Source organism: Monodelphis domestica, chromosome 4 (assembly GCF_027887165.1).
Source record: "Monodelphis domestica isolate mMonDom1 chromosome 4, mMonDom1.pri, whole genome shotgun sequence".
Classification (NCBI taxonomy): domain Eukaryota; kingdom Metazoa; phylum Chordata; class Mammalia; order Didelphimorphia; family Didelphidae; genus Monodelphis; species Monodelphis domestica.
The window spans coordinates 2,149,530-2,293,708 of NC_077230.1; the positions used below are offsets into that span (position 1 = coordinate 2,149,530).

General features: G+C 36.7%; 1 protein-coding gene and 1 pseudogene across 1 annotated transcript; one reads left to right on the forward strand and one right to left on the reverse strand.

Moving 5' to 3' along the window:
- Positions 1-4,201: 4,201 nt before the first annotated feature.
- BACE2 (beta-secretase 2) lies at positions 4,202-111,902 on the reverse strand. Its single transcript, XM_001370355.4, has 9 exons — positions 111,008-111,902; positions 73,545-73,633; positions 36,081-36,297; positions 33,952-34,080; positions 27,140-27,274; positions 22,566-22,667; positions 20,814-20,963; positions 10,349-10,517; positions 4,202-7,100 (listed from the first exon to the last, which is right to left on the reverse strand). Exons 1-9 carry the CDS (start codon positions 111,365-111,367, stop codon positions 6,847-6,849), a joined length of 1,605 nt encoding a protein of 534 aa, XP_001370392.2. The 5' UTR covers positions 111,368-111,902; the 3' UTR covers positions 4,202-6,846.
- On the forward strand, positions 61,542-64,986 carry LOC103094941 (guanine nucleotide exchange factor C9orf72-like; annotated as a pseudogene).
- Positions 111,903-144,179: the final 32,277 nt, after the last annotated feature.

Sequence of the window (144,179 nt, forward strand, 5' to 3'; positions counted from 1 at the left end):
TATAAACCCACTTTATTGGTTACTGTTAGCCTAACTAATAAGTTGATCATGCTCAGTCCATTATCTCTCAGCTCACCTTATTTTTCAAACATAAATTATTATCAATACATTTTAGAAGTTATTATATAGCGCTCTTTCTCTATGTGTACACACACACACACACAAATGAAGCCAGCCAGGGTATTTCTTTTGTTTGACTCTACATTATTTGTCACAAGGAACTGGTTTTTTTTCCTGCTCGTTTTTCCTAGTGGGAAGGAGAAAAAATATGTTTCTGCGAAGTAAAACAAAAAATCTTTACAAATAGAGAGGTGGAAAGGTGGGGTGACAAGGATGTGGGATGTTTCATGTACTTTTAGATGAAGTGAATCTATTATTAGTTTTGTTTAATTATTTTACTTTATCACAGATTCGGAGTGACCTAGAAATATTTTACAAAAACAGACATAAATCTAGTCAATAAAGCTTTACAACAGTTTGAAGCCTTTTTAAAAAATTCTGAAGGAAATATTTGACTTTTTGTCATATAAAAATCAATTTATAAATCCTAATGAAGTTTATATTGCTAGTAGTCTTGTTGCTTTGTTTTTATAGATGGTTGACTTGGACAACAGGTCCAAGACAGACAATTTGAGAATCATTGGTCTACCTAAAAACCTGGAAATAAACAGAAACCTTGACATCATACTACAAGAAATCATCCAAGAAAACTGCCCTGATATTCTTGAACAAGAGGGCAAAATAGACATTGAAAGAGTCCATAGATCATCCTCTACACTAAATACTCAAAAGACAACCCCCAGGAATATAATTGCCAAATTCAAGAGCTTCCAAGCTAAGGAGGAAATATTGCAAGAAGCCAGAAAGAAGATTCAGATATCAAGGAGCACGCATCAGGATTACACAGGATCTGGCAGCCTCCACACTAAAGGACCACAAGGTTTGGAATATGATATTCAGAAAGACAAGAGAATTGGCCCTATAAACAAGGATCACCTCACCTACCCATCAAAAACTGACTATATACTTCCAGGGAAAAGTATGGGCATTTAACAAAATAGAAGATTTCAAAGTATTTGGAAAGAAAGGACCAGAACTAAATGGATAATTTGATGTCCAAATACAAAACTCAAAAGAAACATGAAAATGTAAATAAGAAAGAGAGGGGAAATTTTTTTAAAGGCTTCAGTAAGGTCATATTGTTTATACTCCTATATGGAAAAATGATATTTGTAACTCTCAAAAGCTGTGTTAACTATCATAGTAGTTAGAAGAATTATTCATAGGTAGTGGTTGGGTACTAAATGGTTTAAGATGATATGTAAAAAAAAGAAAGGGGGAGGGAAAGAAGATGGCACCAAGAAAAACTTGAAGGAATAAGAAAAATAGGATAAATTATACTATGTAAAGAGGCACATGGGAGGGGGATGGGAAGAATACTATTATAAGAAGGAGAGGAAGAGAGTGCTATTAGGAAATACTTAACCCATACTCTCAGTGGAATCAACACTGAGAGAGAAGAGCATCTAGATCCATTGGTGTATCGAATTCTATCTTACCCTACGGGGACATTGAGAGGGAAAAGCCAAGGGAGGGGGGAGTGGTGTAGGGAGTACTAAAAGGGAGGGAAAGAGAGAGGGGAGATAATTTAATAAAGCTTAAATAAAAGGGGAATAAGAAGGGAGGAGGTGGGAAGGAAAGTAAAATAAGGGTGAGGATTAGGGGGACTGATTAAAAGCAAAAAACTGATGTAGAAGGAAATAGTGAAAGAAGGAAGGGTAGACTAAGAGAGGAAATCAAAATGATAGGGAATATGTAGGTGGTAATCATAACTCTGAATGTGAATGGGATGAACTCACCCATAAAATGGAAGCAAATAGCAGAGTGGATTAGAAACCAAAATCCTACCATATATTGTCTACAAGAAACACACATGAGGCAGGTAGACACACACAGGATAAAGGCAAGAGGCTGGAGCAAAATCTATTGGGCATCAACTGAGTAGGTTTAGATCAACACCTCAACCCTACACCAAGATAAATTCAGAATGGGTGAAAGATTTAAGTATAAAGAAGGAAACTAAGTAAATTAAGTGAACATAGAATAGTTTACCTGTCAGATCGATGGGAAAGGAAATATTTTAAGACCAAGCAAGAGATAGACAATATTACAAAATGTAAAATCAATAATTCTGATTACATTAAATTAAAAAGGTTTTGTACAAATAAAACCAATACAACCAAAACTGAAGCAACAAATTGGGAAAAAATCTTTATAACAAAAATCCCTGACAAAGGCCTAATTACTAAAATGTATTAGGAGCTAAATTGAATGTACAAAAAAATCAAGTCATTCCCTAGTTGATAAATGGGCAAGGGACACGAATAGACAATTTTGAGATAAAGAAATCAAAACTAACAATAAGCACATGAAAAAGTGTTCTAAACCTATCATAATTAGAGAAATGCAAATCAAAACAACTCTGAGGTACCACCTCACACCTAACATATTGGCTAATATGATAGCAAAGGAAAGTAATAAATGCTGGAGGGGATGTGGCAAAATTGGGACATTAATGCACTGCTGGTGGAGTTGTGAATTGATCCAAGCATTCTGGAGGGCAATTTGGAACTATGCCTAAAGGGCATTAAAAGACTGTCTGTTCTTTGATCCAGCCATAGCACTGCTGGGTCTGTACCCCAAAGTGATAATAAGGAAAAAGACTTGTACAAGAATATTCATAGCTGTGCTCTTTGTGGTGGCAAAAATTGGAAAACGAGGGGATGCCCTTCCATTGGGGAATGGCTGAACAAGATGGAATACTATTGTGCTCAAAGGAATAATGAACTGAAGGAATTCCATGTGAACTGGCACAACCTCAAGGAACTGATGCAGAGCGAGAGGAGCAGAACCAGGAAATTACTCAACACAGGGACTGATACATTGTGGCACAATTGTATATAATAGACTTTCCTACTAGCAGCAAGGTAATCAATGATCCAGTACAATACTGAGGGACTTACAAGAAAGAATGTATCCACATCCAGAGAAAGAACTGTGGGAGTAGAAACACAGAAGAAAAACACCTGCTTGATCACATGGTTCAATGGGGATATGATTGGGGATGTAGACTGTAAACCATCACCTGAGAGCAAATATTAATAATATGGAAAATATGTCTTGATTAATGACACATTTAAAAAGCAGTGGAATTGCCCGTTGGCTATGGGAGGGGGTGGCAGGAAGGGAGGGAAAGAACATGATTCATGTAACCATGGAAAATTTATCTAAATTAATTAAACAAATAAACTTAAAAAAAAAGACAGATTGAGATATCTAGGCCCTTAGCCATTGGTAGTAGACTCTATTATATATTGTGTTTCCCTAATTGTGTTCCTGTACCCCATGTTCATTTTACAACTTAATAATTGGGTTTGCTTTTACAAAGAGATATTTACTTCAAATGTTTTATAATAAATATGCAGACATGCTCCCTGACATGTGGGACATAATCCTTTTGCCTCATATTCTTGTAGAACCTGGGAGGGTGGTTTAGGCTTGCAGTTTAGCTCAGTTCTCATCTAGCACAGCCCCAAGGTTGAAGTCCACCATCTTCTTTGACCTCAAATTCCAGGCACGAGGCTACTCCGCATTTGTACTGGCTCTTTTCAATATTCCACCTGAAATTCTGAATCCAAAGTTGCCATAGTTTGCACTTCCAGGTCCCTGAAGAGTACTATCTGCACCTAAAAGCTAAGGACTAACATTCAGTCTTTTCCTCAAGGCCTTGGGGCAAAAAAGGAAACAGCGGGGAAAGGAAGTCCTTCTCCTTGCCCTGATGCCACCAGTTCATCAGTTCACGGCACCACGCTGTAGATGGCTTGCTTTTTCTAGCCTTCTCTAGAGTCTGCAAAAGAACATATTGGACAGATGTTGAGTATCCTAGTCTAATCGTTTTTAAATGGTGGAATCTTTTCTGGCTACGCAGCCAATAGAAAAGACTATTTCCTCCATCGGATATTTTCTTCCAGAAGCAAGCAAGACACTTCCACGTCAGGTGATGTAAGCACGATTCAAAGTGCCCCTACATTTATATAACTTACATGTTCCTAGTAAGATACCATGGCATTCTCATTGAAAGGCAAGCTAAAGAAATTTGCCGTGTAACACAGAATAAGAGAAATTTTGTTGAAATTGTATATTAAGATGCCAAAAGCATTTTATTACTTTGCTTTAATAGAATTAAACAAGATTAACAAAATAAAAGCTATCTTGATAAAGATATACGTAGTAAAGCTAATCAGGGCAAGGCTGAAATTCTTAGTTTTCATTTCAAAGGCATTTATGTGTCAATAGCCAAGAAGAAAACACACTCCCTGTAGGCTTTGGGCCTGACACCCTAGTAAAAGGCTTCTACAAATAACTGAGTAATACACACCAAGGGCAACAAGGAATATCGCCAGTGAACATTTCTGGCCATCAGTGATGAATAAAATGATGGGTCATTGGCTTGTACAACAAGTCCTAGAATTGCTATCCTACAGGCTCCTCCACTAAGTCACCAGGTTTCCAATCTCAGCGCCAAATAACTAAAACTCATTTTGCATTTTTTCTTTTTATCCAAGGCTGGTATTTAATTCATTTAGTGGCTGTTTGGTGAGGAAACTCCCTTTAGCAATGCAGACTGACAACCACCCAGGCTTAGAAACCTGACGGGGACACTGTTGAAGTGACTTGCTTACAGCTTCAGAGCTAATATGTTTTATAAGCAGAAGCTGAACCCTCGCCTTTAGGACTCCAAGGCAGGCATATCCACTCCTCCGCACCTGGCAGGACAGTCTTTAAAAAATAAAGGGGGTACAAAATAAATGGGGGTACCATAAATGGAGTGGATTGGGGAGTTGGCCAACTATCGCCATGAATATAAACTTGCTTTTTCTCAGCCGGAGTTCACCGTGTGAGTGGGAACGATCTCAGCTTTGGACTTCCCTTCCTAGCTGTCTAGGAACAAGCCTCGCATATTCAAATAGTTCCTTAGTAATTGTTTGTGGAAATTGGATGTCATGCTTATAGGCTGTCAGTGTGCCAAGAAGGCTTTGGGGTCAAATCAGCTCTTCTGCGTGGCCAGAAATGGAGAGGTCAGGGCGATCTAGAGGAAAGAGAACTTGCTTCATTCTGAGGTTCACGTCCTCCTTGTGATTCACAATGAGAGGCGAGATCCTGGGCCAGTCAGCTGAGCCTTTGGCAACAGAGCCAAGCAGCTGGAAGTTGCAAAGTAGTGGACAGGAGAAGCTTCTTCTCCAAGAAGGACCATCATCAGGGAAGACTCCCATAAGGTGTAGAAATAGGGGCAGCTGTGTGACCCTGGGCAAGTCATTTAACCTCTGTGGCTTAGCCCTTCCACTCTTCTGCCTTGGAGTCAATACTTAGTATGGATTCTAAGACAGAAAGTAAGGATTAAAAAAGATTTCTAGGAAGAGCACTGGAGTCAATGAGAAATGGCTTTGTGCGGTGAAGGTGTGGCTAGTTGAAGGGATTCATCGTAACTGCCATAGAAATTGTAGGCAGAGGAAGTACTCAGTATGTACACGGAACTTTCAGAGCAATTTCAGAGAAGCTGACAGCGATAACTGGACATCGTGTGACAGGAATGCTGAAGACAGTGATTTCAACCCTCAAATCCCAGGGGCCCCATGTTTTACACCACCACCCGCACCCCCATCTTGGTACTCTCTGGGAACTGGACTGAATAAAGAGTCTTCAAGAATCTTGCCAATTCTTGCCCATTTTTGGAGAGGACGATTACCTATCAACGGCCAGTTCTGTCCATTCTTACTGTCTAAAAGCAGAGTGTCCCCAAAGTGAGTGGATTCTGTGCCTTAAGCCCATCTGCCTCAGCTATCATCATGCACGTGCCTCCGGCGTGGGCTCCGGAGGAACGACGTTGACGTTTTGGAAGTTGGCTAGCGTGGCCGCTATTTCCTTGTCCCACGCCTCTTCTTCACAATCTACTCGTCAGCATCTGCTATCCAGGCTAAGACAGCGCCTTTAATTTCCCCAGTCGGGTGAAGTCGGAGTAAAAAGTTTCCTTTTCAGTTGCTGTCGTCGGACGATGAGGAGGGAAACGCGTCAACTAAAGTAGAAGAAACAAGGTTTTGGGAGTGAGCACAAATGTCCTTTGGGATCACTGGTTCAGAACCATCCTGGTAGGTCCAGCTGAGCGTGCAGAACCTCCATGTTTGTTATCTTACAAAACAGCAAAACCAAAGGGACAAGTCAAGGCTGTCAGGCGATTGTTATGCTGTCGTTAAGCGCGTTAGAACTCTCATCTTCAGTACCCAAAAGGGCCATGAAAGTGCCTGTTCTGAGCTCCAAGAACAGAAGGTTCAGAAAGCTCATTAAATCTCTCTTGCCCTCATATGGTGAGACGTTAAGAATGGAAACAAATGACTAATAAAGATGAGTAATGAAAAAAATCTCATTTATTTTTGTAGCTGAAATGTGAAATTGTGTTCTTTACTTTGGAAGAGATTTTGAGGTATAAGAAGAGAACTTTTGATCCTTTTTCAGGTTCAAGTATAACATGAGCTCTGGCACGCAATCACTCCGCAGAGAGCCTGACGTCCAGTTACAGTATTTTGATTTTGGAGAGTTTTTTGCTCCTTGAAAATTAATTGGAAATTAAAAAAGAACCAGAACTCAGGACATCGAAATCTGGTAGCAACAAAACAATCATTCAATTCTATAATGTATACAGGAAAAAACCTTAGCTTGGGTTCCTGGTTGTGTTTTTCATTTAAACTGCTCCTAGCAGGCCCCCAATTCCTTTGGTCTGAATCAAGATGGTCATTTCCAGCGATGCTGGACCAGACGTGACTCATCATTGACTAAATTAGGATCACGAGAAGAGAACAGACGGCAGAATGGAAACAAGAGTGCAATGAATAATACAAGGAAGATCACTGCACACAAACTCATGAGAGCGTAGGAGACAATCCACAAAACGGAATCAGGCAAAGGGGAGACGTGGAGGCAGCTGCTTGCTATGTCATCTGTGGAGAAAGGTCCTGAAACCTCAGACACTGGAACACCACCAACTTCTAGAGGGAGAAGGAACAAAAACGTTATAGCTTATTGCATAAAAGTTTCTCTTTAAGATAAAAGACAATGGACTCTTCTAATAAGAATATTGATTGAGACAGGATGGGGACCTTGAAGGGAAAGAGCTAACACTGTTTTTCTTGACTAATTATTCACTTCAGGAATTGTTTACTAATTTCTTTCTTTTTTTGGTCAATTGGTTAAATTGTTGCTTACCGCTTATCATGGTCATGTGAAATGGAAATTACTAAGTAATTCTGTGTATTTTGTTTTACATCAATCTGTAAATATGCTAGACTCAAAGTTCAAAGTTAGTCATGGAAGTAATCTTATGGTTTCTTTTCTAAAATCCCTCACCTTCTTTCTTTGAAGCAATACTTTGTATTGGTTCCAAGACAGAAAATGGTTAAGGGCTAGGCAATGAGGGTTAAGTGACTTCTATAGGGTCACACAACTAGGAAGTATCTGAGATCAGATTTGAACCCAGGACTTCCCATCTCTATACCTGGCTCTCAAACCACTGAGTCACCTATCTGTCCCCAACCTCGTGGTTTTTTAGAACAAATATGTAATTAGCTCGGACTGGGTCCAGGTGTATCCAGTGACAGATCCCCCAAGGAGTATGACTTGAATTGGAGAAAAAAGTCAGACCTTAGAATTTAAGAACCAGGGTTTGCACAACAGCCACACCTCACTAGAAATTGACAACTGAACCATCCTGTTGAGGCAGAGCATGCTTGACATTTTTCACAAGTTTATAGTATAGGAGTAAGAAAAGGTGAAAATGGAATCATTTTACTTTATATTTGATAAAGGCTTCTTAGAAATCCAAGAAGTTGAAATTAATGTTTAACATAAAGTTGGTAGGTTCTTTTGAATTCTATTCATCAACACTGGACCTGTGTTGTGTTTACGTAACTGTAGCAACTATAGAATCCCTGAAAATCTCTTTGGAAAAGGCCTTAATTTGGAGAAATAATGATCTTTAAACCAGTTCTCTGATTTAGCTTCAAAAATGAATATTAGTCTCCAAACAATTCAATAATTCTTTAACCAAATGTCAAAATTTTTATCTCTAACAAAACTTATCTTTTTTTGCTTATAAATATAAAGGAAAAGAGAGAACCTGTACTTAAATGCTAATGAATAAATTCTCAAAAAGGGAGAGAGTAGAACAAACATATCTTTTAAAAACATTACAAAGCACAAGAATCAGTGAACCTTTTTTATGGCATATCTACCTAAAACCAAGACTAGAAGTCCAGGAAGTTTAATGTAAAGCAAGTACGGCAGATCGTCTAAAGCTAAAATAATAACTTCCAACTTCATTAGAAAACCACATTTCCCAAGGCTGACCATGGTGTCTCCCTTCAGAATTCTAGGGGACTCAGAAGACTTGGAGATAATTTTCTAATGTAATATCTCATGGACCCGTATCATTGCTCTTTCCTCAAATATTATCTATATATCGACAGCTGTCTATCAATTAGTTAACTAGAATTATTTGGCCTTTGAAAAGAGGCATTTATTTATTATGAACAATTAGCACAAAGTATCCCTCTTGGTTGAAAGATTGTCTGTGACAATTTCTTGCCAGTACATATAGACTTTAGAGAAAAGTAGACAGCATCGGAGAGCACATACGGCAAAGCCAACCACATGGCTTTTGTTCCTGGGACGTCCTTGTTTCTCTTTTAATGCACACTCATGAATGAATGAGGTTCATAAAGACCTGCTTGAACTTGAACAAGAACTCTGTTCTTGAAGACTGAACCATATATGCTCACAAACTCAACATGTTAAGAGTAATAATTCATTTTCTGTTGCCACAAATCCACTTCCCAGTTATTGTTCTGCATCTCCCCATTATTGCTGAAGGTACCACCAATGCTATCAGGTTTATTGCATTGGTGCCATCTTTGCCACCGAACTCTCATTCTGCTGGCTAATCCTCTTTTCATCTTTATGATGTCCTCCACACACGCCCTATTCTCTCCTTGTTCAAAGACTCCACCCAACTTTGAAACAGCACCAAAAAAGGGAATTTCCTAAAATGCAATTCTGCACCAATTACTTTCCTTTTGCCCATTCATTAACTCCAGTGGCTTCCTAGTAATATTAGAATAATATATAAATCTTGTGTTTGATATTTTAACTCCCTTTTCAACCCAATCCTTGACTACCTTTCTCAATTTCTTAAGCCATTATTTACCTACAAGCATTCTCTCATTCAGTCATACCGGCCTAACTTGCTATTCCTCCTATAAAATGCTTCACTTCCTTTGTATTTCCTTTGCCTTTGCAGGTTGTGCCAGTTCCCTAGAATGCTCACGCCCTGGTTTTGTAAAATATCTAGTTCAATCGCCATCTTTGCCATGAGGTCATTTCTGGTTCTCTCATTTGCTAGTCCTTTCCCCTCCCAGGTCACCTTGATAGAATTATGTTTATATTCATGTATTATGTATAATTAAATTAATGTCATTCACATTTAGTATCATACTTCCATAAATTTAGTTATTAAAAGAGGGACCATCCTCAGTGCGAAATGCTACAGGATTGAGAAAAAACCATTAGATATGAGTGTTAAGAGATCACTGTGTGAAAAGGGGAGGAGAGATATGAATCATATCAAACAGGGATGCTAAAATTTACTGAGAGCATTTTTAAGGAGAGGGGAGGCTTGAGCATGTTTGTTGCTTGTATAATCCTTTATGCCCATTTCTTTCCCTTGCTGTAATGTGAGATTCCTCAGGGCAGGGATTGCTTTGCCTTTGTCGTTATGTCTCTTACGTTTACCACGAAGACTAGGCATGTGTAAACACTTCATAATTGAACCAGGAATATTTTAAATGACTTCCTGTTAGAAGTGTTCCATTATTAACCCTGAAGCAAATGAAACTGTATGCGTGCTCTTCTCCAGTCTCTCAACCACCAAGTTATTTTCTTCTCTATATTATCAGAAAATGTAACTTTTGGAAGAACCAGGAGCCAAGAAATCCTGACATTCTAGAACAATCGGTCAAAACCAAATTTTATCAAGGTCCAATTGAAGAGGGAGGTATGCAAAGTCTTACACTTGTTAAAAATCCACTGCAAAATTTCAGGATAGAGATTTCAGATGAAACGATATTGTAAAATAATAACATCAAGATGATTTGATACTAATTTGATAAATTAGTAAATTTACAGAAACGATTTTTAAGTAAAGGCAAAAGTAACGAAGTTGGATAATTCAAGAATTATTTACCTGCACAGAGACTCAATGCAAATCCTATCCTCTTCTGAGCTCTGTCAAATATAACATAGAAACCTTCCATGATGGTAGCACCAATTATGAGAGAATTAGTAGATGATGAGATGCCAAACCGGTAACATTCATAATTTGAGTCAGTTCCCAAGATAGGTAGAATATAAAGCTGTAGTTTAAAAGAGGGGAAAAAACAAGAAACCACATTAGTCCATCACCAACAGAGAGCTCATTGTACAGATAGTACTGTCCTAGTTACTGACGAGAACTTCTTTTTAAAATGAAAAATATCATTTTGCTATTTCCTCCTCTCAAACAAGCAATTATTTTCTCTTCCATTTCCCCTTCCCACCAATAAACAATAAAACAAAGGGAAACAAAGGCAATCTTGTATAATAAATATGTACAGTAAGGTAAAACAAATTGGCCATGTCCAAAAATGAACATCTTGGATCTCATTTTGGTCATCTCTATGGTAAAAAGTTCATGGTATGCTTCATTTTCAAGCCTTTTGAATTATGACTGGTCACATGCATTTTTTTGGTTTTCAAATTTCAAAGGTGTTTTTCTTTGTAACATCCTTTACTAAAGTGCCCTTCTAGTTCTTTTTAAAACATCTTAACAGAACTATTTACTGACATTCAGTTATTTTAGAAAGAGCATAGGTCTAGAAGTTATTTAATTTCCCTTCTGCTTTACTCTTTTTCTCTTTCCCTTCCTACTTTTCTCTGTATTTTTTTGTTGATTTATATAATTAATTTAGAATATTTTTCAGTGGTTACAGGATTCATATTCTTTCCCTCCCCTCCTCCAACCCCATCCCAAAGCCAATTAGCAATTCTACTGAGTTTTACATGTATCATTGATCAAGACCTATTTCCATATTATTAATATTTGCACTAGGTTAATTGTTTACAGTCTAAATCATCAATCATATCCCCATCGAATCATGTAATCGAGCAGTTGTTTTTCTTCTGTGTTTCTACTGCCACAATTTTTTTCTCTGGGTGTGGATAGCATTCTTTCTACTAAGACCCTCCGAATTGTCCTGGAACATTGCATTGCTGCTAGTAGAGAAGTCCCTTATGCTTGATTGTACCATAGTGTATCAGTCTCTGTGTACAATGTTCTCCTGGATCTGCTCCTTTTGCTCTGCATCAATTCCTGGAGGTTGTTCCAGATCACATGGAATTCCTTCAGTTTATTATTCTTTTTAGCACAATAATATCCCATCACCAAAATATACCACAACTTGTTTAACCATTCCCCAATCAAAGAGCATCCCTTCATTTTTTCAATTTTTGCTACCACACAGAGCATGGCTATAAATATTTTTGTACACATATTTTATCTTTTTTGTCTTTGGGGTACAAACCCAGCAGTGGTATACCTGGATCAAAGGACAGACAGTGTTTAAGAGCCCTTTGGGCATAGTTCCAAATTGCCATCTAGAAAGGTTGGATCAATTTACAACTCTTGCCACATGCCCTCCAACATTTATTATTTTCCTTTGCTGTCATATTAGTCAATTTGCTAGGTGTGAGGTGGTACTTCAGAGTTGTTTTGATTTGCATTTCTCTAATTCTGAGAGACTTAGAATACTTTTTTATGTGCTTATTGATAGACTTGATTTCTTCATTTGAAAACTATCTATTCATGTTCCTTGCCCATTTGTCAATTGGGAGATGACTTGATTTTTTTTGGACAATTGATTTGGCTCCTTGTAAATTTAAGTAATTAGACCTTTGTCAGAGGTTTTTGTTATAAAAGATTTCCCCCAATTTGTTGCTTCCCTTCTAATTTTGGTTGCACTGGTTTTGTTTGTACAAAATCTTTTTAATTTAATGTAATCAAAATTATTCATTTTACATTTTGTAATATTCTCTATCTCGTTTGGTCTTAAAATATTTCCTTTCACAAAGATCTAACAGGCAAACTATTCTATGTGCACCTAATTTACTTGTTTCCTTCTTTAAATTTAAGTCATTTACCCATTCTGAATTTATCTTGGTGTAGGGTATGAGATGTTGATCTAACCCTGATCTCTCCCATACTGTTTTCCAATTTTCCCAGCAGTTTTTGTCAAATAGTGGATTTTTGTCTCAAAATATGGGATCTTTGGGTTTATCATACACTATCTTACTGATGTATATGATCTCTAGATTCTTGGTGACATTTTTAGACCCAACATTAACAGTAAAGAGGTTGGGTTTTTTCTAGACTCCTCTGCCACATTTTTGTAATGATGGCAGTAATAGCCTTATAAAAAATATTTCCGCCAAGGTTGAAACATTGCTACACCTGAAAACTTGTGACAAGTATCCATTAGCTTCTAAGGTTTTTTTTTTCTTTAAATGTCATACAGCAGGTTAATGTAAAATATGATAGTGAGTCTGTTTGCTATTGTCATTAAATGGGCTCTTAACTTTGGGGATTTTGATACTTTTTGAATGTGCATTACATGCTGTACTAGTGTTCTTTATAAAAAAACTGTTACTTTGTGAAAATTATTTTATTTGCACTCACAGTGGATGATGGCCAGGTTTAAAGAGGAAATGGATCTCATTTTTTGGTGAGAAACCTTTGTATTTGTCCTTTCCTTAGCTGACACAGTGTGTCAATGATTATAAGCTATATTTTTGATTTTTAAAACTCTTATTATTTTTTCATGCATGTGCAATATACAATTTCAGTTTAAAATTTTTTTTCTCTTTTTGTATTTGAAGCACATGTCAACAGTATTGAGAAGATTTTCTTTAACTTTTTTGATTTTGCAGTAATATAAGTTTAAGATATATTTGCTATAATGTCAATGCATACCCCAAAAGCTTTAGACTATAAGAATGATACCACTTATTGTTTTTAAAAAATTTATGGGACTTTTCATAATGATTCTGGCTGATTCCAGGATAAGAGACTACAAAAAGAGCCATTGCACAGTGCCAAAGAAGCACAAAGCTAAACTGAATAGTGCCAATTGAGCACAAGTCAAAGAGAGCAACCAATCCTGATGGGATTGATGAAAATTTTGAGCCATGAAAAGAGGACTTGAACGTGTTTGGGGTTCAACATTGCAGCTATTTAACATGTATTAAAGGCAAGTCTTCCTTGTCCCACATTCTACTAAGAATCTCAAATTTGGCTCCTACCTGGCTCCTAAAAATCTAGTCTGTATTCTGCCTTTTATAATGTGGCAACTTTCTGTAGTCCTGACTACTGATTGGGTAAATGCTTAATTGCTTATATCATTTTAATTGGGCCCTGATTCAAGGACCTGTTATAGATTTATTTTTCCTTTACCTAGGATTTTTACACAGAAGACTTTGATAGTCTATATTTCATCCAGAACTTATTTTTTATTTGTATTTTAAAAATATTTTTTAATTCTCTTGCCAATTGATTCACATCCCTCATAATTCAGCCAGACATCCTAAGTAATCCCTGTGTTTTTCAGTCATCTTCTTTGGGGGGAATGTATAAATATTATTATTTTAAATTGCAAAGTTTAAATTCCTTTTGAGAGTAATTTTAGGTTAAGAAACACACTACCTCTCCGAATCCGGAAAGTGAACTGTTTGGAGATGACACCGTGAAGATGCCTTCACAGACCACACGCTGCACCAGAAGATCCAGAGTGAACTTTGGGATGTGGAGATTTGAACTGTGTGGGGTTGAATGCATTTGTTTGTATGTATACTCTTATGCTGAAGGGGACTGCCCCCAACTGGCTTTGTGTCAATGCACCTGGCAATCATGGGTTTTGTTTTCTTTTCCTCTTATCTTCAAATTATTGTTGTTTCATAGCTGGTATGTTTACAAGACCCACTAGAAAGACCAGTCTTCTGCAAGTCTCAGGGGGGATGTATAAATAGATTTTGAACGTTAGACTTCATTCCCCAGAAGTCCTTGGTATTTCCCAGAATTCCTTATAATCTCTCCTACATCTCCACATTGGCGAGATCACGTTATTAGTATTTAACTGGCAGTAATGCCTCCCCCCTCTCTCTTCTTGCATGATGTAGCAATGGTGGTAAGGTGGGAGATTTTGAAAATGGTTAAGCAGCCATGGGCATGTGGTTTTTATTTTGTATCCTCTTTATTCCTTGATTTCTAATGATATTTAATAAATCCCATAAAAATAATATTTTTATTATTAGAGATATAAATTTAAATTTTACACTGAGGTCATTTACCCTAAGTGTATTTCATTGATCCTGACATCTGCCTCTTAGCCAGTACCATATTGTTTTGATGATCACTGCTTTATAGTATAGTTAAGATCTGGTACTGGTAGGCCCCCATCCTTCACATTTTTGATATTCTTGATCTTTTGTTCTTTCAAGTGAACTTTCTTATAATTTTTTTCTAATTTGGCAAAAATTTTTGGTAGTTTGATAGCTATGGCACTAAATAAGTAAATTAATTTGAGCAGGACTGTCATTTTTATTATATTAACTTGTCCTACCCATGAGCAATTCCTGTTTTTCCTATTATTTAGATCTAGTTTTAAGTGTGTGGAAAGTGTTTTGTAGTTGTGTTCATATAGTTTGCCCTTCTAGTTCTACTCACTTTGTTGTGTATGAGTTTACTGAAGTTGTTTCAATTTGCTTTTAAACTGTCCATTTGATAATTTATTATGGTACAATAATATTCCATTTCATTTCTATGCCATACTTAGTTTGTATATCCCTCAACTGGAAGACATGCCTCTATTTTCCAGGGTTTTTTTTTCGCTAGAAAAAGAGCTGATATAAACATTTTTGTAGGTATATATTTTTTTCTTTTTCTTTGATCTCTTCAGGACAAAAGTATAATAGTAATACAGTTGAGATGTATGTGGTGTTCAGGGAAAACAAGAATCTTTGGTGTGAGATCTTGTCAAGCCCTTTTCAGGCTGTTCATCCAACTTTGGTTTCCATTAGTCATTTAACTCTCAGTTCTGGTTCCAAGAGGCTGTAGCATAGGCAGAGGCCACACCCCACTAAAATCATCTTGACAGATGGGCTAAACCAGTTTAAGGTGACTGACAAACCTCTTACCCATGATTAAGTTAGAAAGCTGTCTACCCCAAGCACATGAAGACCTCTTGGCAGAATGGGCAGATGAGAACAACTTGTTCCAATGGCCATGAAGCAAGTGCTTTAGAGTGCTTAGTTAGACTTCAAAGACACCATTGCCATCCACTGCATCCAGGGCCATCATCTTGATTTTTGCCTACCACTGGACTTTGATGACTCTGGAAGATAGAGTGAGATGGACTTTTTTGTGCAACTGGGCCTCTCTTAAATCCAATCCACACACAAGCCAAGACTTCATTCTCATGATGTCATCGGACCTCTTTGAAACAAAGGACAAACAACAGTGGCAATGGATCAATGGGCATGAACAGTTTGGTAGCTTTGAGGACATCATTCCAAATCATTTCCAGAATGACTGAACCAAGTCACAACTACTCCAGTACTGTAGTGGCATTCCTGTTTCCCAATAAGACCTCCAAAATTTGTCATTTCCTCTTTTTGTTATCTTTAGTAATCTAATAGGAACTTGAGTTGCTGTATTTTACATGTGTCCAATTACGAGTGATTTGGACTTTTCCCACATAGTTTTCAGTAGCTCAGATTTTTTCCCTTTAAAACCTGACTTGTAACTTGGGAGTAGCTTATAAATTTGAATACATTTTTTATGTAACTTTTCTGAATGATTTCCCTTATTTTAACCATATTGGTCTTTTCGTGTACAAAACAACCAAATTTTATGTAATCAAAATGATTAATTTTCTCTCCAGTGATCTTATCTGTTATTCACAAAAGGCAATATCTTTCTTGTTTAAGGATAATTTCAGAAAATCAAGGCATTAGAGACACTAAGTCTATTCGATTTAATGATGTGCCCATGCCTACGTAACTGAGTCCCAGATTACCTTCTACCCTCTATCCTTCTGTTTTCCAGGTAGCTACGCTTTTCAAGTGAAGAACACGAGAACTAGGTGTTTCTAGAATTGGAAGTTACCTCCTCTTGAATACCAACCAACCAAACAGAGATTTCCATAAGAAAACTCTTCTCCTAGAAAAAGAGGATCACTCAGGACCTCTCTGCAAGTGAAAGCCTAAACAGAACCATGTTCTGGTCTAGCAGAAGTTCTCTACTTCATCAAAACTCTATGGTGATTCTTGGGATTCTAGACTGTAAACCTCAAAATTTCTTAGACTTATAAATGTTGGAAATTTCACCATTTTGGAATGGTGGAAAATGTTGGAAATTTCCAACATTTATAAGTCTAAGAAATTTTGAGGTTTACAAGACCAGTGATGGGAGAGTATCTGAACTATCTGACCCACCATGTCACAGAAGATCTTTGTTTTTAGGGGGCGCATATGTGTGTGTATCATTGAAAGATATCTAGACTGATGCATTGTTCCTGGTGCTGTGGGTCAATCTGGGTTGGGGGAGGAGCTATCGTTGTGGGCATCTTCATATTGCCTGAGATTTGACAAGTCAAGCACGCCACCTGCCCACCTGGGCAAAGTGTCAGGTACCCGGGAAGGGTCTGAGCCACGAGGGCCCGAACTCTTGCTGATGTAAACCTATTGGGATGATCTCATTGCTAAAGTTATTATAAAAAGCTGGCCCAGTCTGAAATTCAGGTTGATCTCCAGTGATCAGCCCATCAACATGTTGCTGTCTTAATATATTTCCTTTTTTTTTTAAACCCTCCCCTTCCATCTTGGAATCAATACTGTGTATTGGCTCCAAGGCAGAAGACTGGTAAGGGCTAGCCAATGGGGGCTAAGCGACTTGCCCAGGGTCACACAGCTAGGAAGTGTTTGAGGCCAGATTTGAACCCAGGACCTCCCATCTCTGGGCCCAACTCTCTATCCACTGAGCCACCCAGCTGCCCTCCACTCTCTTCATTATGTATCTTTTCTGTCTACTCTAGATGGTCATTCTCTGATCCATGCCCCCATCATGATGTAGTTTCTCTCTTTTCTCTCCTGCTTGTGCCATCAATGTTTCTAAGCTCTACATGCTTAGCTCTCCCTGCTAGGCAGTTCTTGGCACCGCCTTGTAGACCTCGTTCCGTGTGTCACCTTTTCCCATAGTGCCTCACTCCTAGAAGCATGCCCATTCCTGAAGACGTCAGAGAGGACCCTGAAGTGAGGCCGGATCCCGCCTTCATTATACAGCCCATCCCTGACAGCGCCTTCCAGTGGCCGCATCTTTTCCTGCATTTGCCTCAAAATCTTCCTGTGTTCATGTACTTCTGCTTCTCCACTCCAGGTGCCCCAGGAGCTCCAGTTCTCTCACCCCCTAAAACAGGACTGGAGCACCCGGGCTGCCCCTCACACATGGGGGCCATTGTGGAGCACAGATGAATGGCTGCTGATGGACTGATCTCCCTCCAGATCGTCTCCGTTCACCGGTGGCGCCTCCTCTTTTAGTGACAAACAGATGCTGTGGTTGGGTCGGCCTCTCCTTTTCCTTTCTTTGGCTCTGCTGTTAGTCCCCGATTTGCCCCAGCTCAGCACATCCCGTCCTCTTTTCACACTCGTTTCTCTTCCTTTCGTGAACCTTCCATGTAAAAACCCCTCATGCACCCCCCTCGCTTCGTCTGCAGGCGAGACCTCGCCAGGCTCGTCCACCCGACTTCCCCTTCGCAGCGCTTCTTTGTGTGCGCTCAGAGAGACGTGGCTGACTGATCCCTCCCACCGTCCCGGGGCTGCCGACCTTCTCCTGCCTTTCTGTTGGGTGAGACGTGAAAAGCAAGTGAGCTTTTTCGGCCCAGTTTTCCTCTGAAGGATTTAAGTGCCCTCGTTATTGAACGCGCGCCATTGTCCCGGGCTGGTGAAACTCAGCCGTGCGGACTGGCTTCACAGCTCTGTAAAACACCTCGGTCCGTCCCCTTCTGCTTTCGGTGGGGTCCCGAAGAGCTTTTTATGGTTTGCATTTGATCTCCTTTGTACTTGACCGCCTTCCTTCCGACCACTGGCACAAAGGGTGTCCATGGAAACGAATCGTTAAATTTCCCCACTGCGGGCTAAGTGTTGTCAGCCTTGAGGTTTCCTCTACATTTGAATTCTTTCCACTGAAAATTCATCTTCCATGTTCCGGAATTCTGGCCAGCTCTCTGCTAGGAGTCATCTCCTCAAGGCGCTGCTGCTGTTCTGTCCAGCCATCCTTCTGGACCTCCTGGGAGCCTTGGTTCATCTGTACATCAATCACTGCATTTTACAGGCCGAACGTCCCATTTTCTTCTTCTGTTATTATCATTTGCTTCTCTTCCTCATCGTTCTTGACTTTCTCATGTTTGCCTCCTCAATGTACCATGCTCCTTTTTGTTTCTTCGGGGAGGCTTGCCATAGCAGATTCCAGCTTTTCTTTTCTCTGCCAATTACTTATGCCACGCAATCCAGCTCTCAAAATTCTCATTTTCCTTTTGAACCACGCAGGACCTGTATGTTGTATTGCCAGGTTCTCTTCACTTTCCACAGGGCCTTCTGTCGGGAGGCTGTACTACTTCCCTTTGTTCCTGGGTTTGCCTTTGCTGTATCTCCCGATGTTCAAGATCTTTGAGCTGTCTTCTTCCTGCAGAGCACCCCAGCACAGGCCCTACGTGCGCACACGCACACACACCCCATTTACAGCCAACCAATCCTCTACGATTTCTGGTCTGTCCAAGTTCATCTTGCTAGCTTTCCTGACACTCTCCATCCATCTCATCCTCTCCCTTTTCTTTTGCTTTACAGCCTGTTCGTTCAGTCATGGCCACTTTGGAGGTTTTTCTTGGCAAAGACAGTGGAATATAGTGCCACGTCCTCTTCCAGCTCATTTTCTGGGTGAGGACTTGAAGGCAAATCCAGTTTTAGTGACACGCCCACGACTGCCCGGTTAGTAAGTTTCTTAGGCTGGATCTGAACTGTCTTCCTTACTCCACCGGTACTCTATCCAATGCCTCACCTCGTGGCCTGAAATAGGCAGTACACATATGACTTCCTTTTTCAGAGATGAAGAAATTCTGGTTTGGAGAGATTAAATGACGAGGATAGTCCGTGCTGTTTAGCCGGTAGTGACCCTATGACCAATAGTTTTCCACCATACCGTTATATTTCTATAAGCACATTTTAAATTTAAGTTTCTACAGAAGAAACAACTTCCACGTGTTCTACTCTTCTAATGACTACAATTGATCTGAGGCAGCTCATGATTTTGAAGGGCTTGAAAGAATATTATTCAAACGTTACTAAATCCAAGGAAATAACAGTATTATCATCATTACTTCTATATTATAGTGAGAGACAGACAGATCCTCATTGGCCACGTAATTTGTCTCAGAATCGAGGACGCTGTAGAGACCAGAATTCAAGTGAATCGCTTTTATGTTCTCTATTAGATCTTGCTGCATAAAAATCCCTAATCAGCAGACGTGAATTAAGTCCTTTCGCTGGCCCTTAAGGAAATCACTTACTATTTGGGGCCCAGCTTATGCCTGGTAAAATGAGGGGCTGCACTGGATATCCTCTAATGCACCTTTCCGCGTGGGCACTCCTGATTGTCTCTTATTATGCTTTTATGCTAGGGCCATGTAGGACGGACTTAATACATGTTTTCTTAATTAAAAATATGTTGGAATCGAATCACAGCCTGTGGAAGGCTAATGCAGAGCGAAGCCTGTGCCCAAAGGAAAGCGTTCTTGTGCGGTTCCAAGAGAGGCAGAAGATTTCTGCCGCTTCCTCTTGCTCCACTCTCCTTCTCTAAGGGAGACCTTAATTCCCGCCGGGGGACGTAGGACCTGCGGATTAGAGGCCGCTTTGCCTTCCTCAGAGAGGAGGAGAGGGAACCCTGAGCTCGAATGGTAGCTCCATTCTCCCTCAATGCTATCAACCTTAGTCACATTAACCTAGAGGAGGCCGTTTTCAGCCCGATACAACTTTGATCACTGCTCAGCGCTGGAGGGAAGAAGCACCCCAATTTTCATATCCAAGCTTTGGCCACTTTCCCACCGACTACACAGTGAAGTAGCAAGGGGCACCCTTTTAACCACATCCCAGCAAAGCGGAAATAAAGACGGCAAATAGGAAATACACAAGGCGGTGAGGAGTGCAGAAGGTCTCCCAGTGGCCACGAAACAGCCCGGCTCACCCAAGAGGAGGCTTCCCAGAGTCTCCCCTGGCGTCAGTCGGGGATGGAGGCACGATGGGGCTTCCCGCTCCTCTCCCATCCTTCTAGAGCATTTCTTTCACCACCTTCAAGTGGAGGCGGCTTTCTCAGCTTCCTTCTTGGAACTAGAAATGGGAAGTATCCAAAGCAAGCACAGATCCTGGAAAGAAAGCTGGCCGCGCTCTCTTGCTCTGGCCAGTTCCTCCCCCTCTTCAGGTGAGGCAGGGTATTTGTCTCCATGCATATGCAGAGTCTCCGCCCACTGGGCTTAGGACATTAAAAATAGAGAAGTGAAAACCCAAGTTCATACCTGAGGCAGGATGGTGATTCGGAATGCTTGGCTGGAGTTCTCATCCCTCATGTATATGGAGATATTGGGAAAGTACAACCAAGGCGTTTCGTAGTTAGCCCAGCACGCAAGCTGAGAACCCGCCCAGAACCCTTCGGAAAACTCTGAGATCTAAGGGCGAAAAGACGGTCCATCAAAAACAAACGTTACAGTCATCAGCTCGGTTACTCTCTACTCTGTCAGCATCACCCCCAATAGTAATAGGATTAAAGTATCAACGGAACTTGAACAGCTAGAGCAGGAAGCAGTGTCTGAAGATTTTAAAATCCACCAATAAAATGGAGTGGGACGGTATTCTAGCCCAACAGTGGCAAATTCATATTGAAACAGGGCTTCTAATGCAAACAGGACTGTAGAATAACTGAGTTTTAAAGTTATCTCTTTTGTTGTATTTTCATTTATTTTGCTAACATTTCCCAATTCTATTTTAACCTGGATTAGGCAGCCCAATTCCGTTCTGTGTTTGACACTTCTGCTCAGACCATTCAAAGATATCTTTTTGATATAATTTATATATATATATATATATATATACATACACACATATATATGTACAATTACTTTTTTGAAGTAATTTTTACAGAGACAGAATGTTTCTTTTCAAAAATCTTAACTTGTGACAGAATTGGAACACCAGTGCATTGTTGGTGGAGTTGTGAAGTGATCCAACCATTCTGGAGGGCAATTGGAGCTATATTCAAAGGGCTATGAAACTATGCACATCCATGGATCCAGTATTACCATTACTGGGTCTGTCTCTCAAAGAGATAATAAAAAAGGGGAAAGTACCCACTTGTACAAAAATGTTTATTGTTGTTCTTTTTGTGATGACAAAGAATGGAAGTTGAGAGGATGTCCGTCAATTGGGAGATGGCTAAACAAACTGGTACATGTTGGTAATGGAATACATAAGAAATGACAAGCCAGATGATTAAAAAAAAAGCTGAAAATATCTTTGGGAACTAATGCAGGGTGAAATAAGCAGAACTGGGAGAATATTGTACACAATAACAGCAATATTGGGCAATGATTATCTGTGAAAACTTGGCTACTCTCAGCAACTCAATGAACTCAGACAATCCTGAAAGACATGATGAGGGATGCAAAATGTTATAAGTACAAAGAAGCATGGCAAGGCTCATGTAATCTGATGCTCAGTGAAATAATAAGAGCCAGGAAAACAATATACAGAATGACTGCGATAAATGTCAATGGAAAGAACAAAATAATTCAATGGAATTCTACAAAATCATGGCATTCAATTAGAATAACTTTTAAATACTTGAAAAAAATGATTGTTCCTATCCCCCACTTCTGAATCTTCTCCAGTGATATGTAGCCCATAACAATGAAATGTTGAATGATGTGACTTAAGATGTGATCTTAAATGTAATAACTGATCTTGCTTATGTTAGACTAATGATGAATGGTTCTTCTCACTTGAAAAGCATTTGGCTACAGGTATAGAACATCGTCTAAGTTGTGAATGATCACTGTGTCAGTTTGCATTTAAATGTTTTTGGGGTTTTTTGGCAAGGAAAGAAGGTTTACTCTGGTTATTGGGAGAGAAGAATGAGGTAAAAATCTAAAAGGATAAATAAAGGTAAAAAAGAAACACCAATAGACATGGTTTCCAGTTTCTACATGATTACTTAGAATTAAATTCCTGTTTTCCCTGAAAAGACAGTGATTATCATTCATGGCCACACTTACCAAAGATGTATGGGAAACTGCTTCAATCACAGCATCAAAGACTTTCTTAGGCAGGTGGAATAGAGTGGTGCCACTATCTACAATTGCTTTATCTACATTATACTAAAAACAAAGGAGGAGGAAATAGCATGAGAAACACACAGCATTATAGGCACATAAAATTGTTAAGTCCCTTGTCGTTTAAGGGAATTATTCAGCTGAAAGTAGATTTTAAACAAACTTATAGCTATAATGCACCTTGCTTCTATAGATTTATGAATATTCTTTTACAATGGAAGCTGAACACAGAGGGAATAATTTTTTAATTGTCATAAGTTGATTTAATTGAAATAAATTAATTCACTGAGCACCTACTCCATGCAATGTGAGGTGCTAGCCATCATATAAAGATAAAGGTAACAGATATCCTTTCAAGAGTATAAAATCTAAATAAATTTAACTGTTACAAGTGTAGTAAAGAATCAGGGCAAGCTGAATACAAAAGAGGCTGCAAACCAACATTCCACTCAGAACTCCCAGGAACTGGGACTGAATACAGAGGCAGTTGCTGGACACAGTTGGTGGACCCTCGAGGAGGGAGAGGCAGCTTTTCTCCAGGAGTCAGATATTTTCTGGGGTGGACCCAGAGAGCCAGTGGATCCCTCTTCTTTGGTTTTCTTGACATTTCTGCCTGTTCCTACTGCTACAGAGAAGTGGATTTCAGCTGTTCTTGGTGACATCTTTCTGGGACTGCTGTTTGAACCAAAGAGGACTCTTGTGTTGTGAGATTCTTTGGGCCCTTTTGTCCTCACCCCTACCAATCCCTCCCTAACTTTAATACTTAAATTAGTTAGCTTAGAATAATTATAGAAAATTTTAGGGTCTTAAATATGTGTTGTGGGTTAGAAGTAAGTGATCCTCTTCTCTTCTCCCTTTAGCTACTTAAACCTTTTAAATTTTATATATACATATAGCTAGTTTGAATACCTTCTTTTAATCCACTTATAACACAAGACACTATATCACTTTATAGGTCTAGGTAAGTGACTTTGAGAAATTTGAAGAGTTAGAAATCGCTTTCAGCTGAGAAGAATTAGGGAAAAATGGGGCACCTGAGCTGTACCTTGAAGGAAGTGAGGGACTTCAGTGGCCACAGAGAGGGGAGAAAGCATGAACAAAAACATGGGAAAAAAGAAAGACAATTACAGAGGATTAAGTTTAGTTCTATTTTTACCTTAATTATCTGAATGTGGTAGTATGAGACAAGGTTGGAAACCATATTTATAGGGATTTGATGTCAAGGTTAAGAGTTCACTATATGTTATCTAAAAAGTCATATGAGAATCATAGAAATTCTTGAGGAATGGAGTGTACAATCAGAGAAATACATTAGAAAGATTGGTTGTTCTTCATTTTCAAAAAGGACCAATAACATCATGGGGTGATGGAGTTGCCTCATTCAAAATTGTTTTTGTATGAAAGATGGATGAAACAGATTCTTTTATAGAGGAAGGACTGGAGGAAGAAAAATCAATTTATAGGCTGCTATAATAGTTCAAGAAAGAAGTATTTAGGATTGAATGGATTCAGGAGATATTATGAAGGATTTACCAAGAGACTGAAAAATGTAGGTGGAGTTAGAAGGAAGAGTCAAAGATGACTTCTAGTTTCAAGTCTATATGACTGAAAGGATGTCCTCATCAACAAAAAATGAAAAGACTTCCATTTAGTATTTGCTTAATGAATATTGATCATTCTAAATTTGTTGAAGTTAGAGGAACATTAAAGGATTAGGAGAGTGGAAAGATGATGAGTTCAGATTTAGATAAATTCATTTTGATCTTTGATTTTGGGCTGCCTGAAGTATATGTCCATTTAGACATTTTGCAGTGAACACTGTAATTGATGAATGTGTCTTTTAGGCAGCTAGAAATATGACTGAATTCTGGGGAGAGATTGAGCCTTAGTTGGGAATCATGCACAAAGAAGTGATGATTAAAATCATGGAGGTGGATGAAGTTACTAACAGAAAATGCAGAGAAAGAAGAGAAAGGGCCCAAAGACAAAACTTTAAAGGGGAAGAGAAGTAAGAAGGAAGCCATGAGAAGTCACAGAACAATGGTAGGATAAGGTATCAAAGAAGGAACAATTAAACACATTTCATTTAAGATAGATTTGGCTTTCTAATAGGTAGGAACTTTTACTTTATTTAATCAAACCTCAGTTTGCCTCTGCAGTTTCTTCCATATGCTTTTATTTTTCAATAATATTCCCCCTAATTACATGTAAAAATAATGTATAATATGTTGCATTTTCCTGTCATTTCATATTTTTCTTGCAGAAATGTTTTATTTTTCCCAATTACATTTACAAACCATTTTTTACACTATTTTTTCCCAACATTTGAGGTTTAAATTCTCTCCTCTTCCTCCCATTCTCCTGTCCTAAGAGGTAAGCAACTGGAGATTGGTTATATGTGTTCTAGCATAGAAAATCTATTTACATATTTGTCACATTGTGGAAGAAAACGTATTAAAAAAACAAGAAGGAAATAAAGTAAAAATTGGTATGCCTGAATCTGTATTGGTTTTGTATTGGTTCATGTACATCTTTCCAGATTTTTCTGAAATCTTCTTGGTCATCATTTATTTTTATTGCACAATAAAAGTTAATTACCATAACTTATTCAGTCATTTCCCAGCTGATGGATATCTGTCAAGTCATTTTCAGGTCACGGGACGGGATAAGAGAAATGTGGTTGGGATCAGGAGGGTCAAAGACAGACTTTGATCAGTGACAAAGTTTAATGATTTCAGGTAGTATTTTATAGAGAAAGTGATGTAGGCTAAGGGTAAGCTTTTCACATATACAATGAATGTAGATAATTTATCATTCTTTTACAATAGACTTAATTTACCTCACTATCGCTTAAACAGAGTTTTCTATAGGATAATAAGTCACAGGTAAATATGTAACCAACTAACCAAGCTTCTCACAGAATTCCTGTATCAGTAATTTCTTGGAGGAACATATGGTTTTTACAAAGTACAGAAGGGAGAGGTTAGAAAGGAGGGGCTTGGGGGCCTCGTGTGATGCCTAGGCTATGTGTCTAGCTGTTTCTAAGCTATGGCTGTGATTATATTGGAATCTACTCTCACTACTGGGGGCTACATCTGCTCCTTTTGTACATAAATTAAACAACTGAAAGCAAGGTGAGTGTATGATTTGTATGAGACTTGATAAGAGACATACTCCCTTCCCCCCCTCCACTAGATATATCACCTTTTATCACATTATAACTAACTGTCAGAGCCTTTTAACTGGAATGAATTGAGGGTTATAGAGAAAAGAAACAGTCTTCAGTTGCTCTGGATAATCAATCATAGACATCAGGGTATAGTATAACTATATGGCATAATTTATAGCTTTATCTTCTTGTACTGGAAACAAAATACAATTAGAGACGATTCTTTGGCATGGAAATTATCACACTGATTCATGATGGCACGTTCTAGGATTCAAGTAACATTATTTCTAGTTGAAAGCTTGTTGCAGCCGGACGCAGGATATACTTGTCCCAATGGCAATAACATGTGTCCCCAAGGAAACATTTTTAATCAGGTGAAAAAAACCCTGGTATTTGTTTTGTTTATTTGTTTAAGGAGAAATGATTACCAAAGAGTGAACCAACATGGGTTCATCCAAGGAGATATTTCTTGAAAACTGAAAAGAATTGACCCATGCTCAGGCTCTAAAAATAATGAGTAAGTCTACTATTTCATCACATCTTCTCTTTCTTCTAGCGTTTCTTTCATAGTAATCTGTCTATTAAAAAAAGGTGAAGGATAGAAAATTAAAGGTAAATGAAAAATTAAAACAATATTTCTGCATTTCTACCAGACTTTGTGAAATTGTTTTAGAAGGTTCTCTTAGTGACACCCCAGACACCTCAGACACCCCAAAAGGCAACTGGATAATTAAAGTTAATGCAAAGTCTTTTTATTGCTATCAAATCAAGTAAATATTAAAATGATGCCCTTGTGTTTGCCATAATGCAAAAGGAAGCAGCAAAATGATGATTATGCAGTTCCCTCTCAACTCCCAAGGAAATACTGGAAAAGACAAGTTATGAACTCTATGTTTTTCATTTGCTTTCTTGTCTTTTAACTTGAGATCCTCGCCTCTTTTCAAAAGTTGTAATTATCTAGAGGTGAGTTCTTTCATCCAATATTTAATTGTATTTATTTATGAGATCAATAAAAACATTCCCAACTCAGTACTAGCTTAGGGGGAAAAAAATAACAAATGAACCGTAACAAGTAGGTACAGACATTGCTGAGGGAATACTACTCCAAGATGAATATGCAGCAAGTTGACTCTAAATTTTTATCCAGCTAATTAACCTTAATTAAATAATTAATACTAGGTCAAAAAGCAGGAAAGTCACATTTTCCATCTTTCACCATTTCTTTCAACATAGAAGACATCTTCTATTCATTCCGGGTAACCATGACTTCAGAATTCAGAATCAAGTCAGAGCAAGAACACTTGAATGAAAGCGAACAGATGTGCTTGTGCACACACACAGCAAATACCTCAATGCAATCCAAGTTGAGGCTCTGTCCTCCAATTTCCAATTTCAGAATTTCAATCTGGTAATACCATTCCTTTTTAATGCTCGTGTACCATATATCACCTTCATACAAACTTGGTTCAATGCCTCCCATAACCTAGGAAGAGAAATATTCACAAATATAAGAGAAAAAAGGAACGAAGGACAAACAATATTCAACAAATGGATTAATAATTCACAATTCAAGAAAGAGTCCTTATTCCACTATTATGTTTGAAGTATTAGGCTAGGCGCTGTGGATACAAAGACAAAAATGAAAATCAATAACTGTCCATAATTAAGTTGTGATGTTTTTTCTCTATTGTATAAGAAGAATTACATTATGTGGCTTGTTCCTTAAAATAACTTTATATTCCTCCCAAAGGAATAACTTCACAATATTTGACAAATTTAACACTGCAGTGATCAAGCAGCAACAAAAACTGCTCAGTTCCCCAGGCATCAGAGTGCCAAAAAGTAAAAAAGCAAAAGGCTCAAAGGGCAACCAATCATACTCCTTCACTCTTGCCTACATCAAAACTACAAAAACACAAGAAAGAACACTGCCATTTGCATTCTTTACTTATGGAAGTGGTTCATCTCTTCCTTTGTGGTGAGGGGAGAGGCACCATTCATTCTGTTGCAAGTGCCATTCCATCTCCTCCATTATTTCCTGTCTGGTCTTTAGTCTTCAGTGCTGGAAGAAGAGGAAAAACATCAGTTCTTCCCCATTTCCTGGGAGAACAAAAGCCATTTTGCTCCAATCCAGTCTCCTGCCCAGGGGGAAGGAGAATAACAACATTCCTTCAGCTCCAGAAATTGTTCCCTTTCCTAAAATGCCTAAAGCTCTGAGAGGACTCTACTCAGAAGACAAACCCCTATGAAGAAAGAAAATGTCAATGATTAACAAATTCCACTTACCAAAGCCTTCTATCCAATTATTTTGAACCCCTTCTCATCATACCAGCCTCTTTATTTCCATTTGCCTTAGCATTATCTCCATATATCCCATTCTCAAGTAACCTAACCTTTCCTCTATTGTTTTTTTTTCCTTTCCTTCTGGAATGCCTGTTCCATAGGCAACACATTTTTATTCCCCTTAAGGCATTCTCTTTTCTGTCTTAGTGCTTTTATTGGAACTTAGTTCTTTCCTGATGATACCGCTTCCCTAGCTTTCCAAGAATGGCTGTACTTTCACTCATCCTCTTCATTCCCCACATACTATTTGAAAAGGTGGAGAGGCAATACTCCTTATACCCCATTACTTTTCACTTTCCCATTTTACTACTATGATGTAGTAACTTTTCCCCATTTGAAATTCTTTCAATCCATATCTTCCAGCCAATCAAAATCCTGGTAGTTCTTGTCTATAGATCTCTAGGTCACTCATTTATTTCCTCATTGAGTTGTGCCTGGTTCACAACTTTTTTTCTCTTCTCCAACTCCTGCCCTCCTACCAGAGCACTTCTAGAAATATTTTTAAAATTCAGTTTTATTTTTGGCTCCAAATTATCTGGGAATCCCAGGTGAGCAGTTTCAGACTGAGTGGGAGACCCTCAGGGGAATGACAATCCTAGTTGGGTGAGACTAAGCATATGCTAAGCATCCTTTTAGTATCCATTGTAAGTAGCCCTTTCTCTTACACCCTAGCCTCTAGCTATGATTCCTTTCCCAAGCTCCCTTGCATGCTATCTGTGTAGTTTGAACACTCCTATTTTCCTTGTAGCTATAGGGATGTCAATCATCTTTCCCTGCCCCTGGATTTCCCAAATGGTACAGAGGTTCCCCACATTCTTTTGTTCCTCGGAGTCCCTTGGAGTCCACATCTAGTTGTGGCACTCCCAGGGATAACATCCCCAGAGCCCAGGGTTTATACCCTGGAAAAGTTGTGGTGCTGACTCTGAGTAAAGGGCCAAATTGGACTTATCCCTCTCCTGATTAAAGACTTGGTTTTTCTGACTATTTAATAGTTCTGTGTTTTTTCCAAGTTAACAATAGATATGTCTTGCTTTACTTCTGATCTTATTGTAAAGGCCTCTAGTTTATCCAATAATCCCTGACCGTGGTCTTAGAGAGATGCTACTTATTATTTTAAACAAAGCGTCATTTATTCCAATGCTTCCTAGTGTTTTTAAAAATAGGAATGAGTATTACATTTTGTGAAAAACCTTCTCTGCATCAACTGATATGGTTTTTTTTTTTGCTATTAATAGGATCAATTATGGTTATAGTTCTTCTCCATTTTTTGAGAAATACCTCTTCTCCTTTCCTTATTTCACATCACTGAATTGCCTTCTACGCCTGTATTTTTCTTCTCCTTTATCACATGAAGAAATGGCCCTTATGGCTTTAAAACTGTGCATGCCCTTTCATCCAGCAATCACACTACTATGTGTGTATCCAAAAGAGATAAGAAAAAAAAAACTATTTGTTCAAAAAGATTTATATTAGTTCTTTTTGTGGTCGTAAAGAATTCACAATTTAGGGATATCCATTAATTGGGAAATGGGTGAAAAAATTGTGGTATATGATTGTAATGGAATAGTATCATGCTATTAAAAACATGACGAGTTCAGAAAAACCTGGAAGATTTAAATGAACTGAAGCAAAGTGAAGTGACCAGAAGCAGAATACTGAACACAGTAACTGCGATATTGTGTGATGGATACCTTTGAATGACGACTTAGCTATTCTCAGCAAACAGTGATCTAAGACAACCTCAAAGGGCATTTGATGAAAAATGCTTCCACTTTCAGAGAAAGAGCTGATGGAGTTTGAATGCAGACTATGACATATTATATTGAACTTTCTTTTTTCCTTGAGTTTTCTTCTACAAAATGGTTAATATAGAAAATTTTTTTACATGATTGTATATGTAAAACCTAAATTAGATTGTTTACTGTCTTAGTAGTAGGGAATGGATGAAGAGAGGGAGAGAACTCAAAATTTAAAAATTGTTTTGCATGTAATTGGGGGAAATAAAATATTATTTTAAAACAACAATATAAACTTCTAAAAAAAGGGAGTCTTTCTCCTTGATAAGGCAAATCTACATGCAGTCATCCAATTTCATCCCCAATTCTCTAGCAGATTGTTTCCTTTATCATATCTACTCTCTCACTTATCTTCACTTTGCCTATTGCCTTCCTCAAACATATCCGATCATTTTATCTATCCATTCCTTCTCAAATCTTTCCTCTCTTTTGTGGCTAAACTTCTTTTTAAAAATTTATTCATTTAATTAATTAATTTAGAATATTTTCCCATGATTATATGATTTATGTTTTTTTCCCTCCCCTTCTGCCTTACCCCTTCCTGGAGCCAATGAGAAACTCCACTGGGTTTTATATGTATCATTGTTCAAAACCTATTTTCATGTTTGCATTAGAGTGATCATTTAAAGTCAACATCCCCAATCATATCCCCATCGAACCATGCAGTGAATTATATGTTTTTCTTCTGTGTTTCCGCTCCCACAGTTCTTTCTCTGGATGTGGATAGCATCTTTCTCATGAGTCCCTCAGAATTGTCCTGGATCATTGCTTTGTTGCTAGTAGATAAGTCCATTACTGTGGCTAAACTTCTTGAGAAAACCATCTATAATAGATGTCTCAAATTCCTTTCCTTTTATTGTCTTTTCACTCTTTGCAATAGGCTTCATTATTCAACTCAAATTACTTTCTCTTAAAGTGATTGATCTCTTAATTGCCTCATCCTTCTTGATCTCTCTGCAACATTTAACACTGTTGAATACATTCATCATCTTGATAGTTTTCTCTTGTTTTTTTGGGGGGGACAATACTTTCCCTTCATTCTCTTCCTACTATTTGAGCATTCCTTTTCAATCTCCTTTGCTTTATCTTTGGCCCACTTGATTTTGTCCCAGGGCTTCTTCTCTTCTTCCTTCATACTATTTAACTTGTGTGATCTCACCAACTCTCAAGGATTCAAATATTATTTCTGGGTTGATGATTCTCTGATCTCCTTATCTGGCTCTCATCTCTCTCCTGACTTTTGACCTCCTATTGCTAATTGCCTATTGGATAACTCAGATTGGATGCCCTACAGGTATTTAAAGTCTAACATGTCCAAAACTGAACTCATTATCTTTCCCTCAAAAACCTTTTACTCTCCCACTTTTCCTTATTAAGGACACTACCATTTTCTTAATCATCCAGATCCCCAAACTAGGTATCCACCTTGACTACCAATTCTCTGTCACGTAGCATATTCAACTTTTGTAATGGGTGCTGATTTTACCTTCGCAACATCTGTTGAATATGTACTCTTCTCTCCTCTGACATTGAAACCAACTGGATGTAATCACTCAGTCAATAAATATTTATTAAACTTCCATTATGTCAGATACTGCACAGTTCCACACACACCTCAAGACTGCAATATTGGGAAAGCCTGCTGGTTAATCTCCCTATCTCAAGTTTCTCCCCACTCAATCCATCCTCTACTCAGTTGTCAAAGTGATCTTCCTAAAGCTGAGGTTCAACTGTGTCACTCCCCTACTCCAGAAGTTCCCCATGACCTCCAAGATTAACTGTTTTTGTCATCTGAAGCATTTCATAACCTATTCCCTCTCACTTTCCAGTCTTATATAGTACTTCTCTACATGTATTCCACAAAGCTGTGGCCCTTGCCTCTTTGTTATTGTCCACACAATATACTTCATTTTTTAATTCTAGGAATTTTCATTAGCTGTCCCTTAGGCTCTTGATGGCCAGGAATTCTCTCTCTTATCTTCCCTGCCTCCTTGATTTCCTGAATTCCTTAAAACCTCAGCTAAAATCTCCTATTCTACTGGAAGGTTTTCCTAATCTTCCTTAAAATTCTAGTGTCTTCTGTCTTTTTGTAATTTCTAGTTATGTACATGTATATACATATATGTACATAGCTTGTTTGTATAAAATTGTTTGAAATCTATCCCCTATATTTGACTGTGAGCTCCTCAGGAGGAGGGGATTATTTTTATTTTTTGAAAATTTTATTTATTTAATTAATTTAGAATATTTTTCCAGGATTATAATATTCTTCTTTTTTCCCCTCCCTTCTCCCCACCTCCCTCCTATAGCTGACACACAATTCCACTGGGATTTACATGTGTCATTGATCAAGAACAATTTCCATATTATTAATATTTGCATCAGGGTGATTGTTTAGTCTCCATCCCCAGCCATATCCCTATCAACCCATGTGATCAAAGAGTTATTTTTCTTCTATCTTTCTATTCCCACAGTTCTTCCATTATGGATGGTGTTCTTTCTCATAAGTCCCTCCAAATTGTTCTGGATCATTGCATTGCTGCTAATAGAGAAGTCTATTATGTTCGATCGTACCACAGTGTACACAGTCTCTGTGTATAATGTTCTCCTGTTCTGCTCCTTTAAGGGGATTATTTAAAAAAAAACAACTTTTTAAAAAATTATTCCCATTATTTAGCACAGTGCCTGGAATTTATTGATTGTCTGCCTGGTTGAGTTACAGTGGTTCTGAGAGTTTACCCTTCAGTGAAAACAGAGGGAGGTATTTGGCACCTGTTCCTTCACTAAGAGGAATCTTTATAATTTTCCCCTTTTCCTATTTACTCAGTTGGAGGAGATCAGTAAAAAAAAAAAGAATAATTCAGTCTTAAGTACCCTCAACTTTTTAGTCCTCTTAATTCTAAATTCATAATGGATGCCACAGGACTTTGTATTTATTTATGAGTGTAATCTTCTAGAACCTTGAATGTGTGGAATAAAGATATCAAGGCTTAGACACAACTTACAAATATTATATATAAAGAAATTATGTATACATATAACTATATAAATACACACATGTATATCAGTAAGATTGTGTTAGGTATGATTCCTACTTTTCTTCCTCTTTCCCATACAGCTCATGAAGGCAAATTTTCTGTTTGCATTAAGAAACATGTAGCATCCCAGGCATATTAGCATCTTGGATGTATTGATAATGTATCTTATGTATTCATTTACCAGACTCATGGTCATGTTACGCATTGCCGAATCTTCAGTCCAAAGGACAAGAGAATTCCTGAGCACCATTACCGGCCACGGTGTCCTAGCTCACGCCTTGTCAGGCCACATTCCTTTCCTAGTCGTATGTTGGATTAATCTCCTCCTCTTTGATTTCGTGACTGTCGATTCAACCAATGTTAAAGCCTATGTCATGTCATGTATTCACTAAGCACCTCCCACTCCACATTCCTAAAATCTCCAATAAAAGTTGGGGAACACGTGCGAGTCTCCCTCTTTCTCTTCTGACTGCTCTGGATCCTCTTGCTGCTCTTGCTCCTCATGCCTTCTTGTTTCTCGCAACGCTGTTGCCTCTCATACTTCTCATTGCGCCTATTGCTCTCTTGCTCATGAGAACTATTACCGGAGCTTGTTGCTCCCCACGTGTTTTAACTTGTTGTCTCTGAGTCTTTATTCCTGTACTTCTCCCTCTATCACTATTATCTATTCATCCATTTTCCTTTAGTCTCCATTCTCCTTCTCAGGTCACTACCCACAAGTGAGTTGTGTAGGACCTGCAGGTAGCTCCTACAAAACCAATTACTATAAGAGGAAGAATAAAGAGGAACATAATGGAAAATGAGATAAGAATGAAAGAATTTAAAGTAATGAGAGAATGAAGAAGGAAAGAGCATTTGACAAAATCAGCATTCGACAGTATATGCATGCACATTTTATAGCCAACTTTATGTACAATTATTCTGAAAGAGATCAAGAACTCCCACCCATGGTTTTCACCCATTTAAGATTAAAAGATACCCACAAGACTACCTCCACTGGTACCAGTTTTGTCTCTTGGTAATCCTGCACCACACATCTGTATGGAGAAAATATTAGGGATCTTCACTTGTTTCACAAGAGAATCAAAGAATGTCTCCAATGAACTTGATGGCTATAGAGAATTAAATCAAAAGTACAATTACTTTGTTATTACTCATATTTTGGTTAAAATTATCATGTGTAGAACTAGCAAAATTCACTAAATTATATTTATCTTATGAAAAAGAATGAAAAAAAGCATAAGAAAAATAATTTAGAAATTGCAGGCAGAATTCCCTATGACTTTCAAATTTCTCTTTATGTTTAGCTTAAATGCTCTATTTGTCTATATTTGTTACTATACACTCTTGAAAAACATTATTACATTTACTATCACAGCTTATGTGGAGGACAAAGGTAAGGTGACACTAATGGTGAAGTATATTAGAAATCTCTGAAAGAAAGGTATACTTGCCTAGGAGTAAGACTGATCTCTTCAGACTCCTTTTTGATTCAGTCTTCTTTCATCTATCTGTCTGTCTGTCTGTCTGTCTGTCTATCTATCTGTCTATCTGTCTATCTATCTATCTTTCTGTCTGTCTGTCTGTCTATCTATCTATCTATCTATCTATCTATCTATCTATCTATCTATCTATCTATCTATCTATCTATCTATCCTGTCTGTCTGTCTGTCTGTCTGTCTGTCTGTCTATCCATCTATCCATCTATCTATCTATCTATCTATCTATCTATCTATCTATCTATCTATCTATCCCCATTTTAATGCTCTGTCCTCATATCTTATGGGATCCCAGTGAAATTTTGTACAATCTCTTCAAAATTTTGATGAAAATATGTCATTAGAATATTTATAACAATGAATAAGTTTTAAGTCCTTAAAATTCAAAAAATTTTCATATTTACCCAGTTCATTGGAATACCATAAAGTCTCTCAAAGAATATTTTGTCTGTCTTGCTTGAAAATGAAGACATAGGAGAGAGAAATGTTTTTCTTATGGTTATGCAGAGAATCCAACCTTTTTAACCACAATTTATGGCAACTGTGAAACAAATAGCCCAGTTCTCCCATTTAATTTTACATTGTTGAATGACATGAAAATACTGGCATGAGAGATTTTTCAATTTGCCATTAACAAGGGAATTTCAACTTCTGTCTCACTTGGGTGGACTTCCATATCATAAATAGAATAAAATGTCCTAATTAGAAGAAAACCTCTAGTTTTCTATTAAAATGGTAAAAATATCTCTAGTTTAAATTGTCATGAGAACAAAACTGTCTTTTAAAAATTTTAATGAACTCTATAAAAAGACAGGATGCCACCTAAGTAAGCAATTGATTTCAACAATTTACAGCCTCAACTACCACTACCTTTTCAGTTTGATTAGAGTTATATCTGCAGTAATGTAGGAGTTTTCCTTAATGATTCTTTGTTCTTTTGGAAAATTAATACAGGAGTCTTTCAAGACTGCTTCATAGTTCATTCTCATTGCCTGAGGACCACCTTCCCTCTAATCAGATCTTTTCTTTCACTTTCCCCTCATAAAAATACAAATTAAGAATTTTTGCAGAACAGCTAGGAGTGTCCTGGGTTCAAATGTGGTTTCAGACAGTTCCTGCCTGTGTGACCTTGGGCAAATGACTTAATCCTATTGCCTATCCCATTTTATTACATAGTACTAATTCTAAGATGAAAAGTAAGGGTTTAAAAAATAATTTGTGTAGTCTTTACCTACACTAATTGAAACTCTCAAATATAGATGAGTATTTAAAATAAAATTATGGCACTTTCTCTGTTAACACTATTAACTATATATAACAGGAGAATAACAAATCAATTCTTACAATAATACATGATACTTATGGTATTTCTTCTAGGAAGCTTTATAGATACTCTTAATTCATACTTCAAAAGATGACTGAGCTTATAAAATATATCCTCAGATATGAGGGAATTTTCAATGTTAAGGTTTGTTTTTTTACTTCAATTCTTAACACTGAGAATTCATTCCTATCACTCTTATTTCCAAATGTAGAGGCATTATCCATCCATTCTGATTATTTCAGAGAAGCCAAAATTAGAAAATTAATCTATGACAGTGGGAAAGTCTTACCTTGGCTAACATGGCGTATGCAAGTCCAAGTATTCCATCCCATTTAGTTTTTGGTAAAAAAAAATCTTTTGATTCAAAAATGATAGCAATGTTGACAAGAAAAGTACTATTGAATCCCTTAGGTATAGTAACCATATCTTCACCAACTGATCCCGTCCAGCTTCCTTGAGTATATTTAACATTGATATTCAAATTTTTGGAGCGGTATGTGCTAGACCTACAAATAAAATAAAATCAGTTTGATCTGTCATCAAAATTTTTTTGAGGGTTGTTGAGGAGATATAGTTATTCACAGTGACATATATTGGCTAGATAGTATACAATAGTTAAAATACATATTTTTACATTATGAATTAATGATATATAAGCATACTTTGGCAAAAACTCATTTAACTTCATTGATTTCCAATTTCCTCCTTTATAAAGAAGAAAACTGGAAATCCTATGCTGTCTACTTCCTGGTGGGGATGTGGCCCAGAAATATGAGTTAATTTAATATCTGAGTTATCTTAAGGGCACTATTACTCAAGTTAAAATCTGATTTTTTTCAATGGAAAATTTTTTATTTAATTTAGAATATTTTTCCATGATTACATGATTCATGTTTTTTTCCTCCCTCACCCCTACCCTCCCCTTGTAGTTGACGCACAATTCCACTGGGCTTTACATGTATTATTGATCAAGACCTATTTCCATATTATTGATAATTGCACTAGGGTGATCGTTTAGAGTCTATGTCCCCAATCATATTCCTATCAAACCATGTGATCAAGCAGTTGTTTTTCTTCTGTGTTTCTACTCCCACAGTTCTTTCTCTGGATGTGGATAGTGTTATTTCTCATAAGTCCCTCAGAATTGTCCTGGGTCATTGCATTGCTGCTAGTAGAGAAGTCCATTATATTTGATTGGACCACAATGTATTAGTCTCTGTGTATAATGTTCTCCTGGGACTGCTCCTTTCATTCTGCATCAATTCCTGGAGGTTGTTCCAGTCCCCATGGAATTCCTCCAGTTCATTATTTCTTTGAGCACAACAGTATTCCATCACCAACAGATATCACAATTTGTTCAGCCATTCCCCAATTGATGGGCATCCCCTCGTTTTCCAATTTTTTTGCCACCACAAAGAACACAGCTATAAACATAAAATCTGATTTCTTATATGAATATTTATAGTATCTCACATAATACCAACACTGTGCTTGGAAGTAATTGAAAGAAGTTTTAAAAATCAAATAAAAGAAAAATGACATTAAAAAGGCTGGGAAAAAATTTAATGAAGAAGACATCTTCCTAAAAATGAAAAGTAGCCAAATGGGTATGGAAGCAAAAACCAACCAACCTCCCCTCCCCCCAAAAAAACTCTGAAGAAAACAACCCCCTAAAGATCATGAGAATCAAAAACACTATGAAAGAAACTCCTTACAGAGAAGAATTGGCCAAATGGAAAAAAAAATGAAAATTTAAGGAAAAAAAATAACACCCTAAAATTGAGAATTGGAACATAGAAACTAATTAGTATATAAGAAATCAAGAAACATTAAAACAAAATCAAAAAAATCAAAATCAAAGAAGAATTTTTAAAAAAGAAGAAAATCTGAGATAGTTCACTGGAAAAACAACTGACATGAAAAATAAAGCCAGGAGAACTAATCTTTGGAATATCTGAAAGTCATGATTGAAAAAAGAGCTTGGACACCATATTACAAGAAATCATCAGGGAAACCTGTCCTCATATCTTTGAATCAGAGGAGTAAAGTAGAAATGGAAAGAATCCATCAATAATGACATGAAAGAGATCCACAAATAAAACTTCCCAAGACTATTATGGCCAAATTTTCATAGTGGGAACAACATGCCTAGTCAGTCTTCTATAGAAAACTATCTTACCTTTCAGAGAAATGGAGAAATAAGAATAGGTGAGGAAGGATAAGAGGGAGTGTGATTTGGGGGAGATGGATAGAAGCAAAACATATTTGAATAGTCAAAGGTTGAAAGAAGAGAGAAGGATAAATGGGGAAAATGAGGAGAGAAACACACAGTAATCATAACTGTTAATGTAACTTGGATGAATTTACCCATAAAATGATAAAAGGACAGACGAGTGGATTAAAACCCAAAACTTCACAGTATGCTGTCAGCAAGAACACATTTAAACAGGGAGATATACAGAGTAAAAGTAAAGGGCTGGAACAAAATGTATTATGTTTCAACTAAAGTAAAAAATAAATTAGGAATAGCGATCATGGCCTCAAACAAAGAAAAAGTAACATTGATCTAGTTAAACAAGATAAGAAAACTATATCCTGATAAAAGGTATCATAATAAGCAATATAAATACTAAACATATATGCATGAAATGACAGGACATCCAAATTCCTAAAGGAGAAATTACATGAATTATGGAAGGAAACAGTAAAACTATACTAGTGGGAACCTCAACTTCCCTTCTCAGAACTAGACAAATCCAACTAAAGAATAAATAAGAAAGAAGTTAAGTCACTAAAGTAACATAAGAAAAGACTGATATGATAGGCTTCTGGAGAAAACTGAATGGGAATATACCTTTTTAGCAGAACATGGCACCTTCACAAAAATTGGCCATATGATAGGGCACAGAAAACCATTACAAATAAATATTGAAAAGCAGAAATATTGAATGTATCTGTCTCAGATCATGGTGTAAAAATTACATTCAACACAGAACAACAAAAAGACCAAAAATTAATTGGAAGTAATTATAAACTTATCCCAAAAGATAAAATAAAGTCAGATCTGAACAATTGGAAAAACATTAACTGTTCATGGTTAAGCTGAGCCAAAATAATATAAGTGACAGTTCTACCTAAACTAATGTATCTATTCAATGCCATAACAAACTACTCCAAAATTATTTTATTGAGGTAGGAAAAAATAAAATTCATCTGGAAGAAAAAAAGGCCAAAAACATCAAGGCAATTAGTGAAAAAATTTTGAAGGAATGCCTTACCAGATCTCAAACTGTACTTTTTGAAACTGGGTAAGAAATAAAGTAGTGGATCAATGGAATAGATTAGGCACTCAAAATACAGTAGAAAATGACCATACCAATCTAGAGTTTGACAAACCTGATAAATCCAAGCTTTTGGAAGAACTTACTATTCTAATAAAACAAACCAAAAACTGCTAAGACAACTGGAAAATACTATGGCCAAAACTAGACACAGACCAACACTTCATGCCAGATACCAAGATAAAGTAAAAATGGATGCATGCTTTAGAAATAAAGGTTGAGGCTATACACAAATTATGGGAACACAAAATAGTTTATTTGTCAAACTTATAGATAACAGAGGAATTTATGATCAAAGAAGATAGAGAGAACATTAAAAAATGTAAAATAGGTAGCTTTGACTATATTAAATTAAAACATTTTTTGCATAAACCAAACCAAATGGAACCAAGATTAGAAGGGAAGCAATAGTCTGGGGAAATTTTTTTTATAGTGTATGTGCCAAAGATCTAATTTTTCAGTTATATAGGGAATGGAGTGAAATTCATAAAAATACAAAGCATTCTCTAATTGACAAATAGTGAAAGGGTATGAAAGGGCAATCCTCAGAAAAAATAAGTTAAAACTATCTTGACTCGTATGAAGAAATGCTCCAAATTACTATTTATTAAAGAAATGCAAATTATCTTACACCTATCAGACTGGCTAATATACCAAAAAAGGGAGATTAATGTTGAAGGGATGTGGTGAAACTGGGACACTAATACACTGTCAGTGGAGCTCTGAACTGATGCAACAATTCTGGAGAGCAATTTAGAACTATGGCCAAAGGGCCAACAAACTGTGCATGCTCTTTGACCCATCAATACCACTACAAGTCTGCATCCCAAAGAGATTAGGGAGGGGAAAAAAGATTTGTACCAAAAATTATAGCAGCTTTTTGTGTTAGCAATTACTTGGACACTGAAGGTGTGTCTGTCAATCGAGGAAAGGCTAAACAATTTGTGGTATATGATTTAATGGAATACTATTGTGCCATCCCAAAGGACAAACAAGATGATCACAAAAAATCCTGGACACACTTATATGAAGGAGCACAATCAGGAGAATGTTGTGGGCGGTAGCAGCAGTGACTTGGTCAGCTGGGAATGATTTAACTGTTGTTGGCAATGCAAGGAGCCAAGACAGCTCAGAGGGTCTTGGGACAACACAAGGCTATTTACCACCATAAGAGGAACTGATAGAGTCAAATGTCGACTGAAGAACACCAGCCTTCACTTTGTTTCCTTTATGAACTTGGTGTGTTTTGTTTCACAACATGATAAACATGGAAATATGTACTGCTTGCCAGAACACACAGAACCTCTATCATGTGACTTTCTGTCTTGGGGACGGGTCGGGGTTGGGAGGGAAGGACGAGAATTTAGACGGAAAAAGTCAGAAAATGGTTATTCAAACTGTGTAGAGGGGATTTCATCCCCTCCCCCTCCTGGATTGCCAACTTGGTTCATTCCATTTTCTATGCCAGTGCTGTGCCCATGAACATGAATATGGGCACGGGTGGAGTATTTTGTGCCTAGCTGTCCAAACTGGCCCAAGATGGACCTCGAGGAAACAAAGAGTGGCAGTTAATGCTTTTGAGGGACATAAGGAAAAGGATAAAGAGAACACTGATTTAGTGGGGACATTAAGGAAGAAAATAAAAGCATTAACTGAAACAGTTGGAAAAGTAAAACAGGGAGAGGTCATAGCTCCCTTACAGGAATTCATGAAGTAACCACTAACATGTTATTTTTATGGAAATGTGGGGTCACATAATTATGAATTACATGAAGTAGAATCAGAAAAATAGAAATAGTAGCTTGAGTAATAATGATGATAATAATAGGAGGAATAGTAATTCGAATGAGGCAAATCAAAACTCAGCCAAACATCTGTACTCAGTGAGGGAGCCTCCCTCAGAATGGGGGACGCCAGAGGTGTGAAGAAAGGAATCTAGATGAATGATGGGAGGGGAGGGACTTCAAAGAGTCTGCAGGTGAATTTTAAGCTTTTCCAGACTCCATTGCCTTACTGATGTTAACTGTTTCAGTTTGTTCCCCTCTCCATAATGAAGTCTCTGTAAAGCAAGTCTAAATACAAGATGTATGTAATTGACTGTCAACCACTTCATAAATAAGTTGTCAGAATTGGAAACAAGGACTCGGATTCATTGCTTCCACGGGCACCTTAAAATTTAAGTTTGTTTTTAAGTTTACATATTAATCTAAACTATAATATTCCATTATACGATGTCACTTTCAATTACTGTGTTTGGGCTATTAGCTATATGTTCTGTTATACTGTCTTTATTTGTACCCCCCTCCTATGACTGGACTGGAGAAAATCCCATTTAAAAGTCCATAGACAAGTTGGACGAACTTTTCCGTGGCAAAGGCACGTACACTAACACAACTTATCACAGAAGGACCTCACATGTGGCCTGACAGGCCGTTTCCTCTTTTTACCTTTGGTAATTGTCATATAAATGATGATGACTAGACTCCATCAAACTGCTTACAGCCTGTATCAGTAATCTTCAGAGAATTTGGTGAGCTACAAATCTCACTAGACTTTAACGGGTCTTCAGAAGTAATTTTCAGAGATCTGGGAACACCATTCCCTCTGACTGACCATTCGCTTGCCTTTGACTTATGTGTAACAAGAGGTAAGGGTCCATGTAGTAGTAGTAAGTACATGGGAGACAGAGTGAAGTGCAAGAGCGCTATTACGTTCTCCACCTCCACACCTATTGGTGCCAGAGTACAGCTTAAAAACGTGGTGGATGAGACTTGAGAAGTGATTTTTCACTATGGTATTCCTCATCTCCACATTGCATTGGATGGAACATATAAATACTCGTGACAGCCTCATCCTGGAGGAGGGAAGGTTTCTCATGGGGCTTGGTAAGCCCTGGACAGTTTTATGGTCTCATCCCATAGGAGGATGGTTGTATATTGGTTTTACTCCATTCTTCTACCAGAATCATCTATGTTCTTGGTGGCATCAACAGTACAGAGGTTTTTCTGCACTTTCCTGCCAAATTTCAGAATGATGGCAATAACAGACTCTGTTAGAAATATATCATTTGAGGCTGAAAGATTAACTAGCTTTGAAGACCTTGTGACAAATATCTATGAGCCTCAAAGGTTTTTAAATGAAACACAGCAAGTGGCTATTGAGACTCAAGTGAATCCTAATGATAGTGGGTTTGTTTGTAGTTGTCATGAAATAGGATCTTATGGTTTGGGGGATTTTGGTACTTCTTAGAATCTGCATTAGTTGTTGTACCACTTTTTTTTTTATTTTATAAAATCCTCACCTTCTGTTTTAGAATCAATACGGGTATTGGTTCCAAGACAGAAGAGTGGTAAGGGCTAGGCAATGGGGGTCAAGTGACTTGCCCAGAGTCATACAGCTAGGGAGTGTCTGAGGCCAGATTTGAACTCAGGACCTCCCGTCTCTGGGCCTGGCTCTCCATCCACTGAGCCACCCAGCTGCCCTCTGTACTACTGTTTTTAAAAAGCTGTTACCTCATGAAAAAATCATATACACTCACACTGTGGATCATGGTCAAGTTAAAAGAGAAATAGATTTTGTTTTTGAGTGAGAAAACTTTGTATTGTTCCTTTGCTTGGCTAACACATTGTCACATGGAATGTGAACTATGAATTTTTAATTTTTAAATTATTATTAATTTGGATATTTGAGTTTTTAATTTTTTTCTTATCTTTTTTAGTACTTGAAGTACATGGAATCAGTATTAATGTTTTTGATCTTAAAGGATAAGTTTACAATATCTATTAGCCCCAATATTAATGCATCCCGAAAAGCTTAAGACTATGGAAACCTACCATTGATTAAGTATTGAGGGACTTTTACTAATAATTGTGTCTGATTTCAAGAAGGGATCACAAAAAAAACCCTGTAGAGTGCCAGGAAGCACAAGGTAAAGGAGAACAATAATCTCTGTGGGATTGATGAGAATCTCCACCAAGACAGAGGACTTGTTTTGAGGTTCAAGGAAGTGGCTGTTTGACAACTTCCAATGCAGGACTCCCTTGTGCCATATTTCCTAAAAGTACCTTAGTTTGGCTTTCATTTTGGCTCCATTATCCCTGAGAGTGAAGATAAACGCAGATGAGAGAATCATACTTCCTTTTTACCTTCGAATCTAGCCCCTTCTCTTTTATAGTTTGGCAATTTTCTGTAGTTCTGGCTGCTGATGGGTAGTGCTATATCGTTGCAATTGTCCTACAGGCTTGTGGGACATAAATCACTTTAATTGGGCCTTGCTGGTGATTCAAGAACCTGTTGAAACCTTTCTTACTCATTTTATATACATAAGATTTTGATATTTTATTTTTTATACAAAATTTAATTTTTGCTCTTTTATTTGGGATATTTTTCTTGGGATATTAGTTTTTTATTTTTGACAATTGATTCATATACCTCATAACTTGGCCATATATCCCAAGGTGATTCTGGTGGTGGTCAACACCCTCCTTGGAGGGTAGGAGGGGTTGTGTAATTATCCTAAAATCTAAGGTTTAAAATCTTTTGTAGTAATCTCAGGAAAAGAAACTCACCAACATCCCAAATCAAGAAAGTGGATCTTTTTGGAGAAGGTGCCATAAGGATGCCTGCAGAAACCCACACTGCATGAAAAGGATCAGAATGAACTTTGGGATATAATGAACTGGTCTGAAGGGGGTTGAATATGCTTATTCTGAATGTAAACTCTTATGCCAAAGGGGACTGCCCCCTAACTGCCTTCATCTATCAATCATTTTTTGTTTTCTTCCTCTTTTCTTTACCTCTCATCCCCAAATTGTTGTAATATTCCCCTTTGTAAAGTGCAATAGGTTATGCACCTTTAGTCAGAAGTTTTAGAGGTATAAGCTGATTATGTGAAATGATTTATTGGGAAGATTAGGTATGTAAATCTGGGAGATTTCAACAAGCTCATCTCCCAATAGAATCACAGGGGGGATTGTGTAGGAGTTTCATCCCTTCCCCCTCCTGGATTGCCAACGTGGTTCATTCCATTTTGTGTGCCAGCACTGAGTCCATGAACATGAATAACCCCACTGGGCTCTACTTTCCTGAATGAGGCAGGAGAAGTGGACTGAGAGCATGTGAGAGAACCAAGACATGTAGTCAAACTTAGATAAGAAAAATAGATTTTAAACCTCTATCTCTCTTTCTTCTTCTTCAACTGATCATTAATAAACTTTATGGAAAATAAGAACTTGGAGATATTAATTTAAATATAACAAAACTTTATCTACATGTAACCTGGGAGAAAAGCAAAATAAAAAACAAAACAAACAAAATAAATGTAAATAAATACTATTCGAATGGAAAGGTATTAACAATTGGGGAATCAGGAAAGTTTTAATTTAGAAATTGATGCTTGAGATGAGTTTTGAAGAATTTGAACAAAGGATTCTAAGAGAGTACATTCAAAGGATTTAAGGAAGACAATTCAAAGCTTGGACATAGAAGATAGGGTTTCATGTGTCACAAACAGCAAGAAAATAGATATAGCTGGACCATATTGTGTAGTGTAACATTTAAAAGAGTTAAACTGTGGCATTTAAAAGAGTGGGAGCCATAAACTGTAATAATTAAAATGGCTGAGGGTCATAAACTGTAGTGAGTTAAAATAGTTGAAGATATAAACTGTGATAGATATAAAAGTGGGTGAGTAAATTGTGACCACAGAAATTATGTTTCCACTACAGTGTCTTGTTTTAAATCAAATATAAGGTGGTTGCCAGGGAAATATTCGCAATTATGAATATACCCAAGTCAACTGGGTTTTATAGAGAATTTAATTAATAATACAATGAGGAATCAAAGAAAGAGAGAGAGAGAAAAGGAAATAAATGAGAAAAGAATAGGCTGGCCCAGGCAGCCCTGGCCAACCCAGGCCTAAGCCCTAAAAGAAAAGATCAGTCAGTCCTAATCACTCACCATAACATCTGTTCAAGCGAGGATTCAGGGGGACAGAGTCTCCCCAGAGGGAGTTCCAGCCAGAGTCAGCCTCCCTTGAGAGACCTCCTTAGAGATTGTCCTTCTATCAACAACCTCTTTAGAGCCTGTCTCTCAAGAGACTGTTTCTCTCCCTTTGAACAGTCTGTCCTTTTCTTATATAGGGGGTTTTCTCCTATGTCACCTCCCCTAAGTTCTTCTATCTACCAATCACAGTAGACGTTTTCCAAAGGACAGCCCATTCTGAAATCACACCTGAGTAGACTAATCCTTTTAGTAATCCACACCTGAGTAGGTTAGAATCTCTGAGTAAGTTTCTCACCTCTTTGTCCTATGTAAGTTTACAAGTTGCCTGACCTTTATAGGTACTTAGCACCCCTTTGTATTAATTCCAAAAATAGGCATGGCTTAAGTGTGGGTGTAAGTATTTTTCATTGTTCAGCAAGGAGTTTTCTCCCTTAAAGCAGTCTTAAGTACGGGTGGAGTAGAGGTCTTCCCATTTCTCATCTAAGTAGAGTTCTCACTTTCCAAATGGGGAGTGGTCCCAGTAGGGAATTGTTCCAATGGAGAATTCCCCAATGGGGAAATTTTTTAACATTCACAAGTCTGAGAAATTTCAAGACTCACAGTAGGAGGAAGAAATATATTAGATTTTGCTTAGATTGGTGTCAGTATGAGATGGACTTTTAAAGTGAAAGAGAAAAAAAGAAAAAAATATTTGAAGAAAATATTTTGATCTAGAGACAAATATATCCCTTATAGCAACTTTTATAAGACATCTTTTCAAAACTTAAATGATTCTATGATCTGCTGCTCTCTTGGCATGAGTATTTAAAAATTTTCTCTTTCTCCTCAAGCTTCCCAAAGCTTCCCCTTCCCAACCTTCTCAATTGAAAAATTTGACTCATTTTATAGAAAAAGCTGAATCCATTCTTTGTGAGCTCCTTCTCTCCTCTTCCTCATACTACTAATATACTTTCTGCTACTATCTTTTCCTTTGCTTGTTTCTGTTATGTCTATCTTTTATAGGACGCTTTTCCTAACCCATCTTAATTCTTAGGTCTTCCGATTAGTTACTTTCCATTTATCCAGCATATATCCTGTTTGTACCTAATTGCTTATTGCCTCCTAGAGGAAAGGGACCATCTTTTGCCTCTTTTTGTATACACAGCACTTAATGCAATACAGCTATAAGAGGTAGTGAACATTATTCTTCATTCTTGTTGCATAACCAGTTCATTTTATTTACCAGATTTATAAAACTCTAGTATCTTTTATACCTCTTCTTCACAATGTTTTTGGCAATATATCACAGGCTATTAACCACCACATTTTATATTTTGTTTCTCTTTTGGTTACATAAAATTTTGATGCTTTGGAGATTGTTGCATCCCATGATACAGAATCTTTGGAAGATCACTAGTGTAAAAAATGTGAGAACTTTCTTCAATGAAGAAGTTTGAGAATTAGAATGGCATAATGAAAGGACTAGTGACTTGGAATCAAGAAGATCTAGGATCCTCTGACAGAGGAGGTAGAAATTCAGGCAAAAACTACTTAACATCTCAGTGTTCCAAGGACAAGTTAATTAACTATAGTGGTTGTATTCTAGAATGGCTTCACAGTTATGTTATTTTCAGCTAATGAATCCCAAAGACCAATTAGAGACATTAAAATTATAGATATTGCTAACAACAATAAGAAACTTTCTAGCCATTTTCATGAGACTTTTGACCTTCTGTTGGACTATCAAGAAGTATTTAAAAGTTTATCCCATTTAACTGAGGCGAGGCAATCTCAGGATTGCTTATATATTTAAGGGAAACATGGGCATAAGAACATTAAGGATGTATGCCTATTCAAGCGTGGTGCTACTGTTCCAAATCACAAAGTAAGGGGGCAGCCGGGTAGCTAAGTGAATTGAGAGTCAGGCCCAGAGATGGGAGGTCCTGGGTTCAAATCTGGCCTCAGACACTTCCTAGCTGTGTGACCCTGGGCAAGTCACTTGACCCCCCACTGCCTAGCCCTTACCACTCTTCTGCCTTGGAACCAATACATAGTATTGATTCCAAGATGGAAGGTAAGGGTTTAAAAAAAAAGATCCAATTTGACCAAATCACAAAGTAATTCATAGATAAAAAGGCTAATTCCAAACCTGGATTGTGCCACCTCCTACTCTCTGAATTTTAGTTTCCTTTAAGTTTCCATTTAAGTGCCACATCCTGCAGGAGGGCTTTCCCAGTTCCTCAAACTACTAATTCTAAGGCTTCTTTCCATCTACTCTGTATTTTTCTTGTGTGTACCGATCACACACACAGACACACAGACACACACACAGTCTACCACTAGAATGTAATCTTAAAGATAAGGATTATTTTTGCTTTTTCTTTTGAGCCTAAGGGACTTAGCACATTGTGTGACACATAATACTTAATAAATGATTGCTGATTGGTCAAATCTCTCCAGAATTCTTTGTTCAAATCTAAGTTATTCCCTTTTTGGAGAGATTCTGAGAATTCCAGGCATTTTGGAAGTGTTTTAGAATGCTTGAGCACCCTCATTCTGCATTGTCTCCCCTGGATTAGAACTGTGATGGACCTCTTAAAACATACAGACTTCAGTAGTCAAGGTAGAGATTTGTCTAAGTACAACTTGTGCTAGAATGGTTCTTACTTGACATCCACACAATCTTGAAAATTTGTCAACCCATTGAAAAATTATATTTTTAGGCATTTCCATGACACCAAGTCTCTAACTGTTTAAGCAAGTATCTGTATAATTCTTCTTTCTCTCTTCCATTAAAGTCTGATTTGTGTGAGGAAGCTATTTGGCTCAGTGGATTGAGAGCCAGCCCAGAAGTGGGAGGTCCTCAGTTTAAATCTGGCCTTAGACACTTCCAAGCAATATGATCTTGGGAAAATACATTACCTAGCCATTACTGCTCTTCGGCTATGGAACCAATAAATAAATATTGATTTTAAGACATAAGGTAAGAGTTTACATTAAAAAAATGATTTGTGTTAAATACAGAAAATAGTTCTCTAAAACTATACTTTATTAATTAATTAGACTGATTAGGATGGTGATCCACTCTAATGGAATTATTTTAGAAATTTTAACTGTGTTGTAGAAGGTCTGGATCACAGGAATTTTAGATCTCTATACTAGTTAGTTTAGCTATGTGTCATTCCTATTTTATTGACTGAAAAATCATGATTTACTAGGATATTAAAAAAATAAAGCCTGTTTTTGACAAAGACAAATTGTGCAGATGACTAAAAGAGAAGGAACATTTATTTCACAAATAAAAGAGATCTGATGTCAAAGGATCACAATCTAAGCTATCCACATCCAGAGAAAAAAACTGTGGGAGTCAAAACACAGAAGAAAAACATATGATTGATCACATGGTTTGATGGGGATATGATCAGGATGTTGATCATATATGATCAATGATCACTCTATTGGAAATATTAGTGATATGGAAAAAGGTTTTGAACAATGACACATGTAAAACCCAGTGGAATTGCTCATTGGATCTGGGAGAGGAGAGGCAAAGACCATGAATAATGTAACCATGGAAAAATATTCTAAATTAAGTAATAAACAAAAAATTTTAAAATTTTAAAAAAAGAAGAAAGGAAGACAAAATAATAAGCAAGTTTTACATTATCCAAGCCTTATAAAGCATGTGTAGAATTGCTGCTATAGAACTAGACAAATCATGGAGCTATGAGTCCTTGGGTAAACTCTGAGTTGTAATTTGGAAAAATAGTTATAAGCAGTGTGGTAGAATGGAAGGTAGACTGGATGTGCATTTTTGACAAATACTAATTATATCATTATGGGCATGTGGGCAAGTCACTCACTCATGTTCATGTTATCTTCCCTTGTTACTTGCTTATAAGTTCCTTGTTCTTTTACATAGTGGCTGGCATATAGTAGGAAGCCAAATGTTTTGTGAATGAATGATTTAACCTCTGCCCTACAGATAACTCTCTAAGATTTACCTACTAAATGACAAACAATTTGTAATCTGTTGGAGGAAGTGTGTTCTCACACTTAGAAAATCATATATTCCTGACTTATTGATATTTGTTTATGATAAATGCATAAGGATATATAACATAAATATATTTATTTAAAAGAAGAAAGTCCATTAAAAAAAAACCCCTTACTTTCTGTCTTAGAATATCTATTCCAGGACTTCCAGATAAACATGGCTGCAGTTTAGATGCAAGAATCCACCTCTCGTCATAGCCTACCAATATAGACTACCTCAAAAGGTCAAGAAATCTAAATTCATATGAATGAAGGGACTCCACAGTAGGGAACAGCATTGAAGACACATGGGATTTGGCATTTCCACAATATAAAGGGGTGAAATAGCTTCCACCAAAAAGCGAGCTGATCTAACCTCCCCCACTCTACCTATGGAGCCAGATCGCTAGTCTCAGAGCCAGAATCAATGAGCAAGAGAGGGGCACCTCTAGGTCCTTGGCAGCTGACTAAGACCACCAAAGACCTACCCCTCAGAGCAGTTAGACTGGAGACCCCAACAGGTGGAAGAGCTCAGATCTTGGGTCTGAAGATAGCACAGAGAAGGGCTGCAAACAGTAGAAGATCCAGAGACTTGAGAGGTGGCCTCAAGTAAAAACATCACTCCTTAGTTCCATATACAGAGAACCTGCCCTCCTCACTCAGACTTCTGGCTGGAAAGGGAAGGAAAAACCACCCTAGTGATGGCAAACTATGCCCAGGAAAAACAACTTCCCAACACCAAGAGGAACAAGAAGAAGGCTTTGATGCTGAATAATTTTTATGGAGGAAAAATAAAGACTATAGAGAAAATAGCAGAAGAGGACATAAAAAAAATGCATCCAAACTTTCAAAAAAAAAAAAAGGAAATTGGACACAAGACCTTGAAGAATTTAAATTGGAGCTTATGAAAAAGATGGCAGAATATTGACAAGAAAAATGGGAAATAGTTAAAAAAGAAAATAACAGACTAAAAGACAGGAACCCTCAATTGGAGAAAGAAGCCAAGAAATCAAATGAAATGAGAAAAAAATTCGAGACCAAAATTAAACATCTGGAAGCCATGAAAAGTAGGATAGACCAAACCAAAAAGGAAAATCAAAAGATTATAGTGGAAAATCAAAAGATTGTAGCGGAAAACCAGTCTTTAAAGACCAGAATTGGGCAACTAGAAGCCAACGATCTCACAAAACAGAAAGAATTAATAAAGCAAAATCAAATGATTGAAAAATGGAAGGAAACATGAAATATTTCACTGAAAAGATGACAGATCAAGAAAACAGGTCTTGAAGAGACAATTTGAGAATCATTGGTCTACCTGGAAACACAGAAATAAACAGAAACCTTGACATCATAATACAAGAAATCATCTAAGAAAAATGCCCTGATGTTGTTGAACAAGAAAGCAAAATAGACATTGAAAGAGTTCATAGACCCCTCACTAAATCCTCAAAAGATAACCCCCAGGAATGTAATTGCCAATTAAGAGCTTCCAAGCTAAGGAAAAATTTTTATAAGAAGCCAAAAAGACAATTCAGATATCAAGGAGCACCAATCAGGATCACCCAAGATCTGACAGCTTTCACACTAAAAGACCTAAAGGCTTGGAATATAATATTCAGAAAGGCAAGAGAATTGAGTGTTCAACCAATGATCACCTACCCATCAAAACTGACTATACTTCCAGGGGGAAATTCCAGATCATTCAACAAAAGAGATTTCCAAGTATTTGTAAAGAAAAGACCAGAACTAAATGGAAAGTTTGATATCCAAACAAAAAGATCAAGAGAATCATGAAAAGGTAAATAAGAGAGAGGAAAGGTGGAAAAATGTTTTTTATTTAAATTTTCTTCTTTAAGGGCTTCAATAAAATCAATTTGTTTATATTAATAAATGGAAACATGATATTTGTAACTTTCAAAAATTATATTCACTATTATAGTAATTAGAGGAATCATTCATAAGTAAAGATTGGGGTAATAAGTGGACTAAGATAATATGCTAAAAAAGGAAAAGGGAGGGGGGAATAGAATATTGCACCAAGAGAAACTTGAAGGAATAAGATAAATAGGATAATTGATATCACACAAAGAGACACATGGGAAGGGGAGGGGAAGAATACTCTTATAAGAAGGAGAGGAAGAGAGTGCTAATAGCTAATACTTAAACCTTACTCTCAGTGAAATCAATTCGAAGAAGGAAGAATATCTAGATCCATTTGGGTATAGAATTCTATCTTACCCTACAGGGAAAGTGAGAACAGAAAAACCAAGGGGGGAGTGGGGTGGGGAATACCAAAAAATAGGAAAGGGGGAGGGCACTTAATAGACACTAAAAAATAAGAAGGTAACAAAAAGGGAGGGGGCAGAAAGGGTAGTATAATAAGGGTGGGAATATTTGGGACTGATTAAATGCAAACCACTGGTTTAAAAAGATATAGTGAAAGGAGAAAGGGCAGAATTAGGAGAGGATATTAAAATGTTGGTGAATTCAGAGATGGTTATCATAACTCTGAATGTGAATGCAATAAACATATCCATAAAACAAAAGCAAATACTGAGTGGATTAGGAACCAAAACCCTACCACATGTTGTCTACAAAAAACACACATGAGGCAGATAGACACTCAAAGAATAAGGATCAAAGGCTGGAGCAAAATCTATTGGGCCTCACTGAGAAAAAGAAGGCAGGACTTGCAATCATAATATCTGACAAAGTCAAAGTAAAAATAGATCTGATTAAAAGAGATAGGGAAGATAATTACATCCTGATAAAAGGCAGTATATACAATGAGGAAATATCAGTTATCAACAGGTATGCACCAAACATTATAGCATCCAAATTTCTAAAGGAGAAACTAGTGGAGTTAAAGGAGGAAATACATAGTAAAACTATACTAGTGGGAGACCTGAACCTTCCTCTATCAGATCTATATAAATCAAACCAAAAACTAAATAAGAAAGAGGTATGAGATGTGAATGAAATCTTAGAAAAATTAGAGTTAATAGATATGTGAAGAAAAATAAATAGAGACAAAAAGGAATACACCTTCTTTTCAGCAGTACATGGTACATTCACAAAGATTGACCATGTACTAGGGCATAAAAACATGGCAAACAAGTGCAAAAGAACAAAAATAATAAATGCAACCTTTTCAGATCATAATACAATGAAATATATAAGAGGGGCATTTTTGTAGTTCAGTTTCAGTTGTGTCTGACTTTTTTTTCTCTGACCTCAGGGTTTTCTTGACAAACATACTGAAATAGTTTTGCCCTTTCCTTCTCAAGCTCATCTTAGAGGTGAGGAAAGTGAGATAAATGGTTTAAATGTCCTATCTAGGGTCACAAAGCTAGATAGAAAGTGTAATTTCCTCCAGCTCATTTTACAAATGAGGAAACTGAGGCAAAGAGTTAAATGACTTTCCCAAGGTCCCAAGGCTAGGAATTATCTGAGTACAGTTTTGAACTCAGGGAGCTGAATCTTCCTGATTGCAAGACCAGCACTCTATCCACTGTACCACTTAGCTGCCCCAATACAATAAAATAATAATTAGTAATGGTACATGGAGAGCCAAAAGAAAAATTATTTGGAAATGAATTCATATATTTATTATCTATAATAATAATATAAGAAAAAATTAAATAATTGTTCCCAAATTAACTAAAGAACAAATCATAGAAACAATAATTTCATTGAAGAAAATGATGATGATGAGACATCTTTTCAAAATCTATGGGATTCATCCAAAGCAGGACTTAGTGGGAAATTTATATCCTTGAGTTCATATATTAACAAATTAGGGAGGGCAGAGGTCAATGAATTGGATATGCAAATAAAAAAATTAGAAAGTGAACAAATTAAAAATCCCCAGATGAAAACTAAATTAGAGGTCCTAAAAATTAAAGGAGAAATTAATAAAATGAAAAGTGAAAGAACTATTGAACAATAAATAAGCCTAGAAGCTGGTATTTTGAAAAAAAAATAGACAAAGTACTGGTCAATTTAATAAAAAAAAAGGAAAGAAGAAAACCAAATCAATAATATTAAAGATGAAAAAGGAGACCTCACCTCTAATGATGAGGAAATTAAGTCAATCATTAAAAACTATTTTGCCCAATTATATGGCAATAAATATGGCAATGTAGGTGATATGGATGAATATTTACAAAAATACAAATTGCCTAGATTAACAGAAGAAGAAATTGAATACTTAAATAATCCCATATCAGAAAAAGAAATTGAACACACCATCAAAGAACTTTCTAAGAAAAAATCCCCAGTGCCTGATGAATTCACAAGTGAATTCTATCAAACATTCAAAGAACAACTAATACCAATACTATACACTATTTGACATAATAAACAAAGAAGGAGTTCTACCAAATTCCTTTTATGACACAAATATGGTAATGATACCAAAGCCAGGCAGGTCAAAAACAGAGAAAGAAAACTACAGACCTTAATGAATATAGATACAAAATTTTAAATACAATACTAGCGAAAAGACTCCAGCAAGTGATCAAGAGACTCATTGATTATGACCAGGTAGGATGTATACCAGATGGGTCAATATTAGGAAAACAATTCACATAATTGACCATATCAACAAGCAAACTAACAAAAATCACATGATTATCTCAATAGATGCAGAAAAATCATCTGACAAAATACAACACCCATTCCTATTGAAAACACTAGAAAGCATAGGAATAGAAAGGCCTTTCTTTAAAATAATAAACAGTTTATATCTAAAACCATTAGCAAACATCATCTGAAATGGGGATAAACTAGAAGCCTTCACAATAAGATCAGGAGTGAAACAAGGATGCCCATTATCACCTCTATTATTTAACATTGTATTAGAAACACTAGCTGTAGCAAGTAGAGAAGGAAAAGAAATTGAATGTATTAAAATAGGTAATGAGGAGACCAAGCTATCACTCTTTGCAGCTGATATGATGGTCTACTTAAAGAATCCTAAAGAATTCACCAAAAAGCTAGTGGAAATAATCAACAACTTTAGCAAAGTTGCAGGATGCAAAATAAACCCACATAAATCATCAGCATTTCTACATATTTCCAACACATCTCAGCAGCAAGAGTTAGAAAGAGAAATTCCATTTAAAATCACCCTAGACAATATAAAATACTTAGGAATTTATCTGCCAAGACAAACACAGGAACTATTTGAACACAGCTACAAAACACTCTCCACACAATTAAAAATAGATATAAATAATTGAAAAAAATTAATTGCTCATGGGTAGGATGAGCTAACATAATAAAAATTACAATCCTACCCAAACTAATTTACTTATTTAGTGCCATACCCTACAAAGAAACTTTTTTACTAAATTAGAAAAAACCATAACAAAGTTCATTTGGAAGAACAAAAGATCAAGAACATCAAGGGAAATAATGAAAAAAAATGTGAAGGAAGGTGGCCCTGCAGTACCAGCTCTTAAACTGTACTTTATAGCAGTGGTCATGAAAACAATATGGTATTGTCTAAAAGACAGAAGGGAGGATCAGTGGAATAGACATGGGGTAAGACCTCAGGAAGACAGTCTATGATAGACCCAAAGATCCCAGCTTTTGGGATCAAAATCACTATTTGACACAAACTTTTGTGAAAATCAGAAAACAGTAATGGAGAGATTAAGTTTAGATCAAGATCTCATACCCTACACCAAGATAAACTCAGAATGGATGAATGACTTGAATGTAAAGAAGGAAACTATAAGTAAATTAGGTGAACACAGAATAGTGTACATGTCAGATCTTTGAGAAAGGAAAGCTTTTAAGACCTAGGAAGAGTTGGAAAACTACAAAATGTAAAATAAATAATTTTGATTACATTAAGTTAAAAAAGTTTTTGTATAATCAAACCCAACACAACTAATATTGGAAGGGAAGCAACAAATTGGGAAAAAAATCTTCATAACAAAAACTCTGACAATGGTCTAATTACTCAAATTTATAAAGAGCTAAATCAATTGTACAAAAAATCTAGCATTCCCCAATTGATAAATGGGTAAGGGACACGAATAAGCAATTTTCAGGTAATTCAGAAATCAATACTATCAATAAACACATGAAAAAATGTTCAAATGTCTTATTAGGGAAATGTAAATGAAAACAACTCCGAGGTATCACCTCATACCTAGCAAATTGGCTAACATGACAGCAAAGGAAAGTAATGAATGTTGGAGGGGATGTGGCAAAGTTGGGACATTAATGCATTGTTGGTGGAGTTGTGAATCGATCCAAGAATTCTGGAGGGCAATTTGGAACTATGCCCAAAGGGAGCTAAAAGACTGTCTGCCCTTTGATCCAGCCATAGCACTGCTGGGTCTGTACCCCAAAGAGATAATAAGGAAAAAGACCTGTACAAGAATATTCATAGCTGCACTCTTTGTGGTGGCCAAAAATTGGAAAATGAGGGGATGCCCTTCAATTGGGGAATGGCTGAACAAATTGTGGTATCTGTTGGGTATGGAATACTATTGTGTTGAAAGGAATAATAAAGTGGAGGAAGTCCTTGGGGACTGGAAGGACCTCCAGGAAGTGATGCAGAGTGAGAGGAGCAGAACCAGGAGAATACTCAACACAGAGACAGATACACTGTGGCACAATTGAACATAACAGACTTTTCTACGAGTAGCAATGCAATGATCCAGGACAATTCTGAAGGACTTATGAGAAAGAACATTATCCACATTCAGAGGAAACACTGTCGGAGTAGAAACACAGAAGAAAAACAACTGCTTGATCACATGTGCCAATGGGGATATGACTGGGGTTATAGACCCTACATGATCACCCTAGTGCAAATATTAATAATACGGAAATAGGTCTTGACTAATGGCATATATAAAATCCAGTGGAATTGTGCTTCGGCTATGGGAGGCGGTTGGCGGGAGGGCAGAGAAAGAACCTGATTTTTGTAATCCTGGAAAAATATGTTCAATTAATCAATAAAATTAAATTAAAAAAAAGAATAAATAAAATATTTTTAAAAAGAATATCTGTTTCAAGGCAAAAGAGTGGTAATGGTTAGGCAATGGGATCCCACAGCTAAGAGTATCTGAGCCCAGATTTGAATCCAGGATCTCCTTTCTCCAGGCCTGACTCTCTAACCACTGAGCCACCTAGTTGCCTTAGTTTCAAATGTTTTGAGTTTGCTTGGCTTGCAAGTATCACGTGCAAAGCAAGATGATCAAATTTACCATTTCATAGGGCAAAATAATTAAAAGAGCAGTGGTCAGATTAAAAAACAAACGTAGAACAACTAACTCTTCTGAGCCATGATGGTCATAGAAAAGTCCCATGAGAAGTGTAGGGTTCTATTTTAGGTTTCCTGTATATAGCTAGGTTGTTCCACTGATAGAGCAATGGGCCTAGAGTCAGGAGACCTGAGTTCAAATCCATCCTCTGAAACTTAATGGAAGAATGGAAGGAGGAAGGAAGTAAATGTTTATTAAGCACCTACTATGTGCCAGGCACTATATTTTATAAATATTATCTCATTTGATTCTTACAACAACCTTCTGACACTGGTGCTATTAATATCCTCATTTTACTAAGGCAAGTTTAATATCACACTGGAGATTCTGCCTTTTCTTTTGTTCCCCACATACTGCCTTGTTGTTCACAAACTGCTAAGCCTTGTCGATTCTTTCTTTACTGTATCTTACATTAGACTCCTTTAGTCCATTTAGTATCCTTTACTGATCTAATTTTTCCTTTGCTGAACAATATTTTATCATTCAGTTTTTCCACCATGCCGATGGCAAATTGATATTCCTCGAGCATCGACCTAGCCATGCCACTTCTCTGCTCAGAAACTATTAATTCATTCTTGTCTGTAGCCTAGAACAAATCTGAGTGAGTAACATTAACGTTCTGATTAAAATCAAGCTTGAATACATCTTCCAAGTCTACCTCTTTAGACACTTCCAGCTCTAGCCACACTAGTCTGCTTGCTTTTCTTCACACAGGATTTATCACCCACTTGCCTGTCCTTCAAACCTGGAGTGCACTGACTCTATGCCTCTTTTTCTCCTCTAATTTCCTTCGAAGTCGAGCTCCAGCACCACTTTCTACAGGAGCCCTATCATGATTTATACACAGTAAAAATCAAACAGCAATTAAAAACACGTTTCTTATTATTAGGTGGTGTAGATTAGAAAAAACAAGCAATGGTGTCCATCCTCCAGGAACTTACTCTCTCCTGGGGTGATACAGTATGTATCCAGACAAGTCAATAAAATATAATTTGAAAAAATAGAGAGCACTACCTATGGAGGGGAGGGGGAGAGAGACTCTCTCCTTCATCTATCTCAGAAATGGTTTGGCTATTAGGTGACATCTCATGATGGTACAGTGGAAAGAACAGTAGATATAGCAGAAACATACTCTCTACATGATCTTGGGCAAGTCCCTTAATTTCTTTGTATCTTGGTTTCCTAATATATGAAAGGAAAGAGTTGGGCTGGGTAATCTCTAAGGTTCCTCTAAATTTATGATCCTATGATCTCAAGAATAGTGCTGCGTATTGTACTGACTCTGTGTATTGGTTCCAAGGCAGAAGAGTGGTACGGGTTAGGCAATGGGGGTTAAGTGACTTGCTCAGAGTCACACAGCTGGGAAGTGTCTGAGGCCAGATTTGAACCCAGGACCTCCCGTCTCTAGGTCTCTCGATCCCCTGAGCTACCCGCCTGCCCCCTAAGATATTGACTGATACCTGGTTTCTGCCAAACTAGTTTCCAGTTAGTCTAGTAATTTTTATCAAACTGATTTCTTACCCCTAAAACCTGGATCTATGATTTTGTCAAGTACAAGATTACTATAATATCTTACGGCTCTTGGTTGTATGTCTATTCTATTCCACTGCTCTTCCTTTCTATTTCTTGGGCAGGACAAGAAAGTTTTAATAATTACTGCTTTATAATACAATTTAAAATCTGGCACTGCTAGACCTTTATTTACATTTTTTCATTATTTCACTTGATATTCTTGATCTTTTATTCTTCCAAATGAATTTTGCTACTTTTAAAAAAGTTGATAATTTATAATGATAATTTATTTGATATGGCATTGAAAAAAAGTGGGTTGGTTTAGGTAGGATTATCATATTAATAATATTAATGATGGCCATGCATGAAAAATGTATATTTCTCCAGTTATTTAGATCTGACTTTATTTGTGGAAGAATTCTTTTATAGTTATACTAATATAGTTCCTTGGTTTGTTTGGACAGGTATACTCCCAGGTATTGTATTTTATCTTTGGTTATTGTAAACAGAGTATCTCTTTCTATCTTTTCTTGAAGGTCTTTGTCAGTCTTCTGGCTTCTCCCTATTATAGGTAATGAGTACATGCCTTATATCATTTTAAGAAAAACTCTATTTATACCCATGCTTCCCAATGATTTTAATAGGAATGAGTGTTATATTTTGTCAAAGCCCTTTTCTACATCTATTGATATAATCATAGAGCTTTTATTGCTTTTGTTATTAGTATTTACAATTATGTTGACAGTCTCCCTTGTATTCAACCTTCCCTGAATTCCTGGTGTAAATCCTGTTTGGTCATAATGTACTAGCTTTGTGCCATATTGTTGTAGCCTCCTAGCTGGTACTTTGTTTAGGATTTTTGCTTCCATATTCATAAAGAGATTTGTCTATAATTTTATTTCTCTGTTTTTGCTCTTCCTGGTTTAGGTATTAGTACCATATTTATTTCATTAAAGAGATTTGGTAAAACTCCTTTACCTACTATTTCACATAATTTGTTTAATATTGGAGTTAGCCGATCCTTAAATGTTTAGTAGAATTCCTTTGTAATCCATCTGGTGCTGATACATTTTTTCTTAGGAAGTTCATTTATGGCTTATTCAATTTCTTTTTCTGAAATCATTTTATTTAGGTATTCTATATCTTGCTCTGATGGTTCAGGCATTTTAATTTTGTAAATATTCTTCTATTTCTCTTTGTTAATTTTTTTTCACATATTGAATAAAAATATTTTCAATAATTATTTTAATTTTATCTTCATTAGTAGGATATGCATTCTTTTAATCTTTAGTGCTAGTGATTTCATATTCTTTTTTTTAAAAATTACATTAACCAATGGTTTATCAGCTTTACTGATTTTTTTAATAACACTAATTCCTAGATATATTTATCTATTCAATGGTTTTCTTACATTCAATTTTACTGACTTTATCTTTAATTTTTAGGATTCATAAGTTGTTTTTTAGTTAGGGACTTATAATTTGTTCTTTTTCTAGTTTTTTAAATTTGCATTCCTAATTCATTGACGTTTCTTTCTCCATTTTATTAATATAAACATTTGGAGATATGCATTTTCCTCTAATTACTGCTTTTGCTGTATCTCATAGGTTGTGGTATGATATTTCATTATAGTCATTCTCTTTAATAAAATTATTGTTTCAATAATTTGTTCTTTAACCCATTAATTTTTTAATATTAAGTTATTTCATTTTCAATTAGTTTTACTTTTTTGTTTTCACGGTCCATTATTATATACAATTTTCATTACATTATGGTCTGAGATTTCATTTAAAATTTCTGTTTTTCAACATTTAGCTATAATATTTTTGTGCTCTAAGATATGGTCAAGTTTTGTGGAAGTGCCATATACTTGTGAGAAAGTGTACTTTTCTCTTCCTGTTAAATTCTCTCCAGATATCTATCATATTTAACTTATCTAAGATTCTATTCATTTCCTTGACTTCTTTCATATTAATTTTTTGGTTAGATTTATCTAGTTCTGAGAGGGGGAGATTAAGGTCTCCCACTATTACTGTTTGTTATCTATTTCTGTCTGTAGCTCATTTAATTTTTCCTTTAATAATTTGGATGCTAATGCAATGATTCAGGACAATCCTGAGGGTCTAATGAGAAACAACGCTATCTACATCCAGAGGAAGAACTGTGGGAGTAGAAATGCAGACAAAAAACATGATTGATCATGTGGGTTGATGGATATATGACTGAGAATTCTGTCTTTAAATGATCACTCTATTGCAAATATTAATAATATGGAAATAGGTTATGAACAATGATACATGTATAGCCCAGTGGAATTGCTTGTCAGCTTAGGGAGAAGGGAGAGGTAACCATGAGAAAATATTCTAAATAAACAAATTAATTAATAAAAATAATTTGAATGCTATGACATTTGGTGGATACAGACTTTAAACTGATAATGCTTTCTTATCTATGGTACCTTTTAATACAATATAGTTTCCCTGTTTGTCTCTTTTGATTATATCTATTTTAGCTTTAACTTTATCAGAGATCATGATTGCTATCCCTGCTTTCTTCTTATTAGCTGAGGTACAGTATATTCTGCTCCATCCCCCTTTTTTTTGTTTTTGATCCATTATATTCATTTTTATTTTATAGGTGACCATAATTACTAGCTGTGTATTTCTCTCCATTCTGTTTTTACTCCGTTTGTCCTCTTTCTTTTCACTGTATACCCCCTCAGATTTCCAATTTCTTTTCTCCACTATCTCCCCTATTTGTGTCCGTTCTTTGAAATCTTATCTTATCCTTTCCATTTGCCCTCCTGGTTCTAAATTGGCCCACCTTTCCTGCCTTTTAGTGCCTATTTTATCTACCTTTCCAAAATCCCTGACCTCTTTCCTGTTATGGGTTTGATTCTAAAAATCCCTCCCGTATCCCTAAGAATCCCTCTTTTATCCTCTCACTTACCCTCCCCCCTTGATATGTACGCCTTTCTTGGTTTTATATATAATATATAATATTTTATATATTTATAATATAATTATATATATTATATATACATATATATAATTTTATATAATAAATCCCCTTTGCCCTCCTTTCTCTTAATCTACTCTTTCTTCTCTTAGTCCCTGAGTCCTTTGTGGGGGGGGGGGGAGAGTTTCTTTTGCCTGGTTGCTCTCTTGTACTATCTCAGTCCCATCTTTATTCCCTTCCCTTTGGCTCCTATTTCTTTGTACTTTCAAAAGATTTTTACACATCTAAATGTACACGTTGTTCTCTTTTTATCCTCCATATTATGAGAGGAAGATTTTAGTACTAGCAGCTCGCCACTCTTTTCTCACTTCTTTATGGCACTTTCTCCACTCATTCTCCTTCACATGTGATAGCCCGTGCACCCTACCTTCTTCTGATCCATTGCCATTTTGGCTCTTTTCATTGCATTCACCTCATCCTCAAGTTTTCCATCCACACTGGTCCCTTCAAAATGAGCAGGCGATGACGATATGGCCAGGGGCCTGTTAAGATTAAAATTGCCACACTGTTGCAGGTAAAAATTAGTTTCTTGGGAGGCAGTTGTCACCACGATAATGTGACAGTTAGGATGCAATCATGTCAACTCTCTGTCCACCACCATCTCCAGCTGTTGCCAAGACGGAGATCGCTTTAAATGGGGATGGATTCACCTTTATTAGCCAGCAGCTCCTTTTGCATCCTGGGACAACAGTCTTGGCCCTAGAGTAAGGCACATGCGGGCTCCCAAGAAACAACACTGCTTCTTAGTGATGGAGAAGTAACTTTTCTTGCTAATCATCCTCTAAATGGAGAAATCCTTCGGAAGGCAGGGAGTGGAGCCATAGATGGGAAGCTTCTTGTGTTGGCTGAAAACGGAGTAATTGTTGTTTCATCAGTCTTTGATGGAGACTGGCATGGAGACAGGAGTCCACATGGGCTGTCAAGAATGCTGCCACACGCTGAACTCCGTTTCTACCTTCCCCTTCATAGAGTGTGTGTTGACGGATTAACGCACATCATCGGGAAAGGAAGGACACGGATGCCTCGGAGAGGCAAGAGAATGCCCAGAAGACTCTCGAAGGAACAGAGAGTGGAAGCTCAGGGTCCGAGCATGGCTCCAATGCTCCTGGACAGGTTATTCCTGTAGTGGACCTCCTATCAGCTCTGAAATCACGCCGAGTTGCTGAGGAAATCAATACAAGTGATGCAGTACTGGCTGAGGATGACCGCGGGGACAGCTGCCGTGAAGGCTTCCTCCTCAGCGCCGTCAGCTCCCGCCTGCAGACCTGTGGCTGCTCTGTAGTAGGAGGGAGCAGCGCAGCTAAAGCAAGTAAGATAGTGAGGCCGCTGCGTCTTTTTCTAACTCCTTCAGAACGCGAGTGATGCCTTCCTTTCAATAGGAATCCGGGTCATTTGGACGAGGTCGGCTCCACGATCCAACGGGAAGTTTTGTGTGGCCCTTCCGACCAGCCCTGTGTGCTCCACTCCCGACTACACGGAGGGACGGGGGTCCCTCCAGTGAAACGGCTGCCGCCTTGTCACGAACATGTCTGTAACCAGCATCGTTACGTGAGGTCAGAGCTGACGGCGTCCAGAAGACGACGTGGCTCGGGAGACGACTATCCACACAGATGAAAGCTTTCCTCCAAGATGTCCTCCACAGAGACACGCTAGTAAAAGCCTTCCTGGATCCGGTCCTTCATTCGAAACCTGGTCTGTCTCTGAGACGTGCTTGTCTAGCACAGTTTCTGCTTGTCCGTCATAGAAAATACCGAGGATGCTACGCGGAAGGGTGTCTTCGCAACTTGAAGATGGATCTTGATTTAACAGCAGAGGGCGATGTTAACTCAATAATGGCTTTGGCTGAGAAACTCAAACCAGGCCTGCGCTCGTTCATCTTGGGAAGGAAGACCTTTCTACCCCAGTGTCCAAGAGCGGGATGCGCTAAGGACATTCTAAAAGCCACCTTTTAAGGTTATTTCCTCATCTTCATGAGTGCAGCTCAGAGGAAAGTAATGGTATGGAAAACACTCTTTGGGTCACATATGCAAAGCTCTGCTCCACATTTGCAGCTACAGTTATACTGCAGACTCTGAGAGAAAACCCTTTATAGTGACTATCGTGATCAGTTACATCGTGTATAAGCGGATCCCTTCCTGCCGTGCACTTTTTCAGAATTGCCTTTTGTTCACAATTATAAGAGTCCCTCATGTTAGGGCCAGACGTCAACTTTGACAGCTGCTATCTTCAGAGTCTGGAAATATTGCTGTAAATTCATCTCAAGGTTTTCTGTTAGGTTTTCACACGTTATTCCTTTTCTAGATTTTATTTTTCCTGAGGGTGTTAGACTGCTATAATGCTTTGTATTCTGTAGATTGAACAATTGAAAATCAGAGCACTTTACCAAAATAATGTATAGAGTAACAAAAAGGGAAGGTGAACTTATTTAAAATTTAGAAAAAACAGGAATCACGCAGTTATTAAAACTATAATGCTTAGAAGCTACTTTAAAAGTGAGTCTTTAAACTTTATTGAAAAGCCAAATAATATTTAGGGTCCCCGATTATAGTGGGTTCCCCGATATTTCTCATTTTATCCAGGCTAATTGAACTATGAAGAAAATATGGGAACTTGAACTTTTTAAGAAGGTATTTTTCTTTATTAAGAGCCAGACTGAAATATTTATGTTGTCTTCCCCTTGAAAATAAAAATTTGAGGGAGAACCTAAGATGTTCCTAAAGTAATTTAATTTTCCCTTTTCTTATGTTTGTACTGATCTGATTTTGCAATCACTGTAGCTCTGAAATTGTAAAAAGTGTCAAAATGCATTGAAAAAAACCTTTTTGATCACTGAGAGACTTCTTTCTATCTGCTTACACCTTGGAGTCCAAGTTCACAAGGGTCTTGTGTTTTCTGGAGCAAGAAGTATTTTTGCTGTTACATTTTTCTTCTTGTTAGGCTTTTTTTTTAAAATTTGTTTTGTTTTTTAGAAACATTCTGACCCACAACTTTAAATGGATGATATAAGTGCTTTAGAGGACTTGGGATTTTGCCAATTTGTGACTTACACTAGAGTTATTGAATTATTGACTTTGTGGTGCTGACATTTTCTTTACCTTTTATCATTACTCCAGAACCCTTATCATACACAATTGTATTGCTGTTTGGATCTCCAGTGATACTTTAATTATTATTCTTAGAAAACCCTTTCTTGAGATTTTGCTTCGAGTGGATTATAAGAGATTCCCTTGCTCTGTTGAGTAATTTGTTCTTCCTATTGAGACTATTTAGTCACTTGTCACTAAAGGGAAAAATGGAACAATTTAATTGAATGAAATAAAGTGTAAGTTTTTAAATATCCTGAAAGGGACTATCTTAGGCCACAGTGAAGGCCACTATACCTAATTAGGAATACTTTCTACATTCTGCATATTCAGTACATCTTCATCCTGAAGAGAGAGATACTATTTTGTAGAATAGAACTTAGATATTGTTTGATTCCCTTCTTGTTTTGGACCCTACTGGCAACTGTATAATAACTGATTACAATGTTTCCACATTCAGAATATTATTGACATGAACATTGTACTAGTACCCAAGAAAATCTTTCTATTTTAAATTGTACTAGAGACATAGAATAAAAAGAATTAATATTTGGAAGAGAAACAGAAGGATAAGGTTTGTGTCAACTCCTTTCTAAAAAATTTTACCCACAAAGATTTATCTTGTTCTAAAAGATAACACCTTTTTCTCATCACAGCTATCAAAATCTTAGGGAGAACACCGATTTACCTACATAATGCACTAGCTCAGAGCTTTGAATCAATTGATAGACACTACCAACTTCAATGTCTCACATCTCAATCAAAGCCTTGATTCTTAATTTAAATGCTGGATGGTTGTTCAAATGCTGGTTTTGTTGTATAGAATATATAATGCACAGTGAAATAAGTTATTAGAGCATGAGCAGATTCTATGTCCTATATCTTGTATTTCCAGGCAGGAGAATTTTGAATAAAATATCTTTGAAATTAAAAAAAAATAGTTTATCTGGTGGAAGTATTATGTTTTATGAAGTTTATTAAAGGTTAAGGATTAAGGAAAATACAGAATAAGAAAGTTTGTGTCTAGGCCCAGAGAGCCTATTCACAACCACTCACATCTTGCCTGCTAGGTGGAGAGCCGTGTCTCCTCCAAAGCGGAAGTAGGAAGAGAGAGTCAGTAGGCTTTACAGCCAGTTAAATAGAAATTTTGATCTCGCCCAGGTGAAAATCTCAATGAGATTAGAAGGCATCTCAGGAACTAGAGCAAGGACATCTGCATTTTCCCATACAAAATTTTGATCTTTTGGGTTGCTTATGATTAGTCTTTCATCATTACCTTTGTTTTCTTATAGATCAAATTATCTACTGACTTCTGAGTTTTCCCCTAGGAATAGTTAAAACTCCTTTAGTTCATTAAATATTGACTTTTTACTTTTTAAAATTATACTGTTTTGCTGGATTTGTTATTCTCGTTGTTCCAGGTCCTTTGTTCTATGAAATGCTCTTTTCCATGTCTTGCATTCTTTTAATGTTGTGGCTGCTAAGCCTTGTGTTATTTTGACTGTAGCTCCATAGTATATAATTTTCTTTTTTCCTGTTGCTTATAGTATTTTTCCTTGACCTGGGAGCTAAATAACTTAGTAAAGATTTTCCTGTACATTTTCATCTTCAGGTTTCTTTATAAGGAATGATGAACTGTTTGATTTCTATATGAATTGGAAAGACCTCCATGACCTGATGCAGAGTGAAATGAGCAGAACTAGGAGAACATTCTACCCAGAAAGTGAAATGTGGAATAATCAAATATAATAAACTCTGCTACTTATAGCAATACAGTGATCAAGAACAATCCTGAAGAACTTATAAAAAAGAATGCTATCCACATCTAGAGAAAGAACTATGGGAGCAGAAAGGCAAAAGAAAAAAGTGATTTATCACTTGGTTATATGGGTATATGATTTGGGGTTGTGGTTTTTTAAAGACTGCTCTATTACAAATATGAATAATACAGAAATAGGTTTTGAGTAATAAGACACATATAAACCAATGGAATGACTTGTGAGCTCTGGGAGGGGGGTGCAGAAAATAGAAGAGGGAGAGAATATGTATCATGTAACCATAGAAAAATATTTTTAAAAGTTAATAAAAATTAATAATAAAAAAGAAGTCCTGCCAAACTCCTTTTATGAAAACAATATGGTGCTGATACTTAAACCAGGAAGAGGGAAAACAGATGAAGAAAATTAAAGACCAATTTCATTTATGAGTATAAATGTAAAAATCCTAAATAAAATATTAGACTATAATAATACATGACAAAAATTATACATTATGATCCAATAGGATTTATACCAGGTTTGCAGGGATATGTTAATATAAGAAAAAAGTATTGACATAATTGATTACCTCAATAAAAAGGCAACTAGAATAATATTACTATATTACTAGATACATAAAAAGCTTTTGATAAAATAATACACAACTTATTCCTATTAAAAACACTTGAAAGCATAGGTATAAATAGATTTTCCTTAAAATAAGTATACATATATATATATTTAAAACCATAAACAAACATTATTTGAAATAGGGATAAATTAGAAGCTTTCCCTGTAAGATCAGGAATAAGACAAAGACACCCATTATCACCTATATTATTTAATATTGTATTAGAAATGGTAATATTAGCAAAAAAAGAGAAGAAAAAGAAATGGAAGGAATCTGAGTAGGCTAAAAGGTAATAAATTTCTCTCTTTTCACAGATGATATGATTACATATATATGTGTATAATCCTATATAGTCTATTAAAATTAATTAACATAAAAATCTTGGCAAAATAGTAAGATACAAAATTAACCCATGTAAGTCATCAGCATTTCTATATATCATCAACAATGTACTGCAAGAAAAGATAGTAAGAGATAACCAATTTAAACTAGTCATAAGTAGAATAAAATACCTTGGAATATATTTGCCAAAACAAAACTAGAAACTATATGATCCTTATTATAAAACACTTTTTATACTATTTAATAAAGTCAGATTTAAATAATTGGAGATATATTATTTATTCTTTGGTGGAAGGAAACAATATAATTAAAATGGCAATCCTACCTAAACTTACCTCCTTATTCAATACCATCTCAATTACATTGCCAAAAGTTATTTTAATAAACTAGGAAAATAAAAACAGAATTCATTTGGAAAAGCAAAAGGTTTAGATTATCAAAGGAATTAATGAAAAAAATTAAAGGGAGGTAGTTTAGCACTTACCAGATTCTGAACTATTATAAAGTAGTAATTATCTAAACTATCTGGTACCAGCTAAGAAGTAGAAAAATAGATCAGTGGAAAAGGACAGACATAAAACAAATAGTTGTAAAAGATAATAAACTTGTGTTTGGCAAACAATATGTTTGGGGAAAAGAATTTGCCACCTGGTAAAAATTTTTGGGAAAAGTAGAAAATGGTCTAACACAAATTACATTAGACCACTATCTTATACCATTTACCAGAATAAGTTCAAAGTAGATACTTGACCTATGCATAAAAGGAGATATCATAAGCAAATTAGAAGAATAGGGAACATATAACTTATCAGATCTACAAATGTGAAGAATTTATAAAAAATGAGAAGTAGAGAACACTGTGAGATATAAACTAGATAATTTTGAATACATTAAATTGAAAACTTTTTTTGTATAAATAAAATGAATGTAGCCAAGATTAGAAAGAAAGTAGCAATTTGGGAAAAATTTTATAATTTCCCAGGTAGAGTGGTTATACCTAAAATATATAGAGAATTTTGTAGAAGACATCAGAATATGAGCCATTTCCCAATTCATATAAGGTCAAAAGATATGAACATACAGTTTTGGGATAAAGAAAATATGAAAAAATTCTGTAAATCACGATTGATTAGAGAAATGCAAATAAAAACAATTCTGTGATTTCTCACACCTATCAGGGCAGAATGACAAATGTCAGAAGGATGTGTAAAAATGGAGATACTGATACATTGTTGTTGGACCTGTGCACTGATCCAACCATTTGGGAAAACAATCTGGAATTACACTCGAGTTATAAAAAACTGTGTATATTATGTCTGGCAATACCAGTTTTAGGTTTAGATGATCAAAGAAAATGGGAAAGAAACTATGTGTTCTATACTATTTATAGAATTCTCTTCATGTTGGCAAAGAACTGGAAATTGAAGAGACGTCCAACAACTGCAGAATGGTGAAATAAGTTGTAGTATGTATTTGTGACGGAATACTACTTTGTTGTAAGAAATGATGGAATTATCAATGCAGAATCTCGAGAACATTATATTCAGCAAGAGAAATATTATTTGAAGAATGTTATGTTCCCCTCCAGAGAAAGAAATGAAAAATACAACAGAGTAAGACATAATTATGTATACATATATCTTTTTCTCAGACAATGATTTCTCTAATGGGGGAGGGGAGGAAGGAAGCTAAATGGGTATTTAAATGTAATTAATTAATTAAAAAGATATCTAGATGACACAAAGTTTAAGATTTCTAAGAGATAATTGGAGATATGAGAGAGAATTCAAGGCTGGCAAGTTGATCTAGGAACTGTCTTCAAAGAGATAATTGAAATCCTGTGGACTGATGAGATCAGCAATTGAAATAGCATAGAGGAAGATGAGAAGGAGACCAGGGACAAAGCCCTGTGGGACACTCAAGTTTATTAGGTGTGACCTATATGAAGATATGTCAAAAAGAGACTGAGAAGGCATGATCTGAGAGGAAGAAGTAAAACCAAGTGAGAATTAGTTATGAAAATGTAGGGAGAAGAGAGTATCCAGTAGAGGTGATGGACTACCAAATGTGGTAGAGAAGTTAGGGAGAAAGTGTAGGAGAAAGGGACATTATTATTGGTAATTTAGAGATTACTGGCAATTGTGGAAAGAACAATTTGGGTTGAATGATGAATTTGGAAACCAGGGATGTAAAGAGTTAAAAAGAATGTGAGAGGAAAGAAAGTGTAAGAAAATATTTTAGAGTAACTGCTCAAGGAGTAGTAGAAATACAGGATGACTGGTGATAGGAAGGGGCAGATTGAGGGAATACTTTTTCGTATGGGGAAGATGTGAGCATATTCATAGGGAGTTACAGGGAACAACTGAAGATTAGTGAGAAGGTGAGAGGAGACGGAGACGGAGTTAGATGTGGCAAATTGAAATGTGTCACATGTAGACATTTTCCATGTTGTTGTTCAGTCATTTCAATTGTGTCTGACTTCATGACTCCATTGTGAGTTTTCTTGGCAAAGATACCGGAATGATTTGCCATTTCCTTCTCCCATTCATTTTACCAATGAGTAATTGAGGCAAAAGGGTTAAATGACTTGCCTAGGTTCACACAGATAATGTGTCCGTGGCAAGATTTGAGTGATTTCAAGCTTTATCTACTATTCTAACATTCCTCACCCCCCCCCACCCCTGCCACCCCACCAATATCACCTCAGCAAACGTCTAGAGAATATATCAGAATGAATTTTGATAGGGTAAGCCAAGAACTTTACTGCAAGTTCTTTTCATTAGGTTTCTAAGGCACCATAACGTTTAGATTCTTAGCCTTTATTAGGCATATTCCATTTGGGTAATGAGCGAGCCTATGATGCCCACATTTTAAGCCATGGTGCAGAGGTCTGAGTCTCATTCTCAGACACCAACTTCTAGGGCAACTGTGTCCCAAAACAAAACTTCTCTTCTTCATCCACACTATCAAAAGATAACAACGAAAAAATATAGGGGAGATGCAGATGTCTATCAAATGAAGGATGGCGAAATAAATTCTGAAATGAATGTAAACGAAAAAACAACAGTAGTGTTGTGGGAAGTGACGTGTGATGGATAGACAGGAGCAGAGGAAAATCTATATGAAGCAATACTGCATGGAGTAAGGAAACCACACATATAATAACTACACAATATAAATGAAAAACAACTAGATGCCAACAAAAAGTCAAAAGTAAATGTAATAAAGATTCAGTGGGACTCAAATGGAGAAGTAGTAGAGGAAACTCAACTCAGTCTTTCATGGAGGCGCCATATATTGCACATACTTTTGGACTTTTTCATTGTATTGATCACATTTGCTCATTTTTTCCCATTCAAAAATACTATTTGTTATATGACATTCTCTGAGAGGGGGAGAAGGCCTACTTGAGATTAATTACTATGATCATGTAAGAAACACGCACGTACCAATAAAAACTTATTTTACAAAAAGAACCGAGGAAAGAGAAAATTTCCTTAGCCTAACCATGAAGCTAGATATTATAGAGGATAGCTACAATGAAGGAAAAAAGTAACTGAAATATCAAAAATTTCATAGGAGACTTAATTAGAGAAAAGGGCCAACAGTAAATAAATTTCTTCACAAACACACGCGCGCACACACACACACACACACACACACACACACACACACACACAGTTTAGGTAGCAAGCAAGAAGCACTGCGTTCTAATGTAAGAAGGCAAATTTGACCATATAACTAACACCCAGACTTGGTGGGATGAACCAAGTGGCTTATAGTTCTGGATAGTTATATTGTATTCAGAAGAAACATAAAAAGTAAGAAAAGTGGGGCAGGCCAGCATTGTATATTGTGTCCTAAAAGTATTAGTGCACCTTTAAGCTATTAAACCTCTGCATTTCTTAATCTATTAAAGCTTAAAACTGTATCAGGACTTCTGGGACTTCTATATACTAATATATATTACATATGTATATGTAATATATTAGAATACTAATATATATATGATAATATTTAACTTCTATATACTAAGAAAGGATACATGACTATGGAAATCTAGGAACCAGTAAGGGACACACATTAGACAACTCGTGGTAAAGATCAGTGAAAGCTAAATTAAAACACGTCCGTAGAATATCAGAGCCCACTTGGACAGACAGAGAAAATGGCTAATGAGTTTCAGAAAGAAATTACAAGCTGGATGGAGAAATATGTTATTAGAGTGACTAAAAGTGATGAGATTCTTGGGGAAAAGTGACGTTTATATTTTAAACATTATTACCCAAAGAAGAAGACTTGAAAATAGTCTGCAACACACCCTAGATTTTAAGGAAGCAGTTTTCAAAGGGAAAAGAGAGACAGTATTTCATCTTCTCCAAATCAATGTTAGTCTTCTCGGAGTGAATTGTGAAATTTTAAAAAAGATAGTTTGCTTTAATCCTAACTAAACATAACATGTTTCTGAAGTCATTTCCCAATATAATATAGTCCTTAAGTGAAACAGAGAGATGGACAAAAGCATTACTTTCAAGAACTACCATCAGATAGTTTTCCTGAATCCTTGCTAAGAACTATTTAGTCATTATAATAAAAGACTCAGGAAATGTGTTCCTCTGGCACAAAGGGCTACCAAAAAAGTCATCATTTAAGAGGGTGTCAATAGGATTTAGAACCGTGAGCCATTATTTCATGGTGGGATCATAGATTTACAACTAGAAGGGATCTTAGAGACTATCTAATCCAACCCCCTTGCTTTGAAATGAGGAAAAGGCTGCTCTAGGAAATTAAGTGATTTGATCAAGGTCCCAAAAGTTACAATATGTGGCAGAAGCAATATTTGAATTCAGATCCCATGAAAGAGCGAAATTTTGAAGACAGAAATGATTTTCACGGGGGAGAAAAGACCAAATTGTTAAGATATGTAAACAGAAAGTGGTTTATCAACCAACTTAGATTCCTTAAAGTCAAATGCCGATGATAAAAAAAGGGACAAGTATCAGTGGATGAATACAGAACCCGCTAAGGCTAGTGAGGAAAAAACTAAGCATCCAAAAAAGGCATTTTTGTTAGTTTGTCTATTTTAAGGAAAACAGGAGGATCAAAGAAGGGATAAGGAACAGTACTAGTGTCCCTGAGTGGATGGTCTCATAAGTGACAATAGAAGGCGAAGTTTCTCTACTTTTGTTGGTTTTATCTATCAAAAAGAATGTTTCAGTTGGAAAGTATAAACAGAGGAGTCCAATTCATCCTTCTTCATGCGTGCAACTGTTTTCGGTGCCCTAGTCTTGGCTACGTGGTCATTTGGGGGACATTCGGGTTATATAGTAGAGTTGATATGGCGGAATCACACTAGAGCACATTCTAGAAGAGCAGTCACTACACTCAGGTTTCACCAGTTTCTTCAACTTCAGGATGCATTAAAAGACTCTTTTCTTTCCTACTTCAACAAAACTGTAAGTTTTAATATATAAATGCCATTTCTTTTCATTCAGAATAAGTGCATTTAACCTTTACTTGTCAGCTATATGGTAGGGCCTATATCTACAGGGGATACATTCTAAGGTCCACCACCAATGGATGGCTGAAACAAAGGGTCTAAGTAAATGACTAGGCAAAGAAAAGGTGAGAGTGAAAGTGAAAGCAGAAGGGAGGGTGTGGGGTTTGTGTGTGGGTATATGCATGTGTGTGTGCTCCCAGACAGCTGCTGCCTAAGGCGCATCTCCTGCTCTTTCAGGTGGACAGTTGACAACCAAAACCATAAGTCCACCTCCAGAACTTCCTGATGAGGGTAAATGAAGCCTTGGGTAGACTTCTAGTACTTCTCCAGCAGGATAACTGAAACTGCAGGACAACCACCATGCTTGGGGATTGGCTGAAACCACTTAGAGTTTAATCAAGGAAAAGGGGCCCCTTATCTTGTACGTCATTTAGCCATCTTGTCTACCACCATCAAGAGAACTTCGAGGGCATCCTAAAGGCATTATTTTTAAATTCTACTAAAAGATGCAATTTTAAAAGACAAAATTCTTCATATTTTTACATTTATGTATATAATTATTTTCTTTTTTGTTTAATAGATGTATGGAATAAAAATTTAGCAGAAAATACTTCTGTCCATCAGAATGCTACCAAAAGATACTGGCCAACTATTCATCTGTTATTCTTAATTCACCATGAGAGCTGTTTAATGAAACCCTACAGTGACGTTAAGGATACAAATAGCCAACCCTAATTTGTCTACCTGTATTTGAATTTTAGAGAAATATAGTTGGAACGGACGTTAGGGCTCAAGTTAAGCTCTAATCCAGTGCATGACTCCTATGTATATTAAGCTGGAAGATGCTCATTCAGCTTCAGCCTTAACAGATCATGTTGTAAAAGGCATGACACAAATATATAGCTTTTGTGTACAGAAGATATCACTTCGAATGTGATTGCCAAGGTTAAAAGGAACAACAGTTTATTGAATTGATCTTACTCTTCTTCCACAAAAGCAAATGGACAATACGCCCCAGCACTTTTTAAAGTACCATTTCAGGTAGAAGCAAAAACCCCACTGAACTTAATTTAATTTTATTTTTTTAAAATGTTTTTCCATGTTTCCACGATTCATTCTTTCCCTCTCTCCTTCCCTCCCCTCTCCCTGAGCCGACAGGCAATTTCACTGGGTTGTACAAATGTTATCACTTGATACCCATTTCCATATTATTCATTTTTGCAATACAGCACCCATTCAGCTTCAAAGCTCACATTCCATACTTACTTCTCAAAGTCAAAGTATGAAGTCACATATGGATGAGGGACACCTGCCACAGCAAAGTTGCTACTTCCAGTGTCAACTAGAATCTGCAGCTACAAAAAAAGAAAACGAAGTAAGAAACTAAAGGAAAGGGAGAGTGGCGCGTTTGTAAAATTTCACAGAGCAAAGATATAAATGCTGTTTTTAAGCCTTCAAAAATTGTCAGTCAGTAAAAATGAACATCAGCTTGACAAAGAAATGGCTATTTAGTAACATTTCAAACTCTAACCACAGATATGCAATCAGAGGGCCTGAATTATCAAAATCAAGACAAGTTTTGTTAGGCAGCCGAGAATATATATACCCATTGACATACAGTTAGATAATTTGAACTGCCACAACTATGCAGAATCTGCCATATTTTCCTTTTATAAAATTTGAATTGTGGATGCAACTAAAAGTTCTAAAAATTAAATTAAAAAGGAATAGCTAAGGGAAAATAGAATCTAAATATAAAAAAGAACTATAGAGACCACCTAGATAATGATCTGATGTGTAATTATCCACATATTAGCAAGAGAAAATATTGATTTCACCTTTTACATAGATTTATTTCAAAACCAAGAGAAAAGCAATGAATTTGCCTCTCCTCATAGACTAACATCAAAATGGATACATGATTTAGAAATAAAGGAGGATACCATAAAAATGGAGCACAAACTAGTCTGCTTGCCAGACCTGTGGATAAAGAAATGGATGAACAAGTTGTGATATATGATAGCATACTGTTGTGCCATAAGAAGTGACAAACAAGATGATCACAAAAAACCTGGAAGGACTTCTACATGAAGTGAGGCAAAGTGAAGCGAGCAGGTGTACACAGTAACAATCTGTCTGATGATCCACTATGAATAACACCAATTACAAATAATGCAAGGATTCAGGACAACCCCAAGAGTCTCAGATGAAAAAGGGCCACCAGAAAACGAACTGACAGCATCTGAACGCAGATGGAACCTAGCATTCTCCAATTTGCTTCTCCACGGGTTCTTTCTCTAGTGTAAGCAATTTGTTTCTGTTTCACAACATAACAAACAGGGAAATATGTATTATGTGATAGCACATGTACATCCTATATAATATTAACTTGGGAATTGGTAATTTCCATTTAGGAATTATTATTAGGGAAATTTATTAGGGAAGCCCAGTGACTTCCCTAAAATATCACGACTCACAATCTGTAAATTGTTAGCAATACCATTCACATTTATTTTCTTCTCTGACCACCAGTTTTCTAATTACTAGAGTGGGGATACTTTACATAATCACAGATAACTATAATTGGTGACCTAATGGACTCTTTAGGCTTGTATTATATTGTTAGGTGCCAGGAGACCCAAACTCTGCTCTCAAAGAGTTTAAATTTTCATCAGTGAAAATGGGCATTGATCTTAAAAATAACAATAAAAGACTATCTGTACATGAAGGGAGTACAGATGAGTTTGATGGGTGTTCAAATTGGGAAATCATCGAGGAAGCAGTTAGAAAAGACTTCATAGCAGTGATGGTGCTTATACTGAGCTTTAAAGAAAGGGCAGGATCAGACAAGATTGGAGGAATGTTGCAGACTGGGAGAACAGGAGTAAACTCATGGAAATAAAAATATGTTAGAGGGAAAATGAGTTAATATGTCTGGCTAGAGCAAAAGATTCATGGTAGGAGATTAATTATGGAAGAAACATGACCTCTGGATTGATTCTCTTGAAATTTCATATAAAAAATGTGATTGGGTGCATTACCTTCTGATAGAAAACAAGCTACCTAGCTTTGCATGGCTTGCATAAAGTTCATGAATACATGAAAGCATTTTATTGATGTCAAGATTACATTAGAAAGACAAACATCTGAATGCTGTCTCCAGGTACAATTTTGTCATGAATCAATAAGTAGGTGACAACATACCAAACAGGATATTTTCCCTCCCTAAATGTATATAATATATTGACATTATACATATATATAATATAAATTGACATTGATCATATGTCTATTTCATTTCCACATAGTTTTGGATTATAGGATTAAATATTTTTGCTGTTATTGTTGATAAGATGGTCTTTATTTTTACATGAGCCAACATCTTTAAAAATCACCAAATGAGACATTCATGCATTGCTGGTGGAGTTATGAATGGATCCAGCCATTCTGGAGGGCAATTTGGAACTATGCCCAAAGGGCGCTAAAAGACTGTCTGCCCTTTGATCCAGCCATAGCACTGCTGGGTCTGTACCCCAAAGAGATAATAAGGAAAAAGACTTGTACAAGAATATTCATAGCTGCGCTCTTTGTGGTGGCCAAAAATTGGAAAATGAGGGGATGCCCTTCAATTGGGGAATGGCTGAACACATTGTGGTATATGTTAGAGATGGAAAACTATTGGGCTCAAAGGAATAATAAGGTGGAGGGATTCCATGTGAACTGGAATGACTCCAGGAAGTGATGCAGAGTGAAGGGAGCAGAACCAGGAGAACATTGTTCACTGTTATAAGTAAGAGAGGGTTATAACATAAGAGGATGGTCTGCAGGGGACAGATGCAAAGAATGGAGGCAGGAGATCAACAGGGAAAGAATTCTGGAATGTTGAAAAGAGGGCTGAGCTACAAAGCTCAGAAGCAGAGTTAATCTCTCTGGGGTTTGCAGATTGCAAGCATCTAGGAGGCTTTGCTGCCCAGCTACCTGGTGTATTACCTTTACCTATCTGTTGCTGTTAAGACCTGTGATTCCTGAGAAGATCCTTGAACTGAAGCTACCCTGACTCAACATCCAGTCAGGTACAGCTGTTAGCGAGTGAGATCTGAGTCCATCCAGACTTAGGATCTTTTCCTGGCTCTGCTAACCTTACTACAAACCTTTAATACTAACTAAGGGGGTTTAGTGCAGAATGAGCTAGAACAGGGAGGGGAATTTTAGGTAATTAAGGTGAGGGTTAGTTAGAGTAGACTATCAACTCTGTGAAGACTCTCCACAGGGAGACATTTAGATCCTTTGGACTTCAGTATCAGGGTTATCCTATTTCCCTTTCAACCTTTCCCTATTTAATTAAAATGCTTTCCCACTTACTGAGTGGTCTCTGTGTTGATCTTAGACCAGTCTCTGCCCTGGTCAGAGTTAACTACAGGTTTTCATCCCACAGTGTATCATCTTGTTACTGTCCCAATTCAATATATCTTATTCCCCCCCCCGCCCCAATCACCCTAATACAAGAGAGACTGATACACTGTGGTACAATTGAATGTAATGGACTGCTCTGTTAGCAGTGATGCAATGATACAGGACAATTCTAAGGGGCTTATGAGAAAGAATGTATCCACATCCAGAGAAAGAACTGTGGGAGTAGAAAGACAGAAGAAAAACACCTGCTCGATCACATGGGTCGAGGGGATATGATCGGCATGTAGACTCTAAATGATCACTCTATTGGAAATATTAGTGATATGGAAAAAGATTCGAACAATTACACATGTAAAACCCGGTGGAATTGCTCATTGGCTCTGGGAGGGGTGGGGGAGGCAGGAGGGTAGGGAGAGAACATGAATCATGTAACCATGGAAAAATATTCTAAATTAATTAAATAAAATTCTCCAAATTAAAAAAAAAAAAGAGAATTAGTGATAGTTTTTACTAAGGCTCCATAGTCTAACAAAAATATATACAGAAGAAAACTGGTTTTATAGAGTCCAAAAAAAAAATCACCAAATTACTATAAATGTGTGTATATGCATACATATTACAGTAACTGAATCCAGTGCTGTCTGAATTGAAATTTTCCTCTCTCTCTACACTTTCAGAGGTGAAACTATGTCCCGGACACAAACCTTTATCATGTCTAGATGGTAAGTACATATGAAACAAAGTACAACCAAATGTATGAAAGTCACAACCCACTCTACATCCACACAACAAATTGCGATCCAAGATGACATTCTACACCTACATTATGTTTATGCATAATCAGTCAATTATAGTAAACATTCTATTCCAGTCTTTATAATAGCCCAGTAGCCAGTGGAAATGCCCTGGGCAGACATTGCTGGTATTCTTTTCTTGATGTAGACTTCCACCTACCAGTTAGTGAGCATATGAAAAAGAGAACCCTTTCAGAGGCTCCACCACACCAGGCAATCACTGTCGAATAAGTAGCAGAAGCCAAGATGGTGGAGTAAAATCAGGGACTCACTTGACATCTCCCAAATCTCCCTCCAAACAAATTCTTAAAAATGTCCCAAATCTAATTCTAAACGAAGAGGCAAAGCCAACAAAAAAGTCTGGATTAATCAATTTTGTAGCCCAGGATAATTGAGGAAATGGTAGTAAAGGTTTGTCATAGTGGGGGGAGTGGTTGGACCTGGAGCAAAGCAAAGACCCCACCAGAACACTGCGATCAGGCCTTGAAATCAGTTTTTCAGTGGCAACAGGAGCTTCAGGAGCTTCCACTAGACAGAAAATAAAGAAGTTTGAGTGATGCCATGGGACACTTCGTAGGTAGTGGTTGCAAAACTTTTTTGCACTGCCAATATGCAGTTCCAGGTCACAGTCCCAGGGATAAAAGGGTCATTAGCTCACCAGTGCTAGCAGGACATAGGACCTTGGCTATAGTATTGGGGCAGAAAAGAGTTCAGAAAAGATTTCTCAAAGACCAGAGCAAAGGAAAGTGGAGCAATGAGCACACTTCTCCTTAGATTATACCACCTTGGAAGAAATAAAAACCACAGACCTCCAGAAATAGATCTGAAAACGGTAGCAGGAAAGGCTGGAAACTGAGAAAGTGCCTCCTTGATCTCAGGAGCACTGAAAAGAGAAGCTAGATATGATAGACCTCTAGAGAAAATTGAACAGGTATGGAAAGGAATATACCTTTTCCTCAATGGTGTAGGGAACCTATAAAAATTGACCATGTATTAGGGAATAAAAACATCACAAGTAAATAAAGGCAGAAATATTAAATGCATTCTTTTCAGATGATAATATAATAATTATTAAATTCAATAAAAGACCATGGAAAAGCAAATTAAAAATTAATTGGAAACTAAATAATTTAAATCTAAAGAATAAATAAAAGGATAAATCATAGAAACAACCTATTTTATTAAAGAGGAAGAAAACAATGAGATGATATAGCAAAATTTATGGGAACAGATAAAGCAGTACTTAAAGGAAAATTTATATCTCTACATGATTACACCATTAAAAATGAAAGAATATATCAATTAATTGGGCATTCAACTAAAAGAACTAGAAAAAAATTAAAAATGTCAAATTATGTACTAAATTGAAAATCTTGAAGATAAGAGTTTAATAAAATTGAGAAAGTAAGAAAAATTATTGAACTAATAAATCAAAAGAGGAGCTATTTTGATTTAAAAAGCCAATAAAATAGATGAACCATTGGCCATTTGATTGAAAAAAAGAAATAGGAATATCAAATTACCAGTATTAAAAATGAAAAGGGTGAATTCGTCATCAATGAAGAGGAAATTAAGACAATTATTAGAAGTTATTTTGAGCAAAGATATGCCAATAATAATCTAAGTGAAATGGATTAATGTTTACAAAAATATAAACTGCAGATTAATGGAAGAGGAAATGGAGTACTTAAGCAATCCAGTTTTAGAAAAAAAAATTGAGGAATTGGAGCCACAGTGGCAGAGAAGGTACATGGACCCACCTGATATCTACCAAATTAATCTTCAAAAAGCAAACCATAGCACTTCAAAACAAATTCTGGAGCAGCATAACTCACAAAAGATGTCATAATTAAAAAAATTTAATCTTAGACACTTTAAACAACTGACCTAGAAAATAAATCCGGGATAGGAGTAATATGGGAAAATGTTTTACATGATTGCATATGCAAAATCTATATGATATTGATTACTATCTCAGTGGGGGTGAGAGGCTGGGGAGAAGGAGGGAGGGATAAAATTTGAGACAATATTCTTTGAAAAATGATGGAAACTTGTTTTTACATGGAATGGGGGGAAATAAAATAAAATTTAATACATTAAATAAAGAAAAAATTTGAAAAAGCCAAAAGAAAAAATTCCTAGGGCCAGATGGATTCAGAAATTAATTCTACCAAACTTTTAAAGAACAACTACTCCCAATATTATATAAACTATTTGGGGAAATGGGCTAAGAAGGAGCCCTTCCAAATTCCTTTTTTGGCAAAATAAGGTGCTGATATCTAAATCATGAAGAGCAAAAACAAAGAAAAAAACTATAGACCAACTTCCCAAATAAATATTGATGCAAAAAAATTTAAATAAAATAGTAGGAAGGGGATTACAACTATGTATACACACATTTATAGTAATTTGGTGATTCATTCACTAAGACAAGATGGGATTTATACCAGGAATGCAGTATAAGGAAAACTAAAAGCATAATTAGTCATATCAATAACAAAACCAAAAGAATTCATGTGATTATTTCAATAGATGGAGAAAATTTTAAAAATACAATATCCATTCCTATTAAAAAACCTTAAGGAGGATAGGAATAAATGGAAATTTCCTAAAATGATATGTTCCAAATAAAACCACCAGCAAGTATTATTTGTAACGGGAACAAACTAGAAACCTCAATAAGATCAAGGATGAAATAAGGATTCACATTATCACCGCTATTAATCAGTATTGTACTAGAAATTCTCACAATAGCAATAATAGAAGAAAAAGAAATGGAAGGAATTAGAATAGGCAAAGGAGAATGAAAAATCTCAGTCTTTGCAGATGATATAATTGTATAATCAGAGAATTTAAAAAATTGAAATAATCAACATTATAAGAGTAGCAATTTATAAAATAAACCCACACAATTCATCAGTATTTCTATATATTAATGAAATAGAAAAAGAAATTCCATTTGAATTATGTGACTATTATAAAATACCTGGCTGTCTACCTGCCAAGACAAATGCAGGAACTATATGAACTCAATTACAAAGCATTTTTCACATAAATAAAATCAGGAAAATTATTAATTGCTCATGGGTAGGTCAAGCCAATAATAATAAATTGTTAATTTTACTTAACTTATCTACTTATTGAGGGACATACTTATCAAGGTGCCCAAAAATTATTTTGTAGACCTAGAAAAATAATAACAAAATTCATCTGAAGAACAGAGAGTCAAGGATATCAAGGGAATCAATTTTAAAAACGTGGAGGAAAATAGCGTAAGAGTATCAGATCTCAAACTGTATTACAAAGAGGTAATTATCAATAGAATATGGTACAGGCTAAGCAAAACAGTGATGGATCAGTGAAATGGCTTAAGTATACTATACTTAGTAATAAATGACCATAGAAATTTAAGGTTTGATAGATCTAAAGATTCAAGCTTTTGGAGCAAGAACTCTGTATGTGAGAAAAAAATTGTTGGGAACTTTGGAAAATGGTATGGCAGAGATTGAGGATAAACCGACATCTCATATAAACTGAGATGAGATCAACATGTATGCATGATTTAAACATAAAGAGTGATACAATGGCCAAATTAGCAGAGTAGAATAGTTTACCTCTAAAGAGGGAGAATTAAGGTATTTAAAATAGATAATTTGGTCTCTATCAAAATAAAATGTTTTTTGCATTAACAAAATAAATGCAACTAAGATTAGTAGGAAAGCAGAAACCTGGGAAACTTATTTTACTGCAATTATCTTTGATAAAGGCCTTTCCCCCCCAAATATACAGAGAACTCAGTCAAATTTATAAAAATACAAGTCACTATCCAATTGCTAAATGGTCAAAGAATATGAACAGCCAGTTTTCATATAAAAAAATCAAAGCCATCTATAGTCATATGAAAGTTATTATAAAATACTCTTGATTAGAGAAATGCAAATCCAAGCAACTTTGAGGTTCTATCTCTCAGATTAGCAAATATGACAGGAAAGGAAAATGATAAATGTTGGTAGTGGTATGGGGAAATTGGGGCACTAAAGCATTGTTGGTAGAATTGTGATCTGACACAAGCACTGTGGGGAGTAATTTCAGAGGCCAAAAAGTTCAAAAACTGCATATATCTTTTGATGTAGCAATATCACTCACTACATGTTTTGTATCCCATAGGCATAAAAAATAAAGGGAAAGGGGCATATTTGTACCAAAATATTTATTTTAGCTTTTCGTGGTAGCAAAATCCTGGAATTTGAGGAGTTGTCCATTAATTGGGGGATGGCTAAGCAAGTTGAGGTATAATTGTGCTATAAGAAATAATGAGCTAAATGATCTCAGTAAAACCTAGAAAGACTCACATGAATTGATTCAAAGTAAAATGAGTAAAACCCCAAACACTGTACACAGTAATAGTAACATCTTTAATGAACAACTGTAAATGTTAGTCATTCTCAGCAATATAGTGATCCTAGAAAATTCTAGCCTCATTAAGAAAAACTCCATCTGCCTTCAGAGAAAAACTGATAAAGTTTGAATGCAGACCAAAACATACTCTATTTCACTTTCCTTTTTCTTCCCTTTCTGTGAGATATCTCCTGCAAAATTAAAAATATGGAAAAAATATTTTACATGATTGCACATTTAAAATCTCTATCAGATTAATTACCAGCTTAGAGAGGCACAGAGATGGGAGAGAATGAAGAAACAAAGCTGGAAAGTAGGGAAACAATTTTTTTTTTACATCTAATTGGGGGAAACAAAATATTTAAAAAAAAAAAGGAAAGGAGAAAACGAAATGACCAATAACAAAAATGAAAATGATGAATTCACCACTTAGGAAGAGGGAATTAAAACAACTATTAGGAATGATTTTACGCAATTATATGTCAATAAATGGGACAATCTAAGAGAAATGGATAAATATTTACAAAAATATAAATTAGATGAACAGAAGAGAGAGTAGAATACTTAAATAAACCTATCTAAGAAAAAGAGATTGAGCAATCCAAAAATAAACTCCCTAAGAAAATACCCCCAGGGTCAGATTAATTCTAAAGTGAATTTTACAAACATTTTTTTAAAGTATGACATATCTCAATTCTATATAAACTATTTGAAAAAAAATGGTATGAAGGACTCCTTCCAAATCCCTTACTTACACAAATATGGCATTGATATTTAAGCCAAGAAAAATAAAAACAGAAAAAAACTATCGATCAGTTTCTCTAAAGAATATAATGCAAAATTTCAAATAAAAATACTAGTAAGAAGATAATAGCAATACATCACAAAGATCATACACTATGATCAGGTGTGTTAAAGCTAAATTCAAAACTCTGTACCTTAATTGCCATAGAATTTATTAATATTTACTTGAAATAGAAAGCACAGAGATAGAGGAAGACTATCCCTATTCCAATCCTGACTCATGGGCACCCCCCTCATGGCTTTCTATCTCAGCCACCATTCTTTCACTGCCTGTCCAAGGGAATAGAGAGAGACCACTTCCTGGAAAACCCTCTTTTATTTCTTCTCCTTTACCACCGGATACTCCCCTGATCCTGTCCAGGTGATTGTGCCTAGGTCACTTCTCCCATGATCTACATTTTGATTACACTCATGTGATGTGCAGTCATGTGACATAAAACTAGCAGTCCAGGGGCATGGGTGAGACTTGTGGGGATTCCTTTCACATGTGGAATTGATACTAATAAGACGGGGTTAGTTCAATAATAGGAAAACCATTAGCTTACTTGACCATATCAAAAACAAAGCCTAAGGAAATAAGATTATTTCAATAGTTACAGAAAAAGAGTCTTTGACAAAATACAACAACCATGCCTATTAAAAATACTAGAGATCTCGGGAAAAAATGGAGTTTTCCTTAAAATGACATATGGTACCGCTCTAAAACCATCAACAAGTATTATTTGTAATGGGGATAAGCAAGAAGTCTCAATAAGATCCTGAGGAAAGTAAGGATGTCCGTTATCACTATTATTAAATATTGTACTATAAATGCTAACTGAAGAAATAAGAGAAGAAAAAATAAATTGAAGGAATTTGAATGGGCGATGAGGAAATCAAATTATCACTTAAAAAAGAAAACAAAACCTTACCATCTGTCTTAGAATTAATATTGTGTATTGTTTCTAATTTCTTTTTCAAAGTACATCAGTCAACTTTTAATGTTCAAGAGAGGAATGGAGGCAGAGCAAGGAGGATGAAAAAGAGTGGCAGCCACCCCTGCTCCAAAGAGAATAAAAATGAAAAAAAAAAAAAAGAAATGAGCATAAACTAGACCCTTTTACTTGGCATTACAAGCCAAGGGAAGGGGTAAGAGAGGAGACAACAGAAATGCAAACATTTATTATTTTTTTAAATGGTAGAATGGTTTAAAAATGTTAAAAAAGGGGTTAAATGTCACACAGTGTATGAGGCCAAATTTGAATATAGGCTCTCCTGTCTCTTGGCCTGTCTCTCAGTCCATAGAGCCAACCTTGTTGCCCCCAGTCAAAACTATTGCTCTTTGCAGATAAAAGGATATACATAGAGAATTAGCCATTAAACTATTTGAAATGATGAACAACTTTATCAAAATTTCAGTATATAAAATAAAATAATATAAATCACCAGCATTCCTCTATACTACCAATAAGTTCAACAGCAAAAGATAAATTCCATTTAAAATAGCTGTTGATACATAAACTATTTGGGAATCTACCTATCAAGATGAACCCAGGACTTCTTTGAACACAATTTCAAAACACTTTTCAGACAAATAAAGTAGAACTAAACAATTGGAAAATTAATTGTTCCTGGATAGGCTGAACCAATATAATGGAATTACAATTCTTAATTAGTTTACTTGTTCATTGCTATATCAAATTGCCAAAAATTATTTTATAAACCTAGAAAAAAGTGATAACAAAATTCACCTGGAAGAACAAAAGGCCACATATTAATATCAAAGGAATCATTAAACAAATGTGAAGGAAGGAATGGCTTATCAGTAATAGATCTCAAACTAGATTAGAAAATGGTTATCATCAAAATAAATGGTTACTGGCTAAAAAGACAAAGTGGTGGACCAGCGGAATAGATTAAGCACACAATACAAAATAGTAATCAAGTGTTTGATAAATGCAAAAATGCCAGCTTCACGGGAAAGGATTTACTATTGCAAAAACTAAATTAAATGAAAACGCTGTGGTCCTTACTTGCCATAGTTTATTAATATTACTTGAATAGAGAAGGCAACTAGAGATTGAAGTCTATTCTAAGCAGCTAATCAGCCACATGTCTCAGTCAGCCCTGCAATGCTGCTTCCAGGGGAATTCATTGTCTCCAACCTTGTAACCTCCTCCTCCTGAGGGCAGAACTCAGTCATCGCTGGACCCCATACGTAGGCCCCACGAGCTGGGGTGAACTCACAGGAAATACACTCAGACCCCCAGGAGATTCCCTGTTCACACTATTTTAAAAGTTTGGGGAGAACTGGAAAGCAGTTTGGCGGAAACTAGGTATAGACCAATATCTTCTGTTCTACACTAAGATAAGTTCAAAGTGGTTGTATGATTTACACATAAAGGGTGATATCATAAACAATTTAGTGAAGCAAAATTGTTGTCCTGCCTATTGGATTTATGGATCAGGGAAGAATTTATAACAGATGGGGGGAGAAAGCATTATAGGACTCAAAATGCATCATTTTGTTATAAAGTTTTTGCGCAAACAAGGCAGTCAAATTTGAAAGGAAAATAAACTGAGGGAAATTTTTTTAATGTAGTTATCTGTTAAAAAGTCTTTTTCCTCAAATATACAGAGAATCGAGTCAAATCTATAAGAATATGAGTTATTGCCCAACTGAGAAATTGTCAAAGGATATGAACAGGCAGTTTTCCAAAGAAGAAATCAATGGCGTGTTTAATCATACGAAGAAATGTTTTAAACCACCATCGTTCAGAGAAATACAAATTATAACAACTCTGATGTAAAACCATCTACCTATCCGATTGGTATAAGCCATTTTCCATGTTGACCTTCGTTGAGCAGCATTATTTCCCTGCGGTAAGTAGAGCCAAGTAAAAACCGTTATTTCCTCAGGACTATAAAATTCAATGGGATCCATAAAGAAAGAACTTAAAAACCAAACCAAAGAGACGGGACTTCTTTCCACAAGCAGCCCAAACCGGACAATACTACAGTACACTGTCTCTGCTCACTGGGGGAATTTCGAAGTTTCCTGGGCCATTTGGGTTCCACCTCATTCTTCTTTAGCAGCGCTCGGTAAGAGAATGAAACCCGAAACTCGCAAGAGTAATAATAATATAATGATGGAGCAGGCAGGACAAGTTCAATTGACACGCTTTTATTGTCTGCTGGACGGCAGACAGGCATTGTGCAAGAGGCGAGCAAAAGAATTCCCACAGGAGCTTGTGTTTTACAAGAGAAGCGACCATGGGCACGGATATGTGAAATCTAGGCACACAGTTACCATTCAGGTAGCTGGCACGAAGGAGACGCAAGTCGGAGGCACGTGAGGCGAGTTGGAAGTAGAGGTGAGGAGGGGGATTCTGAGCGTTGTTTTTCCTGACGTCCAACTGAAGTTTGATGGAGAAACCAGGAGGTCAGAGGAATAAAAACCGATTCACGATGACTGATCACGGAAATTAGCCGCTTCTCCGCCATTGAGGCTGTGAGCTAGTCAAAATGACTCTACTGTGCCCTGAGCAGCTTTCCCGACCCTGTCTGTGCTCAGGCCTCCTCTTTTAATGAAATAAGGTCTCAGGGCTCAGCTACAATGATCAGAAGATTTGAGACAATTTAACACTCTAATAAGCTACTACATAGATCCTACCACCTGGTTTAAGAGGACGTGCAGCCTATTCATTGGCCCATTACTCTTCGCTTCCCCTACTTTTCCTATTTTATTTGGCAATAAAGCCCATTGAAAGCCATTTGCTAATTGCAGCATTAAGCCAAAATGTTGCGTTAAAGGGGAAAACTGGGTTAGACTTCTAGGTGATTAGCAACTAGAGGTCTTCCCAAGCATCATTCTAGTGAGCAGGTTAATGGATGGGAAAATTAGCAACTAATTGAAATAATGACTCATTTAACAGATTATTGCTAATTACTTCACCAAACCATCTGGTGAACGCAGCCTGGAACCAGAACATACAGTAAAGGCACTGACTGTTTGCAATTGGTTCCTTTCAGGACTTCAGTTCTAAAATGAATCTCTTTTGAACATATTCCGAAAAGCAGAAACTGTTGTCCTGTCATTGTCCCGCAACTTGACATTTTCTCTTTTAATGAGGAAAACCCGGGTCAGAGTAACTTACTTAATATATAAAATGACTGAAACGATGTTATGGAAACTGGCCAAAGAGCTTTCACATGTTAAACATAGCACTACATTTAGAACAAGCCATCTTAGGAAAAAGAAAAGTTGAGACAACATTTCATTTGGCAACCAATGAGTAAATGATAGACATTAAATCACCTTGTCTATACTCTCTTAGAGTTTACAATCCACTTAGGAGGACAAAGTCTCATCCGAAGATGGGGCACTGCTTCAGGTTCAAAGAACCTTTCCTATTTCTTTTTATCTATTTATCTATCTATTTATTCATTCATTCATTCATTCATTCATTCATTTATTTATTTTTAAACCCTTACCTTCCATCTTGGAGTCAATACTGTGTATTGGCTCCAAGGCAGAAGAGGGGTAAGGGCTAGGCAATGGGGGTCAAGTGACTTGCCCAGGGTCACCCAGCTGGGAAGTATCTGAGGTCATATTTGAACCTAGGACCTCCCGTCTCTAGGTCTGGCTCTCAATCCACTGAGCTACCCAGCTGCCCCCTAACCTTTCCTATTTCTAAGGGAATTAAAAAGGAAATTTAGAGTTAGGGAGTCTTAACCTTGGATGGGAAGAAAAATGACTTCCTTATTTTCACAAACCTCTACTGAATTTAGCATTTTCTTAAATTAAAAAAAGTTAAGTGATTACAATGAATTTACCATCTAAAACTGCTTATTGATTATTAATTACAATCTATTAATTCCTCCACTTATTCTGAGGACTATAGCTTCACTAGACTTCCAAAGCCATTCTCCAAAAGGGTAAGAATTCCAGAGGCAGCTCAGTGGCTCAGGAGAAAGAGAGCCAGGTATGGAAACAGGAAGTCCTGGATTCAAATCTAACCTCAGACATTTCCTAGCTGTGTGACCCTGGGCAAAGCACATAAGCCCAATTGGCTGGCCTTACAGCTATTCTTTCTTGGAATGGATACGCAGTATTTGCGGAAAGAAGCTGGTAGTTTCCAATTTAAGAAACAATGTTTTCACATTAGATTTTTCTGCCATGAGCTCACTTATTGGTAGACGAGTCAATAAATAGGATAGAGTGTGGCAGGAAGCAGGAGTGCAGGTAGTGTTTAATTAGCCAGAAAAGTCATCCGACCCTATCAGGAACAAGCTTTGGAGGCCTTCCTCTTAGGGGAATTTACTGTCTATAATAACTTTGCTTTGAGTCACTGAAAGGGTGAGGCAAACTGAATTACCGTCAGGCAGATTCCACTAACACTAAGCTTCTACGTTCCTTTAACCATTGGGCAGCACCCCATTCACCATTCTTCAGCCCGGAAAATGAGGGTTTCCTAGGAATATGCTCATGAATGGTTAAAAAAGAAAGAAAACCTACCCATCACTCACCTTTAAGTTGAATCTACTTGTCTTAAGTGATATTACAGTGTTGGCACTACTCTATTAGTGCCAAGTTTAATGTAGTATTAACATTTTGAAAATTACTTCCTTAAGTCTACACAATTAACAAAACTAAAATTAATGCACAACAATTCATAGACTGAAGTCCTGATTTGCAGTGACTGCTAATTTCCAAAGGAAATGCTCATTCTGAAAATTTCACAGCTTGCTCTCAGGCTCTCTGAGCTGCCTTCACCCCTCCTGGAAGGCTTTCCAGGCTCTTGCAGATCATAGAGAGAGATGGAATCTAGTCCAAAGTTCTTATTTCATAAATGAGCCAACTGCGATATAGAGGGATAAAATGATTTGTTCAAGGTTATAGAGATTCTGAATGTAAGAGGCAGGACTGGAGCCCAGGCCCCTTGACTTCAGTCATTGCTCTCTCCATTGTACCAAGCCGCCTTCCATCTTGTCCTTTCTCTAGCGGTTGTTTTACGAGAGTGGTCCTTACCAAAACTCTTCTAACTTTAGAAGTGCACGCAATATGTAGATACTCTGATTTATGGCACCACAAAATGCTAAATCTTTTGTTTGGTTTTTAATTTTTCTATTTCCATGAATAAATATTTATTTTCTCTCCGTTCTGACTTACCCCTCCGCTTCAATGAAAAAATACTATCAACAACTATGCATAGTCAAGCAACACAAATTCCCACGTTAACTATGGCCCCAAATGCCTCTTATCTCGGGTCTGAATTGCCCCACCTCTCTGTCAGGAAGTAAGCAGTACGCTTCACACCGAGATACTAGAACTGTGGTTAGTCCTTGAGAAGCCAGTGGAAGTCACTTGTAGATGCAGAAAGATTAGCAGTGCCCAGCAGAAGGACCACTTGATCCTGGGAGGCAGGGATGAAAGATAAGGCAGTGGTGGAAGGCATCTAGGTGAAGGGAGAAGAAGGAACTTCATGGCAGTCATTTTCATTTGTCCAGGAAAATATCTCACCTGAGAGGACCTGAGAGGGAGAGCCAGCAATGAGAAATTTGAGGAGGGATACCAATGGGTAGAAAAGCCATCGGAGTGAGTTGATAGTGAGTTTATTGTTCAAGCATTCAGCTGTAGCTGACTTTTTGTGACTTCATGGACCTGTTGATGGAGTTTTCTAGGCAAAGGTCCTGGAATGGTCTTCGATTATCCTCTCCAGTAGAAGAAGGCAAATAGAGTAACATAACTAGTAAGTGTCTGAGGCTAGATTTGAACTAAGGATGTGCTTAGTCAGCATCGATTGTAACACTTAGCTGCCCCAGTCAGGTAATTAGAGAGGTATAAAAGGCCTGGCTTGTCAGGGCAAGGGTCTAATTGGGAATATGTAATATAAATCTGTTGTTAATCCAGGCAGCAGTTTCATGATTTTTGTTCAGCAGCATGTGAATAGCAAGGAAGAGTGCAGAATGGAAATAATCCAAGGCTGAGACTTAGTAATTAAGAGAAGGGGTCAAAGGACTTGAGAGAACAATCCTGTGTTTAGATGAATCCCTTTATCAATCAGAAATCACAGGGATGGAGGTTAGTATAGCTAGTGAAAAGGGCCAGGTGATCAGTTAAGTAGTTTGAAGTCATGGTGAGCTCCCATGATGCACACATTCACTCTGTTCCAGTAATCCACAAGGGTGTGTCATACCCCTCAACCATCATTTACCAAATTTTGTTCTACCTTTATTATCTGGGTTTCTCTTTTTGATTTAAGTTCCTTTTCTTCCTCTCTTTATTCCTCTCTCTCCCTCTCTCTCTCTCTCTGTCTGTCTGTCTGTCTCTCTCTCCCTCCCTCCCTCCCCCTCTCTCCTCTCTGCCTCTCTTTATCTCTCTCTCTCTCTCTCTCTCTCTCTCTCTCTCTCTCTCTCTCTCTCTCTCTCTCTCTCTCTCTCTCTCTCTCTCTCTCTCTCTCCCCCCCTTCCTTCCTCCTGCCCTCCTCCCTCCCTCCTTTCCTTCTTCTAAACATTCTCTTCATCCTCATCTTGACTAGACTCTGTCCTTGCCTGCTTTCCTGCATCACTCATTCTGAGACTTCCTTATGCTCCAAATCAATCACATGGGAAGACATTTCTTATAGCTATTGGCAGCTCTACCATACTGTGTTTCATTCCTATATTTCAACAATACTCTCATACATATTTCTTGGGGGAAGAATGTTTTCTTTGTGTGTGTGTATAGGTCTCTGATTCCCTAGCACATTCCCAAAGCACATAAGCTTTGCTCCTAATAGGTTAATAAGCGTAATAAATAAAGTCATTTAATGACATTTGTCAAATGAATGAATACGTCAAACTGTATCTTCTCTTCCTAACCACTCCAAACTCTGAAGGAAAGCACCTTAGTCATCCCATGGTCTCAAACCAGCAAAGGTCTAAAATTTCTCAATCTCTCTAAAATTCTAAAATCGAATTCTAAAATCTCATTTCATATCCAGTGTCAAGATATGCTTTGATCAGGTCTTCATATTTTTCCAAAGTTTATTTTGAAATACTTTGACCACCTTGACCTTTTGTAAGCCTTTCTTAATTTACAGATGAAAAAACTGACTCCGTGATTTGCCAAATTATCACACAAGTACAAAGTACTACTGTATTCATTTGAACTAAAATACAATATGATTTCCAGTTTAAGACATCTGAACGTAAGTGTATATATATATATATCTTTTTAAAAATAATTAAATAATTAAAAGTCTTTTGTGTCACGATTATTTTTAAATTACTCTCCTCTTTCTTTTAACACACCTTCTCTTACAACAAATAAGTACAGGTAAGCAAAAACAATTATTTGCCCATATCTGATAACATATATCTTATTCATGTAAATGTTCTACAACCTTTCTACCAAGATGATTGGGACCTGTTTTATCATCAGTTCCTTGAAATCGAAATTTGGCATTTCATTGATTGAAATTCTCAAGTCTTTAACTAACATCCCGGAAGGGTGCACTCCACCACAGCTTTCTCTCTCACCCCACCCATATTTTAAAGTTAATTATTTTGTTTAAAAGAAGCTATTGCATTGAGGATCCTTCCTACTCATTAAAAATCCTCTACTACTGAATACTATGGCACTCAAAAAGGTGAAGAAATCTTGACATGTCCATAGAAAATATGGGAATAAATTTAGTGATAGGCATTTAAAGCAGTAAAAAGCTGAATAGCTTGTGCAGAGTCTTCATGTTTCTTTCTCAAGATTATGAGAGTGAAATCTGCAATGTCCTAACTGGTAAGCCAAGACAAATGATGCAAGATTCTGGTTGGCATTTCTCAACATACTTGTACTCAGGCGAAGTAATTCTGCTTCTAATGTGCTAGAGAATAGTTACAGTTAGGAGCTTTTCCCAAGCCCAAGTTAGACAAGAAGGACCATTTGAAGAATGTATTCCGCTTCGCATGGGGGTGGAGTTTTAGAAACAATACAACTACTGTAATTGCAAATGGTTCCTTCTTAGTAAACAGCTGAGTCATCAATACCGTTGCACTGCTCCCCAAAGTAAAGCTGACAGCACAGAAAGTATTTCTAAAAAAAATTTTCTCATTTGATTTCTATTAGAGATTAGATTGCTTCACTTCCCTGAGCTTGTCCCCTTCAGTTATAACACTCTGTAATTTAAGAAGCTAACAAAAGTGTAGTGAAACGCAAGTGACCTTTAAGACTATGGACAGAAATTCCAAGTGGAGGACATTAATGATTCAAATTTCAATTCCAAGTTGACCTAAAGTAATTTTGAAGTTTTAGGAATCATCTACAAATCTTTTTTTCTTGTAAACTTAATTTAACAAGAATTTATATACAGATGTTGTGGCTTACTAGTAATGCTGGATAATGTTAATGGGAACTTAATATGTTTTGAGGGTGAGGAAATGAGGGAAAGAACTGGGAAAATACTAGGGGAATTCCTTATATGGATCTTACACTGTAGGAATCCACATCACATGTACCATCCAGGTGTTACATCATGATGATTTGTTTGTGATTTCTGTGATCTGGGATTTGTTAAGATTAAAATTTAGGACAAACTATGGCAGGTAAAAATTAGTTTCTCTCTAGAATTATAGTTTTATATAGAATTATATATAGAAATATAGATATATAGAAAAATATATAGCAAATAGAATTATATTTTTAGAGGCTTATTTAAGATTGAGAATTTGAGAAAATACAAGTAAGAAAGCACCTGCGTAGGTGGGCTGAAAGGCCCATTCAACCTCACCTACATCATGAGAGACGTGTCTGCCTGGAAGCAGAAACAGGAAAGAGAGCTCAGTAGGCAGAGAGCTCCTTTAAATAATAATTTGTGATCTCGCCCAGGTGAGAATTCAGGTGAGGTTACAAAGCATCCTGGGAACCAGAGCAAGGACTTCTGGGGATTGGAGTCTGGGGTTCAAGTCTCCATTCTTACAGATGTCTTTGTTTTGGCAGGGACTAATGGAGAGATTATTCATCTGGGATTTCTTGAATCCCCAATAAAACAGTTATTTACTAGCCAAAAAAAATTATGCCTAACTACTTTCTGTGAAGCAATTTTGATTATCTGAATATTTAAGTAGTATTGTATATTGGTTTACTGTGCTTATAAATCATAAATATCAAGAATAATAGGAGTAATTCAGAAATAACATGTCTATAATACTAGTACTTAGCAATGTGGACAGAAAAACAGTTAAATACTCTTTGTTTAAAAAAAATAAATTTATTCATTTAATTAATTAATTTAGAATATTTTTCCATGGTGACATGATTCATGTTCCTTCCCTCTCCTCTCCCCTTCTGGAGCCAATGGGCAATCCCACTGGGTTTTATATGTGTCATTGATCAAAACCTATTTCCATATTATTGCTATTTGCAATAGAGAGATCATTTAAAGTCAACATCTTCAATTATATCCCCATCGAGCCATGTGATCAGTGGTATGTTTTTCTTCTGTATTTCTACTCTCTCGGTTCTTTCTCTGGATATGGATAGCATTCTTTCTCATAAGGCCCTCAGAATTGTTCAATTAAATACTCTTACCTAAGAAAATATCAAGGATGTTTTATGAAATGGTTTTTAAAATATAAGCCAATTTTATTGATTAATATGGAACAAAATATTAGACAGGAGACTACAACAGTATATCACGAAGGTTATATATTACAACCAATAGTGATTTATACCATATTTGCAGGGATGGTTCAACAAAAGGAAAACTATTAGCCTAATTGATTACATCAACAAAAAAGTAACAAAATTCATATTAGATGTAGAAAAAGCTTTTGACAAAATATAACACTCATTCCTATGTAAATACTTAAAAGCGTGGGTATAAATGGATTTTCCTTAGATTAATATGTATATATTTAAAACCATTAGCAAATGTTATCTGTAATGGGAATAGGTTAGAAGCCTTCCCTATAAGATCAGGAGTAAAACTAAAATACCCATTGTCACCGATATTTAATATGGTACTAGACATGCTAGAAATAACCATAAGGAAGTAAAAGAAATGGGCCTGTCTCTTTCTGAAAATGACATGATAATATGTACAGGAAATCCTAGAGATTCTACACAAAATCAGGTGAAACTATCACAAAGTAGAAGGATACAAAATAAATCCACATTTCTATATATCACCAACAATGTCCTGCACGAAGAGACAATCAGAGATTAATCTTTTAAACTAACCATAGGGAGAATAAAATACCCAGGAGGATGTTTTCCAAAACAAATCCAGAAACTATATGGACATAATTATAATTCTGAAATACTTCTGCACATAAAGTAAGATTTAAACAAATGGTGGGCAGAACTAATATAATGACAATGGGTACCATTATCCTAAAATCCAAGGTTTAAGATTTTTCAAAGCAATTTTAGGAAAAGAAAATTGCCAACACCCTGAATCAAGAAAGACGGATCCTCGGATGTCATCAAGGTGTCTACAGAAAGCCCACACGACATCAAGAAGATTCCGAGAGAACATCGGGACATAATGAAGTGAACGGAAGGGGGTTGAAGCTGTCATTGATTCTGAATTAAACTCTTATGCTAAAGGGAGTGCCCCCAATTGGCTTTTGTCAATGAGTCTATCAGCCATTTTTGGCTTTCCTACACCTGCTTCTTTCCTTTACCTCTTATTCGCCCAATTGCACCTATGTATACCTCTCATAAGAGTCTTTAGATATATATGCTACGTATGTGAAATCAGTCAGTGGGGAGACCCGACATGTTAATCTAGAAACCCCAAACAAGGAGACTTCACAGGCCAGCCTCCCACAGAGTCAAAGTGGGGATGGTGCAAAGGAAAAATTTGCCTCCCTTCTTTTCACGTCGTGTACCTGGCATGAGTTTCTGGCATGAGCCCAGAAGTAAGGATTATGTGAGGGAAATCATTGGGTAAATTTGGTCACTTGAGCCTAGTGATGAGTCTGCGTCCCCTACACAGGGATGAGACTCTGCGTTTGATCCAGAAAGGACTCTGACTTGGACCTGGAAGGGAGAGGGAGCTTAAAGGTTCAAGATGAGCGTAAGGGTTAAATGGTAGGAGTCTGACCACAGTTCGGGGAGCAGGTTGATAAAACACTCTGTTTAATTTGAGAAGAATTCAGCTAGAAAACAGAAAGGAGGAAAGGGGGATTATTGCTCTTATGACTATAAGTCTATACCTAAATTCTTAATCCTAATTAAAATTTCTAAGCAACCTACTGTCTTGGAGGACAGATTTTTGTGCCTGGGCAGGCCAGACCTCCACTCATGTATCCTTTCTAAATTTGATTCACTACCTACCTACCTACCTATAGGAATAAATAAACAGCTACCACCCATGGCCTCCTTAAATAAGCTTTTATCGTTCAGCTTTCAGTAGTCAGACTCAGACAGACAGACCTCCTGCTCTCTAGGGATCCAGAGGCAAAAGCACAACTGTCAACTGCTTCCTTCCTTATATGGCTTCCTTGTCTCCTAGGTAACAGAATCTTCAGCTCTGGGTAACTCTCACCGAAGCCAGTCAGTTCTGTTCTACTTAGAAAGCCTTCTGCCCTGCCTCTTAAAGAGACAGAGGGAGAGATTCAGAAAATTTCCTTAACAGGAGGAAGTATGCTCTTTTTATCTCTGGTGACCATGCAAGAAAGTGGTGGCAGGAGCCCACAGTGGGAGCACCAACATGGGGACTTCAGTAGGCTTAAATCTCTTATACTTCTCTCTATCTCTCAGTCTTGACCTATCTAAGCAATTCTAACAAACTTTATACATTTCTAAGGACCTGAGTCCTAATTTTAATTCTTACAACTGACAATCCAGCTTAAACTAATTTACTAATTCAGTGTCATTCAAATTGAATGACCAATTTTTTTGAACTGGAAAAATAATAACAAAATTAATTTGGAAAATGAAAAGGTCAAGAATATCAAAGGAAATAATGAAAACATGTAAAAGAAGGGACTCTAGAAGTATCAGATTTCAAGCTATTTATGAAACAGTAATTAGAAGGGTAGATCAGTGGAACAGAGAAGACATAGCAAACGGTCATAAATAATTTTTCTAATCTTGCTTGACAAAGTAAAAAAATTCAAGTTTTTGGAATAAGAATTCACTATTTGGTAAAAATTGTTGGGAAAACAGTTTGGCAGAAATTAGATATAGACCAGCATCTTATACATTTACAAAGATAAGATCAAAATAAATACGTGACCTGCACATAAAGGGATATATTATAAACAAATTAGAACAGGGAACATATTACCAACAGATTTATGGATAGGAAAAGAGATAGAAAGCATCATGAAATGTAAAATGGATACATTTGAATATGTTAAATTGAAAAGTTTTTATACAAATATAACTAATGCAGTCAAGATTAGAAGGAAAGCAATAAGTTGGAAAAAATTTTAAAACAATTTCTTGGATAGGAATCTCATATCTAAAATATACAGAGAACTCTGGCAAAAATATATGAATATGAATCATTTTCCAAATGGTAAATCATCAAAAGATATGAACAAATAGCTTTTGGATGAAGAAATCAGTTTATATACATATACATATATATATGAAAAAATGCTCTAAATTATTATCGATTAAAGCGATGCAAACCAAAACAACTCTGAAATATCTCACACATTTCACATGAGCTAAAATGATAAAAGGGCAGAATGATAAATACTAGCGAGGATGTGGGAAAATAGACATTGATACCTTGTTGGTAGATATGTGAATTGGTCTAACTATTTTGGAGAGCCATCTGGAATTATGCCTAGAGTTACAAAACTGTATATACCTTTTGGCACTTTGGCACACCACTATTAGTTTTCTGTTCCAAGGTGATCAAACAAAAAGCCTCTATGCTCTAAAATATGTTTCTTAAAAAAGCATCTCGTTTTGTAGTGGCAAAGAGTAGAGGATACAAAGGGTTAAGTCCTCCCTGCCTTGTTCCCCTCCCCACTTAACATTCTTGAACAAGGTTCACTTCATGTAACTTTTTCTAAGTGCTTTTGTCATCATCGTTTGCCATTTCTCATAACACAATAGTGTTCCACTCTAATCATACACCGTAACTTAGTCAGCCATTCCCCAATTGATATACATCCCTCCAGGTTCCAATTCTTTGCTGTTTCTGGCTGGGAAAAAAATGGGATACCAGGAGGGACCAGGAAGTGTGGACCCAGAACAGAGACAAGCCTTGAGACACTATGAGACCACCAAGGTCAGTACTCCAGGTGTATTATCTGTCCATTGATTGTGGAAAGCCCTGAGTTCCTAGAATTCTAAGAGAATAACATTTCCTGGATTCCATTTTGGGTGACTGTCTGAGTATGCTAGGGGCTTGACTTTCCCATGGGCAAAAGTATATCTGTACTGCTTTAGCTATTGTTGGTGGAAGAAGGCAGAATGCAGAAGGTGGAATACTTGGTTAGTGTGTGTGGAGATTAAAGATAGACTATTGAACATCAGAAGTCTGAATGCTTTCATTTCCCATTTGCCTTATATCCACCCTCATCCTTCTTCAAGAGAGAAGGATCCCTGTGGCCCTTCCTGGTATCCCATTTTTTCCCAGCCAGAAACAGCAAAGAACTGGAAACTGGAGGGATGTATATCAATTGGGGAATGGCTGACTAAGTTACGGTGTATGATTAGAGTGGAACACTATTGTGTTATGAGAAATGGCAAACGATGATGACAAAAACACTAGAAAAAGTTACGTGAAGTGAACAGAATCAGGAGAATGCAGACAGTAACAATAAGATCAGCTGTGAATGGCTCAACTATTATTTACAAGGGAAGGATCCAGGACAGCTCCAAGGGATGCATGATAAAAAAAGGCTATTTATGACCTTGGAAGGAATGGATGAAGTCTGAATAGAGACTGAAGTATTCCATTCTTTACTTAAATTGGTCATAGGCTCCCTAAAAGAAGAGATTAAAAAGGATTTTAAAAATAATAAAAGGGAGATGGAAGAAAAATTGGGATAAAAATGAAAGTGATACCTTAAAAATCAAGAAAAAAGAGTCAACACTAGCTAAAGGAGGCACAATAAACATAGATGAAAAAATCCTAAAAAAGAGAATGGGGCAACACTGGTAAAAAAAAAAAAGGCACAAAAATCCACTGAAGAGAAGAATCCATTAAAAAGCAAAGTTGGCCCAGTGGAAAAGGACATATAAAATCTCATCGGAGATAATAATTCCTGTAGAATTGTGCAACAGGAAGCTAATAACACTATGAAATTTCAAGAATAAAACAAAATTAAGGTGAAAAAATAAAGAAAATGGGAAATATCTCATTGGAAAAATAAACTTGAAGATAGGTCAAGAAGTGATAATTTAAGAATTATTGGCCCACCTGAAAGCCATATTTAAAATAAAAGAGCTTAGGCATCCTATTTCAAGAAATTTTCAATCATATATCCTTGAACTAGAGGGTAAAATGAAAATTAATAGAATTCACTAATCACTTCTTGAAAGAGATCCCAAAATAAAAATTCCCATGAATCTTATAGCCAAATTCCAAAGTCCCAGGTCAAGGAGAAAATATTGTAAGTAGAAAGAGAAAGGGAAAAGAAGAGGCTGAAAGAAGAGAGATCAGATTGGTGGAAGTAGTGGTCAGAAACAAAATACTTTTAAGGAGAGAATAGATGAAAGGAAAGAGAAAAGGATGAACAAGAGAAAAATAAAATAGAGAATTAAAATAATTACTATGAAAAAAGTTTTAGAGTAAGTTTCTCTGACATATATTTCATTTATCAAAAATATAGACAATGGAGTAAAATTCATAAGAATATAAAGCATTCTCAAAACTATGGTCATATGAAAAATAAATCACTCTTGATTAGAGAAATGCAAGTTAAAGCAACTTCAGTGAGCCATCAGATTAGCTAATATGACAAAAAAGAAAATGATAAATGTTGGACAAATATGGGAAAATTGGGAGACTAAAGTAATGTTGGTGGATTTATGATCTGATCCAACCCTTGTGGAGAGTAATTTGGTAGTATTTACAAAGACTATAATCCTGGTAATACCTACTGCTATTAGACCTGCATAACAAAGAAATAACAAAATGACCAAACATGTATAACCTATATAAAACTGATTGCTTTTTCTGGGAGAGGTCAGAAAAAGCATGAGGTAGAATGAGAGAATTTGGAAATCAAAATCTTTAAAAATGAGTGTTAAATTTTTTTTTACATGTAATTGGATAAAAACAAAATATTTAAAGTGAAAAGGAGATGGAGTCAAGACGGCAGCATAGAGGCAGTGAAAGTTCAGACCTCTGAAAACCCATCCTCACCAATTAAATACAAAATGCTTCTAGGGGGCTGAAAACCAAATCTGACAACAGGACAGAACTAAGGAATCCTCCTGCTGGACTCAACTTAAAAGGTATGCCCCCCAAAAGCCTGAATTCTAGAACACCCAGGTTTAAGGGGAAGGAAGAAGGAAGGTCCTAGGACCCCTCAACTTCCTACAGTACTGAGCCTCTAGAGGTGGCTGGAATCTCTGGGCCAGCAAGGGCTCTAGACCAGAGGGAGTACCTTGCTGGCACAGCTGTGCCAGACTCAGGGTATTAAACACAGGCAGCGGTGAGGCAGTTAGAGGAGAAGCTCAGAGAAGGCAGCCCAATAACAAAAACTCCATATTGCCCTCTTCCCTTTCCCAAGGTTTTGTCCTCAAGGCACATCCAGTTCTGCAAGATCATCTCTGCCCTGGCTTAGTCTTATCCATAGTGAAGATAAGAAGCCTTCAGAAGGCAGGGAAGCTCAAGCTCCAAAATCCATCCTCCACTGACTCCACTGAGAACTTGCTGACCAAACTCAAAGGGTGAAGGCTGAAATTACTACAGAACCTTTATAACAAGATGGGAAGCCCAGCTCCTTTTCAGGTTCTGCTTACAGCTGGGGAAGATATGACATCAGGGCTCAACCTGACCAATCAGCAGAGCAAAGAAGAAGCCCCTTCATGATAGAATAGCCCAAACCCACAGATCCAGCACATAATGAGAGGAGCAAGACTACAGGCAACTACAGGGGTGGAAAGAAGGGGAAAATATGATCAAACAACAGAAAAAGAAAAAAGAAATTACAATCAACAACTTCTTTCCAGGCAAAGAACAAAGAGTAAAAGTAACAGAGGAAGATCAAGGATCCCCAAGCAAAAACACAGAAACTCCAGTGAATTGGCCACAGGCTTTGGAAGAACTCAAAATACAATTCAAAGCACAATTAAGAGAGGCTGAAGACAACTGGGAAAAGAACTTAAAAAGCAAGATAAGCCATTTGGAAACAGAGGCACTTGAACTAAAATGAGAAAATAGTGTCTTGAAAGCCAAAATTAACAAGCTTGAAAATGAGGTAAAGGAGATGAAAGATGACCTCCAAATAAAATCAGACCAGAAGGAGGAGGATGACCAAAGAGTCAGGGATGAAATTCAGTCTTTAAAAAACAGAATACAACAATTAGAAGCAAGCAACTTCACAAGGCAGCAAGAAACTATAAAACAAAATCAAAAGAATGAAAAAATTGAGGAAAATATGAAACATCTCATTCACAAAACAGAAGATTTAGAAAATTGTTCCAGGAGAGACAACTTAAGAATCATTGGTCTACTGGAAGACCATGACAAAAGAAAAAGCCTGGACATCAACCTACATGAAATTATCCAAGAAAACTGCCCCAACATTCTAGAACAAGAGGGAAAAGTAGAGATTGAAAGAATTCACAGATCACCTCCTGTACTTAATCCCCAACTGACAACACCCAGGAATGTTATAGCCAAATTCAAGAACTATCAGACCAAAGAAAAAATATTACAAGCTGCTAAGAAGTCATTTAGATGCCATAGAACCACAGTGAGGATAACACAGGATCTGACTGCATTTACACTGATGGACTGAAAGGCATGGAATATGATGTTCTGGAAAGCAAGGGAACTAGACCTACAACCAAGAATCAACTGCCCAGCAAAATTGACTATATTCTTACAGGGGAAAGTATGATCATTTAATACAATAGAAGACTTCCAAGCATTCTTAAAGAAAAGACCTGACTTGAACAGAAAGTTTTATGTCCAAGCACAGAAAGGGCAAAAAACAAAAAAACAAAACAAAACCAAAAAACAAACAAACTTTTCTTAACATACTCAATAAGTTAAAATGATATGTATCCCTACAAGAAAAGAGGCTATTGGTAACTCTTAAAAATTGTTATTATCATGTGGGTAGCTAGAAGAATTACACTTAGAGGGAACAGTGACAAACTGTATAGGATGAAATGCCAAGACATAAATATGTATATAGATATATGTATTCATTATATATATATATATATGTATATATATGTATATATATATATATATATATATATAACTAGAGGTAAAAAAAAAGAGGTTACTACTTAGAGAAATGGGAAAAGAAACAAAATGGGGTAAATTTATATGTCATAAACAAGCTCTTGGCAGTAGTGGGGAAGAACACCAATACACTGGAAGGGAAAAGAGGTCAGAGATAGGAAATACTCAACTGTCATGTTCATTGAAATTGACTCAAAGTGGGAAGAACAATCCAATCCATTGGGGCAGAGAATTGATTTGCACCCTATAGAGAAGTAGAAGGGTAACAAGCAGACTGGTAGGGAGGGAAGCAATAGAAGGGAGGGAGAGGGTGGGGGGTAGTTTAAAAAGACTATAAAGAAAATAAGAGGGGAATAAGAAGGGAGGGTAGAAAGGGAAGTAAAATAAGGGTAGGAATTAGGGGGACTGATTAAAAACAAAACACTGGTATAGAAGGAAGTAATGAAAGAAAAAAAGGCAGGACTAGGAGTAGAAATCAAAATGTTGGGAAATACATTGCTGGTAATCATAACTCTGAATGTGAATGGAATGAACGCACCCATAAAACACAAGCAAATAGTAGAGTGGATTAAAAACCAAACCCTACTATATGTTGTCTACAAGAAACACACATGAGAAAGGTAGACGCTGCCAGTGTAGTGTGGGTGTGTACATCCCTGGGTTCTAGACTAAGCAAGACGGGGAAAATCTAAAAATCATACCTTCTATGTGAAAAAAAAACAACAATACTACAAGCAGCCTGAAAGAGAATTTAAGTACTTTGGAGTCACAGTCAGGATCATATGAGATTTAGCAGCAGAGAGCTTGTAATACCATATTGCTGAAGGCAAAGTCACAAACTTACAACCAACAATAACTTAACAAGCAAAATTGAATATAATGCTAAAGACAAAAATGGATCTTTTTTTTTTTAAACCCTCACCTTCTGTCTTGAAGTCAATACTGTGTACCCAAGGCAGAAGAGTGGAAAGGGCTAGGCAATGGGGGCTAAGTGACTTGCCCAGGGTCACACAGCCGGGAAGTGTCTGAGGCCAGATTTGAACCTAGGACCTCCTGTCTCTAGGCCTGGTTCTCAATCCACTGAGCCACCAAAAATGGCTCTTTAATAAAATAGAGGCAACTTGGAATTCATATATGGCAATTAAGGAAAAGATAAGAAAATAAACATCAACTCCTTATATTGTAATATTTATCCTCAATTAATTCTATTATAAGGGTTCAGAAGGAGTACAATTAGACAAAAGATCTGATAGTGGTCGTATTATATTTTGATTATTTTCTGGAGACTAGAAACAGAGTTGAAGAACAATACAATGAAGGAAGGAAAGGAAAAGAAGTTTAGGGAAAATGATCTCACAAAACTGGAGTGTGCGAGTTGACATCCATACAAACATGGAGGAGGCTTGTGGGGGGAGTGACTGACACTTGAAATTCACTCTCCTCTGAACCACTCAAAGAAAGATTTCACAAAACACAGAGATATGAGTTAAAAAATGCATCTCACTTAATACAGAAACAGGAAGAAAAAGGGAGAAGAGAGAATTAGTGGGAAGGTGAACAGAGGAATTAGTCCTAAGCAAAACAAATTTTAACTAAAGATGTAAAAATATCTTTTCGAAGTAGAAAAGAATGGGGATCTGAGGCATCCTCATAAATCTGAAAATAATGGAAGTCATGATTCTATAAATGTTATGGAATATTATTATGCTATAAGTAAGAATGACGGAGTTGAGGTCGGAGAAACTAGGGAATATATATGAACTGATGCAGAATAAAATGATCAGAACCAAGAGAACAATTTACACATTGATAATCATATGAATGTTTGATGACATGCCGAAGAAGAAGAAAAGATCAAAAGATGAAGACTGAACCCAAGCCTAAGAACACTCAACCTGCTGTATCCGTTAAAGAAACTATCCAGAGTGAATGAATCAGGAAGTTTGAGGGACTGAACTATCTATGAACTCAGAGTTCTTACATCATCAACATCACACGCACTTAGAAATGTAGAAACTCCTGATAGAAGTATAAAAAATATCAAGCCAACGACTCCACGTGTGTATGATGCACTAGAAAGGTGAGTGATTACTTCGAAAGCCAAACAGTTCTATAATACTGAATTTCAATTACATTTTGTCTTGCATTTTTTATAATTCATGGATGAGGTCATATATATGAGATTATTATTAAAATGTTGAGATATATGATATGGTAAAATACTCTTCACAAATTATTTAGAAATGTACTTCGTTGCTGAATTGGAGGGCACAGAACTTCACGTTTGTTACCCATTTGATGGTGTACAATCGTTCCTCACTATATCTCAGTTCACTTATTGCGGCTTTGCTGTATCATAAGACAGTGTTTTAAAATATCTAATTCTGTATTGCAGAGTTTTTGCTATATTGTGGGATTCTGCAGATGAATACCATCCTGTACACAACGAAAATGCAGTAATCCATTACTGCTTGTGCAAGTTTGCCAACATGAGCTGGTATAAGGCTGAGTGCAAAGCGAGTGTTTCTGTATTGGCTGATCGACTGAAAGGCGACCAACCACAGTGCTGTGTTCGGTATCCTGGGCACTGATTGGCTCAGTATTGATAAGCGTGTGGAAAAGTAAATATGATGCCACGACGTCAGCTATCATGGGGGTCTCTGGCACGTAACTCTCATGACAGGTACATATTGATGAGGTAAAAAAGGTTGTATTGAACTTTGTAAAATATTAGTAACAAGGTCAGGCCTGATGATGCAGTTCTTCCTAGAGAATGGATGGAAATCAATTACGGGACAGCCCCCCTAATATTCGTAGAACATGGAGAGCCAATTTCAAGTATTAATATTTTTTAAAAGTTGTTTGTCTAAAACCGTGAGATTTTAGCATTGTTTATCCCCTTTCACACTATAGCACAGTCACTACCGAAACAGAAACACAAAGGAGTTGCATAGAAATGAGAACCTCCTTGTGTCCTTCTTTTTCGATGGGTCACTATGGCTCAGGAATTAGCTAGCCTCCTCGTAATGGGTCTCTTCGTACTGAGTGAGGTTAGTTTTTTAAAAACAGACAATTTGTTATTAGAAGTGTGTTCAAAGTCTTTCCAGAATGACACCCTCCAGAGTTTGCACTTCATTGTCACAGACTTTAGCAATTTATGGCCCTCTCCATACTTCAATAGATCAAAGTAGAGTTTCAGTCTAGTAGAAGTTAGTTAATATAGGAAATGAATACTATTAATTTTTGGAACTTTTCTACTCTAAATCTATAATCCCAAAGCAACAGTCCAGAGGCTTTTCTAGAGCTATGAAACACACATTTTTTTTTGCATCCCTTATGGCCTTATTTGGAGGAATCTCAGGCCCTCTAAACAGAGATTTATTTTTTTCTGCATCTCACCTGCACATTTTAAATCACATTCATTTTTTTTGAAGATGAAATTTTTTCCCATTCAAGAGCAACAAAGAATATAGTTTTAATCAAATGTTTAAAACACTTCTTATTTGGAGATAATATTTCTTCTCTCTTATTAGTAATCATGTGTAATAGAGCATAGGTTCATACATTTGAATATATATGTGATAGTTACCCATGAAAAAAGAAAGAGGCTTTTGAATACACAACTTAGCAATAACTGACTTGGAAAAAACTCTTATCAAAATTAGTCAGCTAAAGATCTAACTCTACCCATTCATTTTCCTTCTTTTCTGGCATTCTTCCACATTGGAAGATGTCAAGAATTTCACATAGATTCTCATGAGATTGGTTAAAGTATACTGGAACAAAACGTCCCTTTTATTTATGTGACACCCTAAATCAAAGAAGGTTCGAAGTAGGTTATCTCACAGCGAGCTTAGGTTTGTGACCCCGTATGAGGCTAAGTTACTGGCCTACTGCCATGTTAATAAGTGTCAGAGTGGGGAAGTTGTGGAGTTTTTTAAGTTTATAAAACATATAGAAATGCCCTTTTTAAAAATAAGATTTGAATACTGCAGTTAGACAGCTAAGAATGAAAGCTGCAGGTAATAAAGAAGAATAACATACTGGATGCGAGTATGTTGCAACATATTAACCAATAAAAACTCTTCCCAGAGATGTAAGGAAAATGTCATCAGTAATATATAATAAGAAAGGTAGGTAAACCACTTAGGTAGCGAGACCAAGAGATAACCAATGGATATCCTTCATGCACCACTGATGTGGTATGTTGCCAGTGTGCACAAAGGTTTCTAGGATACTTACGAACCCCATTGCAAGACGTATGGGAGAATGATATGGGTGATCTACAAGAGGTGACACAGGTGTAGTAACCATGGGATGAGAAAATATGAATGGTTATGATTGCTGGAGGAAACAATGGCATGGATAAGAACACAAATTAACGGAAATATTAATATTGGGTTTTTTAAAGTAATAAATAGGTGTTGATGGAATTGGAACCTAGCTCTCCCAACACTCCCCTCCAAAAGCTTTAAGCTACACCTTGAATCAAATTCTGGAGGACAGGCAACAAAAAGTTGGAGTAAGACATTCTTCTAGCCCAAGACGACTTAGGAAGTAGGCAAAAGAGATTTGTGATATGGAGGTGGAGGCCAGAACTTTATAATTATTAAGGCCGTTAGAAGGATTCTACATAGACAGAGGGCACAGAAGTGAATATATTATGTTGTGATGATATTAAAAAAAATGGATAGGCAAGAAAAAAGAAGATCTGGCATAATGGAGAAGGGAGAGGTAGAATGCAGAAAGCTGTCTCAAATAAAAGAGTCATAAAAAGGAAGAACTTTTATACTGGAGGGGAAAATGGTGCTGATAGGGAAGTCAATGCTTGAGCCTCCCTCACATATTAATTGGTTAAAAATTAAAATACATAGAGACTCAATTAGAGTATAAATTCATTTTCCCCAACAGGGAAGTAGAAAGGGGAGGATTTGAGAGAAAAGAAGTTGTTGAAAGGGAGGACAGATAAAAGAAGGCAATGATTCAAAGTAAAAGATATTTTAGGCAGGACAGGATAAAAATAAAAATAGATATTTATAAACAGAAGAAAAGAGGAGGGAGAAAAAGTACAATTATTAATCATAACCATGAATGGGATGATAACCCATAAAATAAAAGTAGATAAAATGGATTAGAAAACAGAATCCAATAATACACTCTTTACAAGAAACACTTTAAACAGGGAGACATATAAATAGTTAAAATAAGGTACAGAAGCTATACTTCATCTGAAGCAAAAAAGGCAGAGGTAATAATCAAGATCTCAGACAAAGCAAAAGGAAAAATAGATCTAATCAATAAAGATATGCATGGAAATGAAATCTTGCTAAAAGGAACTATCAACAGTGAAGTAATAGCAGTAGTAAATATAAAAGGGTACATTGCATTCAAAATTTTAAAGTCAAATTAATATAGGAGGAAATAGACAGTAATATTATACTAATGGATGACCTCAACTTTTTTTTTTCTGAGCCAGATAAATCTAAACATAAAATAAACAAGAATTCAACTATATGAGTAAAATCTCAGAAAAGTTAGATATCATAGCTCTCCAGAGAGACTGAATGGGAATAGACAGGAATATTCCTTTTTCTTAGCTGTAGATGGTACCTTTATACAATCTGAACATTTATTAGGGCAGAAATCCTTACAATCAAATGCAGGAAAACAAAACTATAATTATACTCTTTTTTTTTAGACCATAATATAAGAAGAATTACATTGAATAAAAGGGGCATATAAATTAAAAGCTAATTGGGAACTAAGTAACCAAAATCTAAGGAATGAATGGGTCAAAGAACAAATCATAGAACCAATCAACAATTTAATTAAAGAGGATGACAACAATGAGATGACATTTCAAAATTTATGGGATACAGCCAAAGCAGCACTGAGGAGAAAATTTATGTCTTTAAATGTATGTATACATCAGTAAGAGAGAGAAAGAACATACTAATGAAATGAGCATGTAACTGAAATAAAAAAGAAGACATTTAAAATTCCCAATTAAACTCCCAAAAGTAAATCCTGAAAATCACAAGGGAAATTAATAAAAATGAAAGAAAGAAAACCATTGAACTAATAAATAAACTTGCCCAATTAAATTTCAACAAATCTGACAATCTAAATGAAATAGATGAATATTTACAAATGCATGCACAGAAAAACAGAAGAAGAAATATAATATTTGCATGTCCTTATCTTGGAAAAGGAAATTAAATTGCCATCAATAATTTACCTAAGAAAAACATCTCCAGAATCAGATGTATTTGCAAGTGAATTTTGCCCAACACTTCAGAAACATTTAATCCTAATATTATGTGAAATACTGGAAGAAATAGGTAAAGGAGTCATATTAAATTTATTTTGTAACACAAATGTAGTTTTGGTATCTAAACTAAAGAGGGCAAAAGCAGAAACAATTATAAACCAATTTTCTTAATGAATACTGATTCCAAAATTAACAAAATACTAGGAAGGAGATAACAGCAATACATTACAAAGATAATCCATTGTGAACAAGTGGGATTCGTATCAGAGATGCAGAGCTGGCTCAGTATTAGGAAAACTATCAGTATAATTGACCATGTCAATAAGAAACCAAAAAAGATATGATTATATCAGGAGATGCAGAAAAAGCCTTTGACAAAATACACACCACCAATCCCCATTAAAACACTACAAAGCATAGGAATCAATGGAGTCTTTCTTAAAATGATATGGAGTTTCTATCTAAAACCAAGAGTGTGCATTATCTGTAATGGAGACAGACTTGAAGTTTTCTTGTAAAATTAGGAGTGAAACAAGGATGTCCATTGTCATCACTATTCTTCAGTTTGTGCTATAGCGAGAAGAGAATTTAAAAAATGGAAGGAACTGGAATAAGTAATGAGGCAACAAAAGTATCACTCTTTGCAGATGATACGATGGTATGCTTAGAGAAAAAATCTCAAAGAAGCAATGACAAACTTGTTGAAGCAATTAATGACTTCAGCCACATTGCATAATATAAAGTCACACAAATCATCAGCATTTCTATGTACCACTAACAAAGACCATCAAGAAGAGATAGAAAAATTCAATTTAACATAATTGCCAACAATGCTTGCGAGTCTACCAACCAACCAAGACAAACTCAAGGATTATATAAACACAGTCACAGTACACTTTCCCCATAAATACAGATCGAAACAATGGAAGAAATATTAATTGCTCATGGGATTGCCACACTGATATGATAAAAAAGATAACTCTAAGTTAATTTGCTTATTTAGTGCCATGCCGATGAAACTGCTAAAGAATTCTTTTATCCAGCGAGAAAAAATAACAAAATTAAATTGGAAGAACATGAGGTCAAGAAAATAAAGGGAATTAATAAGAAAAAATGTTAAATAAGGCGGCCTATCAAAACCAGTCCTCAAATTGTATTATAAAGAGGTGTAAGAATTTACAGTTCGGTTTTATGCTAAATATGAGAATTCTAAAGCAATATTGTGGTCACTGATTTAAAAATATTACAGCTTAAGTAAAAAATGACTTTTAGCAGCTTTTTTTACAAAGAGGTGGAAAAACGTAGATAAGGAGACAGGAAGTACTGCCTAGCTACAGATAACCTAAATTTAATCCTAATATCTCCAGACTGCAAATGCAAATCTCAAAGTGAATCTCACCAGAATCCAAAATCCTAATGAGGAAGCCAAAATCTGAAGAACCAGGAGATGCTGAAGAATTCACAGAGAACCTTCAGCAGGAAGCTAAGCCCGCTAAGAATCTCACCAGAACTCATGCTGAAGGGAATATCGCACCAAAAGGCCAATGAGCAGACAGGATCTCTTCACTGAAGAACCGAGTAGGAATCACTCTACTCGCTGCCACCACAAGATCCAAGAAAAGAGTCCCTTCCTTCAGTCAGGCTTACCAATGCAGAGAGCATGACTGAGTCCTCCAGCTGGACTTCTTAAAAAGCCCAATTTTCTCCACATCACTTCCTGTCCCTCCCCCACTTAATGGAAACCAATCACAGTCTTTCAATTTGCCTAGGGGGTGGCCAGTGACCTCTGGAAGTGTGAGCTTTCTCTAGTAAATGACTTGTGAACTCTCTTTCTTAGTGTCAAGTAGGGGTACTTTTAAGTTCTTGGTTTGTTTAGCTAAAAATAGATCCTGTCTTCACTGTGGTCCTCATCCAAACAATCTGGTATTAGCTAGGAAAGAGAGTGGTGAACCAGTGGACTAGATTAGGTACAGAGTACACAAGTGCTGAGTGACTATCATAATGGAGAGTTTAAGAGTAATAAGCTCAGTCTTGGAGACAAGAATTTAGCATTTGGCAAAACTAGGGAGCAGTTTGGCTGAAACTAGTCCCACCCTATCCAATACTCAGACCAGCACATACACCCCATCCCAAGACGAAGTTCAAACGGAGGAATGATTTAGACCGGGACAGGGGAGTTTACCACCAAACACGAGCTGGGGGGCTTGCGTAATTCTGAGGACGTTAATTAAATTAAATAATAATTTATATTATTTTTATATAATTATATATATATATATAATTAGATATATTATAAATAATAAATTAATTAAATTAAATAATAATTAAAAAGCTTTTGTACCCACAACACATACAGCAAAGATGAGAAGGAAGAGGACCCTAGGAAAACGTTTCCAGCCATTTTCCTGTTTCATTTCTCAAACATATAAAGAACTGAGTGGAATTTAAAAATACATTTCACAAAATAACAAAAAACGAGGCACTCTCCAGCTGATAAATGGTCGAAGGATAGGAATGATTTTAAAAAGAAAAATGCAAACTGAACGCGGTCCCACATCTGCTCCGATCAGTTACTACGATACAACAGGACACTGAACAATGCTGGGGGAAATGGGGGAAACGGGGGCGCTACTGTCCTCTCGGGAGACTGGGAAGTAACCCAAGCGTTCTTGAGAACAATCCGGAGCTGTGAAAAAAGGGCCACAACGCGGTGCCCACCCTTGGCCTCAGAAACGGTGTCGGCAGCTGGGCATCCCAACGAGATCACAGGAAGAGGGAGAAGCAGCCAACGGTACCCAAATACTCATAACAACTCTGTACGGCAGCAAAGTCGAGTTGCTGTGCCAAGAGCCCGAGGAGAGCCAGGTGACCACGACCCGGCAGCAGAATACTTGAATCATCATCAGTGGTGAAGGCTTAGTTCCTCTCAGCAAGGCAATGCTGCAGGACACGGCCAAAGGACCCTTAATGGGAAATGCTATCCGTCGGCAGGAACGGCTGAACATTCCTTACTTAAACCCCCCACAAACTCTCACCTACCATCTCAGAATCTATACTACGCATTGGCTTCAAGGCAGAAGAATGGCGAGGGCGGAGCAATGGGGGTCCGTGACTAGCCCAAGGTCACACAGCAATGAAGCATACTTTAAGTGCTCAGCTTTGTCATTTTATTGTGTTTGTGCTTTCTTCTGCAACACTCTGGCACGGAAATGGGCTTTGCATGGCCTCCCCTGTTGGTGGGCGAGGCAGGAGGAAGGAAACTTGGACCTCAAAGTTGTAACCAATAACCACGGATAAGTGTTTAGTGGGTAACTGGGGAACGTCTGTCTGTCTGTCAAATAAAGTCACTTTCAAACGAAGGTCTGTAGTTCTTTGAGCAGTGGCAGGGCGGCTACGGGAGGGAGGGGGCGCCGCAAACTTGGCAAAGTACTGCAACAGTGCCCTAAGCTAAAGATCAGCCAGCACCTCGGTGTGGGACCCGGCTCAATTGAGCCCCGAGTCCGTCCCTCCCCTGCCTAAGCCAGCTCCTGGATCCAGAAGGGAACGGAACAGCTCCGAGGCAGCGGGAAAGCAGGGCCTCTTAAACCCCATGCCAGGTCTATACACGGGCTCAGAACGGAACTGGCCATGGAACGGAGCCTCGAGCAAGGCCGGGCTCACGGCCAAGAACGTCGGCAGGCGACGCGCACGTACCTTCTGCGGGGGGGTCCCAATCAGCATCTCCACGTAGTAGCCCTTCCCGGCGTCCCCTTGCAAATTGTCCACCATGGGCAAGAAGCTGACCGCTCCTCTCTCTGGGTCCAGCGCTAGCGCTAAGCCCCCGGCAGCCACCGCGGACACCTGTCCCCCGGGCTCATTCCCGAGGGGCGCAGCAACGGATGCTCTTACTTGGGGCGGCCGCGGCGAAATGCCTTTTCGCCCGCCTGGAGAGACTTTGAGGGGAAAGATGAAGGGAGCCGGAGCCTGAGCCGGAGCCTGAGCCTGCGCCTGCGCGGTCCAGGGGAAGAAGAGCTGCAGGAAGAGCAGGACTTGCGTGCCCCCCGAAGTGCACATTGGCTGCTTTGCGGAGGCACCAAGCAAGCAGGAGAGAGGCAGGGACCAGAGGCCCGCTAGACGGCGCTGGGGAGGAGCGCTCCGACGGGAAGGCTTCTCCCTCCCTCCAGCCCAACTAACTTCTCCGGGACTTCTCTCCCTTCAGGACCTGCCACGGAGAAGCCCAGGCAGCTTTTCCTCTGAGCTCCAGCCCGGACTGGCAGCAGTTCTGTCTGTACGGCCGGCCGCAGCCTTTCCCCACCCTCTTCTGTTTGTCTTTCTCCTCCGCCCCTAAAAACAATAAGTTCAGGAATTTCCCTGAGCGAGGAGAGCAAAAACATTCCGGAATTCTTAAAGGAACAGCCATGAAATCATTCCCTTATTGGCTGAACTCGCACCCTGCTTCCGTGGAGTGCAGCTCACTTTGGGCACATTCGGTGAGCCCGAGGAATTGTAGGCCGGGGACCAGACTGGCCCACACCAGAGGAAGAGCCTCTGTTGGGCCCCCCATCCAGACCAGAGTCCGGAGCTTGCGTCATGGGAAACCAGCTTTTCCTCTGTGGGAGGCTGAAACATTTGGGATCCGCATTTCCTTTTGTGGTTCAGCCATCTGTCGGGGTGTGGCTGACTCTTCATGACCCTGGTGGGGTTTCCTTGGCAAAACCAGTGGATCGTCATTTCCTTCTCCAGCCTGAGGCAAAGAGTGCAGGGACTGGCCCAATGCAGAGGCTGGATTTGAACTCCGCAAGACGAATTTTCCTGACTTCCGGCTTTGCCGTGCATCTATCGGACCCGAGGTGCCTCCTGCTTCCTCCTGGGACTGTGCAGTTCGGCCCTGACACAACAGTGTTTCTAACTCTGCTTATACTGACTTCGTTTGTCAAGAAACGTCCTTTTATTGTGCCCCAAAGCGTCCATGTTACTTACCTACTGCAGTCGATCCTCTTTTGGTCAGAGACCTTGTCTTAGCTCTGCCAGGCACAGGCTTCAGGATCCCCCATTGGCCTAGAACATCGCTCGACGCCTAGCTCAGGGCCCCATCTGGACCTCTTCTTGGTCCAGCTCACTCTTCAGACGTGCTTACGCTCTCCTACTTTGTTACCGACCACATGGCGCCATAGGAGAGCCATCCAGCCTATTGGAAGGAATATTTGCTGAACTTCTACCCAATTGATTGCATCTGGAAAATCGGCCCCACTTGCTTGTGAGGCGGGTTAGTAGTCGAGGTCAGACAGAACCACAGATGTAAGCACACGGCAAAGGGTAATTGCCATTCGCAAAACCTTTACGAAGTGCTTCCCCGTCCAAGTCCTTCTCTAGGTGCCCGGGCAGGTGGTATAGCAAATGTTCCATTCCCTGGTCACCAACCTTTAGATTATAATATGCTGCTTAGTTTGATTTCTTCTTACATGAATTTTTTCTTTACCTCATACTTTGGAAATGGATCTCACCTTCCTTCAATCCCTTCTAATACTGTTGTCATTTTTAGCCACTTATTGGCATGTAACTTGTATTATGGTGGTTATTAGTGGCGTAGGTGCTCCAGCAGGGTTAATGGGAAGAGGCCCATTCCTAGCTCTTGGTCTTGGTCTAAAGAATGACCCCTTCCAGGCATAGGGATCAATTTACATTTAAATTACTCCTCTCCCTCCCTCCCTCCCTCTCTCTCTCTCTCTCTCTCTCTCTCTCTCTCTCTCTCTCTCTCTCTGTCTCTCTCTCTGTCTCTCTGTCTCTGTCTCTCTCTCTGTCTCCCTCTCTCTCTCTCTCTCTCTCTCTCTCTCTCTCTCTCTCTCTCTCTCTCTCTCTCTCTCTCTTTTATTTTTATGAAACTGAAGAGTGGAATTCAAACCTAGTTCCTCTGATTACAAACTCAATCCTCTCTTCGGTAACTAAAGGTATTCTGGAAAGACCAGTTACACACTAAAGCATAGAATGAAAGACCTTAATGTTTTCAGTCTAAACATTCTGGATGCCATTTCCCTGTAAAACTTTATGAGAGACCATTGAACTTTCCAAGCAGGTTTGCTCCTTTTGCCTTCCAAGGGTAAAGGGTATATTTTACAAGGGAGAACAGATCTATCAAATGTTTCTAACCAAAAGAGAACAGAAAAGGGGAAACTGAGCAAAAAGGAGAGGGAAAAAGGTCTCTTCATGAACTTCTTTAAGAAAATCCGATCCACACCTTGAACAAATCTGATCACGTAGAGGCCAGTCCCAGCGGAAGTGAACAAGGCCAAAATTCCTTAGTCAGCTTGAGGATCCACTTGCTTTGGAGTTTGGGGACGGAAATTCCTGTATTTAGTAAAAGCCCAGTGAGAACAATGACATAGATTAAGTACAGCTTATTGTATGAGTTTGGTGAGAAGTAATGAAGCCATATTAGCCCAGTGAAGGTGGGAGTATAAAGGGAGAAAGGAATTCTTTTGCATAATTCTTCTAGTCCTGGAATTTCACCTTAGACTTCCAGGACAATTTTTAAAGGGAGGAATGACAATTGAATCCCTCATAATAGCAGATTATTGTGTGGCAGAGGATTTTGTCATCTTAGTGAAGCTTTTAGGCCCAAACATCAACAGATAAAGAAAGCAAGTAGAGGCAGCTGAATTTGGGCTTCCTTCATGTTTTGCTCTGAAGTGATCCTCAGACTATAGAAATTCATTTCTAAAAGAAAAAAATCATGATACTGTTTAGAAAAATAAACGAATTTGTATACTCAGGCACTTCATGAAGCTTACTGAATGTAACTGAAAATGACCGTTTGACTTGTTTTCCCCATCCTCAAAATTTCCATCAAACCATCCCTGAAAATGGAGATAAATGACGGTAGTTAGTCTAGAATTTATTAACAACAAGGAGTGAAATGAAGATGGATAAAAGACAAAATATCCCAACAGAGGTATTAATAAGGCCATAAGAAGAACAGTGCAAGGAAAGTAGTAGATGTTTTAGTTTTACTATTGAAAACTAGAATGTTTTAAAAGAAATGAAAGCAACCCTATGGCATCTTTTCCGTTGAAAAATGATCAGAAGGAAAAGTCATTATATGTCCACCAGATGTCAGTATAATGTAACTCTTACGGGGCACTACATCAGAACTAGGGTTTTCTACTGACTCTAATTAAAACATTCTTTTAGTTCTGAATTCTCCTCCTCTCTCTACCTTTTCTTCTACTAATCGAGGAGGCTAGAATACGACACCCATTTTACAGATGAAATCATGAAGACTATATTAGACTTTGTCTTGGATTTGTAGACCTGGAATACAAAGAACAGTTTCAGAAATACAGGTGGTGCCATTAGCTATGTCATGGGAAAATGATCGAGGATACAAGGATCTCACTTGAAAGAAAATATCAGAACTGTTGAAGGGCATGAAAACTCCCCCGACGCTCCCAGGAGAAAATTGTTCTTAGATTTAGCATTCTTTGCCTGGAACTCCCCCATTCAGTAATTCCAGAGTGCCTCAGAGCATAGTTATTTAAGTACCTGAATTATTGCCAAATTCTAGTAAGACTTACCTAGGGGGCCGTGAGCTTTTGGAGGGCTGCAGCTGTAATATTTCATCTCCCCCCGATACCTAGAAAAGTGCTCTGAACGTGAGGCAACCTTGTTAAAGTTTGGTTTGTGGCAGCCAATTGTTTCAAAATAGCAAAGTGGGTAACGAGTCAGTTTGCTTGCAATGCTGCCCTAATATATAGGTATAGTATTAAGCCTTAAAGAATACCCAGAAGACTCCTCGGCAATCAAATATCTTTCCCAATCAGTGGGACCGACCCAATGTCTCATAACTGGACGCTCATCCTTGTGTGAGGTGCTGCCCTACTTCTGCAAGCCTAATTAAAAGCGTGCACACTCCTACTTTCAATAGAAGAAGTGGCTAGAAAGCGGTATAGACAAAAGCTTTCCCCTGAAGTTTCCCCAACTGCACGTCATACAATTTCTCTGGCAGACGCATCAGGACGAACAGAAGTCAGTAGTCCAGCAACTCTGCTCTGCCTAAGCGAGAACAAGAAAAAGGCTGGTGAAGTACTTGCCCTTCAAGCCCAGAAGTGGTTGCCCATGTTGCTGGTGTCCAGACTCTCTTGGGAAATGAAGACTCATGTCAGCTTGGTGCACATTAAGTCTGTAAGGGTTAAAATAGGGGTTTGATAAAAATAAAAGAGCTTTTAAGAATTAACAATTAGGTTTGTTAAAATAGAGATAGTAAAGGAGGGAAATATAGGAAAGAGGTAGAGAAAGAAAATTTCCTAATCCCTCTCCTAGTTTTCCTGTAACTACCTGTGATTACTACCGAAAACTACCCATATCCACCTATAAGTACTGCTCATAAGAACCACCTCACAAAGTTTCAGCCCAACCTACCCCAATCAAAACAAACCGAATCAGTGTTTAATCCAACCCCAATTAGGTCTGTCAGTGAAGACCAAGCACCTCCCAAAAATGTTTAAGAAAAAAACAAACCACCTAACAGACCAAACCAAACTCAAAAGTCCTTTATAGGCTAAAGCCAAAAGCCCTATCAGTAAGCTCAGGCTCGCCTTTTATATTCCAGCAATAAACTCCAATCACCAACCCAACACACTCCCAACAGCCAACTTCCTCACAGCTAACAGTACCTAACTGGCAGCAACTGATGCTGACCCCTTTTAGCTCTTTTTTCTCCCTCACTTCCTGTCTTTATGGTTTCTATTTCCTGTCACCGTGGGCTGGTTAATCCCTACACATCTCTATGGTAAGAGATCCTCCAGGTCCCCTGTTAAATTAAAAAAAGAATTCCTTTTTAGAAATTATATATATGTGTGTGTATATGCACATACATATATATTTCTACAGTACAAACTTATACTATAGAGGTTATTGTGTGTCAGCAATATCAGAAGCTATTGTTTGTCCTTTATTTCTGAACAATGACATTTTGACCTCTGATATTATAAGAGATTTTTCTTCCTCACACTGAGTTGAGGCACATATGCGTAAAGTCATCAGCCTCAATGTCTTTTTCAGAGTCATCATAGTCCAATGGCAAGACTGGATGACAAAAGTCAAGATGATTGGTGATGGCGTGGGATGCTGTGGATGATGGCATCTTTCAATGTCTGACCCAACTCCAAGTGCTCAACAGACTACTTCATGGCTTTTGGAAGAGATTGTTCTCATATGTCTGTTCTGCTGGGGAAAGTCTTCACATGTTTGAGATGGACAACTGTTTAACTCTCTGACAGGTTTGAGGCCTGTTATCTATCTTTAACCTGGTATTACCCATCTGCCAAGATGGTTGTTATAGGCATATGGCTACAGTTTTTTGGAGTCACAGGTGAGAGGTCAGTGAGGGTTGGACACAAAAAGTGACTAGATAAGGAAGATAACCTGAGTTTGAGTTCTTCCTCTGTTATGAAAGGATAGATAATTCTGGTCAAGTCACTTTCCCAGTGCTATGGGCTACTCTGTATAACCTTATTCTCTGCAATTATAGAGAAGGTGCTGACTATCATGATAGAAATCTACAAATAGAGAGACTGAGGCAAAAGACCTGAGCAATGACTATCAATGGATAATAGTTTCCTAATAAGGTGGGTCCAAGACAATCTCAGTTAGGACATGGACCCAGAGTACAATTTACAGAGAATTTTTATAAGTATGAGTGATTAATATTATACTGGGGAACTTAAGCAATAATGAAGAACACAGATCCCAACATTTAAAACTAATGGGTACTCATCACAAGTTTTTCAGGTGTAGCAATGTTTCAACCTTGGCTGAGATATTTAAAAAATCCATTACTGCCATCATTACAAAATATAGCAGAGGAGTCTAGAAAAGAACAAACCTCTCTACTGTTTATGTTGGGTCTAAAAATATCACCAATAATCTAGAGATCATTCTGGTAGAAATGGATACTAAGCTGAGGAGTTCTAAATGAGAGATGCCCCTCCTTTGGGAACCATCCAGGGGTACCATGCCCTGGGATCAACGTCCCAGCTCCTTGGTATGAGACTGTAATGTCCCATCCATTCACATTTTTACAAGTGTGGGAGGTGGGGATTATAATTGTACTTTACTTCAGTTACTAAAATGGCCCCTTTTACCTCTTGTTACAAATAACTCAGAGGTAGCAAAATGATCAGTCAGAATTGTTGAAAAAAAATTTTTAATCATGTCTAAAGACTCAAATTAAATTTGAGATATTTAGCTCATTAAATTTACCAAGGGTTGTTAACCAGGTTGACAGAGTCCATCTGTGTGACAATTTACAAAGCCAAAATGGAAGAAAAAGCTATTTTTATAAGGGCTTATTCAATAATATTTGTTCAGTATTGCTATAGGGGAAAGGTAACAATAAATCAGTAGCTAAAACACAGTAGATTAAACTGATTCAGTGTAACAGAATAGTATTGAATACATTAATGTATGAACTTAAAACAACAAAATTAAATCTTAAAGCACACAATCAGTAAAATACAATAAAATACAGAGACTTTCATAAAACAATGTAGTCTGAAAAGGCTTAAAATTTTCACTTCCAGTCTCTTTAAAGTTCCTTTCTTAGAAGGCAGAGTCAAGATGGTGGCATAGAGGTAGCAAGTGTTCAGACCTTTGAAAACCCTTCCTTACTGATCACAAACTAAATGCTCCTAGGGGACTGAAAACCAAACCTAACAACAAGACAGAGCCAAGAAACCCTCCCGCTTGACTCAATTCAAAAGGTATGTCCCCCTAAAGCTGGAATTCAAGAACATTTGGGTTTAAGGGGAAGGGAGAAGAAAGGTCCCAAGACCCCACCACCACCACCTAGAGTGCTAAGCCTCCAGTGGCAGCTGGAACCTCTGGGTGGGCTGCTCTGGAGGGAGTACCTTATGGGCAAAGCTGTGCCAGGATCAAAGCATTGAACACAAGCAGTGTGGAAGGAGCTAGAGAAGGAGCATAGAGTGGGCAGCCTAGTTGCAGCAGCAGTGACCCTCCACATTGCTCTCCCCTCCCCCCCCCCTTCCGGGAGGTTTTGGCCTCAGGGAACATCCATCACAACCCAGTTGGACTTAATCCCATCAGCAGTCTTCTAGCTCCAACACCCCTTCCCCATAGACTATTGGACTTTGATACAATCAAAATTCTCCAGAGCACAGGGAAGCAAAAGCTCCAATACTCCTCCCCCACAGACGGCACTGAAAGACTTGCTGACAAAACTCCAAGAGGGAAAACTGACAGAAAATCCCCAAACAAAACAAAACAAAACAAAAAAAAGAGAGAGAGAGAGAGGAGCAAGAGCACAGACAACTGCAGGGAATAAAGAAGGGGTAAATATGAGCAAACAACAGAAAAAGAAAAAATAAATTACAATCAACAGCTTCTATACAGGCAATGAACAAAGAGCAAATGGAACAGAGGAGGAGGGGACACCAAGCAATAAAACAGAAAACCCAGCAAATTGGACACAGGCTTTGGAAGAACTCAAAATACAATTCACAACACAATTAAGAGAGGCTGAAGACAATTGGGAAAAGAACTTAAAAAGTAAGATAAGTCATCTGGAAACAGAGGCACTTGAACAAAAACAAGAAAATAGTTCCTTGAAAGTCAAAATCAACCAGCTTGAAAATGGGAAAAAGGAGATGAAAGATGAGGTGAAGAGGATAAAAGAAAATTAGATCAGAAGGAGAATGATGACCAAAAAGCCAGGGATGAAATCCAGCCTTTAAGAACCAGAATACATCAACTAGAATCAAGTGACTTCACAAGGCAGCAGGACACTATAAAACAAAATCTAAAGAATGAAAAAATTGAGGAAAATATGAAGCATCTCATTCACAAAACAGAAGATTTTGAAAATCTTTCCAGGAGAGACAACTTAAGAATCATTGGTCTACCAGAAGAACATGACAAAAGGAAAAGCCTGGACATCATACTACAGGAAATTATCCAAGAAAACTGCTCTTCCTAATTTGTTAATATATGAACTCAAGGATATAAATTTCCCCCTGAATACTGCTTTGGCTGCATCCCATAGATTTTGAAAGGATGTCTCATCATTGTAATTTTCTTCAATAAAATTATTGTTTCTATGATTTATTCTTTAACTAACCAATTTTGTAGCATCATATTATTTAATTTCCAATTAATTTTTATTTGGCTCTCCATGTACCCCTACTGATTATTATTTTTATTGCATTATGATCTTAAAAGGCTGTATTTATTATTTCTGCTTTTCTGCATTTGTTTGCCATGTTATTATGCCCTTGTACATTATCAACCTTTTTTTGGTGAATGTACCACGTGCTGCTGAAAAGAAGGTGTATTCCTTTTTGATCCTATTTATTTTTCTCCATATATCTATTAACTCTATTTTTCCTAAAATTTCAATCACATCTCTTACCTTTTTATTTGTTTTTTTATTTGATTTATCTAATTTGATAGCGGTAAGTTCTGGTATTCTGGTATACACTAGTATAGTTTTACTCTGCATTTCTTCCTTTAACTCCACTGGTTAGCCCATTAGAAATTTGGATGCTATACCATTTGGTGCATACATGTTGATTGCTGATATTTCCTCATTGTCTATACTGCCTTTTATCAGGATGTAGTTACCTTCCCTATTCCTTTTATTCAGATCTATTTTTACTTTGGCTTTGTCAGATATCATGATTATGACTCTGGCCTTCTTTCTCTTAGTTGAGGCCCAATAGGTTTTGCTCCAACCTTTAATTTGAACTTTGTGAGTGTCTACCCACCTCATGTGTGTTTATTGTAGGCAACATATGGTAGGATTTTGGATTCTAATTCAATCTCCTATTTGTTTTCATTTTATGGACGAGTTCATCCCATTCATGTTCAAAATTATGATTGCCAATTGTGTATTCACCAGCATTTTGATATCCTCTCCTAGTTCTGCCCTTTCTTCTTTTGCTATATCCTTTTAAACCAGTGCTTTGCTATTAATCAGCCCCCCTAATCCCCACCCTTAATATGCTTCCCTTTCTGCCCCTCCCTTTTCCCCCTTCTTATTTTTTAGGGTTTGTTAAGTTTCCTCCCCCTCCCTTTCCCTCCTTTTTTGTACTCCCTGCCCCCCTCACTTTTCCCTGTAGGGTAAGATAAAATTCAATGCTCCAACAGATTTAGACACTCTTCCCTCAAAGAATTGATTTCACTAAGAGTAAGGTTTAAGTATTACCTATTAGAACTCTCTTCCTCTCCTTCTTATAAGAATATTTCCCCTCCCCTTCCCATGTGTCTCTTTGTGTGATGAAGATTATCCTATTTATCTTATTTCTTCAAGTATCTCTTGTTGTGATCTTTGAATCCCCCATACTTTTTCTTTTTTTGCATATCATCTTATACCATTTGTTACCCTAATCTCTTTCTGTGAATGTTTCTTCTAATTACTATTATAGTGAATATAATTTTTGAGAGTGACAGATAACATTTCCCCCATCTATTAATAGAAACAATTTGATCTTATTGAGGCCTTTAAAGAAGAAAGTTTGAATAAAAAACATTTCCCCCTTTTCCCTCTCTTTCTTATTTATTTTTTCATGTTTCTTTTGATCTTTGTTTTTGGATATCAAACTTTCCACTTAGTTCTGGTATTTTATTTACAAATACTTGGAAATCTTTTATTTTGTTGAATGCCCATATTTTCCTCTGGAAGTGTATAGTCAGTTTGATGGGTAGATGATCCTTGGTTGAAGATCCAATTCTCTTGCCTTTCTGAATATCATATTCCAAGCCTTGCGGTCCTTTAGTGTGGAAGCTGCCAGATCTTGGGTGATCCTGATTGGTGCTTCTTGATATCTGAATTGTCTCTTTTGGGCTTTTTGTAAAAATTTCTCCTTAGCTTGGAAGATCTTGAATTTGGCAATCACATTTCTGGGAAATGTCTTTTGAGGATTTAGTGTAGAGGGTGTTCTATGAACTCTTTCAATCTCTATTTAACTCCCTTATTCAAGAACATCAGGGCAGTTTTTTGGGATAATTTCTGGTAGTATGATGTCAAGATTTCTGTTTATTTCTGGGTTTTCAGGTAGACCAATGATTCTCAAATTGTCTCTTCATGATCAGTTTTCCTGATCTGTCATCTTGTCAGTGAGATATTTTATGTTTTCTTCTATTTTGTCAGTCTTTTGACTTTGATTTATTAATTATTCCTGTTTTGCAAGATCATTGGCTTCCAGTTGCCCAGTTCTGGTATTTAAGGTCTGGTTTTCTGCTATAATTTTTTGATTTTCCTTTTTGGTTCAGTATATCCTGCTTTTTGTGGCTTCCAGATGTTTCTCCAATTGGGAGTTCTTGTTCTTTAAACCATTATTTTCTTTTTGAACTATTCCACACTTTTCTTGCCAGAAGGCTTCCATCTTTTTGATAAGCTCCAATTTAAATTCTTCAAGAGCTTGTGGCCAATTTCCATTTCTTTGGAAGGTTTTGGTGCATTTATTTGTATTTTCTCTTTAGCCTGAGTTTTTCCTCCATAAAAATTATCCAGGGTCAACCCCTTCTTCCTGTTTTTCTTCGTGTTGGGAGGTTGTTCCTGGGCACTGTTTGCAATCACTATGGTGGTTTTCTCTTCCCTTTCCAGTCAGAAATCTGAATGAGGAGGGCAGGCTCTCTGTGTATGTAGCTAAGGAGCAAGGATTTTGCCTGAGGCCAGCTCTCAAATCTCTGCAGCTTCTACTGTTTACTTCCCTTCTCTGTGCTATGGGTGCCCACGGTCTGTGCTCTTCAGCCTGCTGGGGTCTCAAGTCTAGCTGCTCTCAGGAGTAGGTCTTTGGTGGTCTTAGTCAGCTGCCAAGGACCTAGAAGTGCCCCTCTCTCACTCTAGAGGTGCCCCTTGCTTACTCACTGATTCTATCACTCTGACTCTGGCTCTGTAGGTGGGGTTGGAGAGTTTAGATCAGCTCATGTTTTGATGGAAACTTTTTCACCCCCTTATAGTGTGGAAATGCTCAAATCCCACATACCTTCAATTTTGTGCCCTACTGTAGAGTCCCTTTGTTTATATGAATTTGTTTTTTTTTGGTCTTTTGAGGTAGTCTATATCAGTAGGTGCTGAGGAGAGGAAGAGTCCTGTGTCTAGACTGCCTCCATGTTTACCCAGAAGTCCCGACAGCAACATTTTTTTGATGAACAACTCTGAATGACCTAGTTATCCAAGATAATCACATAGACTCATGATAAAAAATATGCTATCTGCCTTCTGAGAAAGAACTAATGGAGTCTAGAGGCATGCCAAAACATATTCTTCTTTTTTTGTTTGTTTTTTGAGATCTCTTCCACAAAATGGCTTATATAGAAAAATGTTTTTCATTATTGGACATATAAAATTGAATGCATATTGAATACCATCTCAGGGAAGAGGAAGGATTTGAAGAGAGTAAGGGAGGGAATATGGGAAGGAGGGAAAGAATTTGGAACTCAAAATTTAAAAAAGGAGTATAAAAATTGTTTTTACATGTAATTTGCAATTGGGGAAAATAGAATATTATTTAAAAATAGAAATTATGAGAAGGATAATTTCAGAAAAAACCTGAAAAGTCTTATATGAACTGATGCAGAGTAAAGTGATCAGAATCAGAAGAATAATAGCATTATTATATGATGAACAATTACGAATGTCTTGAATATCCTTAGCCAGTGATCCAAGACAGTCTCCAAGGATTGATGAAAAATGCCAGCCACCTCCAAAGAACTGATGGAATCTGAATGTAGATCAAAACATAACAAATCATTGAAAAGTAGTGCCCAGGGTTTGAAATTAAATGATCCTTAGGCACTACTCCTCAGTGTTTTGCTGTATGCCCTAGACACTCTTTTCTTCTTTTTTGGGGTTGCTAATCATGCCTCTCTCTCAACTTGATAAATTGGCAAGTACAAAAAGTGGTAGAACAAGCAGAATCATGAAAAAATTTCCCTTACACAATTTTACTAAGAACTGTTTCCTAGTTTTTATTGATCTTTTATTGATTCTCTTGCACTTTATTTTTGAGAAAATGATTTTTTCTTATTCTATATTTGGAAAACACCAACAAAAGTGAACATTTATATACATAAAGGCAAATATTTTATCATACTTCTCCCAGTTTCAGTCTTCCCATGCTACTTTCTCACTATGTCCATACCAAGTATTCTCTGCCATCCCTCTCTACCTTCATGTTTTCCATTTCAACTGTGAGAACAACAATTATATCAAGACTTCTATTCTCTGTAAAGAAGTGTCAATTAAAATCTCCGTGATTCTAATCATCATGCACTTTGACTTTCTTTCATAAAACACTGCTTCCTGGCTACTAAATACACATACACACAATCATATTGCATAAGATATGTGATTTATTATTATTGTCACATACATGTATAATAGCATCATATATGTATATGACAATGATAATAAATTATACATTATACATATATATTTATATATACTTACATACTATCTTCCTCTACTAAAACATAAACTCCTTAAAGGCAAGGGTTGTCTTGCTTGTTTGCAATCATATTCCCAGCACTTAGTATGGTACCTAAAACCATTAATTCATCTATTATATGTGAAACTGAAATACATAGGTTTTGTATTGAATCCAGAGAATGAACTATTTGGAGAAAGATGTCTGCAAAAACCTACACTGCATCAAGAAGATCCAGAATGAACTTTTGGGTACAACTGATTGAACTAAAGGGGGTTGAACATTTATTTTTATGGTAAACTTTTATGTCAAAGAGGACTGCCCCCTAATTGACTTTTTGTCAATGTGCATAGCAAAACATTGGTATTGCTTTTCTCCCTCTTCATTTTCCCTCTTATCTCTAACTATTGTATTTTCCTCTTAGAAGGTGCAATTATTGTATGCTCCTATAGTTAGAAAATTTTTAGGATTACAAGAAGATTATGTAGAATGACCAATTGGGGAGACTAGTCTCCCAAATTATCACAGTGGGGATTGTGAAGATTAAATTAACTCTTCTTTGCCCATTTTTTTTAGATTTAATCACCAAAATCATATACAGTCCACTTACACTTGAGTGGGGGAGGTCTGTGACTCATGTGTGCGATAGTGGGTTACGAATCAGAATCGACTGATTGCCCCCTGCACAGCCCTAAGCAAAGCTTTAGTTGTCATTGGTATACATCAAATGGAAGGAAGTCACAGGAAGTGAAGAAAAGGAATGATCTTTAGAAATTCCAAGAACTTTCTGTGAAGGGGTCTTTTGGGTCTTTTGTCTTCAGCTTGACTTTGGAGGAGCTTTGACTGAGGATCTTGGACTGCTTTCTATCTTCCTTAGAACTACCATGTAAGGTGAGTGAAAAAAGACTGACTCGTTTCCTGGATTTTCTGAAGGGACCAGCCTCAGGAGAGACCTCCCCTCTTGAAAGAGACTTCCTGCATCCCCAGGTCCTTGGCTCAAGGCTGAGGCCCCTCCAGCTAAGGACTAATTGACTCTGCCTGGGTTGAACCAGAGGTTGAAACAAAATTCTTAGTGAGTAGGCTAGATATCTTACCCTATCTTCTCTCTGATTTTCCTACTTTGACTCTTTCTGTATTTTATAAACAAGTGGTTAAAATAAATCTCTTTGGAATTTGACTAAATTCCTGGTAACTCTACTCCTAAATAATCTAGCCCAACTTTTTGTATTAACCTTTACAGATTCCAAGTTGGTCTGCTTATTTGTCCTTCTGTCTTTCCATCTTTATATTTAAAAGTTGACTTAAAACAATTCTTTTATTTCTTTTCTTTTGTGAATCATCACTGTCAGTAGAACCCCTCCCTTTCAGTACTCTTCCAAATAAAAGAAAAAGCCTACTTTGTAATAGACATAATCAAATATAGTTATATATTTGTATGTATACATGTTGTTTCTGTCATTATTATACTTTTATTCCCAGTGCCAAGCACAAAGTATGCACCAATAAATATCAATGACTTCCTTTTTATTCCCCTTTGCCAATCTGATGGGTATAAGAGTAAATATAAAAAATTAATTTGTACTCTTCAATAGGGACTTTAAACATATTGAAATATGGATCACACATAAGTTTTGATAACCTTATTTCTTCCTCTGAGAATGACCAGTTTTAACCTTTAGTCAGGAAATGGCTCTGGTTCTTATGTATCTCAATCAGTTTTTTACATATCATGTATATAAGACCTTTATCAGAGAAATTTATTGCAAAGATTTTTCCCCTCTTCTATTTCCTTTCTCATTTGAACTCCATTGATTTTCTTTGTACAAAGACTTTTCATCTTCTGTAATTATATTTGTCCATTTTATTTCCTATGAGACTCTTATTGAGACTCTACTGCTTGTTTCCCGTCCACATCTGGGAAAAATATCTCGTTGGCTTCTCTTTGTTTCTGGCATGACATTTTTACATTCTACACTATTCATTTGAAACTCATTGTGATGTACTTTGTTAGATATTGATGAAATCTAATTTCTGCCGGATGCTTTTCAAATTTCTTAGTCATTTTTGTTCAATACTGAGTACTTACTCTATTAGTTGGAGTTAATCAGTGTGAGACTGAGCCTTGAATAATTGCTGCTCGATCTTGTTTACTTAATCTATTTTACTGATGGAGTAAAAAAAAATCTTAAGTCAGGACCAAGAGTTTTGATGATTACTGTTTTGTAGCATATTTTGAGATCTAGTACTACTAGGCCCACTTATTTCAACTGTTTGTCTTGATATTCTTGACATTTGTTTAACCTGATGCATTTTACTTTATTTTTTACAGATCTATAATTTAACCTCTTGGTAGCTTATTTTTATGACAGTGAATAAAACAAGAAAGCTGTATTATAGTAATTTCTACTGTGTCATTAGACCCCAGCCATGAGCAATTAGCATCTCTTCAATTCTTTGAGTCTGTCTATATTTCTGTAAATATTATCTTATATTTATATACATATAGTTTCTGTGCACATATTGCGGGGACTTCTGAACAATTCTATAGTTGTTTTGAATGGAATTTCAGTCTCTTCCTGATGGATTTGTTAGTAATGTACAGGAAGGCTTATGACTTATGAGGAAGGGCCTCATTATTTTACATCTTACTACTCTGCTGAATTTATTCATTGTTTTAGCTACTTTTTCACAAGGATTGTTTTAATAGAACATCATACCACATCTACAAAAACCAATACTTTTCTATTCTTTTATTTTGCCCGTTTTCTCCCTCCCTAAATTTCTTCTTTTTGTCTTCTTGTTATTGCAAGCACTTCTAAAACTGTGTCAATTAATAGGGGTAAAAATGGGCAATGGGATCTTCCTGATCTTGTGGTCAGTAAAATTTTCACTTAATATTTCCCTTTTATGTACATTTCATTTAATTCTTATTCAGTAATTTTAGCAATCTACTATATCTAAATTTTGTGAAATCATATTTGGTTAATTAATTGATTCTTTATCTTTATGCTAGGCTTGTCTAGATATGAGGGGCACGTTGAGCTCCCAACTATTATTTTGATAACCTACACAGTACCTTACTTACCTACCACTGTCATAAGGTGATGAGAGAATCAAAAGACGCTTCATAATTTTCCATGTTGTAATGAAACATCAACTCCTTTCAGTACTGGTTCACTATATGGACAGTCAAGAAGTCTGCCATTAATATCTCCAAACGTTGTTATACATATATATTTAGAGTCTCCAGACATTTCTGGGGAAATATTCCTGTGGTCACCCCTTTCCTATCTGACCATTCAGTATCTACTGAACTTAGATATTTTTAATGAAACATATGAAGAGCTAGGTGGCTCAGTAGATTGAGAGCCAGTGATGGGAGGTCTTGGGTTCAAATCTGACCTCAGGCACTTCCCAACTGTGTGACCCTGGGCAAGACACTTAACCCCCATTGCCCAATAATATTGAATAGTAATGGTGATAATGGGCATCCTTGTTTCAATCCAGATATTATTGGGAGAAGCATCTAGCTTATCCCCATTACCTATAATGTTTACTAGTGGGTTTAGATGCTATATATCATTTTGAGGAATGTTCAATTTATTCCATTGTTCTCTATTGTTTTTAATAGGAATGGGTTGTATTTGTCAAAACCTTTTTCTACATTTATTAATCACATGGTTTCTATTAGTTGTGCTAATATGATCAATTGTGCTGATAATTTTTCATTATGGAACCATCCTTGCATTCCATGTTATGTTGCTGTAATCTACTTGCTAGTATTTTAAGATTTTTGCATCAGGATTAATCAGGAATATTCACATATAGTTTTCATTCTCTATTTTTATTTTTTCTAGTTGAGGTAACAACACCATATTTGTGAGATAAAAGGAATTTTTAGAATTCCTTAGTCAGCTAATTTTCAAAATATTTTATCCATTATTGGAATTACTTATTTTTAAAGGTTTAGTAGAATTTACTTGTGAATCAATTCGGCCCTGGAGCTTTTTTCATTGTTGAATTGTTCAATTTATTTTTCTGAGGGGGGATTATTTAAGTATTTTATTTCCTCTTTTTTAATTTGGGCAATTTATATTTCTTTAAGTATTCATCTACTTCACTCAGATTACCACATTTATTGGCATCTAATTGGCTAATTAACTTGTAATAATTGCTTTAATTTCCTCTTCCTTGATTGTTATTTCACTCTTTTCATTCTTAATACTGGTAATTATTTTCTTTCTTTTTGGGGAATTTCCTTCTTGAGTGATGTTTTTTACTCTCTCTCAGCTGAGCTGAGTTAGCTCATACTCAAAAGGTGAGTTTAGAGTACAGACTAGTGTACTATCACTAGGCTTAAGGGGACGCCAAATTTAATAGCTTTGGGGCACAATTCCAAATCATTTCCCAGAATAGCTGGACAGTTCCACAGTTCCACCAACCTTAATTTAACTCTATCTTATTCTACTCTCCACCTCACAAGTTGTCCCTCATGGAAAAAAAGGTTTAAAAAGCAAGAAAAAAATTTCATATAGTCAACCAGCATTTCAAGCCTGTCTGATGACATAGTCAGAATTCTATATTCATAACCTTCTCCTTTTGTAAGGAAGAGAGATGTATGTATTTGCTTCCCTCTTCTCTGAGCCAAAGTTTAGGCATCATAGTTACCGTGTTCAGTTGAATATTCTTCCTCCCACTCACCTTCAATGATTACAGAATCATAAAGCCAAAGCTCAAATTGTCTTCAGAGGCTTTCAAAGAATCCCATCAGTGTACCGATGAAGGATATGGAGATGAAGTGACTTGTTGGAGATCAGACATATAGGAACGGAGAAGGAATTTGCTCGGTCCTCTGACTGTAGTGAAGACTGCTGTACAACAGACACTATGTTGTTTTTGCAGGCACTAATGGTTCTTTATACTTTACTCTGTATTAGTTCATAAATTCTTCCCATGCTTTCCTGAAATTTTTAATTTTCATTTTGCATTTTGAAGCAGTAATATTCCATTGCTGACTTTATTTTTACTAGGTGATCTCTTTTTAACTCTTACCAGAAGGGCATGCATATTGGTTCTAAGGCAAAAGATTGGTAAAGGTTAGGCAATGGGAGTTAAGGGTCTTGTCACAGAGCTAGGAAGTATAATGAGGTCAAACTTGAACCCAGAACCTTCCATCTCTGGGACTGACTCTTGATACAATAAGCCACCCAACTGCCTCCTTTCCTCCCCCTTTTACACGGATACTTCTTGAATTCTTTGCTATTTGTGATCCCCTTTAATAATGTTCTTTTCCTGAGTGTTTTTATGATAACTTCTGTCTCTTGGTTCTCCTCTTACCTATGTGACACTCCTTTTCCTGTCCTTTTTCTGGATTTCTCACCTTTTGGGTATTACTATGTGACCATCCCAACCAGCCCCATATTAATAAATTTCAGTGGCTCCCGGTTAGCTTCAGGATCAAATAAAAAATCCTAACATGACTCATTCCAATATTTTCAGTCTTTTTATACTTTATTCTCCTCCACATTTTCTCCACAATCTTTGTGATTCCTTATATAACAAACTACATACTCTCATTCCATGCATTTTTGCTACCTGCCACTTATGTTAGGAATACTTCTACCTGTTAATGTTCTATGCTTCCGTTTTTCTTCTGAAATTACTTCCAATTGATCCTGACTATATAATATTTTTATATAGTTATTTGTTTGTGGTCTTCTACATTAGAATTTGAACTCCTCCTTGAAAGCAACATTTCTTTGAGTTGCAATTTACTTTTTATGTATAACATAACAATAATATAACACCTATGATTTGTTATGAATATGTAATAAATTGTGAGAAATAATCTTCCAAGAGGAACAAATTCTCCCGTTAGTTATGTCAAAAAATCTACGGCTTATTTTCCCCTCCCTTCCACCACTCCCTCCTCCCCAATGACTGTTGGCTTTTTGTTTTTTTTTTTTTGTTTGTTTTTTGCCTTTCTTTGTATCCCCAGACTCAGCCCAGTGCCTAGCATATATTAGGGACTTAATAATGCTTGTTGCTTGTTTCTTGACTAATTTCAGGGTTTTACAAGGAGGATTCTCTTTTTGCTAAGAAGTTAATTGGATGACTTCTGAAGTCCTTTCTAACTCTGTAATTTTATGATTCTGTGCTTCTGATACATTATGTTCATACTGTTTTTTTATTCTTAAAAGGTTTTCCTTTTTAAATATTTTCCTGTGCTTACATGATACGTTTTCTTTCCCCTCTCTCCTCCCCATCCCCAGAGCCGACAAGCACTGGGTTATACAAATGTTATCACTTGATACCTATTTCCATTTATTAATTTATTCATTTTTTGCTATAGGGCAATTTTTAAAGCCTAAACCCCAAATCACATACCCACATACACATGTGATAAATGATGTCACATGTTTTGCTCTTGCATTTCTACTCCCATAGTTCTTTCTCTCAATGTGGATAAGATTCTTTTAGATATGTCTTTGAGGAGTGTCCTGGCTACTGGTAGCAAAGTCCAGTACATTGGATTTTCCCCACAAAGTTTTACTTTCTGTATACAGTGTTCCTCTGGTTCTGCATCAGTTCACTGAGGTTCTCCCACTTCATATAGAAAGCCTCCAGATCATCAATCCTTACAGCACAATAATATTCCATCACTATCATATACCACAATGTGTTCAGCCATTCCCCAGTTACGGGACACCACTTAATTTCCCAATTTTTTGCCACCACAAAGAGTGTAGCTATGAATATTCTTGTACAAGTATTTTCTTTATTGTCTTTTTAGGGTATAAACCCAGCAGTGGCATTGCTGTATCAAAGAGTATACATTCTTTTAAAGTCCTTGCACATAACTCCATACTGCCTTCCAGAATGGTTGGATTAATGTACAATTCCACCAGCAATGCATTAGTGTCCCGATTTTCCTACAACCCCTCCAACATTTATTATTTTCCTTTACTGTCATATTGGCCAATGTGATAGGTGTGAGGTGGTACCTCAGAGTTGTTTTGATTTGCATTTCTCTGATTATAAGAGATTTAGAGCACTTTTTTCATGTGCTTATTGGAAAAAATATTAAACTTAAAAAAAATTCCCTCTCCTCCTACATATCACCTACCTCACACTAAAAAACAGTCCTTGTAACAAATATGCTTAGTCAAGCAAAAGAAATTCTTTTATTGTCTCTCTCTTTATATATATGTATGCATATATATATATACACACACATGCATACATATATATATATATATGTCTGTATTCTGTGATCTATTAAGGAATGTTGTCTTTATCTCTATATTAGGAGAGGAAAAGTATTTTGAAATTACTTTTTTAATGAAGAAAAATATGAAATCACCGAATTTCTAAATTTAATATGAGAGAAGTAATGAAGAAAAAATTTAACTTACAATTCACAGTGGCAATGTTGATATCCCTTGCAACATTAATTATGAGATATTTAGAATACTTTTTCATGTGTTTATTGATATTTTTGATTTCTATATTTGAAAATTGCTTATTCTTGTCCCTTGATCATTTGTCAATTGAGGAACAGCTTGATTTTTTTGTACAATTGACTTAGTTACTTATAAATTTGAGAAATGGGACCTTTGTCAGTGGTTTTTGCTATACAGATTTTCCCCCAATTTGTTGCTTCCCTTCTAATTATGGTTGCATTGGTTTTGTTTGTACAGGAAAATTTAAATTTAAAATAATAAAAAATTATTCATTTACATTTTGTAGTGTTCTCTATCTCCTGCTTGGTCTTAAATTCCTTTCTTTCCCATAAATCTGACAGGTATATTATTCTATGTCCACCTAATTTGTTTGATTTCCCTCCTGGGTAATGGGAACCCCCTCCTCCCAAGGTTGGTCTGCATCCCTGTGCTGCATAAATGGACATCATGTGAACGCACAGATGATGCGTGTGAGCACTAAGAAAGGATAAACGAGAGGGTGCGATGGGTGTTGGGCAGCAGCAGTGGAGGATGGGGACTGAGAGACAGCCATGTGCAGAAACACGTGGTCAGAATTAGATCAGGCTTGAATCTCTGCTTTATGTATTTTAAGTGACTATTAATAAACTCTGTGGAAACTAAGAACCAGGAGTTTTTAATTTAACATGAACACTCTTTATATTTGTCATTTACCCACTCTGAATTAATCGTAGTGTAGGGTGTAAACTGTGGAGTTAAGCCTAATTTCTCCCATACTGTTTTCGCATTCTCCAAGCAGTTTTTGTCAAATAGTGGGTTTGTTAAGAGAGTTTTTATTAATTTCTCTTCTTTATATTTAAGAGGAAAAGGAGCAATAATATTTTTCAAAAAGAGACCACCTGTGCTGTCGCTTGTCAGTTAGTGGAGTTAGAAGGCTGTGGCCAAGGGGACTTAGGGAATTGCAGAGAGTTGCAGAGGGCTTTTTGCCTCTGGGTCTCCTGGGGAGAGGGTGTACTGCTAGCACTCTCTCTGGTTGGAGACAGAGAAACAGAATTAAGGCCTTAATAGCCTTATTGATTATTAATAACATTGGTAGACAGATAGATAGGGGGTGATTATATTATCAGATAGTCAGAGTAGGAGATTAGGTGAGGGTTTCAGCCTAGCAGAAGATACTGCCCTCTGAGGCAGATAGATTTAGGGATTTTTAGAGAAATCTAGTTAGGACTGGGATCTTGGGTATAGTTACAAGCTATTATAAGATTACTTTCACTTTCCTCCTTCCTATTACCTATCCATATTTCCTAATAATAAACCAAGTGTTTTGCACTTAATAAACTGTTCACTGACTTTTGTTCAAACTCCTAAATCCCCCCCCCCCAATTTAACCCTTCACAGGTTCTTGTCCCCAAAGCTGGTATCTTTGGGTTTATCAAACACTATCTTGCTACTGCCATTTATTCCAGGTCTATTCCAATGATCCACCCTTATGTCTCTAAGCTAATAGTCTTGATGACCACTGCTTTATAGTATAGTTTGAGATCTGGTAATGCTAGGCCTCCATTCTTTGCATTTCCCCCCCATTATTTCTCTTGATATTCTTGATCTTTCGTTCTATCAGATGAACTTTGTAATAATTTTTTTCCCATTTTATAAAAAAGTATTTTTGTAGTTTGATAGCTATACCACTGAATAAGCAAATTAATTTTGGTTGGATTGTCATTTTTATTATATTAGCTCATCCTACTGAATGTAAGGGTTAAAATTTAAGGTTGGACTAAAGATAAGAGAAATGTAGTCACTGAAATTAATATATCTTAAATCAAAATGAATTTTATAACAGTTTGTAAATAGAGTGAAAGTAGGGAAATGAGAAAAGAGGGCAGAGTAAGAAATCTTGTTGAACCAGCTAGACTATTTGCTCAGGCCCTGGATTTACTCTGGCAGGACTCTAGAAGCACCAGCCAGAGGGCCAAGGGGTTAATTAAGCAAGGGCTCCAACCATGTGGCCTCTTCCTTCAAGATGGGAGAGGGCACCTTTCTGGATGCTAGGAAAGGAGTCAGCCTTTTTATGCACCCACATGGTAGTCCTAAAGGAAGATCCAAGAGCAGCCCAAGGTCCCAAGCAGGAGTTCCTCCAAGGCCACGTTCAAAGGGAAAAGCCCTGGTCACAGGAAGTTGCAAATACTTTTATTTATTTATTTTTTGCAACTACTTTTAAAGACTCTTCTTTGTGTCACTTCCTGTGCCTTCCTTCCACTTTGCATGGACCAGTCACAGTTTTAGAATTTTCTTAGGACTGCCCAAGTGGCATGTAATCATTTCTGTGTTGTCACCAGTTTAGCACATGGGCTGCAGACCTCCCTCACTTAAGGAAATGATGGGGTGTATATGCTTTTAGTGAGTAAATCTAAAAGCAGGCAGGGGAGAGTTAATCCCATTTTCACAATCTCCTTGTGATCCTTTGGGAGACCAGTCTCCCCAATGGATCCTTTGACATAATCATCTTGTACTCCTAAAAACTTCTATCTACAGGTGTATACAATATTGCACCTTCTAAGAGGAAACTACAATAGTTAGAGATAAGAGGGAAATAGAAGAGAGAGAGAGAAAGAGTAAAACCAATGTTTGCTAGAAACATTGAAAAAAAGCCAATTGGGGGCAGTCCTCTTTGACATAAGAGTTTACATTAAAAAATAATTGTGTTCAATCTCCTTCAGTTCAATCAATTGCACCCCAAAGTTCATTCTGGATCTTCTTGATGCATTGTAGGTTTCTGCAGGCATCTTTTCCCAAACAGTTCCTCTTCTGGGTTTAAGGAGTTAGCAAGCTTCTTTCCCTGAAAATTTTCTCAAACAAAATTTTAAATCTTGTATTTAATGAAAAACACAATCCCTCCTGAGGAAGGTGTTGACCAACACCTGGATCACCTCAGGATACGTGGTTGAGTTATGGGTGTATGAATAACCAAAAACCTAAGAAGAAAAACAAATAGAAGAAAAAATTAAAATTTTGGAGGAAAAAAAATTCAAAATCAGAAACAACATCAAAAATCTATGCAGATAGAAATTTCTGAGTAAATAAGAATAAATTCATAATGGGCCCTTGTGTTAGGGTCCAATTAAAGTAATTTCTGTCCCACAAGTGTCTAGGACAAAATGTAGTAATATTGCACTTACCTGTTATCAGCCAGGACTATAGGAAGTTGTCATATTATAAGAGAGAAAAAAGGACTAAATTTTTGCATGTAAAAAGGGAAGTATGTTTCCCTGGTCTGATTTTACCTTCACTCTCAGGGATAGGGGGGCCAGGATGATAGCCAAACTTTAGTACTTGTCCAAATGTGGCACAGGCCTGCGTCTGACTTATGTCAAACAAGTCCTCTGTCTTGGCACAGAATCTCATTAATCCCACTGTGATTGGTTGGTCTCCTTGACCTTGTGCTTCTTGGCATTATATAATGCTTCTTTTATCTCCAATATACTTGACAGGATACAGTCAGTCTCAATAGAAGGAACTCTCTTTTCATATGAACAATGAATCCAAGAGTCCTTTTCTCCAATTTTTATAGCTGTTGAAGTGGTTAACAGAATTTGAAATGGACCTTCCCAGGAAGACTGAGTTGCTCCCGTGTGCAGGAAATTCTTTATGTATATCTTGTCTCCTGGGTTCAGGTCATGAACTGAAAAGTCTAGTGGTCTGGCTTGTAATTCAGCTCTGGATTCATGAAGTTCATGCAATTTGTTCTGCACTTCCTGTGTACAGGAAGCAATAGAAGTATCTTTCCCTAATAGTGATGTATATGCAGGAGAAAAAGGCTTAGTTTTTATTTTTTTTTAGAAAACATTAGGACCATGTGCTTCCATGGTCCTAATATTTTCTAAAAAAATGGCCTCTTTGGGAAAAATGCTACTTTTCTGGATTGGCCTGGGGCAAAAAGAGTTTTTAGGAATTACTTTTCCCCCTTTTTTGGGCTCTAAAAAGCCTCTTGGGGTAAAAATGACCACTTTTTGTTACTTTAACACTGCTCTTCCTAACTGATCTCTCAAGGTTTTCCTCTCACTGAAGTTAATGCTAGAGGCACATGGAGACTTCTAGGAGAAAGACAAGGCTAAAACTTTGTTCATTTCCTCTTAATAATTAACTCCCTCTAAAAACAAATGGCTGAGCTGCTGTGCTGGTTTTTTGAGCAGCAAGATAGAGTCCTGTTGGGTGGAGCAGGGATGCTTCTCCACTGAGGGGGGTGGAAGTGTTTCGACAGGTGAGGCCCTCCCTGCTAGTTTTTTGCTTAAGGAACAAAGCAGCCTGCTTGCTGCTGGGAAGATAACACAGCTGTGTTCTATTTATTTTAACAGAAAAAAATGGTTGGATTTACCTTTATCTTGTAGCTGTGGGTTGTAGAACCAGCTACAAAGAAAAGCTGACTTGAGACAGTAATAATGTGAAGGAAAAGTCAAGAAAATTGAGGGGTACTGTCACCACCTTCAAGGTCTGCTAGAATGTAAGGGTTAAAAAATTAAGGATGGACTAAATAGAAGAGAAATGGGGTGCAACTGATGTTTTTCCAATTGTATAGATCTGGTTGTATTTGTGTGAAGAGTGTTTTTTTTTTATAGCCATTTAATTCCTGGATTTGTCTTGGCAAGTAGATTCTAAGGTATTTTATTTTGTCTAGAGTGATCTTAAATGGAGTTTCTCTTTCTAACTCTGGCTGCTGGATTTTGTTGGAAATATGTAGGAATGCTGATGATTTATGTAGGTTTATTTTGTACCCTGTAACTTTGCTAAAGTTATTTCTATTAGCTTTTTGGTTGATTCTCTGGGGTTTTTTAAGTAGACCATCATATCATCTGCAAAGAGTGATAGTTTAGTTTCCACATTGCCTACTTTGATCCCTTCAATTTCTTTTCTTTTCTAATTGCTACTGTTAGCATTTCTAGTACAATATTAAATAGAGGTGATAATGGGCATCCCCCCCTTCACTCCTGATCTTATTGGGAAGGCTCCTAACTTGTCCTGATTGCAGATGACACTTGCTGATGTTTTAAAATAAATACTCTTTATTATTTTGAAGAAAGGTCCTTTTATTCTTATATTTTCAAATGTTTTCAAAAGGAATGGTTGTTATATTAAGATAAAGGCTTTTTCTGCATCTATTGAGATAATCATGTTATTTCTATTAGTTTGGTTGTTGATATGATCAATTATATGAATGGCTTTCCCAATGTTAAACCATACCTGCATTCCTGGGATAAATCCCACCTGGTCATAGTGAATAATTCTTGTGATAACTTGTTGTAGCCTTTTAGCTAGCATTTTATTTAATCTTTTTTACATCTATGTTCATTAAGGATATTGGTCTATAGTTTTTCTTCTCTTTTTTGATCTTCCTGGCTTGTGAACCAGTACAATATTTGTATCATAAAAAGAATTTAGTAAGATTTCTTCCTTCTTGTCTATTTTGTCAAATAGTTTATATAGTATTGGGGCTAATTGATATCTAAATGTTTGATAGAATTTACTTGTGGATCCATCTGATTTTTTTCTTAGGAAGTTCTTTGATGGCTTAATTTTTTTTTTCTGATATGGGGTTATTTAAGCACTCTATTGCCTATTCTGTTCATCTAGGGAATTTATATCGATTTATTTCACCTAGTTTGCCATATTTATCACTTTATAATATTGCAAAATAGTTCTTAATAATTACTTTAATTTCCTCTTCATTTTGGGTAAGATCACCCTTTTCATTCATGATACTTTTAATTTGGTTCTCTTCTTTCTTTTCTTAATTAGATTAACCAATATTTATCTATTTTATTTTTTCTTCAAAATACCAGCTACTAGTCTTATTTATTAGTTCAGTAGTTCTTTTACTTTTATTTTTATTAATGTCACCTTTTATTTTTTAGGATTTCCTATTTGGTCTTTATCTGGGGGTTTTTAATTTGTTCTTTTTCTATTTTTTATGTGTATGTCCAATTTGTTACTCACCTCTTTCTTTTTCTTTGTTTTGTTAATATGGATACTCAGGGATATAAAATTTCCTCTGACTAATGCTTTTGCTGTATCACAAAAATTTTGGTGTGTTTTTTCCTCATTGTCATTCTCTTTAATGAAATCATTAATTGTTTTTATGATTTGTTCTTTAACCAACTAGTTTTGGAGAATCAGATTATTTGATTTCCAATTAATTTTTGATTTGCTTCTCCATTTACCCTTACTAATTATAATTTTCATAGAATTATGATCTAAAAAGTTGTATTTATTATTTCTGCTTTTCTGCATTTGTTTGCAATGTTTTTATGCCCTAGTACATGGTCAATCTTTGTGAATATACCATGTGCTGCTGAAAAGAAGCTATATTCCTATTCATCCTTATTTACTTTTCTCCATATCTCTTACTTCTTTCTTATTTATTTATTTTTGTTCGATTCATCTAGATCTGATAGAGGAAGGTTCAGGTCTCCCAGTAGTATAGTATTACTATCTATTTCCTCCTTAAGTCCCAATAATTTCTACTTTAAAAATTTGGATACCATACCACTTGGTGCATACATATCAAGTACTCATATTTCTTCATTGCCTATATTGCCTTTTATCAGGATGTAATTATCTTCCTTATCTCTTTTAATCAGATCTATTTTTACTTTGCTTTCAGATATCATGATTGCAACTCCTGCCTTCTATTTCTCACTTGATGCCCAATAAATCCTGCTCCAGCTTCTTAACTTTACCTTGTCTGTGTCTACAACTTCATGTGTGTTTCTTGTAGACAACATATGGTAGGATTTGGGTTTTTAATCCATTCTATCTTCTTCTAGTTTATTTGTGAGTTCATCCTGTTCACATTCAGAGTTATAATAACCATCTGTGTATTTCCCATCATTTTGATTTTCTTTTTCAGTCCTACCCTTTCTTCTTTCTCTATTTCCTTCTACACTTGTTTTGCTTTTAATCAGTCCCCCTTTTCCCTGCTCTTATTTTACTTTCCCTCCCACCCCCTCCCTTGTTATTCCCCTCTTATTTCTATTTAAGGTCTATTAATCACCCCCACTGCAATCTTGACCTCCTTTTTAATACTCTCCCCCTTGCTCCCCCCTCCCACTGTATACCATTTCAACTTCACTGTACAGTAAGATAGAATTCTATACCCCAATAGATCTGGCTATTCTTCCCTCTCAGAACTTATTCCACTGAGACTAAGGCTTAAGTATTACCTATTACCACTCTCTTCCTCTCCTTATTATAATAGTATTCTCCCCCGTCCCCACTTCCATGTGCCTGTTTATGTGGAATAATTTATCCTATTTTTCTTATTCCTTTGATTTTCTTTTAGTACCATCCTCTTTTTTTGTCTTGCCCATTTTTTTTTGCATATCATCTTAAACAGTTTAAAACCACAAGCTCTCCCTATGAATAGTTCTTCTATCTACTATGATAATGAAAACAATTTTTAAGGTATAAAGCATTTTGCCCATAGGCTATATCTTTCCAGCCCCTGCTGCCTCAGCTTTGGCCAGCCTTGTTTCTGCCCAGTCTCTGCACTCTGCTGCTCATTCTCCATACTCTTCAACCTTGAGTCTCAAGTCTCCCTGACAAGGCCTTGCACTGCCCTCAGGGGTAAGTCTACGGTGCTTTCAGCTAGCCCCCAAGAATTTAGAGATTGCCTTGTCCCTTGCTCTGACTCTGGTTCAGTAGGTGGTGTGAGGGAGGGATGATCATCTTGTGCTTTGATTAGTGTGATTTCACCCCCTTATAGCATGGGAATCCCCAAATACTGCCTACCTTTAAAGCTGTATCCAGTAGGAAAGCACCTTTACTCATCTGATTTTGATTTCTGTCCTTTTGAGATTCTTTGTAATGATCAGTTGGAAGGAGATTCAGTAGGTTCCCGTTTCTATATTACCATCTTGGCTCTTGTTCATACTGTAGTGATAGCTGATCAAAAAGAAGGGATGAGGGCAGGTTCATATGAAATTATCTTTTAGATCAAATTTGACCTAAGATTTTGAACTAGCCTGTTTTGGCACATTAATGCTCAGATAATAGATGGAATCAGCCTTAATATTAAAATTTTACATTTTTCTTCCTTCTGTTTCCATTTTATTTTGGTCTAATTTTCTATATACTAGTCTATATCTGTTATCTTCATTCATGAACTGGGAAAGAAAAGAATCACAATGAATTCTCAATCTCTTTTGCATATATTCTGATTGGAAAAGTAATGGAGAAAGAATGAAGAGTTAACTTCAAGCATAAATATTAGTAAAAAGTTTGACTCAATCAATGTTCTTGGATACAATCTTGGAAGGAAAGTACAAAATCTTTGGAAATTTTCACTTAAATTTCTGACAGAAAGTTGAGATATAGCATGTATGTCTTAAATCAAAAGAACCACTTATGATGTTGACTGAAAGAGGAAAAAGAAGTTATTCATCAGAATACCCCTAGTCTTGAATTCAAAATCAAATAATGACTAGAGTAGAAGGATGGGAATTGGCAATCATTCTGGCCTTGTCATTCCTTAGTTGTGAAAATTCAGTCAAGTCACAATATCTTTGTATATTAATGTCTTCACTTATAAACTACAAATAATAATACTTAGGGGCAATCAGATGGATAGTGTAATCAAGGAGGAATGGCCAAAAGCAGAGTAAAACCTGGAATTTAATGAAGATGGATCCAAAACTTCGTATAGATTCTCATACAGAAGGAAAAGGTTATTAAATTCACACTGCATACTGCTTTACAAAGAAGTTAAACAGGTCAAATGAAATAATGTGAAAATGCTTTATAAGAAATAAAGCGTCATATAAATGTAATGTATCTGGGAAAATGAATTTATTGAATTAGATAATATCTAGGATCCCTTCAGATTGATTATTCTTTGACTCAAAGTGCTTTTCTCTCTCTCTCAAGTTTGGCTAGATGTCATTTTGAAATCTAGTTGTCAGTTGCCAGATACATACAAAATCTTTCGTAACTCCCTCAACAAAGCTTGGACCTGAAGCAGAGAGAGATGAGCAGAACTGATAGTGGGAAATCTTCTCTTAGAGGATTTTAGATTTTGCCTGATTTTAGATTTATCTCTAATCTAATATCTTTAACTTTCAGATATTGTATATAAATATAAAATAAAAACTTTACAAAACTGAGTTAATATTTTTTATTAAGAAAAAAATCTTTACTTCTTTAGACAGGAGGATGCCAACTCTGCCAATATATCAGTTAATTGATATATTTGTTTTCAAAAGGTGATCTGCAAAGGCAAACTTGAAAACACTTCTGATTGTTTTTGTAGTCATTCTCTTAAAAATATACTATGCAGCAAAAATCCTTGTAAGCATGCTAGATAAATAAAGCTGATGAAGCTTAGGTTAAACATCTCCATTTGTACACGAGCCCAGTAACTCTTGATCTATTTTAAAATGATTTAGTTCAGTGCAATTACTAGGATTTCTAAAAGAGTTGCTGTGTAATTACTGCATAGTTTATTCATGGTAACTATGCAATTTACCTGTCTAACTTTTCTAAATGGAAAATACTATAATTCAAAATACAAATGGTTTGGCCATTAGTTTCTGTCAGCCATATCTTTGACATATTTTAAAGGTTTTTTTTTTGTTCTGTTTTCTTTTTTTCATCATCTGCCTCCCCCAAACTCAAGCTCAGACTTAACTACCAGGAGAATTATATACTGTCCTTGCAGATAAAAAAGAATAGCAAACTTCTGATATGCCAAATAATAGAACAAAATTACCCAGAGGGTTTTTCGCCTCAAAGAAATACTGTAATAATTGTTAAATCATCCATGGATGTGAATTTTGTCATAGGGTAAAAAAGGAATCATGTTAGGCCTGAAGAAATCAGGCAGTGGGCCCAGAAGAACTCCATTAAAGTTAATATTTCTTTCCCTTTAATTTTTGAATGGGTCTTTATGGCACTATATTGGGTTGAGGATTGGAGAAAAGAAAAGGATCACGTGCCAGATTTGATGTTTTTCCTATTCTATTGTTAAAAGCAGAAAGAGGAAAAGACATATTATAAGAACACTGCCCATTACTGTTTGTCACAAAAGCTGCACTCGTTTTGCACCGAAAGGCAGGGAAGTTATACGTGAGATAATTCATACAGGCTCTAGCTGTTGAGCCATCTTCCAAGATACTAGTTACCTAGAGCATAAACCGAGTGAGGAATCAATGTCCCTTAGACTTGGTGGGTGGCCCCGTGCTGGGCAAATGAGCATATTCTTCTGACCAAAACCATTTTCAGATGGAGACAACGTAGCTTAAATCTACCCGAATCAGTGCTACAAACTTACTGAGTATCCTATTAAGCAAACTTAAGAGAAGCTTGATCATGGAATACATTGGGAAAAGAGAAAAGAGGAGAAAGATGAGGGTAAATTATCTCACACGATAAGATGCAGAAGAGTCAATATAGTGGAGGGGAAGATGAGGGGAATGGCCGGCAATGCTTGAACCTTACTCTCATCAGCACTGGTAACAAGGGAGAACAAACTCATTAGAATACAGAATCCTATTAAGGAAGCAAAGGGGGAAAGGGAATAAGAGAATAAAGGGGAGACACACAAAAGGAAGGGTGGACGGGGAAGCAGTAGTCAATAGTAAAACATTTGTGAAGAGGTTTCCCTCTTCTGAAAGGCTGAAAAGAGAGAAAGAGAAAGCTAAACAGGGGAAAAATACGATGCAGAGAAACACAGTTAGTAATCATAACTCTGAATGTGAACATGATGAATTTATCCATAAAACAGAAGAGGAAAACAGAATGGATTAAAAACCAGAATCTCACCATATGCTGTCTTAAGGAAACACATTTAAATCAGGAAGATATCCACATAGTAAAGGTAAAGGGTTGGAAAGGTATCTATTAAGCTACAGAAAAAGCCAGGGAGCAATTATGATCTCAGACAAAGAAAAACCGAAAACAGATCTGATTAAAATAGAAGTTAATGATTAAAGAGAATCCAATTTCTTCCCAATTCTCAGCGTGCACCACCAAACAGAGGTGAATTAGATTTTGCCCACAATATTTGTCTTCATTTGGGAGGATAATATTGTAATGATTATGTAGATGTCTTAGTTGAAGGAAACATCAAATATTGTGTGATTAAAAGGCCAGATATGGAATACAGAACATCTTTTCAGTGGAACCATTTGTGTCATGGCTCTCACACATTCATTGGAATTAGTTTGGTGTGTTAAAAAAATACTTTCATGGAGACTAAATGACTGTCCTAGAAAAACAGGATTATTAAAAATGAGGAAAGCCAAAGTAAATCTGTGCATGTTTTTCAACTAGAAATAGAGTTTTTGAATTTTATGGACCGTGCCTTCAAGGTATATTTAGAATTTAATCATAGAATAGTGCTTATTAGGATTGGTACGGAAAGACTAAAAGTGGAAATGTACTCTGTGGTGTGTTAGGGACAAGTTCTTGCTACTGTCTGTGGGACCACTGGAATCTGATTTGTGCGTTCTAAATTTCTGCTGTTGCTTTCCTCACATACCGTACTTGCTAATGTATTCTTCTAGGACCTCACAGATGTCTCAGTACCACAACTTTTTGTGCACTTTATAAGACCTGATCTAGGTTAAAGTCTGATCTGTCCTCCAACAGTCATATATTAAACCCTGCTTTCCCAACCTTGAATTTTTTGATATTTTGTTATATATAAGAAATATATCTGCACATGTTAAAAGGACATTTATTTGATCATTAAAAATAATAAACATGCTTTCAGATGGTTATTGATAATTTGATCCTTTGAAAGCTATTTTCTTTGCCCACTTTTTGGCTTCTTTATAATTTTTTGCTTGTTTTGCCCCATATTAAGAAATGGATTTTTAATGCCAGAGATTTGTGTCCATCCAACAAATTAGTAATATCATACCTTTATCTTTATATTTTACTCCAAACTATAATTTTCTTATTCTATTTAGATTTACTCTTTGATTGACTTTGCAATTTCACAATTTCATTGTGTATAGTTTTGTCTAGAGAATTTAGATATTAAGTGACTTGTCCATAGACAGTATGTGTCAGAGGTAGGATTAAGCCCAGGCATTCCTCTCTTTCTAGAGAACCATGTCACCTCTTCATTGAGAAGTTCTATTTGTTCAATAATTTGTGCTTATATAATTGAAATAACTAAATTTGGCTTTCTATGATATTTTCCAAACTACTTCTTGGTTGTGTATCTAGTTCTAAAAGATAATCTTTGATTTTCTTGTATTTTTATGATATAACTTTTATAGTTTTCATTTGAAGTTCTGAGATATTTGGTGTAAAATTTAGTGGTTAAACTGGAAGGCAGAGAGAATATAGATAAAAATTAGTGGAGAGATTCTTTTCTCTATTAGTCAGAGGAACCACCATTGGCCTCTATTATCATAGTTGTTATTGTTTTATACTTGAATGTAATAATGGCACTGAAACATGAAATATTTGAAGGTCAGCTATCAATTGTGTAGATGAAAGGTTTGTTCTAAAGATGACAGAGAATTGAGGATATTGAAGTATTAGTTCTCAAGGAATCTGAAAGAAGAGAGAATATTAGAGGATTGGAAAAAATATTGTGTCGTAAATTTTAAAGAGTCACCAAAGGAATATTACTAACTACCAGTACATATGGCCATCACCATAAAATGTTTGTGAAATTAATATAGAGATGCATTAAAGCATCCTTCAATGATGGATGAAAAGGGAAGTCAGATTTCATACACAGCATTTGGTAACAGACAATTTTTTGTTGAAATATGTTGAGAAAACCAGATCCCATTGTATTTATTGTTTAGTAGTTATAACAAAATATTTGATGTTAAAGTAAAATACTGTATTTCTCCAACAATATATCTTTAATGAATTTATCATAATCATACTAAATTCCTTGAATGATATATTAACAGAATATATAAACAATTCTGTTTAATGACCTTTTGACTGACTGAAGTATGAAACAGGGATATGTATGCTCACCAA

Bases quoted from the DNA above. Each gene is read 5' to 3' on its own strand.
- BACE2 (XM_001370355.4), bottom strand. From the start codon at position 111,367: ATGTGCACTTCGGGGGGCACGCAAGTCCTGCTCTTCCTGCAGCTCTTC. The intron at 73,634-111,007 runs GTACGTGCGCGT...CTTTTTTTGTAG, and splicing joins TTGGGACCCCCCCGCAGAAG to CTGCAGATTCTAGTTGACAC. The intron at 22,668-27,139 runs GTATTTGCTGTG...CTTTGTTTTTAG, and splicing joins TCAACTTGGATTGCATTGAG to TATAATGTAGATAAAGCAAT.